Source organism: Enhydra lutris, unplaced genomic scaffold, assembly GCF_002288905.1.
Source record: "Enhydra lutris kenyoni isolate GAN:26980312 unplaced genomic scaffold, ASM228890v2 scaffoldscaffold74, whole genome shotgun sequence".
Classification (NCBI taxonomy): Eukaryota; Metazoa; Chordata; class Mammalia; order Carnivora; family Mustelidae; genus Enhydra; species Enhydra lutris.
The window spans coordinates 5,531,952-5,673,391 of record NW_019154158.1 but is presented as its reverse complement, the minus strand read 5'-3'; the positions used below and the strand labels follow the sequence as shown (position 1 = coordinate 5,673,391).

The following is a 141,440-nucleotide window of genomic DNA, read 5'->3' as shown; positions in this document are numbered from 1 at the left end:
AAATAAATAAATAAATAAATAAATAAATAAATAAATAAATAAATAAATAAAGTAAGGTCAATCAGTTGCCATATTCAAAGACTTTTACTAAGTCCCCACTCTGGACCTTTTGAAGCATTTGACATAGTCTTACTTGCCATTCCTTTTTCTTGAAATGGTTCTCTTCTAGTTCTTATCACTTTCTATGACTGACTGGTCTTTCTCTGCTCTCTTCTAAATTATAGGTGATTTCCCAAGTTCTATTCTTGAAGCTCCCCTTCATCACTAGTGGTTGCCTAACTTTCTTAATCACAATACCTTATTGGTTTATACACACACACACACACACAGTGGATTCTCATTATAGTAGTTATGTTCTGTAAAGTCACCATGAACACTGGTTTAGTGAAAACTGAACCATTGCTCCTAGGAGAAATACAGGTTAGGTTTCTAAAAGCTTCTAGTCACATTTTGTCATTGATTCATATATAACCTTGTTTTATATGTATTTCTGCTTAAAGACACCTTATTTAATATATTTTGTTGGTACATTAACATTGAATTCACAGCCAGCAACTGGCTAGCTGATTCACCAGAGCTGTTATCCTCACCCACTCTGGTGGCCACTTCATTCCAGCAGCTGCGGCCCAGCGTCAGGCCTACCTCAAGTTCTTGGACCAGTTTGCAGTGTAAAAAATGAACAAATGACTCTGTCCCTACATTCCCCACCCCCACATGTCCTTGGGATACCCTCTGTATCCCCACCCCCACCCCCCCCAGGATTTCAGCTGCTATCAGTGTTCCTCATCATCACCAATTAAGAGACAAGTATCAATTCTGAGACTCAGATTATTATAAGCCCAGCTTTACACTTAAGAAAAAAGAGATCAGGGGCACCTGGGTGGCTCAGTGGGTAAAGCCTCTGCCTTCGGCTCAGGTCATGGTCCCAGGGTCCTGGGATCGAGCCCCGCACTGGGCTCTCTGCTCTGCAGGGAGCCTGCTTCCTCCCCTCTCTTTCTGCCTGCCTCTCTGCCTACTTGTGATCTCTCTCTCTGTCAAATAAATAAATAAAATCTTAAAAAAAAAAAAAAGAAAAGAAAAAAGAGATCAGAAGGCCTTAGCAGAACTTGGCATCTGATACTCAAACATGAAAAAGACCAGTGGACCCCTGGATAAGTGGAAGGTGACATGGGGACTGTCGCTGATGCTATTGTGACTGCTGCATAATAAAGTGCTGGTGCAGGGGGGAAAAAAGCCTGAACACAGCTTACCTACCACATGTATTTTCTCCATGAGGCATGTCACAACCTTCTTGCACCTAGGAAACCTATACAGCACTTCAGTACACATGAGGGCTACTTTAAACAGTGAAATAAGTAATCCGAAGGGGCACGTGCACCCGAATGTTTATAGCAGCAATGTCTACAATAGCCAACTATGGAAAGAACCTAGATGTCCATCAACAGACGAATGGATAAAGAAGATGTGGTATATATACACAATGGAATACTATGCAGCCATCAAAAGAAATGAAATCTTGCCATTTGCGACGACGTGGATGGAACTAGAGGGTATCATGCTTAGCAAAATAAGTCAATCGGAGAAAGACAACTATCATATGATCTCCCTGATATGAGGGAGAGGAGATGCAACATGGGGGGTTAAGGGGGTAGGAGAAGAGTAAATGAAACAAGATGGGATTGGAAGGGAGACAAACCATAAGTGACTCTTTTTTTTTTTTTAATATTTTATTTATTTATTTGACAGGCAGAGATCACAAGTAGGCAGGGAGGCAGGCAGAGAGAGAGGGGGAAGCAGGCTCCCCGCCGAGCAGGGAGCCCGATGTGGGGCTCGATCCCAGGACCCTGAGATCACGACCTGAGCCGAAGGCAGAGGCCTAACCCACTGAGGCACCCAGGCGTCCCCCATAAGTGACTCTTAATCTCACAAAACAAACTGAGGGTTGATGGGGGGAGGGGGGTTGGGAGAGGGGGGGTGGGGTTATGGACATTGGGGAGGGTATGTGCTATGGTGAGTGCTGTGAAGTGTGTAAACCTGGCGATTCACAGACCTGTACCCCTGGGGATAAAAATACATGTTTATAAAAAATAAAATTATGGGGCGCCTGGGTGGCTCAGTGGGTTAGGCCGCTGCCTTCGGCTCAGGTCATGATCTCAGGGTCCTGGGATCGAGTCCCGCATCGGGCTCTCTGCTCGGCAGGGAGCCTGCTTCCCTCCCTCTCTCTGCCTGCCTCTCTGTCTACTTGTGATCTCTCTCTGTCAAATAAATAAATAAAATCTTAAAAAAAAATAAATAAAATTTAAAAAAATAATAATAAACAAACAAACAAATAAAATATTTAAAATAAAAAAACAGTGAAATAAAGAAAATGCAAAAAAATGTGTAACTAGACAATAAAAACATGTTAACAGTTTGAAAGCTGAAAGAAGACAATTGTACCGCAGCTGGAGATGTGCCCATCAGGCATCAGGTTTTTCACTGCTCTCTGCATGTCTGTGGATGATCAGGAATTTACAGATGTGGAATCTGTGAATGGGGACTGAGTGTATATGTGTATGTGTATTTACAAGTAAAAAACTTGTACTACCGGGGCACCTGGGTGGCTCAGTGGGTTAAAGCCTCTGCCTTCGGCTCAAGTCATGATCCCAGGGTCCTGGGGTCGAGCCCCGAGTCGGGCTCTCTGCTCAGCGGGGAGCCTGTTTCCCCCTCTCTGTGTCTCTGCCTTCCTCTCTGCCCATTTGTGTTCTCCGTCTATCAAATAAATAAAATCTTAAAAAAAAAACCTTGTACTACTAGTTAGTAATGTTATTAATGTACTTGTCTTTTATACCTGCCTCCAAACAAAACAAAAAAAAGCCCTTGAATTCCTTGAGGCAGGGATCCAAACTTTCTATCTCCATCATGGCAGCACCCTCTTGAGGTTTGAGGGGGCTCTCACCTATTGCTGTTGTATATAATCCAAAGGTTCCTGAGAAGATATAACAGCAGGGACCTGCCAGTCAAATAAAAGTATAATATCGTTGAAAGAGTAAATCTTTATTTCTTTTCCTACCCCAGTGAGTTTTCTATATAGAAAACTTTAGTGATCTTTACCTCATTGCTTAAATCCTACAGAAAATCCTAAGGAGTCAGGTCCCTATTCCCTCTTCTCTGGACCCTACCCAGAGTTCTCCATAGTAGCCTGGAAGCCTCCAAGAAACTTGAAGATCCAAACTCCATTGTTAGCCCTACTCTAGTAGTGTTATTTCCTCATAGTTTCTTTTCTTTTCTTTCTTCCTTTTTTTTTTTTTTTTTTTTTTTTTTAAAGAGAGCTTCAGGTGTGCTATGTTCGGGGTGGGGGGAGAGCAGAGGGAGAGAATCTTAACCAGGCTCTTGGGCTGACTTAATGACCCTGAGATCAGGACCTGAGTCAAAATCAAAAGTTGGACTAGCCCCCCCAGACGCCCCTCCTCATAGTTTTTTTTTTTTTTTAAGATTTTATTTATTTATTTGACAGAAATCACAAGTAGGCAGAGAGGCAGGCCGAGAGGGGTGGGGAAGCAGGCTCCCCGCTGAGCAGGAAGCCCAATGTGGGGCTCGATCCCAGGACCCTGAGATCATGAGCCACCCAGGCGGCCCCCCTCCTCATTGTTTTTTAAAGGTAAAATTATTCTCCTTTGTTTGCCTAGGCAAGAGAATATGCTGTGTATGGAAGGGTTAGAGGATGGGAAGTATTGTTTTATGTCCCATTGTAAATTAGATCCTATCAATAGTTTTCTGCATTTCTGTAGTAGGTTTTTTTTTTTAAAGGTTTTATTTTTATTTATTTGTCAGAGAGAGAGCACATAGGCAGGCACAGTGGCAGGCAGAGGCAGAGGGAGAAGCAGGGACTTGATCCCAGGAGACTGGGATCATGACCCGAACTGAATGCGGCCACTTAACTGACAGCTTCCCAGGCATCCCTCTGTGGTAGCTTTAATATAGAAGATATTGTAATTCTTGGGAGGTTACCATGTCCTTCTCTGAGATGGAAGTTGGGAAAACTACTTCACAACTTCAAAATTTGTAGTTTTCATTTTCAAGGGGGAAGAGAAAGCATAGCAGAAGAGCTTTGGGGTAATTAGGGGCAGAGGCTTCTGTAAATCCCAGCTACTCCATTTCTAGGTCCTCTTTTTATGGCTTTTCCAAGGTCCCCTCTCCTCCTGCAAATACCTATGACAGTAGGAGGTTTCACATGTGTGCCTAGGTGTTCCGTATTTGATGTTCTTCACACTTCCTGGGACAAGAGTAGGAGCAAAGAAAGACTTTTTTTTTAATTTACTATTTTACCCATTTAAAAAAAAATGATTTTGTTTATTTATTTATTTGACAGAGAGAGAGAGATCACAAGTAGGCAGAGAAGCAGGCAAAGAGAGAGGGGGAAACAGGTTCCCTGCTAAGCAGGGAGCCCAATGCTAGGCTCGATCCCAGCACCCTGAGATCATGACCTGAGCCGAAGGCAGAGGCTTAACCCACTGAGCCACCCAGGCGCCCCCCACCTTTTTTAAAAAATAAGATAGAGTTAAAAATGATTGCCCATGGGACGCCTGGGTGGCTCAGTTGGTTAAGCGGCTGCCTTCGGCTCAGGTCATGATCCCAGCGTCCTGGGATCGAGTCCCACATCGGGCTCCTTGCTCAGCGGGGAGCCTGCTTCTCCCTCTGCCTCTGCCTGCCACTCTGTCTGCCTGTGCTCATGCTCTCTCTCTCTCTCTCTAACAAATAAAAAAAAAAAAATCTTAAAAATGATTGCCCAGTCTTAGCATCTGGCTAGGGTATCCCCTGGGTAAAGAAACCGAAGTTATACCCAATTAAAGTAATCCCCATTTTAATGGAACTGTTCATTTCCCAGCATTGTGGTTTCTCCCTGCAATTTTGGTGGAGGCTTTCCTGAGCTATTTGGGCAATATAAAAATAACCAGAAATGCTCAGTGGGGAGGAAGTCAAGAGTTTTTATTGTTAGGTCCCAAGTGACTCTTACTGCTGGAGATGTGAATTGCTCACCACCATCCTTGTCCTTATTTTATTTTATTTTTTAATTTTTTTAAAAGATTTTATTTATTTATTTGACAGACAGAGATCACAAGTAGGCAGAGAGGCAGGCAGAGAGAGAGGGAGAAGCAGGCTCCCTGCTGAGCAGAGAGCCAGATGTGGGGCTCAATCCCAGGACCCTGGGATCACAACATGGGCCGAAGGCAGAGGCCTTAACCCACTGAGCCACCCAGGTGCCCCCTTGTCTTTATTTTAAACAACAAAATATGAAATTTATTTGCTCCCTGACCCAACTCTCCAACATACAGTTGTCCAAGAGCAGTTAGCAACTTTCATCCTTAATTTGTATCATTTAGGAGCTGCCACTTTCCCAGCCAAGCTCGCCAGTTGGATCTAGGCAGTGGCTGCCTCTTTAACCCCAAATTATACCAAAATGGAAAGGCAGAGAAGATCTGACTTGATGATTTCTAAGAACTGGATCGATTAATAGGTGGGACTACACAGGTACCTCTTGGGACAGAAGTCAGGAATCTTTCTGCTTAATTCAGAAACCAAAGTGTGATTTCTGTGGATCAAAATGTTCATGCTTGATTAGATACTGGTTTGAAAAACAAAATCAGCTATACATGACATTGGGAAGGGGTGCCTAGCAGTCTCAGTCAGAAGAGCATGTGACTCTTCAGCCCCACGTTGGTGTTGAAATTGCTTAAAAATAAACTTTAAAAAATGACATTGGGGAATTCTGAACATAGATTTTTGTATTCAATGACTAGTGAATTATTAATTTTTAGGTACAATAGTGGTATCATAGTTTTGTTAAAGAAAACTTTCGGGGGGCGCCTGGGTGGCTCAGTGGTTAAAGCCTCTGCCTTCAGCTCGGGTCATGATCTCAGGGTCCTGGGATCGAGTCCCGCATCGGGCTCTCTGCTCAGTGGGGAGCCTGCCTCCTCCTCTCTCTCTGCCTGCCTCTCTGCCTACTCGTCATCTATCTGTCAAATAAATTAAAAAAAAACAAAACAAAACACTTTCGGGAGGTGGGTGCCTAGATGACTCTTGATTTCAGTTCAGGTCCTGATTTCAGTCATGGGATTGGCTCCACCTTGGGCTCTGCGATCAGCCAGGAGTCTGCTTGAGATTCTCTCCCTGTACTCCTCCTGTACCACCCTGTCCCGCTTACGTGCACTTGAGCTCTCTCTATCTCTCTCAAATTTTTTTTTAACTTTTTTTTTTTTTGGAGATACATGATAATGAGGATGGAAGTGCCATGACATCTTGACATCTGATTTTCTTTAAAGTTTTCAGCAAATAAACTAATATGTCAATATATTAATTGTTGATTCTGTAAAGGAATATAGTTACTCATTGTACTAATCTTTCTACTTTTCTCTGTGAAAATTTTCATATTAAGAATGTATATGTAGGGGCGCCTGGGTGGCTCAGTGGGTTAAGGCCTCTGCCTTCGGCTCAAGTCGTGATCCCAGGGTCTTGGGATCGAGCTCCGCATGGGGGGTGCGGGTCTCTGCTCAGCGGGGAGCCTGCTTTCTCCTCTCTCTCTAACTGCCTCTCTGCCTACTTGTGATCGCTGTCTGTCAAATAAATAAATAAAATCTTTTTTTTTTAAAGATTTTATTTATTTATTTGACAGCGATCACAAGTAGGCAGAGAGGCAGGTAGAGAGGCAGGCAGAGAGAGAGAGGAGGAAGTAAGCTCCCTGCTGAGCAGAGAGCCCGATGTGGGGCTCGATCCCAGAACCCTGAGATCATGACCTGAGCCGAAGGCAGAGGCTTAACCCACTGAGCCACCCAGGTGCCCCTAAATAAATAAAATCTTAAAAAAAAAAAAAGAAAAAGAATGTATATGTATACAAAACAATTATTTTTTTTTAAAAGACTACTTTTTTAAAAGATTATTTATTTATTTATTTGACAGAGATCACAAGTAGGCAGAGAGGCAGGCGGGGGCAGGGGGGAGCAGGCCCCCCGCTGAGCAGAGAGCCCAACATGGGGTTCGATCCCAGGGCCCTGAGATCATGACCTGAGCTGAAGGCAGAGGCTTTAACCCACTGAGCTACCCAGGTGTCCCTACTAAACAATTCTTACACATGAAGAAATCAAGTAAGTAATCTCACATGTTTTCCTATGCCTACTGTAACTCCCTCACGGAAGTGAGAATCCATTTTTTATTTTTTTTATTTTTTTTTAAAGATTTTATTTATTTATCAGAGAGAGAGAGGAAGAGAGAGCGAGCACAGGCATAAAGAATGGCAGGCAGAGGCAGAGGGAGAAGCAGGCTCCCTGCCGAGCAAGGAGCCCGATGTGGGACTTGATCCCAGGACTCTGGGATCATGACCTGAGCCGAAGGCAGCTGCTTAACCAACTGAGCCACCCAGACGTCCCGAGAATCCATTTTTTAAAAAGAACCATTTGAATCTACCTACTTCCATCACCATATCTCCTCTTCACATTCTGTCTTTGGAAACAAAGTCGATGCTTCTCCTTTGTATTTAAAGATTAGTATTTAAAGATCACCTTTAGGTTTTTCTTTCCTTCAGCCTCCTTTCCTCTACTTCATGAGAAGCAACTCTCAATTTCTTACATTCCTGGGTAGGGGAGAGGAGAAAGAGAGAAATTTTGTACCTTGCTTTTGTCACATTCTAAATCACGAGATAACTCGTAAAGTTGCCACTGTCTACTCAGTGCTTAAATTTTATTGTTGAAACAATTTTATTTTTATTTATTTATTTATTTATTATTATTTTTTTAAGATTTTATTTATTTATTTGACAGAGAGAGATCACAGTAGACAGAGGCAGGCAGAGAGAGAGAGAGGGAAGCAGGCTCCCTGCTGAGCAGAGAGCCCGATGCGGGACTGGATCCCAGGACCCTGAGATCATGACCTGAGCCGAAGGCAGTGGCTTAACCCACTGAGCCACCCAGGCGCCCTATTTATTTATTTTTTAAAGATTTTATTTTATTTATTTGACAGAGAGAGAGATCACAAGTAGGCAGAGAGGCAGGCAGAGAGGTGGGGGAAGCAGGTCCCCACTGAGCAGAGAGCCCGATGTGGGGCTCGATCCCAGGACCCTGAGATCATGACCTGAGCCAAAGGCAGAGGCTTTAACCCACTGAGCCACCCAGGCGCCCCTGTTGAAACAATTTTATTTCAATTTTTTTTGTTGGCCATGCCTGGGTGGCTCAGTTGGTTAAGCGTCTGACTGTTGATCTCAGTTCAGGTTTTCCTCTGAGGGTCATGAGTTCAGGCCCTGTGTTGGGCTCCACATTGGGGATGGAACTTACTTAAAATAAAGTAAAATAAAATAAAACAAAAATAAAATAAAACAACAAACATGTTTGTTTCCCTAATAGTTTAGGGCCTTCTTTCCCTATTGGGCTTGGTGGGGAATGAGATGTCAAATTTATTAACAGGCCATGGGTAAAATATAATGAGAAAAGTGAACCTCAGTATATTCCCAAATAAAATGTTTTCTGCAGATAAGTTTTAAACTATATTTTATTGGCTTTAACTTCCATTACATGGACAGTTGCGAATTGACTACAGTTCTCTGTGCAACTCCTAAAAAGCTGATATTTTGGTATATTCTCCATCCTGTAAGTGTAGGCTTCTTTGCACCTTAAAGACAAATTCAAGGAGGAAGACGTTTATGTCAGAGAACCTGTTTTCCTATTTGGCTCAAGTCCAAAACATGTAATAATGGACGAAATGAGACACATTCATGTTTTCTTACTGTGGTCAGAAAAAACAATGAAAGATCTTCGTATCTAGTTTTCTTTAAGCTAGTTGATCTAGAATTGGATAAGACAAACTCAAATCCACCACATACTTTACTGCTTCCAGCTCTTTTGCAGATAGCACAAAAACAGTCCTTTCTTTAAGTGAAGACATCTCTGAAGGATGTGACTAGCTATTCTATCTAAATGTTTCTGGCCCATCATATTGCAAATAAATAGCCTTTGCTGCATAACAAACCACCACAGTGTGGCTTTACAATTTTTTATTATTATTTTGTGTGTTGGCTGGCCATAGCTGTGTGGCTTTTCTGCTCCATGTGGTATCAGCTGGGGTCACTCATGTGACTGGCATCTAGAGGCTTGACTAAGTCTGAATGATCCAATATGGCCTCCCACATTGGTCAGTAGGTGTCTGCTGTTGGCTGGCACTTTCCTCTCCACATAATCTCTCCAGCAGGATAGCTGGACTTTGCTACAAAGCTCCAAGAAAATGAAAAGTAAAAACTACCAAGTGTCTTTTGAGTCCCGACTCTCAAATTGTCACAGTTTTGTTTCCACCATATTCTCATGGTTAAAGCAAGTAACAAGGGCAGTCCAGATTCAAGGGGTGGGGAAATAAACACCACCTCTTGATGAGAAAAGCAGCAGGCATATGTAGGAATGAGAGGAGTTCTGCTGGTCATCATCTTTGCAGATAATCTATTACACATGAGGAAAGAGAAGACTTAAAAGAGGGAAAAGAATTTGAAGTTGAGAAAAGAGGAGAAACGAGATGAAAGAGGGAAAAAACAGTAGAGGTATTCTTCTACAATGCTTTTCTGGTTAATATTCTTGAATTTCCCCTGAAAAACTAGCTGAATGTATAAATGAATGAATGTGAATATATGTTTGTTTTTAGTAAAGGATGGCAGCATCATGCATTTTGTCCGCCCCCTTGTTCTTAAGCCCAGAATGTGAGGGAAAATTCATATATATGTTGTACGGAATGTATAGATATACATATAGATACAGTATTTATATATGAACTGTTATATTTAGCATATAGGTTAAGAAAAACTGCTCGAGGGGTGCCTGGGTGGCTCAGTCAGTAAAACGTCTGCCTTTGGCTCAGGTCATGATTCCAGGGTCCTGGGATCGAGCACCGCATCAGGTTCCCTGCCCAGCAGAGAGCCTGCTTCCTCCCTCTCTCTCTGCCTGCCTCTCTGCCTACTTGTGATCCCTGACAAATAAAAAAATAAAATCTTTTAAAAAAATACCTACTTTATTGGGTTATTATTGGGATTAAATAAGATAATATATTTAGCCTGGAATCTAATAAACACTGGATAAATATTATTCTTATTAAATCTAGTAAGTCTGCCCTCATATGATAGAGAATCTTCCACTAGGATACTGTCGGGGAGGGTTATGGCCCCAGTGCCAGTCTAAGGTAATTATTTTGGCCTTCTGGGTTGAGGACCTCATAACTTACTTATTTTGCTTTTCTCCCTGTCTTTGTAGACAAGCAAAGAGATTATCAAAACTGCGATATTTTCAGTAGGTGAACATTAGAGATTACCTAACCTTGCATATCATGAACAAATCCTCAGAGGAACTCAACAGAACCTAACTTATATTTGAGGTGCTATTATCAAATAATAATACCTAAAATTTGTAGACTGTTTCAGAGTTTATATTGCCCTTTCATATCCATTATATAATTCTCACCATTCTGCCAGGTATTATCCCTAATTTACATGTAAGAAACTGAGTTTCAAGGGGATCAAATTAAATTCATACCCAATACCACATAGCTATTAAGTGGCAGAATTGGTATTTGAATCTGGTGTTACAATATCTATAATTTAGTTTAAAATATTTCAGTAGAGAGAGTAAAATATTATGGTTATGTTAGGTTAAAAATTATACTCTAGGTGCAACTAGCATTCTAATTGGGAATTCACATGCCAGAGGGATTGCTAGAAGCCCTTCAGTCCTCTTAATTCTAATCACCATTAGATATTTTGCTTATTAAACCAATGAATGACAGAAACTAATTTATTATTTTTTTATTTTTTTATTTTTATTTTTATTTTTAAGATTTTATTTATTTATTTGACAGATAGAGATCACAAGTAGGCAGAGAGGCAGACAGAGAGATAGGGGGAAGCAGGCTCCCTGCTGAGCAGACAGCCTGATATGGGGCTCGATCCCAGGATCTTGGGATCATGACCTGAGCCGAAGGCAGAGGCTTAACCCACTGAGCCACCCAGGCGCCCCTAATTTATTATTTTTTTAATTTTTTAAAAAGATTTTATTTATTTATTTGACAGACAGAGATCACAAGCAGGCAGAGAAGCAGGCAGAGAGAGAGGAGGAAGCAGGCTCTCTGCTGAGCAGACAGCCCGATGTGGGGCTCGATCCCAGGACCCCGGGATCATGACCCGAGCCGAAGGCAGAGGCTTTAACCCACTGAGCCACCCAGGCACCCCTGGAAACTAATTTATATTGGAGACATTAATGGATTGTTAATTGGAATAATGGACGTTAGGGATGGGCTCTCATTGCTGAAAACAGTGATGTTGTGGATGAGCTGAAATAATCAAAATGCTTTTCATGCTTTTATGAAATGGTAATAGTACATGAAATCATAAAACACAAAAGCATTCCAGTTAAAGTCTATCAAGACCTATGGCCATCCTTAGGGATGGAACTTAACACTTCATTTACCTAAAAGGTTCAGTGTCGGGTGCCTGTGTGGCTCAGTTGGTTAAGGTCCTGCCTTCTGCTCAGGTCATGATCCCAAGGTCCTGGGATCAAGTCCTGCATCCCGCTCCCTGTTCAGCAGGAAGCCTGCTTTTCCCTCTCCCTCTGCCACTTCCCCTGCTTGTGCTCAAGCTCTTTCTGTCAAATAAATAAACAAAATCTTTAAAAAATAGTTTTTAACATCCCGCTTTCAATAATTGATAGAATAAGGAGACTAAAAATTAGTACAGATACAAAAGATTTGAACATTACCAGTTGACTTAACCTAATTCACAATTATAGAACACTCCACCTAACCACACCAGAATACACACTCTTTTCAGATATACACCGAACTTTTACCGAGATAGACCATATTCTGAGCCACAATACAAGTTTCAATAAATTTATAAAGATTTCTGTCATATAGGATATGTTCTAAGCTCACAATGGAATTAAATTAGCAGAATAGCAGAAAGATATCTAGAAAATGCCCCAGTATTTTAAATTAAATAAAACAATTCTAATTATCACAAGTCAAAGAAGAAATTGAAGCGAAATATTAAATGTTTGAACTAAATGAAAATACCAAATTTGTGGAATTCTGTAAGGCAGTACTTTTGGGGAAGTTTGTTCTAAACCTACTAACTTCACAGCATTTAAAAGAAACAGGCTCTTGATTTATGTAGCACCGTGAATGAATCTCAATCGCTAACAGTGAAAGGAGTCAGTTAAAAAAAAAGTTTATCTTGCAGGGTGCCTGGGTGGCTCAGTGGTTTAAAGCCTCTGCCTTCGGCTCAGGTCATGATCTCGGGGGCGGGGGGGGGGGGGGGTGTCTCTGCTCAGCGGGGAGCCTGCTTCCTCCTTTCTCTGCCTGCCTCTCTGCCTACTTGTGATCTGTCTCTGTCAAAGAAATAAATAAAAAAATTTTAAAAAAAGTTTATCTTGCATAATTACAATTCCAATTTTTAAAAATTCTGGAAAATGCATATTTACCTTTAGTGACAAAATAGATCAGCGGTTATCTGGTGCCAGAGTTTGGGGTGGGGAAAGATGAGGGATTACAAAGGTGCATTAAGGAAGCTTTTGGGAGTGATTGATAGGTTTATTTTTATTTTGGTGATGGTGTACGAGTATATAAATATGTCAAAACTTATCAAATTGTACACTTTAAATATGAGCCTTTTATTGTGTATCAAATAAATTATTTGAAAAAAATTTTTAAAAAATTTCTTTAAAAAAAAAAGATTTTATTTATTTATTTGACAGAAAGAGATCACAAGTAGACGGAGAGGCAGGCAGAGAGAGAGAGAGAGAGAGAGAGAGAGGGAAGCAGGCTCCCTGCTGAGGCGCCCAAATTATTTGAAAATTAAACTGAAAAAGAGGAGCGCCTGGGTGGCTCTGTGGGTTAAGCCTCTGCCTTTGACTCAGGTCATGATCTCTCTGCTCAGCAGGGAGCCTGCTTACCACTCTCTCTCTGCCTGCCTCTCTGCCTACTTGTGATCTCTGTCAAATCAATCAATCAATCAATCAATCAATCTTAAAAAAATATTTGAGCCCTATTATGGGACATGTATTAGGAATACAAAAACCAATGAACTCCATTTTCACAAGGAGTTCTCACTGGAGTATGGACCCCAATCTTCAGGAGCCAGGCATGCATGTATGTGTGTGTAGCTACCAGACAAGAAAATATAAAGCCTAAAGCACTCTAGAAAGGCCAAATGTAAAAGCAGTAAAATCCAAATACTATATTTAAATATCATCATACTAATTAAACATTTTTGTGGGCTGATCGTTTTATCACTCCTGGTATAGATGAATAAGGGCAAAAGTATGCCAGGGACAAGGTATGAAAATATTTTAGGAAATAACATAGGCGGAGGATTGCAAAATAAAACAGCTTGTTTTAATTAAACAGTTTTATGTATTTGGGAAGACTGGAACATAAAGTGTAAGCGAGAGGCCAGTACCTGTTCCTTTATAATAAATATTTAAAGTTTCAACAATTTGTGTAATATTTGCTTAGTTCTATCACCAGACTGGATGACAGCAGCAGAGGAGGGGTCTTAGAAGTTCACAGCTGATGGGGTGCCTGGGTGGCTCAGTGGGTTAAGGCCTCTGCCTTGGGCTTGAATCGAGCCCCGCATCATGCTCTCTGCTCGGCAGGGAGCCTGCTTTCCTTCCTGTCTCTGCCTGCCTCTCTGCCTACTTGTGGTCTCTGTCAAATAAATAAATAAAATCTTAAAAAAAAAAAAAAAAGTTCACAGCTGAGTTGTTTTACCTATAGAAATAGCATGTGAACACTAATTTCATCAGAAGATGTCTTACACTCATGAGCCATTCCTTCCCTAGGCCTGAAAATGGAAGCCATTCTTGGATGATTAAATCAAACAACCCTGATATCTACATGACCAGGACTATACTATGGACAATGCTCAGAAATTATATGTCATATCATAATTGTTTTCAATTGTCCTTGAATTGGTTCCACTAAAATATTTTTTTAAAGATTGTATTTATCTATTTGACAGAGAGAGAGAGACAGTGAGAGAGGGAACACAAGCAGTGGGAGTGGGAAAGGGAGAAGCAGGCTTCCCGCAGACTAGGGAGCCCAATGTGGGGCTCGATCCCAGGACCCTGGGATCATGACCTGAGCTGAAGGCAGACGCTTAGTGACTGAGCCACCCATGTGCTCCAGTTCCACTAAAATAGATACATTAAAAAGGGTCTGCATCTATATGTAGTGTCATCAAGAAACTATAAAGCATTAACCTTTTTTTTTTTTTTTTAATTCTAGGTAGTTAATGTACAGTGCAATAGTGGTTTCTGGAGTAGAATTCAGTGATTCATTACTTACATATTAACACCCAGTGCTCATCACAAGTGCCCCCCTTAATACTCATTACCCATCTAGCCCACCCCCCCACTTCCCTCCAACAACTCAGTTTGCTCTCCATCATTAAGAGCCTCTTATGCCTTGTGTCCCTCTCTCCTTTTTTCTTTTCCCCCTTCCCATATGTTGATCTGTTTTCTTTTTTTTTTTTTAAAGATTTTATTTATTTATTTGACAGAGATCACAGGTAGGCAGAGAGGCAGGCAGAGAGAGAGGAGGAAGCAGGCTCCCCGCTGAGCAGAGAGCCTGATGCGGGGCTCGATCCCCGGACCCTGGGACCACGACCTGAGCTGAAGGCAGAGGCTTTAACCCACTGAGCCACCCAGGCGCCCCGTTTTCTTTCTTAAATTCCACATATAAGTGAGATCATATTGTGTTTGTCTTTTCTGACTTATTTCACCTAACATAATACAGTCTAGCCCCATCCATATTGTCGCAAATGGCAAGATTTCATTCTTTTTGATGGCTGAGTAAAATTTCGTTATATAATATTCACATATATGAATGTGTTGTGTGTGTGTGTGTGTGTGTGTGTGTGTGTACCACATCTTCTTTATCCATTCAACAGTCGAAGGACATTTGGGCTCGCTCCACAGTTTGGTTATTGTTGATAATGCTTCCATAGACATTGGGTGCATGTATTCTTTTGAATCTGTATTTTTATGTCCTTTGGGTAAATACCCTGTATGCAATTGATGGACAGTAGAGTAGTTGTATTTTAAACAATCGGAGGAGCCTCCATAGTGTTCTCCAGGGCAGCTGCACCAGTTTGCATTCCAAAAACATTAACCTTTTAAGTTAAAGATTGAGTCTAAATATCCTTCCTTAATGTTATGCTATAACCAGATACATCAACTTGATTTATTACCATATCAATAATTATAGTATTATTCATTATATTTCAGCTAAAGTTCTCAAACCACACTTACCCATGAAACCCTGAAAAGAAATCAACAAAATGAAATAAACAAAAATGCTGAAATACCTTACTCCTTGAGAGAAAAAAAATGAATGAAAATCTATAGGCTGCTCCAATGCTGAATAAATACTCCCTAAATGAATAGGTTTAGAGATGTGTAGAGAAATACATGGAGACCAAGTTAAGGAATTTAGAATGTTATTTGCCTTTCCCATCAGACTAATTTCCGGGAGGGCAGATCCGTGTCTTATTCTCTGTTGGATTCTTAATGTGTAGCTAATGGTAGGAATTGAAGGATTTATTGAACAAATATGGATTCCCATGTTTTCTTTTTTCTTTTTTTAAAAGATTTTATTTATTTGACAGAGATCATAAGTAGGCATAGAGGCAGAGAGGCAGGAAGGGAACCAGGCTCCCCGCTGAGCAGAGAACCCGAATGCAGGGCTCGATCCCAGGACCCTGAGATCATGACCTGAGCAGAAGGCAGAGGCTTACCCCACTGAGCCACCCAGGTGCCCCAAGAATTTTAATTAAGACATATTGAACAAAGGATTTCATGACTAAAGTTTTAAAGTTGCTGCTTTATTCAACAGAGCTTTAAGTGGGAGAGGATTTTACTTTCTAAGTTTTATTTATTTAGATACTGAGAACGTAAGCAGGGGGAGAGGGAGACAGAGAATCCCAAGCAGACTCCACACTCAGTGTGGAGCCCAACTTGGGACTTGATCCCAGGATTCTGAGATCATGACCCTCCTCAAAATAAAGATTCAGGAGCTTAACTGACTGACTCACCCAGGCACCTTGGGAGAAGCCACTTTATGGAGGCAAGAGGCAAGCTCAAGTGTAGAGGGATTCTTAGTGCAGTGTAGAAGAACAATTAGGGAACTATGCTCAGGTTTTTTTTTCTTTTGTTTCTTTCCTTTCTTCCTTCTTTCCTTCCTTTTTCTTCCCCCCTCTCTCCCTCCCTTCCTTAAGATTTACTTATTTATTTGAGAGGGCGGCAGCAAGTGAGCAAGCGGGGGACAGAGAGAGGGAATCTCAATCTCTCCTGCTGTGCAGAGAGCCCAATGCAGGGCTTGATCCCATGACCCTGAGATCATGACCTGAGCTGACATCAAGCTTCGGTCACTTAACTGACTGAACCACCCAGGTGCCCACCCCTCAGGTGGTTTTCTTTTATTTTTTTTTTTAAGATTTTATTTATTTATTTGACAGACAGAGATCACAAGCAGGCAGAAAGAGAGGAAGGGAAGCAGGCTCCCCGCCAAGCAGAGAGCCGGATGTGGGGCTTGATCCCAGGACTCTGGGATCATGACCCGAACCAAAAGCAGAGGCTTTAACCCACTGAGCCACCCAGGTGCCCACCCCTCACGTGGTTTTCAATTAAGGCAGTTGCATTAGGAATGAAGAGGGGGAATAGACAGAGAATATTTAGAAAGTAAAAATTGTAGGGAACAGCTGTGAAGGGAGCCTGTGACAGGATTAGTTTGACATGGAGGTTTCTTTTCTTCCCTTAAAATAATTTTTTAAAAATACACTTAACATAGAGGCACCTGGCTGGCCCAGTCAGTAGAGTGTGCGACTTTTGATCTTAGGGTCGTTGAGTTCAATCTCCATGTTGTGCATACAGATTACCCAAAAATAAAAAAATCTAAAAAAAAAAACCCAACTAGGCATTTATCATAAATGGTTACCATCCTAACCATTTTTTAAGTCTATAGTTTGGTGAGATTAAGTATATCCACATTGTTGTGTAACCCTCACCACCTATCTTCAGAACTTTTTAATCTTCCCCAACTGAAATTCTGTCCCCATTAAACATTAATTCTTCCTCTCCCTCCTCTGACCCCTCGCAAACACCATTCTATTTCTGTCTCTTATGAATTTGACTATTCTAGGTACCTTATATAAGTGGAATCATACAATCCTTATCTTTTTGTGACTGGCTTATTTTTATATAGCTTACTTTATATAGCTTAATGTCCTTATTTTGTTGTTGATCTATAGTTTAAGGATTTTATTTATTTGTTTGACATAGAAAGAGGCAACACAAGCAAGGGGAGTGTGAGAGGGAGAAGCAGGCTCCCCGCTGAGTGGAGAGCCTGATGTGGGGCTGGATCCCAGGACCCCGGGATCACAACCTGAGCCGAAGGCAGACGCTTAACAGCTGAGCCACCCAGGCACCCCTATAGGTTCTTTATATATTCTGGATACTATCCCCTCACCAAGATAGGTCCTTTACAAATATTTCCTCACAATCTGTAGGTTGTCCTTTTCTTTTTTAGTAAGATTTTACTTATTTTTCAAAGAAAGGGAGAGGTCATTTGCTGAGCAAGAAGCACAACGTGGGGCTCAATCCCAGGACTCCAGGATCATGACCTGAGCCAAAGGCAGACTGAGCTTAACCGACTGAGCCACACTACCTTTTTTTTTTTTCCAAGTAATCTCTATACATCACATGGGGCTTGAACTTACCACCCTTAGATCAAGAGTCATATGCTCTTCTGACTGAGCCAGCCAGGCACTCCTACATACTTTGTTGCCTATGCTTCTGGTATCACATAAAATCATTGGCAAATCAAAAAGCATGAAGCTTTCCTCCTGTTTTCTTCTTAGAGTTTTATGATTTTAGGTCTTACATTCTTTTGTAGTTAATTTCTGTATTTGGTATCCAGTAAGAATCCAACTTCATTCTTTTCCATGTGGATATCCAGTCTTCCCAGCACCATCTGTTGGAAAGACTAGGTTTCTTTTTTATACAACCAAACGGACAACTGTGTCATTCATGAGCTGTGTTAACCAGAAAAACACAAAGGAAAATTTTGACAAGGCAGATAATGGAAGTAATTTTGTGGATCTTGAAAAAAGATCAAACAAATTTAAGAGAAACCAAAGGGATGTTAAAGAGACTAAAAGACAAATGTGACTATGCATGAATGCCCACTGGAATTATCAACTAGGTGAACTTGAAAGCCATTTCGTGGAAAGGTACAGATACAAGCCACACTACTGTGGTCTGGAAAGAGAATGAACAGAACTACCTCTATCATAGATAAATCATGGGAACAAAGTTGAAGTGAAAAGAAATTTGCAGGATGATACATAATGTACAGTTTTGTTTAAAGTTTTAAAAGTCTGTAGATCACTAAATGCTTTGGGTACATAAATATGTATTGAGAGAATATCAACTTACATACAGAAATTATAAAACACTAGTTCATGACAGTGGTATCTCTGAGGGAGGGAAATCTGTCTGAGGAAGGATATAAAGGGGTCTCTGTACCTATCTGTATGGTTTAATTTCTAAAAAAATAAAACAGCTGAATGACAGGTACACATACAGTTCTTACCTGCATGTCTGAAGTTTATTTCCCAAATAAAAAGAAAATCTGCTAAAGTAGAAACATGGAGAGACAGAGAGGCTAACTAAATTGGCCTACTGTTTTCTTTCCCCTTTAGAAATCAGAATGGTCATTCAGTAAATAACCAGTGCCAGTTTCGCAGATTCTTAGCAAAATGCTTCTAACGGTCCTATATGTTTTGGGATTATCAGGTTTTTGTTTTTTTTTAAGATTTTATTTATTTATTTGATAGATCACAAGTAGGCAGAGAGGCAGGCAGAGAGGGGGAAGCAGGCTCCCTGCTGAGCAGAGAGCTGGATGTGGGGCTTGATCCCAGGACCCTGGGATCACAGCCTGAGCTTAAGGCAGAGGCTTTAGCCCACTGAGCCACCCAGGTACCCCCCCCCTTTTTTAAACAGATGAGGTCAAAGGTTACTTAAAATATCATTGTTAAATAGTCTATTTAGGGGTACCTGGGTGGCTCAGTTGGTTTAGCATCTGCCTACGGCTCAGGTCATGATCTTGGGGCTCCTGGGATCAAGGTTCCCTGCTCAGCACCAAGTCTGCTTTTCCCTCTCCCTCTGACCCTCCCCTCCACTGGACCTCTCTTTGCCTCTGCTCTCAAATAAATAAAATCTTCCAAAAAAAAAAAAAAAAAAAAAAGTCTATTGAGTATTTGAATGGAGACTTAATCATTTTAAGAACCAGGAAAGTGGGCGCCTGGGTGGCTCAGTGGGTTAAGCCGCTGCCTTCGGCTCAGGTCATGATCTCAGGGTCTTGGGATCGAGTCCCTCATCAGGCTCTCTGCTCAGCAGGGAGCCTGCTTCCCTTCCTCTCTCTCTGCCTGCCTCTCTGCCTACTTGTGATCTGTCTGTCAAATAAATAAATAAAATCTTAAAAAAAAAAAAAAAAAAAAAAAAAAAAGAACCAGGAAAGTAATTCAAAAAATTTGCTCATCCTATACATTCCCTAATTTGAGAACCAAAAATTTTATCATTCTGTGATAGAGAAAGTTAGTTGTACATTCCTTTTTAAAAAAAAACTTTTTAAGTATTTTGTCAGAGAAAGCGAGCGAGCGAGAGAGCCTGCACAAGAGGGGGAGCAGCAGGCAGAGAAGCAAGTTCCGTGTTGAGCAAGGAGCCTGACATGTAAGTTGATCCCACGACCCTGGGATCTTGACCTGTGCTGAAGGCAGATACCTAACCAACCGAGCCACCCAGGAATCCCAGCCTTGAGAAGTTCTGTTCAGCAACTGAACTGTTCTACCCTGGTAAAATGGAAGCAGGTCATCAATCTCAGCCAGATGTCAACTTGTGGTTCTCCAGATAGTCTACCACTTCTTACTAATACAGCCTACCACAATGAAAAGACCCTAGAGAGTAGCTGTCTTTGGAGGAAGTCATTAAACGTTTTTGGTCCTCAACTTTCACTCACATCTGTTAAAACACTATTCAAGGGCACCTGGCTTGCTCAGTCAGAGCAGCATATCACTGCTGACCTAGGGGTTTTGAGTTTGAGGCTCATGTTGGGTGAAGAGATTAAATAAACCTAAAAAAACTTGAATTCAGGAATAGAAATGGCTAAACTTCTTTAGTCTCCAATGCCTTCTACCATGTTAGTCTGATCCATTCTCATCTTAACCTTCCTTGCAGGTGTATTATCACTTATTTAAGATTCTTACCTCTACGTTTACTTTTAGCCTTCCCATTTCCAAATTTTAGTCTTCTGCTTTTCCCCCAAACCATTTTCTAACAACCCAAACTCAGACGCTTTACTCTTCTCCTAGGACTTCTATGGAGTTATGTGTATTTTTCATTCACTGGCTAATCATTGTTTATTAGTTTGCCTCATTTTCCACTTATTGTCCTAGCATAATTATGGCTACCCTAATCATAATTTATTTTGTACATTAAAATGTTTCTATAGTGTATGCCTGACAGCAGAGAGTTTATACTGTATGCAACAGTCAAAAACTCCTTTCATGACATACCTCTGCATTTTGTACGAAGTGCAGTCTTTTCATCCATATTAATTATGCACCCTACCCTCTCCAACCCTGTACCAAGCTCCTACATATCAAGATGTAACCATTGTGAACTGCTTTCCAGAGGCCAGATGAGGTCCCATATATATATATTCAAGGACTGTAGGCCAGAAAAGAGGCTGATGATTATTAAATACAGAAGACGATTTGCTAACAGTTAATATGTGGGAAAGAATATGGAAAGGAGAAACCTTACATTTAAGTTGTATTCTCTTAACACAAGGAAGTTCTGACAGCCTAGTATAGTATCTTTAAGAGATAAAAAGACTGACATCTTAGGTGAGGAATCTGCGGCACTAAACCTTCTCAAACTCAAGCTGAGGCCTTAAGGTAAATTACATGTTTTCATTTCTAGAGACTTCATGTTTTTTTTGGGGGGGGGGGCAGGTGGGTGGAAGGAGGGAAAAGAGACCAAGCACCCACTGAGTTCATCCAACAAGAAGCCATAACTTTATTAATGATAGAAACAGTACAAATTTCAAACCAAGCTGCAGTTATTCTTTTGAAACACCAAAAAAAAGTCCTCGTTTTCAGATGGTTACATTGTTAATTCCTGTAAGAAAAGAGATCATTAGAAGTAGTTAGAGGCAAATTGGGAATTCAGGCCCCTAAATATGAGGTAATTCGAAATAGGCTTTGGAATGAAGCTTCCTAAACTGGCTGATCTTAAGTACAGAAAAGAAAGTCACCCCGAACTGGTCAGGGCTGAAGAAGTCAAGGAATAAAGGCTTTGACACTTACCATAATAGCATTTACAATGTCATTACTGTTGTTCTTCAGGGCTCGGACTGCCTTTGCTCTTGACACATTTGCTTGTGACATGACCAATTCTATGTCCTTAACCTCTACGCCGGTTTCATCAACCTAAGAGAAGGAAGAAAAACACAATAACCCAAAGAAAAATTCTGGTAGTTCTTTGGAGACAGGAGTCTCTTAAATCTAGTTCTTTAATATAACTCAGAAACTATTTAAGTCAATTGAGTTCGAGAGCCTAGAGCAATGTAGAACGCACCCATCAATACGAGATAATACTGGGTGCCTGGGTGGCTCAGTCGGTTAAGAGTCTGCCTTTGGCTCAGGTCACGATCCTGGGGTCCTAGGACTGAACCCCAAGCAGCCCCAAGCTGCTTCTCCCTCTGCCTCTCTCTCATGGATAAATAACAAATTTGTATTACAAATAATAATATATTATATGTAATATTATAAATAAAATCTTAAACACAAAATACTATCTGGAGAGGATTAAAAGTATAAAAGATTTCCCTATATACCTCTTCCTCTTCACTCTCCTCTTGTACAGTTGGAGTTTGTGTGTTTTCTTGAATGTTTGAGACAGCTTCACCTTGAACTTTGAATTTCTCAGCAGCTGCCAGTTGTGCTTGCTGAGATAAATCCTCGATCTGCAGGGCAGAAAATACAGATGTGACAAGATCAATCTGCAGTAAGTGAAATAAATCATTTATATCTTTTCCAAACTCTTACTTTAAAGCTACTTCAGGTTAACTTACTATATAGCTTTAAATTATTTGCCCTAAGATTATGTTATCATTGTACAGAGAGAACTAGTTTAGGTCTAAAGCAGTGATTCTCAACTGGGAGGTAATTTTGTCATCCAGGAACATCTACCAAAATGTCTAGAGATTTTTTTGGTTATCGCATCTAGGCAGGATGCTGCTAAACATCTCTAACACTCAGGAAAGCCCCTCCCACAACAAGGAATGAACTGACCTCAAATTTCACACCAAAGAATTATCTAACTCTTGACTATCAATAGTGCTGAGGTTGAGAAACCCTGGTCTAGAGTGCGTCCAAGAAAACTTTACCTTGGCTTCCCCAAAAACTATGTAGGTATCTGAAGCTGGGCTCTTGTAGACATCTGGTTTTGTGATGACAAAGAGGATATTCTTAGATTTCCGGATAGTGACTCTTGTAACCCCTGTAACCTGTCGAAGACCCAGTTTGGACATAGCCTAAGGAATAGAAAAGAACATCAGGTTTTCAACTTCTCCAGAAGCAGCTTCACAGGGGAACCTAGGTGGCTCAGTTGGTTGAATGTCCAACTCTTGATTTCGGCTCTTATCTCAGGGTTCTAAGATCGAGCCCTACACATCAGGCTCTGCACTTAGCAGGGATTCTGCTTCTCCCTTTACCTCTTCCCCTGCTCCTGCACACATTCTCTCACCCCAATAAATATCTTAAAAAAAGAAATAGCTTTAGGAGGTAAAGAACATAGTAATAACTATACCCAAAGTAAAGCCTTAACTGAGGGTTGCTGGAAGGGAAGGGGGTAGGGAGACGGGGTAACTGGGTTGACATTAAGGAGGGTACATGATGTAATGGTCACTGGGTATTACAGAAGACTGATGAATTGGGGCGCATGGGTGGCTTAGTTGGTTGGACGTCTGCCTTTGGCTCAAGTTGCGATCCTAGGACAGGATCGGGCCCCATATCGGGCTCCCTAAGTCTGCTTTTCCCTCTCCCTCTAACCCTCCTCCTGGCTTGTGCGGTCTCAAATAGATAAAATAAAATCTTTAAAAAAGACTGATGAATCAATGACCTCTACTTCTGACACCAGTAATACATTAACTGTTAATTAAATGAAAAAAAGTAACAAAACAAATGAAAACAAAGCAAAGCCTTCTCCTAGGCTAACTTGATAATACAGAATTGGCTTCCAGGACTCCTGATTTTTTTTTTTGCCATAGTAATTTCTATCACTATGAATATGAGTCTACCATTACAGTTCCCCCTCTCTAAAGCTGCTTCATCAGAAACTTTAATCCTTGTTCATAACTTAAAAACTTACCTTCCGTGCCTTCTTTTCACTCCGGCTCTGTTTTGCTTTACTGACTGGTTCTTCGTCAATTTCAGCGGCTGCTGCCAGCTGAAGAAAGAAAACAGCTATGAGTAAACTGGGATATAAGGCCTAGATATCACAATCCCCGTGAGGTTTTCCCTTTATGAAGGTTCACCGTTCCAAATACTGAAGTCAGCTTCTCTGATCAACCCTTGTTCTTCAATGCTTCTTTGACTCAAGTACTCTGACCAGCAAGTAGGAGAACACCCACCTGGGCTTGTTGTGTGGTTGCCTGTGTGGAATCCTGTTCCTCAAGCTCTGGTACTGATTCATCACTGTCAGATTCTGTTCCAGACCCTGAGATGACAAATTTAACTTTTACTATTTTACAGTAGATTATAAGGAAAAGACACCTCACCACAGCCTATGTGGACTAGAGGTCTCTGGCTTATGCTAGACCTCACAAAGTTAAATGTAAACCAACTGACTTGTATGAAGTCAGCTTGACAGCCTCCAACTCAGCCATAAACTAGTGTGTACACATCCATTAAAGACCCAGCCCCAGAAATAAGAGGTAATTACTAGTTATAGCCAAGCAGTTTATAAAGAGTAATTGTTTCCTTTCTCTTAAGGTCTTCACTTGGCACAGGCCAACACCAAGGACCTATGTAACTCCAAATTCTACCTGATAGCCCAACCATCTCCAAAAGGTTATGGCAGACAAGGTTATCTCCAGATACATTTAAATGAAAAAAACAGTAAGATCACACTGTGGAGGCAGACCAGGGAGGACACTTTCCCCTCATCCTTACACTGAGTTGGGGAAGGCCAGAAGCAGTTGTGTACACACATTTAGCCTTGTTTTCAAACCACTTACCCTAGCAATTTGGTTTCATCGACATAGCCTGAAGATTCTCAAAGACTGCCAACCTATAGTTCTAACAGTCACCTCTGTTAGAGCCTGTCCTGTGACCTCTCCCCTTTCTTCCAAATATAATTCACATATTTTAAGTTTACCTCAATCAAAAAGCCAAGCATCAATAAAGACTACTGAGAGAAAAAAGCAGACACCTGCACCATTCTCAGGCTAGGAAAAAAGTCTTGAAAAGGGAGTCCCCTGGGCACTGGTCATCACTGAATCTAAATCGTGAAAAGAAATGCAAATAGTTCTGTATTTCCCAACATTTTAGCAAATCCCAGGCCCAGGGACAAGGTTAGTTATGTGGTAGAGATTAGAGCAAATTAAAAGATCTAATAGGTCTTGGTTTTCAATGTCAGATCATTCAGGTAAAAAGATGGCAGATCCAGGGTTAGCTTCGACCATATTATACAAGATGATTCAAAACAGACTATCTGAGGTGATGAAAACCAAGATTGATTCACATTCCTAGAGCTTTTGCATTAAAAACTATCGTTCTATGTTCTATGTCCAAACACAAGAGAAAGCGGCGCATCCTAGGGTTAGTACGGTGGGTAGCCCCAGGAGGGGTGTGGGCAACACACCATGCACACAGCAAACCAAGGCAAATACCCTTGTTGTTCTTCAGAACAGGCTGCTTGGCAGAGGGGGTTGGGGCAGGGATCCCAGCAGGTTTGGGGGTGGGCATGTTGACGAGGACCGACTGGAAAGGCAGTCCCCCCGAGATTGGTTCCGGGGGAATCAGAGGCGGCAGCTCATCCTCATCAGCAGGGGCTGAGGGCTTACAGGGTGATTCCAGCACCAGCCCAGGTGAGGACGGCAGAAATTGCTGTTTAGGAAGCAGAGGGGGAACTGGGGAGGGAGCGAGAGGCAGAGAGACTGATGGGGTGGGTGCTGGAGGGATAGATGCTGATCCAGCTTTAGGAAGGACCTTCTCAGAGGAAACTGTTGCTAGAGGAGTAGATGTCACAGACTCAAGAGGAAGAGTCAAAGGGCTCTTTGGGGAATGGGCAGAATCTTTGCTTTTTAATGGAGAAACAGGAAGGGTTTTGGGAGCCTCTGAAGAGACTTTCTGAGCAGAGACTGTCAGGGGGGCTGGAGCCATTGTAGGAAGGGGTCCTTTAGTACCATTCTTAGCTGAAGGATCTGGGCACACAGAAGGTGAAGTAGCAGAACTCTTCTTGGCCAGTGGAGCTTTCTCAGAGGGAGCTGTGACAGCTGGTATACTTTCTGGAGCTGGGGCAACAAGTCCTGCTTTGGAAGCTGTGGAGCCTTTCTTTACTGGTAGGCCTTTAGAAGCCAGAGGGGCAATGGACCCTAGGGGACATGTGACTGAAACTGGAGAGGTAGGGGCCTCTTTGGGTGAGGGAGGACTCTCAGATGAGGGAGTGGGGGCACCTTTGGATGGGGTAGCTGGGGCTCTCTTGGGGGATGGAGTTCCTCCTGGGATTCTTTTGGAGGATGGAGTTGCTGAGGTCCCTTTCGGGGCTGGGGCTGCCGGAGACTCTTTGGAGGAAGGAGTCACAGCTGGGGGAGTGGATGGCCCCTTGGGAGATGGGGTTCCTGGAGCCCCTTTGGGGGCTGGAGTTTCTGGAGACTCTTTGGGGGAAGGAGTCACAGCTGAGGGAGTAAGGGACCCTTTGAGAGATGGGGCACCTGGGGCTTTTTTTGAGGAAGGAGAAACAGCTGGGGGAGTGGAAGTCTCTTTAGGGGAAAGGGTTGCTGGGCCCCCTTTGGGGGAGGGAGGAGCCACAGGTGGGGCAGTGGGGGGCCCTTTGGGAGGTGGAGTAGCTGGGGCTCTTTTGGGGGCTGGAGTTGCTTGAGACTCTTTGGGGGAGGGATCAGCTACAGTGAGGGTCCCTTTGGGAGGCTGGGTAGCTGGGGACTCTCTGGGGGAGGAAGGAGCCCCGGTTGGGGGAGTGGAAGTCTCTTTAGGGGATGGGGTTGCTTGGCCCCCTTTGGGAGATGGAGTTGCTGGAGTTGCTTGGGACTCTTTGGAAGAGGAAGGAGCCATAACTCGGGGGGGTGGAGGCCCCTCTGGGAGGTTGGGTAGCTGGGGACTCTTTGGGGGAGGAAGGAGTCATAGCTGGGGGAATGGAGGTCTCTTTAGCAGATGGGATTGCTGGACCCCCTTTGGGGGAGGGAGGAGCCATAGATGGGGTAGTGGGGGGCCCTTTGGGAGAGGAAGGAGTCACAGCTGGGGGAATGGTCTCTTTAGCAGATGGGGTTGCTGGGCCCCCTTTGGGGGAGGGAGGAGCCACAGATAGGGCAGTGGGGGCCCCTTTGGGAGATGGAGTAGTTGGGGCTCTTTTGGGAGATTGGGTAGCTGGGCACACTTTGGGGGAGGAAGGAGCCACAGCTGGGGGAGTGGAGTTTTTAGGAGATGGGGTTCCTGGGCCCCCCTTGGGAGATGGAGTAGTTGGGGCTCTTTTGGGAGATTGGATAGGTGGGCACTCTTTGGGGGAGGAAGGAGCCACAGCTGGGGGAGTGTTCTCTTTAGGGGATGGAGTAGTTGGGGCTCTTTTGGGAGATTGGGTAGCTGGGCACTCTATGGGAGTTGACTGAGACCCTCTGGGGGAGGAAGGAGCCACAGCTGGGGGAGTGGAGGTCTCTTTAGGGGATGGGGTTGCTGGGCTCCCTTTGGGGGAAGGAGGAGCCAGAGGTGGGGCAGTGGGGGCCCCTTTGGGAGATGGAGTTGCTGGGCCCCCTTTGGGAGTGGGAGGAGCCATAGCTGGGGGCAGTGGGGGTCCCTTTGGGAGATGGAGTAGCTGGGGCTCTTTTGGGGGGAGTTGCTTGAGACTCCTTGGGAGAGGGAGGAGGCAGAGCTTGGGAGGTGGGGGCCTCTCTGGGAGGTTGGGTAGGTGGGGACTTTTTGGGAGAGGAAAGAGTCATAGCTGGGGGAGTAGAGGCCTCTTCAGGGGATGGGGTTGCTATGCCCCCTTTGGGAGATGGAGTCATTGGGGTTCTTTTGGGGGCTGGAGTTGCCTGAGACCCTTTGGGGGAGGGAGGAGCCACAGGTGGGGCAGTGGGGGGCCCTTTGGGAGATGGAGTAGCTGGGGTTCTTCTGGGGGCTGGAGTTGCTTGGGACTCTTTGGGAGAGGGAGGGGCCACAGCTTGGGGGTTGGGGGTCCCTCTGGGGGAGGAAGGAGTCACTGCTGGGTCCCCTTTGGGGGATGAAGGAGCCACAGCTGAGGCAGTGGGGGTCCCTTTGGGAGATGGAGTAGCTGGGGCTCTTTTGGGGGCTGGAGCTGCTTGTGACTTTTTGGAGGATGAAGTTGCTGGGGCTCCTCTGGGGGAGGAAGTAACTATAGCTGGGGGAGTGAAGGCCTCTTTGGGAGGTGGGGTACCTGGGGTCTCTTTGGGGGAAAGAGTGGGGGAATGCTTCTTGGCCAGTGACCCTTTAGGGACTTGAAAAGAAAGATTGGCCTCTGGAAGAAAGGACGCTTCAACTGGAGAAATAGGGGAGGAGTGATTTCCAGCAGGAGTATCAGGGATAGCAGGAACACTTTTTGAAAGAGGAGAAAGGGTTAAGGTAGTAGAAGGAGCTGAACCCTTCTTGGTTGGACGTCTTTTAGTTTGAGGAGACACACTAGTCCCTAAAGGAGATGGAGAGTCAGCTAAGTAAGTTCCTTTTGAAGATGCATTAACAGAAGCACAAGCACCAGAGTCCTTGGTTGGGTGCCCTTCAGGAGAGGAAGCCACAGGTGCCAATGCTGAGGTATGAGAAATACCGTGAACTTTCTTTGCACCTTGAGGATGAAGAGAGGGAAAGGGCTCAGACTTGGGAATTTCTGGGGCTAGTGCTATGGCAGCTGGAAAAGCAGAAACATTCTGGGGGGATAAAGTCACAGCTGGAGCCACAGGACAACTTTCAGAGACTGGAGGAACCACAGGTAAAGTAAGAGTGGAACTACCCTTCTTACCTGGATGGCTTTTATGAGATAAAGAGATATCTAGAAAAGGACTGGCTGTAGTGGAGGTACCTTTGGTAACTGCAGGAGCCACTTCCGCAGTAGCAACACGTTCCAGAGGAAATGTAGCTATGCTTGGGGTGGTGAGAGAACTTTTGAGAGGCAGACTACTGGGGTCTGTCTTGATTATAGAGGCTGGGGAGTTAACACCCAGAGGAGAGGGAGCAGTACTTGCTGACGTAACTACAGGGAGAGGCTCTACAAGGCTTTTCTTTGCTAAGGAGGCTTCAGGAGGAAGAGCTATCTCCAGAGATGATGATATAGTTTGGGGAGAGGGGGGATTTTTGGGGGTTGCCAGTACTAATGGTATTAGAGTCGAGTCTTTCTTGGTAGGGAGTCCTGCCTGTTCTCGTGACACAGGGGCTCCAAGAGAGGGAAGTTCAGTTTGGATATTTCCTTGTTTTGGTAACTTTACCAATGCTGATGTAGGGAGACCTTTGGGGTTCTCAGAGAATGAGAGAGGAGGGGGGACTGGTATTCCCAGAGGGGTTACTTGAGGAGTAGAAAGCTCTTTGGGAGCCCCAGGAGCCATAACCGAGGCAGTGCGGGAAGCTGAGTCCTTATTACTTATGGGATCTGATGAAACTGGAGGAGACATGCAAGTAGCTACCTCAAGGGTAGTAGGTGTTGCAGAAATTGTGGAGGGATTAGTCATAACGAATGGGATAGTTCCAACAGAAGAAAGAGGAGCTTCTTTCAAGCTCGGACTCCCTGGAGGAGGAGGAATTTGGGTCACCAAAGGCTGATGAGGAGTGGCATTAGGAGAGCCTTTCAGAATGAGACAGGCTGTAGGAGATAATGGAGAAGAGGTGGCTAAGTCTGATGAGCCAGAAGGACTGAAGGAAGCTATACCAGTGACAGCAGGGGGTTCTTTCTCAATAGAAAGAGCCAGAGGGGAAGCTGGAGCCTCCGAAGTAGAAGCCACCTCATTTCTGGAAGGAAGTGGAGAAATTACAGATCTCTGAGAAGGGTAAGAGGCCCCAATGGGAGAATGAGCTGCAGAAATGGCATCCACTTTAGGATTTGACAGAACATTAGGACCTGTTTGACCTAAGGGTCGAACAGGAGAATCAAGAGAACCCTGATGTAAAGGTGCTAGATGAGAGCCCAGAGAAGTGAGGAAAACTGGAGTGACGCTGGGAGCCACAGATATAGACTGGGTTGAAAGAGGTAATGTAGCAGGTGAATTAAGGGGTCCCTTTACGCTGAGGCTTTCAGGGTTTTGTGGAGAAGTCAGAGCTGAGGAAACAGGGATGCCTTTGAACTGAGGGGGAGTGACGGCTGGGGTAGTGGTGGGTGGCATTTGAGGACATGCGGCTGCTCCAGACTGAACAGAGGCCAAGGGAGTTCCAAGATGGGAAGGAACAGCACTGACTATACCTGGAGGGATAGGGGTGCCTTTTAGATTAGGGCCTACTTGCATGGGAATTTGAATAGAAGAGGTCTTTGGTTCTGAGGAAACAATGGGAGTTGACAGAGATGTTACTGACCCTGACTCAGCCCCAGCAATCAAAGGAGGTGAATTAAGAGGGTTAAGTGGATAAGTAGAGCTCTTTTGAACTGAGTGGGGAGCCAAGGCCACCAGAGCCAAGGGAGCTGAAGAGGAATGGGCATCTTTCACAGCTGGAGTTATCATGGGAGAGGCCAGAGCTAAGGCAGCTGGGGAGATGGGAGGCCCTATTAGGTTTGGTAGGAAAACTGGGGTGTCAGTGGGGGAAGGGGCAACTCCCAAAGGAAGGATTGTTCCAGAGGATGATTGTGGAAAAGGAGCTTCAAAAGGGGTTGAGACAACACTAGAGGGAGGAAGGAATGGGGAAGCCTGGTTAGGGGTTGCCAGAGGGCACTGTTGGGGGGCCAGGGAGCAAGGAGAGGGTAGGGTAGATTCAGGCTGCCTTAAGGCAGCAGTGACACTCAAGGCTGAAGACACAGGAAGCACAGCTGGAGGAGAAAAGCAAAAAAGGGGATAAAGAAGGAAAGGGAAGGAAAAAAACAAAGGTGAGTTATGCAGCCCAAGTTGGTACAACATGCCTCACAGGAAACACGGAATTTTTAATCCGAGGATGAAAGTCACCGCACAGGATTAGACAAAGGTGACAGGCAACAGCAACCTTCCCCAAATATACTTCAGTGGTCGATTAAGAATACATCCCTCTCCCCATCTCCCACATTTCCCAAGTTCTACGCCCCCCGACAAGCAAACTATTTTAAGGTGGAGATAACAGTCTAAGCAGCCTATTAGTCTCTAAATGGGGAGCACAGGCCTAGCAGTGGGTTGGGAACAGCATGCTTTCCACCCTTTCCCAGATGTGCCCTCCCTTCCCTCCTTGAATGAACCCAAAGTCTTTCTTACAGGCCATAGAATACCAGTAGAATAGATGTTCTACTGTCAAGGATCACGAACTAACTGAAACAGATACTGAAAATTGGAACAAGGCAGGCAGTGAGTGCTGATAATGATGGGGAGCCGGAACTGAATGAAAAACAAAAACAAAAAACGACTCTCCCCTCACCCCTGCAACAAACCAAGTCTTTATATGCTCAGGCTTTCACTAGGTCAAGAAAAACCTGACTCTTAGAATAAAGTTTTAGGGGGTACCTGGGTGGCTCAGTGGGTTAAAGCCTCTGCCTTCAGCTCAGGTCATGATCCCAGAGTCCTGGGATCGAGCCCCACATTGGGCTCTCTGCTCAGCAGGGAGCCTGTTTCCCTGGCTCGCTCTCTGCCTGCCTCTCTGCCTACTTGTGATCTCTGTCAAATAAATAAATAAAATCTTAAAAAAAAAAAGAATAAAGTTTTAGGAAGGTGGTGTTGACATACAATTTTGTGTTAAGTGTTAAATACTAAGTCACTTTGCCTCCCTATGCCTCAGTTTACCTACTGACCCCAAACAAAAAATCAACCACAAATGGGTTGTATTTCATAATGTCCACACACTTTCCTAGGTATTGTTAGCTCTTCAGACATCAATTTAAGATGAATTAGACTGCTAGGGAGAGAGCTTAGTCACAAGGGTAAGGGCTGTATTATGAAACTGTAGGCCAACTTGTTAAACCAGACTGTGGTTCTATTTTGGAAGTAGGGAATTGGAGTGGAGAATACACTGGCTCTCCACCCCTTAATCTGGATAAGTATGTCATTCTGCCAAAATAGACCAATGTTCAGCACTACAGTAAAGCTCAGTAAGATTTCCTGAATGAGGGGCGCCTGGGTGGCTCAGTGGGTTAAGGCTGCTGCCTTCGGCTCGGGTCGTGATCCCAGGATCCTGGGATCGAGCCCTGCATCGGGCTCTCTGCTCAGCGGGGAGCCTGCTTCCCTTCCTCTCTCTCTCTGCCTGCCTCTCTGCCTGCTTATGATCTCTGTCAAATAAATAAAAAAAAAAAAAAAAAAAAAAAAAAAGATTTCCTGAATGATAAAAACTCACAATTTATTCACCACTAATTCTAGTTAGAGTATCCAACTCCAGAAAGGACAGGTGGCTCAACCAGGTTTTCCTGGAGAGTTGGTAGGTAAAAATCTCACGATTAAAGGGCAAATGCCTCCAAACATATGAATCAGAATTTGAAACTTAGAATGTTTTCCTCTAACTAGACTTCTAAGATGGTTAGTTAAAGCCCAATTTACTTGCTTTAGACACCATAACCAATTCCTTGGGCTCGTTTTCACATTCGTTATAACAACTACCTAATTAAGAAAAAATTCAGCGTTTTACCACTGGCCCTCCCTTAATATTACTAAACCTACTGTGCAAGCTCTATTCAGAAATAAGCTTAACAGCACTAAGGATGACTTCAGAAGCAAATGGCATGAGGCTTGAAACAAATTCATCTAAATTTCAGTTTCCACATTTGTAAAATCAAGTTGTTCAATAAGGTTTTGATTAGTATTGAATTATAGGATCTTTTAGAGATCAGTCCTTTATTTTCTCTTTCCATTAAGTCCCCTGTACCTCAAGGATTTCATATAGCTTGTTCACTAGCTTAGAGGCCCATTCCTTTTTCTTTTCTAGCAGCTGTATTAATCCTCTCAGCTGCTAAAATCAGACAGGTGGGGAGAGAGAACCTCAATGCTTTCAACTATAAACAACTCTATTTTAAGTCCAGAAGGGGAAAGGAATTGCTTAAGTGACAGGTGGGGTTAAAAAAAAAAAAAAAGTAAAAAAAAAAAGTTTATAGTAAGAAAAAGTGAGGATGGAAGTTACGGCCTGAAGATTCTCTTCATTTATTTCAGCACAACTGACATAGCAAGAACATCATTAAATATTTTTTCACTACACCCTCTCGAGTTTTCTAGAGAAGTATTTTAATGAGAATTTGAAACCTGCCTTTATACTATGTTTATATCCATTAATTTCAAAGCTGAAGAGCAGTCAAAGGAAAACTTTATTTCAATCTTGGGTTCCGGGCAAGCTGTTGATTCCAGCACACTATAAACATCTTAGTACCAACTGATAAAATAAGTGAACCAACCCAGCAGGGCCCTGCGGCCCAGTAAGACACATTTACCACCAGCACACATCTCATCCAGACATGTGACAAAGGCACAATGCCAAGCTCTGCCATCTAAAACCTTGATGCAACTTGCTGGCTGCATCTTCACAAAGCTCAGGTCTCCTTGGCCTGCAAGTGTGTCATCCAGTTCTAATAGGTAAGAATCACTGAGCCCCCTCCTCCCTGCTCAGTTTTACTGTGAGTTGAGGGCTCCCCAGTACGACCTATGAGGTAGTTGCCATAATCTACAATGCAGGCCTGGGAGCCTTTTATGCTCTCGGATCTTAAATATCTCTTTATAGTCCATTCCTTAATGAAGTCCCTCCAGGACGGCAGTAGTATCACGGATTCTCCTCCCTGGTAAAGCTACAGCCATCTTTAATGAGTTAACTCTGAAAAAACCAAGGGTATTCCATTTGCCATTTTACCCACCAAATGGTCTTAGGGTCAGTCTTAAAATTTTAATGAACAGTAAGGGGACTAGGGGAACCTACCTGTCTCAGCCTGGGGCTGTGGCAACTCCTGCTCTGTAGCAGGGACGGTTTCTGTGGCTTCACCAGGCATTTCTGAAGGGAATAAAAAGGAGGCCTGAATTGACTGGGATCCGTTCTGCTGCCCAACCCAGAGTCAAATATTCTTAAAAACTCTGCGAAGGGCTGTTAAGGGGGAAAAAAAAAAAAAAAAATTACGAGGACGTTTCAGGACAATCCTCCCCAAAGCAGCTGGGAATAGGTAAGAAATAAGACGTGACTCTCAGATCTCGGATCAAGCTAATCACCTTCTACCTCTCTTTACTCCGCAGAGAATGAACCTTCAGTGGCCAAGGGGTTCCTTTTATTCTACACTCTAAACCCCACAGAGGCAACACTCAGCACTGCGTTCTCAACCCCTGGGAGAGGATCCCGGTCTGGCTCGCGACCGCGGGTGACTTCAGACGCTAGCCTGCACCACCTCCTACACTCACGTCGCCTGGGCTGGGACCACCACGTCTCCCGTTTGCCGGACTTTCGGGAACCAGGAGGGGAAAGAGAGTGCCTAAAGTCCCAACACTCACTTGTCACAATTAAGAACGGCGTGTGTGTGTGTACGCGCGCGCGGGGGTGGGGTGTTCCAAGGCTGTGACCCCCTTAACCTCTTTTGGGTTCTCGTGAAGCCGTTCCCTATACCACACACACTCCGCTTCCGCCCCCCACACCGCAACGGCTCTATGTCGCCAGCCCTGTCCTCCAGGCGCGGCAGGCGGCCCTTCTACCCTGCTTTTGCCAGGACATCAACCGCAGACCCCATTTTGTCCGGAGGCCCCAAGGCCACACTTCCCAGGGCCAAGTAGGAACCCAGCAGCCCCATAAAGCCACCAACTCCCCTTAGCTCCTAGTCTCTGGGGCGGCTTAGTCCGCAAGAAAGGAGGATGGCTGCGGATAAAGAGTTGCGGCGAAGACAGGACTTACTGTGCGGGGGACGCGGAACCAAGATGGCGGCAGAAAGAGAGCGAGCGAGAGCGTGACCCACGCCTGTTGCAGAAGGAAGCTTGGCAGAGGGGGCGGGACCAGGATCCGATTCCGGGTCAGGAGCTGCCAGCAGTCACTTCCTTTGAGTGATCCGTCCTACTGTTCCCGGACTGGGGTGGTGATGAGGTCTAAATAAGGGTAAGAATTCGGAACAGGACGCGCTGGATTGGCAGGAACCTCAACCTCGAGCCGTGCACTCCTTAGATAGCCGACTCCTTCCCGTCCCCTGAGTTGAGGCATTTTTGATACCCGAAAGGAAAGTGTAGTCAGAGAAGCAACCTCTGCTCTCTGGTCAGTAAAGTAGCCACAGCGGTATTATAGTGACTTTTTGATTTCCCTTTTTCAACTAATGCAGGGAAATAGGAGATACTAAATAATATGGAACGCCACAGATTGTAGTCACATCATTGTAAGATAGCAGTGACTGAGGTTAACCCTCAATTATTTTATTTTTGGAACACACAATTTAGATCGATGTTGAAACTATTAGATTACACTCCTCAGAGAAAAGCGCATAGGCATATATACAATTCTTTTTGCCTGCTGTTTTGGGCAAATAGATATCCCGAAACTCATCCATGCTAGTAGTCCTGGACCCCAAGTTAATTACTCTTGCTTTACACTGTAAATATTCCTGAGAGTAGAATGTAAATTCAGTGGTTTGTTCATGAAAAGGCCATGGGTCCTGATCCCCTTGCCCTCTCAGCCCTACAAAAAGACTCAACAAATACATTACCTAAACCAGCAAAACTATTTGAACTAAAGGCTTTAGGACAATTGTGGCTGCCTTTTAAGAGAAGCAGTGACGTTATGCTCTAAAAACTATTTTGAAGTGAGGATTAGTGAATTAGGATTAAATGAAATAGTGGAGCTTACCAGGAATGAGAAATTCTGAAATTTTTTTCAGATAGGGGAGGCAATATTGTGGAATGATTAAGAACATGAATTCTGTAAGGGTGCCTGGCTTGCTCAGTTGGAAGTGCATGCAACTCTTGATCTCAGGTTCATGAGTTCAAGCCCTATGCTGGGTGTAGAGATCAATTAAATAAACTTAAAACACACACACATACACAGAACATGGACTCTAGCTATACTTGTCTGAATCACAGCTTTGTCACCTCATAGTGACCTTGGGCAATTTAATTAACCAGTTTGTGCCTCAGTTTCCCCATCTAAAAAGGGGGATATAGTAGCTACTTGATAGGATTGTTAGGAAGATTAGGTAATATATGTACATTACTTGGAAAGTGCTTACTATTATTTTTTCTAAGTAAATGTGCGATCTGGAAGATTTGTCAGCGCAGTCCATTTAACTTCAGAAGAAGGAGCCAGCAATAGCCAATCATCTTCATAGACAAGTAAAGCTATTTTGACCATTTCACTTTCTTTTCCATCAAGCCCACTAACTCTTCTCTCTGCTGTTAATGACTAAGGAAGGATGTATTTTCTTTCTTTGGATTTTTTTATAAATTGGGCAAGTCTGGAGACGGAAGTCAGTTCTGTGACCTTTGTTTCTACAATTCTCACAAATGGATGAGTTGCTAAAATCAGAGAATAGGGAAGTCAATGGTCTTTGAGCATGTTTCTGCTGTCTTCAAGAATCAAATATTTATTTTGAAAAAAAAAAAAAAAAGACTTGATTTTTTTTAAAATTAAGTTTTTATTTAAATTCCAGTTAGCATACAGTGTAAAAACATTTATTTATTTATTTATATTTTTAAAAGATTTTATTTATTTATTTGACAGAGAAGAGAAGCAGGCTCCCTGCTGAGCAGAGAGCCTGATGTGGGGCTCGATCCCAGGACCCCGGGGTCATGACCTGAGCCGAAGGCAGAGGCTTTAACCCACTGAGCCACCCAGGCGCCCCTATTTATTTATTTTTTTTAAATATTTTATTTATTTTAGAGAGAGAGAGAGAGACAGCGAGAGAGGGAACACGAGCAGGCGTAGTGGGAGAGGGAGAAGCAGGCTTCCTGCTGAGCAAGGAGCCCGACTTGGAGCTCAATCCCAGAACCCTGGGATCATGACCAGAGCTGAAGGCAGACACTCAATGACTGAGCCACCCAGATGCCCCAAAACATTTATACTTTTATATGAGTACAATATGTAACGCTTTATCCAAGAGCTTTAATATTAAAGCATTAAAATACTTTAATGGTAGGCATATTGGAAGCTTGAAACATCTCTTTTTGAAAGCATAATACCAGTCTTTATACTCTGGTTCTGAGTTCTTAAGGTAGACTGAGTCTTTAGTAATTTTGTATTCAGGAATTTTAACTGACCCACTGTTTTCCAAACCTAAAAACTGAACAATACATAGTAAATAGAGACTCAAATGAGGAATTTTGCACAATGGTCTTTAATATTTTTTCTTAAAAAATTAGAAAAGAGAAGGAAATGCAAGGCATTGCCGTGTGTTGACTGTATTGTAAAGTGTTTTATATATAAAACCAAAAGATTAAAAAAAAAAGAAAAGACTGTATGGCTAAAGAGAAAACAATGTTAAAGGAAACGCAAAGGAAAGAAAATAAAATCATAGAAAACACCAACCTGATAGCTTGACTTCTCAGTGTTTCTCAGAAGATGGACTATATTCCAGAATGACTGTTTTCTTTAGACTGGTTGTAAAACCAGGCAAAAGAAATCTGACACTTTCAGAAAAAACAAAAACAAAAACCAACCTATGGAAGAAACAAAACCTTTAAAATTAAGTATCTGGATATGTAGAAAGGGAAGTGTTTTGACAAATAAAATAGGTTTTCTGTTGGTGAAATTGGTTATTCTAAGCTGCTGCTTTATGGTGCAGACTAACCCAATTGTTCTCTGAGGAAAAAAGTCAGGAGCTACAAATGCAACAGTTTTTAAAAAGTACTCTACTGGGGCACCTGGGTGGCTCAGTGGGTTAAAGCCTCTGCCTTCAGCTCAGGTCATGATCCCAGGGTCCTGGGATACAGCCCCACAGCAGGCTCTCTGCTCCGCAGAGAGCCTGCTTCCCCCTCTCTCTCTGCCTGCCTCTTTGCCTACTTGTGATCTCTGTCTGTCAAATAAATAAATAAAATCTTAAAAAAAAAAAAAAGTTAAAACACCATTAAAAAAAAAAGTACTCTACTATCCTCTATTGTAATCTAGTAACTCATATGTTTGAATTGAAGTTTGGTATGTTTAGATGCCCAGTTTAAAATGATTTTTAAGGGGTGCCTGGGTGGGTGGCTCAGTGGGTTAAGCCTCTGCCTCGGCTCAGGTCATGCATGATCCCAGGGTCCTGGGATCGAGCATCGCATTGGGCTCTCTGCTAAGCAGGGAGCCTGTTTCCCACCCTCCCTCCCCCTGCCTTTCTCTCTGCCTGGTTGTGATCTCTCTCTCTCTGTTAAATGAATAAATAAAATATTAAAAAAAATGATTTTTAAGGGGTGCTTGGGTGGCTCAGTGGGTTAAAGCCTCTGCCTTCAGCTCAGGTCATGATCCCAGGGTCTTGGGATTGAGCCCCACATTGGGCTCTCTGCTCAGTGGGGAGCCTTTTTCCTTCCCCCCACCCCTCCAGCCCCCCTGCCTCTTTGCCTACTTGTGAACTCTGTAAAAAAAGAAAAAAAAACTTAAAAAAAAAAAAAAAACATTTTTAAAAGACAGGCAGTGGGGTGTAACCTGACCAATAACAATATCAGTAAGTAAAATTAGAAGTGACAGAATACACACTCCAGGTATAAATGTCTAAGACTTAAGGACAAAGCTCTCATGTACCTACAATATTCAGTCCAGAAATAAGAAGGCTATATCCAGTGAGCTGAGATTAAAGTTTTGAGCATATTATTGCTCACTTGCCTCTACATATGGCAATTGGTAGAAGTATACCAAAATATATATGGCAACTGGTAAAAGGTATATCAAAAAATCTTAAATTATCTTTGTATAATTAGTTTTTTAAATTTTTTCATTATTTTTAATTTTTTCAAAAAGATTTTATTTATTTATTTGACAGAGAGAGAGAGAGATCACAAGTAGGCAGAGAGGTAGGCAGAGAAAGAGGGGGAAGAAGCAGGCTCCCTGCTGGGCAGAGAGCCCAATGTGGGGCTCAATCCTAGGACCCTGAGATCATGACCTGAGCTGAAGGCAGAGGCTTAACCCACTGAGCCACCCAGGCGCCCCTACTAGTTTTTTTTTGTTTTTTTTTTAAGATTTTACTTATTTTTGACAGCACCCACAAGTAGGGGAGCAGCAGGCAGAGAGCGAGAAACAGGCTTTCCACTGAGCAGGGAACCCAGGACCCTGGGATTATGACCTGAACTGATGGCAGCTGCTTAACTGACTGAGCCACCCAGGAGCCCATATAATATTAACTTTTACAAAATATATCTGCAATTCACTTATTCCTTCCATTATTGTTGCTTCCAGAAACCTGGACGTTCTCCTTTGGTGGCCTCAGGAATCTTTTCAACATAATTTTCAAGAAAAGGAAATTTTGGGGGCGCCTGGGTAGCTCAGTCTGTTGAGCGTCAGCCTTTGGCTCAGGTCATGATCCCAGAGTCCTGGGATTGAGCCCCTCATGGGGCTTCCTGCTCAGTGAGGAGCCTGCTTCTCCCTCTCCCTCTGCCTGCTGCTCTGGCTACTTGTGCTCTCTCTGTCAAGTAAAAAAAAAGAAAGAAAAGGAAAGGAAAGGAAATTTTGCTTTGAGCATTAAGACACATTATGGTTCTGTAATATTTATTGAATGGCTCTTGATGTATTTGGTTTTTTAAAGATTTTATTTTTATTTATTTATTTGAAAGAGAGAGAGAGAGAGAGAGAGAGAGAGAGAGAGCATGACTTGGGGGGAGGGGCAGAGGGAGAGGGAAATGCAGACTCCCTACTGAGCAGGGAGCCTGACCTGGGACTTGATCTCAGGACCCTGGGATCATGACCCTAGCCAAACGCAGACACCCAGCCGACTAAGCTACCCAGGTGCCTGAAGTATTTGATTCTTGAAGCTAGAAGATATCTACATTGGTTTGAGGAGAGTTGTTATCTTCAGAAGTCTTTCTGTAAATCTGGAATAGAATAGATTGTTATCAAAGGGATAATAAAGGAAGACAAGACAAATCCCATTTATTTTCACATTCTGATTTGCTTAATGCTTCTATTAAATTCACATCATGCATAAAGATTTGCTTTCACTTTTGCTGAAGCCCACATTATAGGGTTGAGCTAGTACAGAACAAGAGTACAAAGGACTTAATATAGCCAGTTGGAATGGCAGGTTCATTGAGGCTTTCCAAGTTCAGAGTCATCATTATTCATTCAATAAGCAAATATTTAAGTATCTGCTATGAGTTCAGCATTATCTTGGGCACTACTGTTTAACTATCATGCGTATTATTAAAAAATAAAGTGGAAAGGAAGTTGTATTTCTATAACACTACTACAGTTTTCTATGGTATTGATCCATCTCCTGAATAATATTCACTGCTGATTTCTTTCATTTTGGCTTACACATATGTTTGGGTCTCTCTTATTCAAAGACACTGCTGTCCTCTAAGTATCTCCCTTTAGTCCCAATATGCAACATGATTTTATCAGTTCTCTACTGCATTTGACACTTGATAATCTCCTTGAACATTTCCTTTCCCCGGCTTCTGTGACACTTTTAATTTCCTTTTTCATCTCTCCACTTCCAAATCATTACCAACTCTCAAGGATGGCTCTAGTATTTGCTCCTGTTGGAGATATCCAGTACCAGTGTCCTAATGGTAATAGGCCAACTGGCCTCTTGGTCTATTTTATCCCTAACCTCTCCCCAGACACATTGTTGCTAGTTTGATTTTGCTAGATAAAACTTTAAATCATGGTACTCCATTCCTCAAAAACCTTTACTAGATTACCTGTCCCTACTGAATTAAGCCCAGGCTCTCAAGACTGGACTTCAAAGGCCACCTATACCCTGGATTCAGTCTGCTTCTTCAGATTTCTATCCCATCAATTCCTGCCGCATCTTTTTTTTTTATAATTTTTATATATTTTTATTAACATATAATGTATTATTAGCCCTAGGGGTACAGATCTGTGAATCGCCAGGTTTACAACCTCACAGCACTCACCATAGCACATACCCTCCACTATGTCCATAACCCTACCACCCTCTCCCTACCCTCTCCTCCCAGGCAATCCTCAGTTTGTTTTGTGAGATTGAGTCTCTTACGGTTTGTCTCCCTCCTGATCCCATCCTGTTTCGTTTATTCTTTTCCTACCCCCACACCCCTCATGTTGCATCTCCACTTCCTCATAACAGGGAGATCATATGATAGTTGTCTTTCTCTGATTGACTTATTTTGCTAAGCATAATACCCTCTAGTTCCATCCACGCCTGACACATCTTTTTCCATATTAGCTGTATTACTTGATGGCCTCTGGAGTGACCTGATGCTTTCCTATCTAATGCCTTTGCCATTGCTTCAAGAATGAAGAACCTATCCCCTTTTCCCATTCCTGTATCCTTATCAAATCTCTGCTTAACGAAATCTTATGCATACCTCAAGGCATGGCATATTGGCGTTGGGAATTAGAATCTGTATAGCCCCTCAGTGTAAAGAGTTCAAATACCATTCTTTTCATACGAAATCTTCTCAGGTTCTCTCAGTCAGATGAGATCTCTTTCTTAGCATTTTATACTTCTTTGTTTTGTATCAGTAGTACTTCCTAAGGGCAGGGGGGCATGGTGTGGAATTCATCTTTGTATAATTAATCTTTGTTTCCCTCATAGTACCTGATACACAGAAGGTGTCTAATGAGTATCTGCTGAATAGAATTAAGGTAGCTCAATTTTTAAAACACTAAGGATAGTAAGCTAAATCAGTAACTTGTTTTAGGAGGGCAAAAGCTAGAGCTCTAAAATTTCTCATGTACTAGATGATTAAACTTCCTACATTAAGATCTAAATAGCTAAAAAGGAAAGGTATAGAGTCTTACCACTCTTCTTGAGAAGTTCTCCTTTTCGGGATTTATCCAGGTTTTCAAGAAATTGTTCAAAAACTTTTATATAAGGAGCTAGACTGGTCTTCTTATAATCTAAATTATGAAGGCCATGCATTATAATTAGCATTTTGGAAGCAGAATAACATCAGAGTATAACTTTAAGTTTTTAAAAAAAAATTCTCTAGAACAACAATAAGAAAAAGAATTCTCTAGAACAGTACTGTCCAATATAATGAGAAATATGTAGTTTAAATACTCTACTAGTGGGGTGCCTGTGTGGCTTAGTTGGTTAAGCATCTGCCCTCCACTCAGGTCATGATCCCAAAGTCCTGGGATGGAGCCCCACATTGGACTCCCCACTGTGCAGGAAGCCTGCTTTTTCTTCTCCCTCTGCCTGCCACTCCCTCTGCTTGTGTGCTCTCTCTCTCTCTGTCAAATAAATAAATAAAAATCTTAAAATAAATAAATACTCTAGTAGCTACATTAAAAAGGTAAGACTAATTTTAATATTTTATTTAATTCAGTGTATCTAAAATATTAATACATAATAAAAATTGAAATATTTTATTCTCTTTCATACTGTTTGAAATCTAGCATTTTGTACTTAAAATACATCTCAATTTAGATGATACATTATCATGAGAAATACTTGATCTATATTTAGATTTGAATTATAGACAGTGTAAAAGTAGGCTCACATATCCAAATTTCCTAAACATACTTCAATGTTTTCTAATAATTGAATCAAATATCAGTTTTAAAATTTATCTATTGGGGCGCCTGGGTGGCTCAGTGGGTTGAGCCTCTGCCTTTGGCTTGGGTCATGATCTCAGGGTCCTGGAATCGAGTCCTACATCGGACTCTCTGCTCAGCAGGGAGCCTGCTTCCCCTCTCTCTGCTCACTTGTGATCTCTCTCTCTCTCTCTCTCTGTCAAATAAAAAATCTTAAAAAAAACCCCCAAACATTAAAAAATTATTTATTTAAAAATATTTTAAAAATGTTTAAAAATATTTATTTATTTTAGAGAGACATCCCTTAAGATTTTATTTTTAAGTAATTGCTATACCCAACATGGGACTTGAGCTCATAACCCTGAGGTCAAGAGTTGCATGTTCTACCGACTGAGCCAGGCACCCCAATCAGTTTTAAAATTTAAATTAATTAAAATTAAATTTAAAAAGTCAGTTCCTTGTTTATACTAGCCACATTCCAAGTGCTTAACAGCCATATGTGGCTGCTGTATTAAGACAGTGTTGCCTGAAAATATCCAAACCACATGTACATATCTACTTCAGTAGTCAGGCTTTCTGGTATTAGACCAGCATAATCTATTGCTCTATGTTAAATCCCATACAATATTCTTTTTTTTTCTTTTTACAAATTGTGGCTTCATTAATAAATAGTTTTACCAACAGAGCAAACATTAAAAATGTCAGGGGCATTCTACCTGGAGACAACCAGAAGTTTATAGTCATAGTGCCTTAAGTATAGGTATTTTTTTATTTATATAAAATTTTAAAAAATGTATACAGCAAAAAAATTTTTAATCTTTCCCCCCAAGATTTTATTTATTTATTTATTTGAGAGCGAAAGAGAGAGAGAGCACAAGCAGGGGGAGAGGCAGAGGGAGGAACAGACTCCCCACTGAGCAGGGAGCCTGATACAGGGCTTAATCCCAGGACCCTGAGATCATGACTTGAGCCCAAGGCAGACGCTTAATGACTGAGCCACCCAGGCACCCCCACAACAAAATTTTGAATACAGAATCTTAATCGTCTATTTAATTACACAATCTATAATACCCAATAGGGGAGAAAATCTGAGAACAAGATGAGATTTGGATTTCAGTAGTGTGCTGTATCTGGATGGAATAGTCCTCATAATAGTTCATTCAAAAGAGTAAAAAAAGAAACTATACTTAAAAAAATTTTTAAGGGGCATCGGGGTGGCTTAGTCAGTTTAGTGTCTGCTTTTGGCTCAGGTCATGATCCTGAGATCCTAGGATGGAGCCCTGTGTCATGTTGGGCTCCCTGCTCAGTGGGAAGTCTGCTTCTCCTTCTCCCTCTGCCATTCCCCCCCCTGTTTATGTTCTCTCTCTCTCTCAAATAAATAAATAAAATCTCTCTCTCAAATAAAAAAAAAAAATCTCTCTCTCTCAAATAAAATCTTTAATAAACATTATCTGATGTACGACTAGAAAAGGAATTTTGACGAGGATATTCAGGATGAATAATCTGAACTGTGGCAATCATGAAAGTACCATGTATTTTGTCCTAAACTTTTATATATGAATTTTCTTATAATAATATAAAATATACACCAAGGAAACTGTTTGGTTTGGGATCAGCCCCATAGTACTTAGAACCTTTAATTCAAGATTCTAAGCTCCTTGCTTGTCTTTTTTTTTTTTTTTTTAAAGATTTTATTTATTTATTTATTTGACAGACAGAGATCACAATAGGCAGAGAGGCAGGCAGAGAGAGAGAGGAAGCAGGCTCCCCGCTGAGCAGAGAGCCCGATGCGGGGCTCGATCCCAGGACCCTGGGATCATGACCCGAGCCGAAGGCAGAGGCTTCAACCCACTGAGCCACCCAGGTGCCCCTCCTTGCTTGTAAGTCTGTATGTTTATTTCACCATCATGGAATATGTAACAGGCATTCAATAATCACTTAAATATTTACTAACTATATATTAAGTACTCTGCTAAATTCTAAAAAAAATATAAGCCGAACTCTTTGGTTTTAAGAAGTTTTTAAATGAACTGGTAAAACAAGTCCTATATGTAGTAATAGAAAACAATATATAATTAAAAGACCAAAGAGGCACATGGATAATTATAAGGCCAAAGAATCCACCTGTCAGTGTTGAGCGAGGTGGCTGTGAGGTGGGACTTAGAAAAAAGATATAATTAGGGGTGTCTGGGTGGCTCAGTCAGTTAAACATCTGACTCTTGGTTTCCACTCAAGTCATGACCTCAGGATGGTGAGACTGAGCCCTGTGCTGGGCTCCATGCTCTGTGTGGAGTCTGCTTGAGATTCTCTGCCTTTCCCTCTTCTGCCCCTCTCCCTGCTCATGTTTGCACTCTCTCTCTCAAATAAGTAAATAAAATCTTTAAAAAAGAAAAAGAAAAAAGACATTAATAGAACATTCCAGGATTCGTGAAGAAGGGTGGGAACAGGGGCGCCTGGGTGGCTCAGTGGGTAAAGGCTCTGCCTTCGGCTCGGGTTGTGATCTCAGTGTCCTGGGATCGAGCCCCATATCGGGCTCTCTGCTCGTCGGGGAGCCTGCTTCCCTATCCCCACTCTCTTTGCCTGCCTCTCTGCCTACTTGTGATTTCTGTCAAATAAATAAATAAAATCTTAAAAAAAAAAAAAAGAAGAAGGGTGGGAACAAATGGTACTAGTGTGATAAAGGACAAAGGCTTAAAATTACAGAAACTAAAGCGATAGTAGGGAACTTACACATCACTCATTCCAACCCCCCACCATCTCTAAAGCACCCCTGACTGATGGTTATTAGGCTATTTATGAATACTTGAAATGACAGGCAGTTTAGTTTATTTTTGAATAGTTATATTAGAAAATTTCTCTTTAAAATCTTTGAACAGGGGCAACCGGGTGGTTCAGTTGTTTAAGTGACTGCCTTTGGCTCAGGTCCTGGGATGGAGCCCTGCTCAGTGGGGAGCCTGCTTCTCCTTCTCCTGCTCCCCCTGCTTATGCTTTCTTTCTCTCTCTCTCTATCAAATAAATAAAATCTTTAAAAAATAAAAAAATCCCTGAACAAAAGAAAAAGATGTTCATCAGGAGAAAATATTTTTAAAAAATTGTGAAGTAAGGTATACATGTTGTTAAAAAGAATAAAATAGTACTAACAGGTTGGAAAAAATAGCTTTCTGCCCTAATTCTGACCTCTCCATCCCCTTGAATGGCAACCACTTTTTCTTTCTAGCACCTACTTTTAACAGATGAACACTTCCAATGTTTAGAAATCCAAAGCCATTCTTCCTAGGACTGTGGCTTTTTTGTGGGGAGGAGAAGTAGGAAAGGATCAGAAGGCTAAGATTTTTCCTTAATTCTCAATGTGTTGAAATTTCAAAATGATGTGCCTTGGTGCCAGTCTGTTTTCCTAATAGGCGGAGCCTTTTTTTTTTTTTTTTAAGATTTTATTTATTTATTTGACAGAGATCACAAGTAGGCAGAGAGGCAGGCAGAGAGAGAGAGGAGGAAGCAGGCTTCCCGCAGAGCAGAGAGCCTGATGTGGGGCTCGATCCCAGGACACTGGGATCATGACCCGAGCCAAAGGCAGAGGCTTTAACCCACTGAGCCACCCAGGCTGAGCCTTTTCAATAAAGGGCTCATTTCTGTGATGGCTTCCTATATAATTTTGATATATATATTTTTTACCTCTCTGTTTGTTGTTTTTCTGAAACTCCCATAGTTAGGTATTAGACCTCCTGAACCATTCTTTTTTTTTTTTTATTTGTCAGAGACAGAGAGAGTGAGCACAAACTGGGGGAATGGCAGGCAGAGGGAGAATCAGGTTCCTGGCTGAGCAAGGAGCCAATGTGGACTCGATCCCAGGACCCTGGGATCATGACCTGAGCCAAAAGCAGATGCTTAACTGACTGAGCCACCCAGGCATCCCCTGAACCATTCTTCTGATTTTCTTTATCTTTTTCCTCCTTAAAATAAAAACAAAATAATTATCTTTTTTTGTAGTACTTTCTGGAAAATCTTAACTTTACTTTTCTAGCCCTTCCACTGAATTTTGTATTCTAATGATTATGTTTCTGATTTCTAAGACCTCTTTCTTATTCTCTGAATGTTTCTTTTCATAGCATTCTGCTATTGCTTCATGGATACACTATCTTCTCATATTCTCTGAGGATAATAATTTTTTAAAAAAAGGTCTTCAGGGTGCCTGGCTGGCTCGGTTAGTAGAACATGTGACTTTACTTCTCTGGTATGTGAGTTTGAGTCCCATGTTGGGCGGAGATTACTTAAGAAAAAAAGAGGGAAAAAAAGGGTTTTCTTTGTTCCTTGCATTATCTGTTTTCTCTGAGTTCCTTTTTCCAGTTTATTCTGATTTTTCATGTTGGAGATGTTCTTCAAATTATTTATTTATTTATTTTAGATTTTATTTATTTATTTGACAGAGAGAGAGAGGGGGATCACGAGTAGGCAGAGAGGCAGGCAGAGAGAGAGGGAGAAGCAGGCTCCCCGCTGAGCAGAGAGCCTGATGCAGGGCTTGATCCCAGGACCGTGAGATCATTACCTGAGCCGAGGGCAGAGGCTTAACTCACTGAGCCACGCAGGTACCCCCCAATACTTTATTTTTAAAAAATATTTTATTTACTTATTTATTTGAGAGAGATGGCGGGGGAGGGGCAGAGGGAGAGGGACAAGCAGACACCATGCTGAGCACAGAGCCAGATGGAGGGCTCAATCTCATGATTCTGAGATCATGACCTTAGCCAAAACCAAGAATCAGATGCCCAACTGACTGAGTGATCCAGAAGCCCCTCAAATACCTTAGGCAGAGTGCTTGTAATCACTATAAACATTAATAGTGGAATATACTATGGTTAGGTATTATGTTAGAGCTGGAACAGATGAAGTCATTTTGTTTGTTTTGTTTTATGGAGTGATATTTGAACTTGGGTTTTGAAAGAAGGTGGCAACATTTGACTGAGAAAGGTCAGTTAGATAACACAGATCTGCACTGTGTTACAAAAGTCACTAGACACATGTGGCTACTTAAAACTAAATGAAATTGAGGGGCGCCTGGGTGGCTCAGTGGGTTAAAGCCTCTGCCTTCGGCTCGGGTCATGATCTCAGGGTCCTGGGATAGAGCACCACATCGGGCTCTCTGCTCAGCAGGGGGCCTGTTTCCTCCTCTCTCTCTGCCTGCCTCTCTGCCTACTTGTGATCTCTGTCTGTCAAATAAATAAATAAATAAATAAATAAATAAATAAATCTTAAAAAAAAAAACAAAAAACTAAATGAAATTGAAAATCAGGTTTCTCACAATTCAAGTGGAATGTGCTGCATGTGGCTAGGGAGTACCACACTGGGCAGTGCCTTACATTTCTACCACACAAGAAGTTCTATTGGTTCTGTAGAGTGTCTTTTGGGTGTTGGTATATGAAGATTTGGCTTCTATTAGCAGGAAGATTTATAAGTTTCCCAGCTTCATCAAATTCTTGAGTATACAATTCAACCACAGTTTAGATATATATTTACCATAACATTCTCTGGATATATCAAGAGCAAAGAACAAAAGCATGCATATATAGTAGTTGTTAAATAAGTAGCTGTTGAATCTAAAATTGTGAGAGTCAAACAACTATCAACACAAAATGACAATTTAATCTTATAGTATAAATCCTAGCATTTATTTATTTATTTATTTATTTATTTAAAAAGATAGATTTATTTATTTATTTATTTATTTAACAGACAGAGATCACAGGTAGGCAGAGAGGCAGGCAGAGAGAGGGAGAGGAGGAAGCAGGCTTCCCACTGAGCAGATAGCCCGATGCGGGGCTCGATCCCAGGACCCTGGGATCATGACCCGAGCCGAAGGCAGAGGCTTTAACCCACTGAGCCACCCAGGTGCCCCATAAATCCTAGCATTTAGATGTTGCTTAGTAAATATCTGTTGACTCAGATTGGATTCAACAGCACCATTTGGGGAATTGATGAAGAATGGACAGAGCATTGCTATGATATTATTTGTTACTGAGCTGGTTTCATGATAAACATTGATCCATTCTGGGCTGAATCCAAGGAGAATTAATTATTGGACTGACAGAGGATGTCTTGTAAGAAACTTATATTAAAGTGAGACTTCAACATATTAACATACCTCTGGTTCTACGTTTGATATCAGATTCGGCTTCATTTCCTTCCTTTCCCTCATCATTAATGGAAATGGCATCCAATTCACGGCAGAGAGAGCTACAAATAATAGAATAAGAGAATTTTTTTTTTAAATTTTTTAACTCTATACTTGATTTCGGGCTCAAACTCATGACCCCAAAATCAAGAGTCACATGCCCTACCAACTGAACCAGCCACGTGCTCCAGAATAAGAGAATTTTATTCTGTTTTTTAAAAGTAGTCTCTATGCCCAGTGTGGAGCCTAATTCAGGGCATAAACTCATGGCCCACAGATCAAGACCTGAGCTGAGATCAAGAGTTGGACGCTTAACCAACTGAGTCACCCAAGCCCCCCAGAATAAGAATTTTAAGATTTTATTTATTTAATAGAGGGAGAGATCACAAGTAGGCAGAGAGGCAGGCAGAGAGAGAGGGGGAAGCAGGCTCCCTGCTGAGCAGAGAGCCCGATGTGGGGCTTGATCCCAGGACCCTGAGATCATGACCTGAGCTGAAGGCAGAGGCTTAACCCACTGAGCCACCCAGGCACCCCCAGAATAAGAATTTTAAAGTTGGTTCTTGGTCAACATTACCCAGTGTATGATAGCACAAGAATCCCACAAAATTTTCTGTGAAAACAGTGTGTGACCAACTAAATTTGGGATATTCTAAAAATCACAATCGCATCTTGCGAGTTTTCCATGCATAAGAGCATAATAAAAACTGGGAAATCTTGCAGTAAATAACATTTTATCTGTTAAAATCGTTATTTCTCAAACTTATTTGAACTTACAATCTTTTTATAAGAGAATAGCAGCTTGTGTTCTGTGGAACTCATTAGGAAATGTTGCTTTACAAAGGCACTGTCATATAGCCTCAGAGCACCTGCCTCTCTGAAAGGGATCTAATTCAACCTACTTCAAATTCAGAGTAAAAATCACAAACAAAAAATGAATGATCAATGATGTGGAACATACCTTATGGTTGGAACAGTAAATGGATCAAACTGTTCCACTTTCTGTACATCAATAGGCACAGAAATACGACCTGTAAGAACCAAAAGTTATAAACTGATGATTGTAAAATACAATCCTATGTGTTATTTTGGCCAAATTTTAATCTAAGGCTTAGAAAAAGGGTTAGACTTACCTTTTTTTTTTTTTTAAGATTTTATTTATTCATTTGACAGAGATCACAAGTAGGCAGAGAGGCAGGCAGAGAGAGTGAGAGGGAAGCAGGCTCCCTGCCGAGCAGAGAGCCCAATGTGGGACTCGATCTCAGGATCCTGAGATCATGACCTGAGCCGAAGGCAGCGGCTTAACCCACTGAGCCACCCAGGCGCCCCTTATCTGTTAAAAACAATAGCTAGAAATTACTTCCACATTAGCTGTTTTTAATTTCTCCTAAAAACAAAAAAAATAGATATGAAAGAATGTTGAGCTATAATCTAGTGTTCTTATTTCCACTTTTATTTCTATCTCCTTCTTCCTAATATCTTTATATGTAAGGACAGAATGATATCAAATTTAGTGAGTCCTGAAAAATGAAATAACATAGATATAGTTCATTTCATTAACTTGGTTTATTTGCTGAGATCAGAACAGACACCTATATGTTGGGCATCTTTAGAAAGCATTTTGGAAATAAAATAGACAGCATTATACTTTCCCTTTCACAATATCCATACCTGGGATACCTCATAAAATTCATTACATCTCAAAAATGAGATAATCAATCTAAAGGATGCCAGGTAAATAACAAGTAAAATAATCAAGAGAATTGGGAGTTGTTTGAAGACAGTGTAAAAAGACTACAGCTACTTATGGGAAAAGAATATAATCAAATGTGTATACTTATGAACATAATTATTTACCCAAACTCTGAGTATTAGAATAAGGGGATACCCACTATAGCTTTAGAATTAGGTTTAAAAAATAATAAGAAATATATAATGCACACTGCATCAAAAACTAATGATGTGGGGCAACTGGGTGGCTCAGTGGGTTAAGCCTCTGTCTTTGGCTCAGGTTATGATCTCAGGGTCCTGGGATCGAGCCCCGAATTGGGCTCTCTGCTCTGCAAGGAGACTGCTTCCCCCTCTCTCTCTGCCTGCCTCTCTGCCTACTTGTGATCTCTCTCTCTGTCAAATAAGTAATAAAATCTTTTTATTTATTTATTTATTTATTTATTTATTTGACAGAGGGATACACAGTGAGAGAGGGAACACAAGCAGGGGGAGTGGGAGACGGAGAAGCAGGCTTCCTGCTGAGCAGGGAGCCCGATGTGGGGCTCGATCCCAGGACCCTGGGATCATGACCCGAGCTGAAGGCAGACGCTTAACGACTCAGCCACCCAGGCGCCCCTAAATAATAAAATCTTAAAAAAAAAAAAAAAACCACAAAAAAAACAACTAATGATGTATTTTATGGTGACAAATAAATTAAATAAATAAATAAACAAACCCAAAACTTTTCAGCTGCTGGCTACCTAAACATAATTTTAAAATAATAATCAAATCAAATTAAAAAAATTAAAAATTAATTAATTCAAAAACTTAAAAAAGAAATATATAATGAGCACTGGGTATGATATGGAACTGATGAATCACTGAACTCTACCTCTGAAACTAGTAAGACAAATTAAAAAAAGAAATACTAAGCTTATTATCAAAAGAAGCTAAAAACACATAGTTGATAGGTTTAGAAAGGGGCTATTCAAATATATGCACTAGAGAATCATCACAGATTATTAAAGGAAACTAGGCAACTTGGGAGAATTGAATGTGTGACAGATCCTTTTCTAAGTACTTTACATCTTATTATTATTTTTTATTTATTTTTTTTAAAGATTTATTCATTTGAGAGAGACAGAGACAGAGAAAGCACAAGCAGGGGGTGAAGCAGAGGAAGACGGAGAAGCAGACTCCCTGCTGAGCCCGGAGCCCGACTTGGGGCTTGATCCCAGGATCTAGAGACCACGACCTGAGCCAAACACAGACACCAAAACATCTGAGCCACCAAGGCGCCCCAGCACTTTACCTTTTAGATCTTCACAATAACCCTGTGAGTTAAGTACTATATCATTTCCATTTACAGATGAGGAAACCAAGACACAGAGAATAATTAGCCTAACATCCCACAGTGAGTGGTAGAGTTAGACGAAAAAGGACAACTACATACAACTGTATATGTCTCCTGGTTGGATGAAGCAAAGTTTATGTCAATATAGCAACCATTATATTTATTTTAAAGTCAGTTTCAGTCCATCAAAACATATCTAAGAGAAATGTGGAGGAGGAAAGCTAAAACTATGGAAAAAGAACTGAGGGAGGAGGCATAGTGGGAAAAGCACAGAACTTTCAAGTTTTAAGAACTGAATTCTGTTCCTAGCTTTGACACAATTTGTTTTAAGACTGTGAACAAGTCACATCAACCTCTTGGACCACGGTTTTCTCATCTCTACAATGAGAACTGTTGTCCTCGGATTTCTAAGTTCCTCTATAGTTCCAACACTAAACCTCAGAAACCCAGAGGAAAATTATTTATGTAGTGGAAACTGATCTGGTAGCTACTAGTCGACAATTAAAAAATAACTTAGTTATCATACGTATTCATACCCAGTGACATGCTTACTCAAACAAAAAATAACTAATTTTTCTTCTAGTTTTCTTTGCTTTCTTTACGTTGTACCTGTTTTAGGATGAACACTAAAGGGGCTCTTCAGTAAATGATTGATTCCTTTGCTAACATTGATGTCCAGCCGCGGGAAACAGTACTGGAGCATGATCTCCCATTCCAGCCAGGGTCCACATTTGTCATTTTTGGTACTATCCTAAAAGCAGATGAAACTCTAGCATGAGGATCAGTAGAAACTTTTGAGGATTTCTTTAAGAGGTTAAAAAATGGCTTTCAGTGATCTTTAACTTACTAAGCAAAAAAATTAGAATTTAACTAAGAATTACATTATATTTATAATAGAGATTTCAATGGAATATACCTGCAAGCTGATGGCTTTCGTCAAATATTCCCAACGCTGAAGTGAATTGTGATACTTTGGGAAGTTTTGCTGAAGTGTCTCATGAATTGGTGATGAGTCATTAAGGAACACAGTCATTTAGAGCCATTGATGAACAATTTATTTTCAGTATGTATTACTCACAAGGATATCAAAAGTTTACTAGAAAGTAATTATTGTTTTCAAAAATGCAAATATTAATTAAATATATTTCCTTAAAAAAGTCCCCTGTAAAAATATATACTGATATGACAGAAAGAATGCCAAAATAACCATATAGTTTTTTTGTTTTTTTTTTAAGATTTTACTTATTTATTTGGGAGAGAGAGAATGAGAGAGAGAGAAAGCACGAGAGTGGGGAGGGTCACAGGGGGAAGCAGACTCCCCTGCTGAGCAGGGAGCCTGAGGTGGGACTTGATCCTGAAACTCCAAGATCATAACCTGAGCCAAAGGCAGTCACTTAACCGAGCCACCCAGGTGTCCCTTCTATATAGTTTAATGTAAAACCTTTCCCTGGTCTGTACATATTTTGACAAAATGATTCAGCATTCTTTAAGTATCCATTAATTCTATGAGGAGCAACTTCCAAAATGAGGAAATTTATTTCCAAAATGGTCTCATTTCTTACTGTATTCCAGACTAGATATACTAAAATGCAGGAAAACAGGAGACGTTTTTGTAAAAAAGATTAAACTTATAAGAGTAAGTATATGAGGGACGCCTGGGTGGCTCAGTGGGTTAAAGCCTCTGCCTTCGGCTCAGGTCATGATCCCAGGGTCCTGGGATCGAGCCCCACATCAGGCTCTCTGCTCAGCAGGGGCAGTGGGGGTCCCTTTGGGAGATGGAGTAGCTGGGGCTCTTTTGGGGGGAGTTGCTTGAGACTCCTTGGGAGAGGGAGGAGGCAGAGCTTGGGAGGTGGGGGCCTCTCTGGGAGGTTGGGTAGGTGGGGACTTTTTGGGAGAGGAAAGAGTCATAGCTGGGGGAGTAGAGGCCTCTTCAGGGGATGGGGTTGCTATGCCCCCTTTGGGAGATGGAGTCATTGGGGTTCTTTTGGGGGCTGGAGTTGCCTGAGACCCTTTGGGGGAGGGAGGAGCCACAGGTGGGGCAGTGGGGGGCCCTTTGGGAGATGGAGTAGCTGGGGTTCTTCTGGGGGCTGGAGTTGCTTGGGACTCTTTGGGAGAGGGAGGGGCCACAGCTTGGGGGTTGGGGGTCCCTCTGGGGGAGGAAGGAGTCACTGCTGGGTCCCCTTTGGGGGATGAAGGAGCCACAGCTGAGGCAGTGGGGGTCCCTTTGGGAGATGGAGTAGCTGGGGCTCTTTTGGGGGCTGGAGCTGCTTGTGACTTTTTGGAGGATGAAGTTGCTGGGGCTCCTCTGGGGGAGGAAGTAACTATAGCTGGGGGAGTGAAGGCCTCTTTGGGAGGTGGGGTACCTGGGGTCTCTTTGGGGGAAAGAGTGGGGGAATGCTTCTTGGCCAGTGACCCTTTAGGGACTTGAAAAGAAAGATTGGCCTCTGGAAGAAAGGACGCTTCAACTGGAGAAATAGGGGAGGAGTGATTTCCAGCAGGAGTATCAGGGATAGCAGGAACACTTTTCGAAAGAGGAGAAAGGGTTAAGGTAGTAGAAGGAGCTGAACCCTTCTTGGTTGGACGTCTTTTAGTTTGAGGAGACACACTAGTCCCTAAAGGAGATGGAGAGTCAGCTAAGTAAGTTCCTTTTGAAGATGCATTAACAGAAGCACAAGCACCAGAGTCCTTGGTTGGGTGCCCTTCAGGAGAGGAAGCCACAGGTGCCAATGCTGAGGTATGAGAAATACCGTGAACTTTCTTTGCACCTTGAGGATGAAGAGAGGGAAAGGGCTCAGACTTGGGAATTTCTGGGGCTAGTGCTATGGCAGCTGGAAAAGCAGAAACATTCTGGGGGGATAAAGTCACAGCTGGAGCCACAGGACAACTTTCAGAGACTGGAGGAACCACAGGTAAAGTAAGAGTGGAACTACCCTTCTTACCTGGATGGCTTTTATGAGATAAAGAGATATCTAGAAAAGGACTGGCTGTAGTGGAGGTACCTTTGGTAACTGCAGGAGCCACTTCCGCAGTAGCAACACGTTCCAGAGGAAATGTAGCTATGCTTGGGGTGGTGAGAGAACTTTTGAGAGGCAGACTACTGGGGTCTGTCTTGATTATAGAGGCTGGGGAGTTAACACCCAGAGGAGAGGGAGCAGTACTTGCTGACGTAACTACAGGGAGAGGCTCTACAAGGCTTTTCTTTGCTAAGGAGGCTTCAGGAGGAAGAGCTATCTCCAGAGATGATGATATAGTTTGGGGAGAGGGGGGATTTTTGGGGGTTGCCAGTACTAATGGTATTAGAGTCGAGTCTTTCTTGGTAGGGAGTCCTGCCTGTTCTCGTGACACAGGGGCTCCAAGAGAGGGAAGTTCAGTTTGGATATTTCCTTGTTTTGGTAACTTTACCAATGCTGATGTAGGGAGACCTTTGGGGTTCTCAGAGAATGAGAGAGGAGGGGGGACTGGTATTCCCAGAGGGGTTACTTGAGGAGTAGAAAGCTCTTTGGGAGCCCCAGGAGCCATAACCGAGGCAGTGCGGGAAGCTGAGTCCTTATTACTTATGGGATCTGATGAAACTGGAGGAGACATGCAAGTAGCTACCTCAAGGGTAGTAGGTGTTGCAGAAATTGTGGAGGGATTAGTCATAACGAATGGGATAGTTCCAACAGAAGAAAGAGGAGCTTCTTTCAAGCTCGGACTCCCTGGAGGAGGAGGAATTTGGGTCACCAAAGGCTGATGAGGAGTGGCATTAGGAGAGCCTTTCAGAATGAGACAGGCTGTAGGAGATAATGGAGAAGAGGTGGCTAAGTCTGATGAGCCAGAAGGACTGAAGGAAGCTATACCAGTGACAGCAGGGGGTTCTTTCTCAATAGAAAGAGCCAGAGGGGAAGCTGGAGCCTCCGAAGTAGAAGCCACCTCATTTCTGGAAGGAAGTGGAGAAATTACAGATCTCTGAGAAGGGTAAGAGGCCCCAATGGGAGAATGAGCTGCAGAAATGGCATCCACTTTAGGATTTGACAGAACATTAGGACCTGTTTGACCTAAGGGTCGAACAGGAGAATCAAGAGAACCCTGATGTAAAGGTGCTAGATGAGAGCCCAGAGAAGTGAGGAAAACTGGAGTGACGCTGGGAGCCACAGATATAGACTGGGTTGAAAGAGGTAATGTAGCAGGTGAATTAAGGGGTCCCTTTACGCTGAGGCTTTCAGGGTTTTGTGGAGAAGTCAGAGCTGAGGAAACAGGGATGCCTTTGAACTGAGGGGGAGTGACGGCTGGGGTAGTGGTGGGTGGCATTTGAGGACATGCGGCTGCTCCAGACTGAACAGAGGCCAAGGGAGTTCCAAGATGGGAAGGAACAGCACTGACTATACCTGGAGGGATAGGGGTGCCTTTTAGATTAGGGCCTACTTGCATGGGAATTTGAATAGAAGAGGTCTTTGGTTCTGAGGAAACAATGGGAGTTGACAGAGATGTTACTGACCCTGACTCAGCCCCAGCAATCAAAGGAGGTGAATTAAGAGGGTTAAGTGGATAAGTAGAGCTCTTTTGAACTGAGTGGGGAGCCAAGGCCACCAGAGCCAAGGGAGCTGAAGAGGAATGGGCATCTTTCACAGCTGGAGTTATCATGGGAGAGGCCAGAGCTAAGGCAGCTGGGGAGATGGGAGGCCCTATTAGGTTTGGTAGGAAAACTGGGGTGTCAGTGGGGGAAGGGGCAACTCCCAAAGGAAGGATTGTTCCAGAGGATGATTGTGGAAAAGGAGCTTCAAAAGGGGTTGAGACAACACTAGAGGGAGGAAGGAATGGGGAAGCCTGGTTAGGGGTTGCCAGAGGGCACTGTTGGGGGGCCAGGGAGCAAGGAGAGGGTAGGGTAGATTCAGGCTGCCTTAAGGCAGCAGTGACACTCAAGGCTGAAGACACAGGAAGCACAGCTGGAGGAGAAAAGCAAAAAAGGGGATAAAGAAGGAAAGGGAAGGAAAAAAACAAAGGTGAGTTATGCAGCCCAAGTTGGTACAACATGCCTCACAGGAAACACGGAATTTTTAATCCGAGGATGAAAGTCACCGCACAGGATTAGACAAAGGTGACAGGCAACAGCAACCTTCCCCAAATATACTTCAGTGGTCGATTAAGAATACATCCCTCTCCCCATCTCCCACATTTCCCAAGTTCTACGCCCCCCGACAAGCAAACTATTTTAAGGTGGAGATAACAGTCTAAGCAGCCTATTAGTCTCTAAATGGGGAGCACAGGCCTAGCAGTGGGTTGGGAACAGCATGCTTTCCACCCTTTCCCAGATGTGCCCTCCCTTCCCTCCTTGAATGAACCCAAAGTCTTTCTTACAGGCCATAGAATACCAGTAGAATAGATGTTCTACTGTCAAGGATCACGAACTAACTGAAACAGATACTGAAAATTGGAACAAGGCAGGCAGTGAGTGCTGATAATGATGGGGAGCCGGAACTGAATGAAAAACAAAAACAAAAAACGACTCTCCCCTCACCCCTGCAACAAACCAAGTCTTTATATGCTCAGGCTTTCACTAGGTCAAGAAAAACCTGACTCTTAGAATAAAGTTTTAGGGGGTACCTGGGTGGCTCAGTGGGTTAAAGCCTCTGCCTTCAGCTCAGGTCATGATCCCAGAGTCCTGGGATCGAGCCCCACATTGGGCTCTCTGCTCAGCAGGGAGCCTGTTTCCCTGGCTCGCTCTCTGCCTGCCTCTCTGCCTACTTGTGATCTCTGTCAAATAAATAAATAAAATCTTAAAAAAAAAAAGAATAAAGTTTTAGGAAGGTGGTGTTGACATACAATTTTGTGTTAAGTGTTAAATACTAAGTCACTTTGCCTCCCTATGCCTCAGTTTACCTACTGACCCCAAACAAAAAATCAACCACAAATGGGTTGTATTTCATAATGTCCACACACTTTCCTAGGTATTGTTAGCTCTTCAGACATCAATTTAAGATGAATTAGACTGCTAGGGAGAGAGCTTAGTCACAAGGGTAAGGGCTGTATTATGAAACTGTAGGCCAACTTGTTAAACCAGACTGTGGTTCTATTTTGGAAGTAGGGAATTGGAGTGGAGAATACACTGGCTCTCCACCCCTTAATCTGGATAAGTATGTCATTCTGCCAAAATAGACCAATGTTCAGCACTACAGTAAAGCTCAGTAAGATTTCCTGAATGAGGGGCGCCTGGGTGGCTCAGTGGGTTAAGGCTGCTGCCTTCGGCTCGGGTCGTGATCCCAGGATCCTGGGATCGAGCCCTGCATCGGGCTCTCTGCTCAGCGGGGAGCCTGCTTCCCTTCCTCTCTCTCTCTGCCTGCCTCTCTGCCTGCTTATGATCTCTGTCAAATAAATAAAAAAAAAAAAAAAAAAAAAAAAAAGATTTCCTGAATGATAAAAACTCACAATTTATTCACCACTAATTCTAGTTAGAGTATCCAACTCCAGAAAGGACAGGTGGCTCAACCAGGTTTTCCTGGAGAGTTGGTAGGTAAAAATCTCACGATTAAAGGGCAAATGCCTCCAAACATATGAATCAGAATTTGAAACTTAGAATGTTTTCCTCTAACTAGACTTCTAAGATGGTTAGTTAAAGCCCAATTTACTTGCTTTAGACACCATAACCAATTCCTTGGGCTCGTTTTCACATTCGTTATAACAACTACCTAATTAAGAAAAAATTCAGCGTTTTACCACTGGCCCTCCCTTAATATTACTAAACCTACTGTGCAAGCTCTATTCAGAAATAAGCTTAACAGCACTAAGGATGACTTCAGAAGCAAATGGCATGAGGCTTGAAACAAATTCATCTAAATTTCAGTTTCCACATTTGTAAAATCAAGTTGTTCAATAAGGTTTTGATTAGTATTGAATTATAGGATCTTTTAGAGATCAGTCCTTTATTTTCTCTTTCCATTAAGTCCCCTGTACCTCAAGGATTTCATATAGCTTGTTCACTAGCTTAGAGGCCCATTCCTTTTTCTTTTCTAGCAGCTGTATTAATCCTCTCAGCTGCTAAAATCAGACAGGTGGGGAGAGAGAACCTCAATGCTTTCAACTATAAACAACTCTATTTTAAGTCCAGAAGGGGAAAGGAATTGCTTAAGTGACAGGTGGGGTTAAAAAAAAAAAAAAAGTAAAAAAAAAAAGTTTATAGTAAGAAAAAGTGAGGATGGAAGTTACGGCCTGAAGATTCTCTTCATTTATTTCAGCACAACTGACATAGCAAGAACATCATTAAATATTTTTTCACTACACCCTCTCGAGTTTTCTAGAGAAGTATTTTAATGAGAATTTGAAACCTGCCTTTATACTATGTTTATATCCATTAATTTCAAAGCTGAAGAGCAGTCAAAGGAAAACTTTATTTCAATCTTGGGTTCCGGGCAAGCTGTTGATTCCAGCACACTATAAACATCTTAGTACCAACTGATAAAATAAGTGAACCAACCCAGCAGGGCCCTGCGGCCCAGTAAGACACATTTACCACCAGCACACATCTCATCCAGACATGTGACAAAGGCACAATGCCAAGCTCTGCCATCTAAAACCTTGATGCAACTTGCTGGCTGCATCTTCACAAAGCTCAGGTCTCCTTGGCCTGCAAGTGTGTCATCCAGTTCTAATAGGTAAGAATCACTGAGCCCCCTCCTCCCTGCTCAGTTTTACTGTGAGTTGAGGGCTCCCCAGTACGACCTATGAGGTAGTTGCCATAATCTACAATGCAGGCCTGGGAGCCTTTTATGCTCTCGGATCTTAAATATCTCTTTATAGTCCATTCCTTAATGAAGTCCCTCCAGGACGGCAGTAGTATCACGGATTCTCCTCCCTGGTAAAGCTACAGCCATCTTTAATGAGTTAACTCTGAAAAAACCAAGGGTATTCCATTTGCCATTTTACCCACCAAATGGTCTTAGGGTCAGTCTTAAAATTTTAATGAACAGTAAGGGGACTAGGGGAACCTACCTGTCTCAGCCTGGGGCTGTGGCAACTCCTGCTCTGTAGCAGGGACGGTTTCTGTGGCTTCACCAGGCATTTCTGAAGGGAATAAAAAGGAGGCCTGAATTGACTGGGATCCGTTCTGCTGCCCAACCCAGAGTCAAATATTCTTAAAAACTCTGCGAAGGGCTGTTAAGGGGGAAAAAAAAAAAAAAAAAATTACGAGGACGTTTCAGGACAATCCTCCCCAAAGCAGCTGGGAATAGGTAAGAAATAAGACGTGACTCTCAGATCTCGGATCAAGCTAATCACCTTCTACCTCTCTTTACTCCGCAGAGAATGAACCTTCAGTGGCCAAGGGGTTCCTTTTATTCTACACTCTAAACCCCACAGAGGCAACACTCAGCACTGCGTTCTCAACCCCTGGGAGAGGATCCCGGTCTGGCTCGCGACCGCGGGTGACTTCAGACGCTAGCCTGCACCACCTCCTACACTCACGTCGCCTGGGCTGGGACCACCACGTCTCCCGTTTGCCGGACTTTCGGGAACCAGGAGGGGAAAGAGAGTGCCTAAAGTCCCAACACTCACTTGTCACAATTAAGAACGGCGTGTGTGTGTGTACGCGCGCGCGGGGGTGGGGTGTTCCAAGGCTGTGACCCCCTTAACCTCTTTTGGGTTCTCGTGAAGCCGTTCCCTATACCACACACACTCCGCTTCCGCCCCCCACACCGCAACGGCTCTATGTCGCCAGCCCTGTCCTCCAGGCGCGGCAGGCGGCCCTTCTACCCTGCTTTTGCCAGGACATCAACCGCAGACCCCATTTTGTCCGGAGGCCCCAAGGCCACACTTCCCAGGGCCAAGTAGGAACCCAGCAGCCCCATAAAGCCACCAACTCCCCTTAGCTCCTAGTCTCTGGGGCGGCTTAGTCCGCAAGAAAGGAGGATGGCTGCGGATAAAGAGTTGCGGCGAAGACAGGACTTACTGTGCGGGGGACGCGGAACCAAGATGGCGGCAGAAAGAGAGCGAGCGAGAGCGTGACCCACGCCTGTTGCAGAAGGAAGCTTGGCAGAGGGGGCGGGACCAGGATCCGATTCCGGGTCAGGAGCTGCCAGCAGTCACTTCCTTTGAGTGATCCGTCCTACTGTTCCCGGACTGGGGTGGTGATGAGGTCTAAATAAGGGTAAGAATTCGGAACAGGACGCGCTGGATTGGCAGGAACCTCAACCTCGAGCCGTGCACTCCTTAGATAGCCGACTCCTTCCCGTCCCCTGAGTTGAGGCATTTTTGATACCCGAAAGGAAAGTGTAGTCAGAGAAGCAACCTCTGCTCTCTGGTCAGTAAAGTAGCCACAGCGGTATTATAGTGACTTTTTGATTTCCCTTTTTCAACTAATGCAGGGAAATAGGAGATACTAAATAATATGGAACGCCACAGATTGTAGTCACATCATTGTAAGATAGCAGTGACTGAGGTTAACCCTCAATTATTTTATTTTTGGAACACACAATTTAGATCGATGTTGAAACTATTAGATTACACTCCTCAGAGAAAAGCGCATAGGCATATATACAATTCTTTTTGCCTGCTGTTTTGGGCAAATAGATATCCCGAAACTCATCCATGCTAGTAGTCCTGGACCCCAAGTTAATTACTCTTGCTTTACACTGTAAATATTCCTGAGAGTAGAATGTAAATTCAGTGGTTTGTTCATGAAAAGGCCATGGGTCCTGATCCCCTTGCCCTCTCAGCCCTACAAAAAGACTCAACAAATACATTACCTAAACCAGCAAAACTATTTGAACTAAAGGCTTTAGGACAATTGTGGCTGCCTTTTAAGAGAAGCAGTGACGTTATGCTCTAAAAACTATTTTGAAGTGAGGATTAGTGAATTAGGATTAAATGAAATAGTGGAGCTTACCAGGAATGAGAAATTCTGAAATTTTTTTCAGATAGGGGAGGCAATATTGTGGAATGATTAAGAACATGAATTCTGTAAGGGTGCCTGGCTTGCTCAGTTGGAAGTGCATGCAACTCTTGATCTCAGGTTCATGAGTTCAAGCCCTATGCTGGGTGTAGAGATCAATTAAATAAACTTAAAACACACACACATACACAGAACATGGACTCTAGCTATACTTGTCTGAATCACAGCTTTGTCACCTCATAGTGACCTTGGGCAATTTAATTAACCAGTTTGTGCCTCAGTTTCCCCATCTAAAAAGGGGGATATAGTAGCTACTTGATAGGATTGTTAGGAAGATTAGGTAATATATGTACATTACTTGGAAAGTGCTTACTATTATTTTTTCTAAGTAAATGTGCGATCTGGAAGATTTGTCAGCGCAGTCCATTTAACTTCAGAAGAAGGAGCCAGCAATAGCCAATCATCTTCATAGACAAGTAAAGCTATTTTGACCATTTCACTTTCTTTTCCATCAAGCCCACTAACTCTTCTCTCTGCTGTTAATGACTAAGGAAGGATGTATTTTCTTTCTTTGGATTTTTTTATAAATTGGGCAAGTCTGGAGACGGAAGTCAGTTCTGTGACCTTTGTTTCTACAATTCTCACAAATGGATGAGTTGCTAAAATCAGAGAATAGGGAAGTCAATGGTCTTTGAGCATGTTTCTGCTGTCTTCAAGAATCAAATATTTATTTTGAAAAAAAAAAAAAAAAGACTTGATTTTTTTTAAAATTAAGTTTTTATTTAAATTCCAGTTAGCATACAGTGTAAAAACATTTATTTATTTATTTATATTTTTAAAAGATTTTATTTATTTATTTGACAGAGAAGAGAAGCAGGCTCCCTGCTGAGCAGAGAGCCTGATGTGGGGCTCGATCCCAGGACCCCGGGGTCATGACCTGAGCCGAAGGCAGAGGCTTTAACCCACTGAGCCACCCAGGCGCCCCTATTTATTTATTTTTTTTAAATATTTTATTTATTTTAGAGAGAGAGAGAGAGACAGCGAGAGAGGGAACACGAGCAGGCGTAGTGGGAGAGGGAGAAGCAGGCTTCCTGCTGAGCAAGGAGCCCGACTTGGAGCTCAATCCCAGAACCCTGGGATCATGACCAGAGCTGAAGGCAGACACTCAATGACTGAGCCACCCAGATGCCCCAAAACATTTATACTTTTATATGAGTACAATATGTAACGCTTTATCCAAGAGCTTTAATATTAAAGCATTAAAATACTTTAATGGTAGGCATATTGGAAGCTTGAAACATCTCTTTTTGAAAGCATAATACCAGTCTTTATACTCTGGTTCTGAGTTCTTAAGGTAGACTGAGTCTTTAGTAATTTTGTATTCAGGAATTTTAACTGACCCACTGTTTTCCAAACCTAAAAACTGAACAATACATAGTAAATAGAGACTCAAATGAGGAATTTTGCACAATGGTCTTTAATATTTTTTCTTAAAAAATTAGAAAAGAGAAGGAAATGCAAGGCATTGCCGTGTGTTGACTGTATTGTAAAGTGTTTTATATATAAAACCAAAAGATTAAAAAAAAAAGAAAAGACTGTATGGCTAAAGAGAAAACAATGTTAAAGGAAACGCAAAGGAAAGAAAATAAAATCATAGAAAACACCAACCTGATAGCTTGACTTCTCAGTGTTTCTCAGAAGATGGACTATATTCCAGAATGACTGTTTTCTTTAGACTGGTTGTAAAACCAGGCAAAAGAAATCTGACACTTTCAGAAAAAACAAAAACAAAAACCAACCTATGGAAGAAACAAAACCTTTAAAATTAAGTATCTGGATATGTAGAAAGGGAAGTGTTTTGACAAATAAAATAGGTTTTCTGTTGGTGAAATTGGTTATTCTAAGCTGCTGCTTTATGGTGCAGACTAACCCAATTGTTCTCTGAGGAAAAAAGTCAGGAGCTACAAATGCAACAGTTTTTAAAAAGTACTCTACTGGGGCACCTGGGTGGCTCAGTGGGTTAAAGCCTCTGCCTTCAGCTCAGGTCATGATCCCAGGGTCCTGGGATACAGCCCCACAGCAGGCTCTCTGCTCCGCAGAGAGCCTGCTTCCCCCTCTCTCTCTGCCTGCCTCTTTGCCTACTTGTGATCTCTGTCTGTCAAATAAATAAATAAAATCTTAAAAAAAAAAAAAAGTTAAAACACCATTAAAAAAAAAAGTACTCTACTATCCTCTATTGTAATCTAGTAACTCATATGTTTGAATTGAAGTTTGGTATGTTTAGATGCCCAGTTTAAAATGATTTTTAAGGGGTGCCTGGGTGGGTGGCTCAGTGGGTTAAGCCTCTGCCTCGGCTCAGGTCATGCATGATCCCAGGGTCCTGGGATCGAGCATCGCATTGGGCTCTCTGCTAAGCAGGGAGCCTGTTTCCCACCCTCCCTCCCCCTGCCTTTCTCTCTGCCTGGTTGTGATCTCTCTCTCTCTGTTAAATGAATAAATAAAATATTAAAAAAAATGATTTTTAAGGGGTGCTTGGGTGGCTCAGTGGGTTAAAGCCTCTGCCTTCAGCTCAGGTCATGATCCCAGGGTCTTGGGATTGAGCCCCACATTGGGCTCTCTGCTCAGTGGGGAGCCTTTTTCCTTCCCCCCACCCCTCCAGCCCCCCTGCCTCTTTGCCTACTTGTGAACTCTGTAAAAAAAGAAAAAAAAACTTAAAAAAAAAAAAAAAACATTTTTAAAAGACAGGCAGTGGGGTGTAACCTGACCAATAACAATATCAGTAAGTAAAATTAGAAGTGACAGAATACACACTCCAGGTATAAATGTCTAAGACTTAAGGACAAAGCTCTCATGTACCTACAATATTCAGTCCAGAAATAAGAAGGCTATATCCAGTGAGCTGAGATTAAAGTTTTGAGCATATTATTGCTCACTTGCCTCTACATATGGCAATTGGTAGAAGTATACCAAAATATATATGGCAACTGGTAAAAGGTATATCAAAAAATCTTAAATTATCTTTGTATAATTAGTTTTTTAAATTTTTTCATTATTTTTAATTTTTTCAAAAAGATTTTATTTATTTATTTGACAGAGAGAGAGAGAGATCACAAGTAGGCAGAGAGGTAGGCAGAGAAAGAGGGGGAAGAAGCAGGCTCCCTGCTGGGCAGAGAGCCCAATGTGGGGCTCAATCCTAGGACCCTGAGATCATGACCTGAGCTGAAGGCAGAGGCTTAACCCACTGAGCCACCCAGGCGCCCCTACTAGTTTTTTTTTGTTTTTTTTTTAAGATTTTACTTATTTTTGACAGCACCCACAAGTAGGGGAGCAGCAGGCAGAGAGCGAGAAACAGGCTTTCCACTGAGCAGGGAACCCAGGACCCTGGGATTATGACCTGAACTGATGGCAGCTGCTTAACTGACTGAGCCACCCAGGAGCCCATATAATATTAACTTTTACAAAATATATCTGCAATTCACTTATTCCTTCCATTATTGTTGCTTCCAGAAACCTGGACGTTCTCCTTTGGTGGCCTCAGGAATCTTTTCAACATAATTTTCAAGAAAAGGAAATTTTGGGGGCGCCTGGGTAGCTCAGTCTGTTGAGCGTCAGCCTTTGGCTCAGGTCATGATCCCAGAGTCCTGGGATTGAGCCCCTCATGGGGCTTCCTGCTCAGTGAGGAGCCTGCTTCTCCCTCTCCCTCTGCCTGCTGCTCTGGCTACTTGTGCTCTCTCTGTCAAGTAAAAAAAAAGAAAGAAAAGGAAAGGAAAGGAAATTTTGCTTTGAGCATTAAGACACATTATGGTTCTGTAATATTTATTGAATGGCTCTTGATGTATTTGGTTTTTTAAAGATTTTATTTTTATTTATTTATTTGAAAGAGAGAGAGAGAGAGAGAGAGAGAGAGAGAGAGAGCATGACTTGGGGGGAGGGGCAGAGGGAGAGGGAAATGCAGACTCCCTACTGAGCAGGGAGCCTGACCTGGGACTTGATCTCAGGACCCTGGGATCATGACCCTAGCCAAACGCAGACACCCAGCCGACTAAGCTACCCAGGTGCCTGAAGTATTTGATTCTTGAAGCTAGAAGATATCTACATTGGTTTGAGGAGAGTTGTTATCTTCAGAAGTCTTTCTGTAAATCTGGAATAGAATAGATTGTTATCAAAGGGATAGTAAAGGAAGACAAGACAAATCCCATTTATTTTCACATTCTGATTTGCTTAATGCTTCTATTAAATTCACATCATGCATAAAGATTTGCTTTCACTTTTGCTGAAGCCCACATTATAGGGTTGAGCTAGTACAGAACAAGAGTACAAAGGACTTAATATAGCCAGTTGGAATGGCAGGTTCATTGAGGCTTTCCAAGTTCAGAGTCATCATTATTCATTCAATAAGCAAATATTTAAGTATCTGCTATGAGTTCAGCATTATCTTGGGCACTACTGTTTAACTATCATGCGTATTATTAAAAAATAAAGTGGAAAGGAAGTTGTATTTCTATAACACTACTACAGTTTTCTATGGTATTGATCCATCTCCTGAATAATATTCACTGCTGATTTCTTTCATTTTGGCTTACACATATGTTTGGGTCTCTCTTATTCAAAGACACTGCTGTCCTCTAAGTATCTCCCTTTAGTCCCAATATGCAACATGATTTTATCAGTTCTCTACTGCATTTGACACTTGATAATCTCCTTGAACATTTCCTTTCCCCGGCTTCTGTGACACTTTTAATTTCCTTTTTCATCTCTCCACTTCCAAATCATTACCAACTCTCAAGGATGGCTCTAGTATTTGCTCCTGTTGGAGATATCCAGTACCAGTGTCCTAATGGTAATAGGCCAACTGGCCTCTTGGTCTATTTTATCCCTAACCTCTCCCCAGACACATTGTTGCTAGTTTGATTTTGCTAGATAAAACTTTAAATCATGGTACTCCATTCCTCAAAAACCTTTACTAGATTACCTGTCCCTACTGAATTAAGCCCAGGCTCTCAAGACTGGACTTCAAAGGCCACCTATACCCTGGATTCAGTCTGCTTCTTCAGATTTCTATCCCATCAATTCCTGCCGCATCTTTTTTTTTTATAATTTTTATATATTTTTATTAACATATAATGTATTATTAGCCCTAGGGGTACAGATCTGTGAATCGCCAGGTTTACAACCTCACAGCACTCACCATAGCACATACCCTCCACTATGTCCATAACCCTACCACCCTCTCCCTACCCTCTCCTCCCAGGCAATCCTCAGTTTGTTTTGTGAGATTGAGTCTCTTACGGTTTGTCTCCCTCCTGATCCCATCCTGTTTCGTTTATTCTTTTCCTACCCCCACACCCCTCATGTTGCATCTCCACTTCCTCATAACAGGGAGATCATATGATAGTTGTCTTTCTCTGATTGACTTATTTTGCTAAGCATAATACCCTCTAGTTCCATCCACGCCTGACACATCTTTTTCCATATTAGCTGTATTACTTGATGGCCTCTGGAGTGACCTGATGCTTTCCTATCTAATGCCTTTGCCATTGCTTCAAGAATGAAGAACCTATCCCCTTTTCCCATTCCTGTATCCTTATCAAATCTCTGCTTAACGAAATCTTATGCATACCTCAAGGCATGGCATATTGGCGTTGGGAATTAGAATCTGTATAGCCCCTCAGTGTAAAGAGTTCAAATACCATTCTTTTCATACGAAATCTTCTCAGGTTCTCTCAGTCAGATGAGATCTCTTTCTTAGCATTTTATACTTCTTTGTTTTGTATCAGTAGTACTTCCTAAGGGCAGGGGGGCATGGTGTGGAATTCATCTTTGTATAATTAATCTTTGTTTCCCTCATAGTACCTGATACACAGAAGGTGTCTAATGAGTATCTGCTGAATAGAATTAAGGTAGCTCAATTTTTAAAACACTAAGGATAGTAAGCTAAATCAGTAACTTGTTTTAGGAGGGCAAAAGCTAGAGCTCTAAAATTTCTCATGTACTAGATGATTAAACTTCCTACATTAAGATCTAAATAGCTAAAAAGGAAAGGTATAGAGTCTTACCACTCTTCTTGAGAAGTTCTCCTTTTCGGGATTTATCCAGGTTTTCAAGAAATTGTTCAAAAACTTTTATATAAGGAGCTAGACTGGTCTTCTTATAATCTAAATTATGAAGGCCATGCATTATAATTAGCATTTTGGAAGCAGAATAACATCAGAGTATAACTTTAAGTTTTTAAAAAAAAATTCTCTAGAACAACAATAAGAAAAAGAATTCTCTAGAACAGTACTGTCCAATATAATGAGAAATATGTAGTTTAAATACTCTACTAGTGGGGTGCCTGTGTGGCTTAGTTGGTTAAGCATCTGCCCTCCACTCAGGTCATGATCCCAAAGTCCTGGGATGGAGCCCCACATTGGACTCCCCACTGTGCAGGAAGCCTGCTTTTTCTTCTCCCTCTGCCTGCCACTCCCTCTGCTTGTGTGCTCTCTCTCTCTCTGTCAAATAAATAAATAAAAATCTTAAAATAAATAAATACTCTAGTAGCTACATTAAAAAGGTAAGACTAATTTTAATATTTTATTTAATTCAGTGTATCTAAAATATTAATACATAATAAAAATTGAAATATTTTATTCTCTTTCATACTGTTTGAAATCTAGCATTTTGTACTTAAAATACATCTCAATTTAGATGATACATTATCATGAGAAATACTTGATCTATATTTAGATTTGAATTATAGACAGTGTAAAAGTAGGCTCACATATCCAAATTTCCTAAACATACTTCAATGTTTTCTAATAATTGAATCAAATATCAGTTTTAAAATTTATCTATTGGGGCGCCTGGGTGGCTCAGTGGGTTGAGCCTCTGCCTTTGGCTTGGGTCATGATCTCAGGGTCCTGGAATCGAGTCCTACATCGGACTCTCTGCTCAGCAGGGAGCCTGCTTCCCCTCTCTCTGCTCACTTGTGATCTCTCTCTCTCTCTCTCTCTGTCAAATAAAAAATCTTAAAAAAAACCCCCAAACATTAAAAAATTATTTATTTAAAAATATTTTAAAAATGTTTAAAAATATTTATTTATTTTAGAGAGACATCCCTTAAGATTTTATTTTTAAGTAATTGCTATACCCAACATGGGACTTGAGCTCATAACCCTGAGGTCAAGAGTTGCATGTTCTACCGACTGAGCCAGGCACCCCAATCAGTTTTAAAATTTAAATTAATTAAAATTAAATTTAAAAAGTCAGTTCCTTGTTTATACTAGCCACATTCCAAGTGCTTAACAGCCATATGTGGCTGCTGTATTAAGACAGTGTTGCCTGAAAATATCCAAACCACATGTACATATCTACTTCAGTAGTCAGGCTTTCTGGTATTAGACCAGCATAATCTATTGCTCTATGTTAAATCCCATACAATATTCTTTTTTTTTCTTTTTACAAATTGTGGCTTCATTAATAAATAGTTTTACCAACAGAGCAAACATTAAAAATGTCAGGGGCATTCTACCTGGAGACAACCAGAAGTTTATAGTCATAGTGCCTTAAGTATAGGTATTTTTTTATTTATATAAAATTTTAAAAAATGTATACAGCAAAAAAATTTTTAATCTTTCCCCCCAAGATTTTATTTATTTATTTATTTGAGAGCGAAAGAGAGAGAGAGCACAAGCAGGGGGAGAGGCAGAGGGAGGAACAGACTCCCCACTGAGCAGGGAGCCTGATACAGGGCTTAATCCCAGGACCCTGAGATCATGACTTGAGCCCAAGGCAGACGCTTAATGACTGAGCCACCCAGGCACCCCCACAACAAAATTTTGAATACAGAATCTTAATCGTCTATTTAATTACACAATCTATAATACCCAATAGGGGAGAAAATCTGAGAACAAGATGAGATTTGGATTTCAGTAGTGTGCTGTATCTGGATGGAATAGTCCTCATAATAGTTCATTCAAAAGAGTAAAAAAAGAAACTATACTTAAAAAAATTTTTAAGGGGCATCGGGGTGGCTTAGTCAGTTTAGTGTCTGCTTTTGGCTCAGGTCATGATCCTGAGATCCTAGGATGGAGCCCTGTGTCATGTTGGGCTCCCTGCTCAGTGGGAAGTCTGCTTCTCCTTCTCCCTCTGCCATTCCCCCCCCTGTTTATGTTCTCTCTCTCTCTCAAATAAATAAATAAAATCTCTCTCTCAAATAAAAAAAAAAAAATCTCTCTCTCTCAAATAAAATCTTTAATAAACATTATCTGATGTACGACTAGAAAAGGAATTTTGACGAGGATATTCAGGATGAATAATCTGAACTGTGGCAATCATGAAAGTACCATGTATTTTGTCCTAAACTTTTATATATGAATTTTCTTATAATAATATAAAATATACACCAAGGAAACTGTTTGGTTTGGGATCAGCCCCATAGTACTTAGAACCTTTAATTCAAGATTCTAAGCTCCTTGCTTGTCTTTTTTTTTTTTTTTTTTAAAGATTTTATTTATTTATTTATTTGACAGACAGAGATCACAATAGGCAGAGAGGCAGGCAGAGAGAGAGAGGAAGCAGGCTCCCCGCTGAGCAGAGAGCCCGATGCGGGGCTCGATCCCAGGACCCTGGGATCATGACCCGAGCCGAAGGCAGAGGCTTCAACCCACTGAGCCACCCAGGTGCCCCTCCTTGCTTGTAAGTCTGTATGTTTATTTCACCATCATGGAATATGTAACAGGCATTCAATAATCACTTAAATATTTACTAACTATATATTAAGTACTCTGCTAAATTCTAAAAAAAATATAAGCCGAACTCTTTGGTTTTAAGAAGTTTTTAAATGAACTGGTAAAACAAGTCCTATATGTAGTAATAGAAAACAATATATAATTAAAAGACCAAAGAGGCACATGGATAATTATAAGGCCAAAGAATCCACCTGTCAGTGTTGAGCGAGGTGGCTGTGAGGTGGGACTTAGAAAAAAGATATAATTAGGGGTGTCTGGGTGGCTCAGTCAGTTAAACATCTGACTCTTGGTTTCCACTCAAGTCATGACCTCAGGATGGTGAGACTGAGCCCTGTGCTGGGCTCCATGCTCTGTGTGGAGTCTGCTTGAGATTCTCTGCCTTTCCCTCTTCTGCCCCTCTCCCTGCTCATGTTTGCACTCTCTCTCTCAAATAAGTAAATAAAATCTTTAAAAAAGAAAAAGAAAAAAGACATTAATAGAACATTCCAGGATTCGTGAAGAAGGGTGGGAACAGGGGCGCCTGGGTGGCTCAGTGGGTAAAGGCTCTGCCTTCGGCTCGGGTTGTGATCTCAGTGTCCTGGGATCGAGCCCCATATCGGGCTCTCTGCTCGTCGGGGAGCCTGCTTCCCTATCCCCACTCTCTTTGCCTGCCTCTCTGCCTACTTGTGATTTCTGTCAAATAAATAAATAAAATCTTAAAAAAAAAAAAAAGAAGAAGGGTGGGAACAAATGGTACTAGTGTGATAAAGGACAAAGGCTTAAAATTACAGAAACTAAAGCGATAGTAGGGAACTTACACATCACTCATTCCAACCCCCCACCATCTCTAAAGCACCCCTGACTGATGGTTATTAGGCTATTTATGAATACTTGAAATGACAGGCAGTTTAGTTTATTTTTGAATAGTTATATTAGAAAATTTCTCTTTAAAATCTTTGAACAGGGGCAACCGGGTGGTTCAGTTGTTTAAGTGACTGCCTTTGGCTCAGGTCCTGGGATGGAGCCCTGCTCAGTGGGGAGCCTGCTTCTCCTTCTCCTGCTCCCCCTGCTTATGCTTTCTTTCTCTCTCTCTCTATCAAATAAATAAAATCTTTAAAAAATAAAAAAATCCCTGAACAAAAGAAAAAGATGTTCATCAGGAGAAAATATTTTTAAAAAATTGTGAAGTAAGGTATACATGTTGTTAAAAAGAATAAAATAGTACTAACAGGTTGGAAAAAATAGCTTTCTGCCCTAATTCTGACCTCTCCATCCCCTTGAATGGCAACCACTTTTTCTTTCTAGCACCTACTTTTAACAGATGAACACTTCCAATGTTTAGAAATCCAAAGCCATTCTTCCTAGGACTGTGGCTTTTTTGTGGGGAGGAGAAGTAGGAAAGGATCAGAAGGCTAAGATTTTTCCTTAATTCTCAATGTGTTGAAATTTCAAAATGATGTGCCTTGGTGCCAGTCTGTTTTCCTAATAGGCGGAGCCTTTTTTTTTTTTTTTTAAGATTTTATTTATTTATTTGACAGAGATCACAAGTAGGCAGAGAGGCAGGCAGAGAGAGAGAGGAGGAAGCAGGCTTCCCGCAGAGCAGAGAGCCTGATGTGGGGCTCGATCCCAGGACACTGGGATCATGACCCGAGCCAAAGGCAGAGGCTTTAACCCACTGAGCCACCCAGGCTGAGCCTTTTCAATAAAGGGCTCATTTCTGTGATGGCTTCCTATATAATTTTGATATATATATTTTTTACCTCTCTGTTTGTTGTTTTTCTGAAACTCCCATAGTTAGGTATTAGACCTCCTGAACCATTCTTTTTTTTTTTTTATTTGTCAGAGACAGAGAGAGTGAGCACAAACTGGGGGAATGGCAGGCAGAGGGAGAATCAGGTTCCTGGCTGAGCAAGGAGCCAATGTGGACTCGATCCCAGGACCCTGGGATCATGACCTGAGCCAAAAGCAGATGCTTAACTGACTGAGCCACCCAGGCATCCCCTGAACCATTCTTCTGATTTTCTTTATCTTTTTCCTCCTTAAAATAAAAACAAAATAATTATCTTTTTTTGTAGTACTTTCTGGAAAATCTTAACTTTACTTTTCTAGCCCTTCCACTGAATTTTGTATTCTAATGATTATGTTTCTGATTTCTAAGACCTCTTTCTTATTCTCTGAATGTTTCTTTTCATAGCATTCTGCTATTGCTTCATGGATACACTATCTTCTCATATTCTCTGAGGATAATAATTTTTTAAAAAAAGGTCTTCAGGGTGCCTGGCTGGCTCGGTTAGTAGAACATGTGACTTTACTTCTCTGGTATGTGAGTTTGAGTCCCATGTTGGGCGGAGATTACTTAAGAAAAAAAGAGGGAAAAAAAGGGTTTTCTTTGTTCCTTGCATTATCTGTTTTCTCTGAGTTCCTTTTTCCAGTTTATTCTGATTTTTCATGTTGGAGATGTTCTTCAAATTATTTATTTATTTATTTTAGATTTTATTTATTTATTTGACAGAGAGAGAGAGGGGGATCACGAGTAGGCAGAGAGGCAGGCAGAGAGAGAGGGAGAAGCAGGCTCCCCGCTGAGCAGAGAGCCTGATGCAGGGCTTGATCCCAGGACCGTGAGATCATTACCTGAGCCGAGGGCAGAGGCTTAACTCACTGAGCCACGCAGGTACCCCCCAATACTTTATTTTTAAAAAATATTTTATTTACTTATTTATTTGAGAGAGATGGCGGGGGAGGGGCAGAGGGAGAGGGACAAGCAGACACCATGCTGAGCACAGAGCCAGATGGAGGGCTCAATCTCATGATTCTGAGATCATGACCTTAGCCAAAACCAAGAATCAGATGCCCAACTGACTGAGTGATCCAGAAGCCCCTCAAATACCTTAGGCAGAGTGCTTGTAATCACTATAAACATTAATAGTGGAATATACTATGGTTAGGTATTATGTTAGAGCTGGAACAGATGAAGTCATTTTGTTTGTTTTGTTTTATGGAGTGATATTTGAACTTGGGTTTTGAAAGAAGGTGGCAACATTTGACTGAGAAAGGTCAGTTAGATAACACAGATCTGCACTGTGTTACAAAAGTCACTAGACACATGTGGCTACTTAAAACTAAATGAAATTGAGGGGCGCCTGGGTGGCTCAGTGGGTTAAAGCCTCTGCCTTCGGCTCGGGTCATGATCTCAGGGTCCTGGGATAGAGCACCACATCGGGCTCTCTGCTCAGCAGGGGGCCTGTTTCCTCCTCTCTCTCTGCCTGCCTCTCTGCCTACTTGTGATCTCTGTCTGTCAAATAAATAAATAAATAAATAAATAAATAAATAAATCTTAAAAAAAAAAACAAAAAACTAAATGAAATTGAAAATCAGGTTTCTCACAATTCAAGTGGAATGTGCTGCATGTGGCTAGGGAGTACCACACTGGGCAGTGCCTTACATTTCTACCACACAAGAAGTTCTATTGGTTCTGTAGAGTGTCTTTTGGGTGTTGGTATATGAAGATTTGGCTTCTATTAGCAGGAAGATTTATAAGTTTCCCAGCTTCATCAAATTCTTGAGTATACAATTCAACCACAGTTTAGATATATATTTACCATAACATTCTCTGGATATATCAAGAGCAAAGAACAAAAGCATGCATATATAGTAGTTGTTAAATAAGTAGCTGTTGAATCTAAAATTGTGAGAGTCAAACAACTATCAACACAAAATGACAATTTAATCTTATAGTATAAATCCTAGCATTTATTTATTTATTTATTTATTTATTTAAAAAGATAGATTTATTTATTTATTTATTTATTTAACAGACAGAGATCACAGGTAGGCAGAGAGGCAGGCAGAGAGAGGGAGAGGAGGAAGCAGGCTTCCCACTGAGCAGATAGCCCGATGCGGGGCTCGATCCCAGGACCCTGGGATCATGACCCGAGCCGAAGGCAGAGGCTTTAACCCACTGAGCCACCCAGGTGCCCCATAAATCCTAGCATTTAGATGTTGCTTAGTAAATATCTGTTGACTCAGATTGGATTCAACAGCACCATTTGGGGAATTGATGAAGAATGGACAGAGCATTGCTATGATATTATTTGTTACTGAGCTGGTTTCATGATAAACATTGATCCATTCTGGGCTGAATCCAAGGAGAATTAATTATTGGACTGACAGAGGATGTCTTGTAAGAAACTTATATTAAAGTGAGACTTCAACATATTAACATACCTCTGGTTCTACGTTTGATATCAGATTCGGCTTCATTTCCTTCCTTTCCCTCATCATTAATGGAAATGGCATCCAATTCACGGCAGAGAGAGCTACAAATAATAGAATAAGAGAATTTTTTTTTTAAATTTTTTAACTCTATACTTGATTTCGGGCTCAAACTCATGACCCCAAAATCAAGAGTCACATGCCCTACCAACTGAACCAGCCACGTGCTCCAGAATAAGAGAATTTTATTCTGTTTTTTAAAAGTAGTCTCTATGCCCAGTGTGGAGCCTAATTCAGGGCATAAACTCATGGCCCACAGATCAAGACCTGAGCTGAGATCAAGAGTTGGACGCTTAACCAACTGAGTCACCCAAGCCCCCCAGAATAAGAATTTTAAGATTTTATTTATTTAATAGAGGGAGAGATCACAAGTAGGCAGAGAGGCAGGCAGAGAGAGAGGGGGAAGCAGGCTCCCTGCTGAGCAGAGAGCCCGATGTGGGGCTTGATCCCAGGACCCTGAGATCATGACCTGAGCTGAAGGCAGAGGCTTAACCCACTGAGCCACCCAGGCACCCCCAGAATAAGAATTTTAAAGTTGGTTCTTGGTCAACATTACCCAGTGTATGATAGCACAAGAATCCCACAAAATTTTCTGTGAAAACAGTGTGTGACCAACTAAATTTGGGATATTCTAAAAATCACAATCGCATCTTGCGAGTTTTCCATGCATAAGAGCATAATAAAAACTGGGAAATCTTGCAGTAAATAACATTTTATCTGTTAAAATCGTTATTTCTCAAACTTATTTGAACTTACAATCTTTTTATAAGAGAATAGCAGCTTGTGTTCTGTGGAACTCATTAGGAAATGTTGCTTTACAAAGGCACTGTCATATAGCCTCAGAGCACCTGCCTCTCTGAAAGGGATCTAATTCAACCTACTTCAAATTCAGAGTAAAAATCACAAACAAAAAATGAATGATCAATGATGTGGAACATACCTTATGGTTGGAACAGTAAATGGATCAAACTGTTCCACTTTCTGTACATCAATAGGCACAGAAATACGACCTGTAAGAACCAAAAGTTATAAACTGATGATTGTAAAATACAATCCTATGTGTTATTTTGGCCAAATTTTAATCTAAGGCTTAGAAAAAGGGTTAGACTTACCTTTTTTTTTTTTTTAAGATTTTATTTATTCATTTGACAGAGATCACAAGTAGGCAGAGAGGCAGGCAGAGAGAGTGAGAGGGAAGCAGGCTCCCTGCCGAGCAGAGAGCCCAATGTGGGACTCGATCTCAGGATCCTGAGATCATGACCTGAGCCGAAGGCAGCGGCTTAACCCACTGAGCCACCCAGGCGCCCCTTATCTGTTAAAAACAATAGCTAGAAATTACTTCCACATTAGCTGTTTTTAATTTCTCCTAAAAACAAAAAAAATAGATATGAAAGAATGTTGAGCTATAATCTAGTGTTCTTATTTCCACTTTTATTTCTATCTCCTTCTTCCTAATATCTTTATATGTAAGGACAGAATGATATCAAATTTAGTGAGTCCTGAAAAATGAAATAACATAGATATAGTTCATTTCATTAACTTGGTTTATTTGCTGAGATCAGAACAGACACCTATATGTTGGGCATCTTTAGAAAGCATTTTGGAAATAAAATAGACAGCATTATACTTTCCCTTTCACAATATCCATACCTGGGATACCTCATAAAATTCATTACATCTCAAAAATGAGATAATCAATCTAAAGGATGCCAGGTAAATAACAAGTAAAATAATCAAGAGAATTGGGAGTTGTTTGAAGACAGTGTAAAAAGACTACAGCTACTTATGGGAAAAGAATATAATCAAATGTGTATACTTATGAACATAATTATTTACCCAAACTCTGAGTATTAGAATAAGGGGATACCCACTATAGCTTTAGAATTAGGTTTAAAAAATAATAAGAAATATATAATGCACACTGCATCAAAAACTAATGATGTGGGGCAACTGGGTGGCTCAGTGGGTTAAGCCTCTGTCTTTGGCTCAGGTTATGATCTCAGGGTCCTGGGATCGAGCCCCGAATTGGGCTCTCTGCTCTGCAAGGAGACTGCTTCCCCCTCTCTCTCTGCCTGCCTCTCTGCCTACTTGTGATCTCTCTCTCTGTCAAATAAGTAATAAAATCTTTTTATTTATTTATTTATTTATTTATTTATTTGACAGAGGGATACACAGTGAGAGAGGGAACACAAGCAGGGGGAGTGGGAGACGGAGAAGCAGGCTTCCTGCTGAGCAGGGAGCCCGATGTGGGGCTCGATCCCAGGACCCTGGGATCATGACCCGAGCTGAAGGCAGACGCTTAACGACTCAGCCACCCAGGCGCCCCTAAATAATAAAATCTTAAAAAAAAAAAAAAAACCACAAAAAAAACAACTAATGATGTATTTTATGGTGACAAATAAATTAAATAAATAAATAAACAAACCCAAAACTTTTCAGCTGCTGGCTACCTAAACATAATTTTAAAATAATAATCAAATCAAATTAAAAAAATTAAAAATTAATTAATTCAAAAACTTAAAAAAGAAATATATAATGAGCACTGGGTATGATATGGAACTGATGAATCACTGAACTCTACCTCTGAAACTAGTAAGACAAATTAAAAAAAGAAATACTAAGCTTATTATCAAAAGAAGCTAAAAACACATAGTTGATAGGTTTAGAAAGGGGCTATTCAAATATATGCACTAGAGAATCATCACAGATTATTAAAGGAAACTAGGCAACTTGGGAGAATTGAATGTGTGACAGATCCTTTTCTAAGTACTTTACATCTTATTATTATTTTTTATTTATTTTTTTTAAAGATTTATTCATTTGAGAGAGACAGAGACAGAGAAAGCACAAGCAGGGGGTGAAGCAGAGGAAGACGGAGAAGCAGACTCCCTGCTGAGCCCGGAGCCCGACTTGGGGCTTGATCCCAGGATCTAGAGACCACGACCTGAGCCAAACACAGACACCAAAACATCTGAGCCACCAAGGCGCCCCAGCACTTTACCTTTTAGATCTTCACAATAACCCTGTGAGTTAAGTACTATATCATTTCCATTTACAGATGAGGAAACCAAGACACAGAGAATAATTAGCCTAACATCCCACAGTGAGTGGTAGAGTTAGACGAAAAAGGACAACTACATACAACTGTATATGTCTCCTGGTTGGATGAAGCAAAGTTTATGTCAATATAGCAACCATTATATTTATTTTAAAGTCAGTTTCAGTCCATCAAAACATATCTAAGAGAAATGTGGAGGAGGAAAGCTAAAACTATGGAAAAAGAACTGAGGGAGGAGGCATAGTGGGAAAAGCACAGAACTTTCAAGTTTTAAGAACTGAATTCTGTTCCTAGCTTTGACACAATTTGTTTTAAGACTGTGAACAAGTCACATCAACCTCTTGGACCACGGTTTTCTCATCTCTACAATGAGAACTGTTGTCCTCGGATTTCTAAGTTCCTCTATAGTTCCAACACTAAACCTCAGAAACCCAGAGGAAAATTATTTATGTAGTGGAAACTGATCTGGTAGCTACTAGTCGACAATTAAAAAATAACTTAGTTATCATACGTATTCATACCCAGTGACATGCTTACTCAAACAAAAAATAACTAATTTTTCTTCTAGTTTTCTTTGCTTTCTTTACGTTGTACCTGTTTTAGGATGAACACTAAAGGGGCTCTTCAGTAAATGATTGATTCCTTTGCTAACATTGATGTCCAGCCGCGGGAAACAGTACTGGAGCATGATCTCCCATTCCAGCCAGGGTCCACATTTGTCATTTTTGGTACTATCCTAAAAGCAGATGAAACTCTAGCATGAGGATCAGTAGAAACTTTTGAGGATTTCTTTAAGAGGTTAAAAAATGGCTTTCAGTGATCTTTAACTTACTAAGCAAAAAAATTAGAATTTAACTAAGAATTACATTATATTTATAATAGAGATTTCAATGGAATATACCTGCAAGCTGATGGCTTTCGTCAAATATTCCCAACGCTGAAGTGAATTGTGATACTTTGGGAAGTTTTGCTGAAGTGTCTCATGAATTGGTGATGAGTCATTAAGGAACACAGTCATTTAGAGCCATTGATGAACAATTTATTTTCAGTATGTATTACTCACAAGGATATCAAAAGTTTACTAGAAAGTAATTATTGTTTTCAAAAATGCAAATATTAATTAAATATATTTCCTTAAAAAAGTCCCCTGTAAAAATATATACTGATATGACAGAAAGAATGCCAAAATAACCATATAGTTTTTTTGTTTTTTTTTTAAGATTTTACTTATTTATTTGGGAGAGAGAGAATGAGAGAGAGAGAAAGCACGAGAGTGGGGAGGGTCACAGGGGGAAGCAGACTCCCCTGCTGAGCAGGGAGCCTGAGGTGGGACTTGATCCTGAAACTCCAAGATCATAACCTGAGCCAAAGGCAGTCACTTAACCGAGCCACCCAGGTGTCCCTTCTATATAGTTTAATGTAAAACCTTTCCCTGGTCTGTACATATTTTGACAAAATGATTCAGCATTCTTTAAGTATCCATTAATTCTATGAGGAGCAACTTCCAAAATGAGGAAATTTATTTCCAAAATGGTCTCATTTCTTACTGTATTCCAGACTAGATATACTAAAATGCAGGAAAACAGGAGACGTTTTTGTAAAAAAGATTAAACTTATAAGAGTAAGTATATGAGGGACGCCTGGGTGGCTCAGTGGGTTAAAGCCTCTGCCTTCGGCTCAGGTCATGATCCCAGGGTCCTGGGATCGAGCCCCACATCAGGCTCTCTGCTCAGCAGGGAGCCTGCTTCCTCGTCTCTCTCTGCCTGCCTCTCCACCTACTTGTGATCTCTGTCAAATAAATAAATAAAATCTTAAAAAAAAAAAAGAGTAAGTATATGAGAATATGTAGGCAGAACACATTTATAATATAGATCAATACATCATATAGCTCACATAGAAGTGGCCTTGGGAAAGGATATTTTCAGGAACAAGGGCTAAAATCTTATCCCAGCTTTCTTTATTTTCAAGAATATCTTGATCAACTAAGGCATATTCTTGGAAGAATTTTTTTATTATGTTTATAGATTTGCTGTAGGAACAATAGCACAGTCCCAATACTATTAGCAACACATACGCTGCATAATTTTTCATGCCAAGAAGGGAGGTTAGTGCTTGCTTCTATTGAATCTTTTTTTTTTTTTTAGTGAGCATACATTAGTCTAATAAGACAAACAGAATTAGCTAACAAACAAATTAGCTATGTAAAATGGGAATAATATACCTTCACAGGGTTATGAGAATTAACTAAGACATTCTAAGGGAGAAGAACCTAGTACAGCACCTGGCTTAGAATAGCTATTCAAGAAATGTTTACTTCTTAAATTCCACAACTTACAGATGAATAGCATCATAAATATGTAACAAGGGTAGAAACAGGCCAGGACAACATAATAATACATCAGTAGTAGTGTGGGATAGTCTACAGTTTCTACTCCGAAGTACTTACATTAATGTCTCAACAATTACATAGTGCTTAGCAATTTGCAAACAGACTTCACATCTATCGCTTTATTTAATCTTTGCCACAACTCTGAGATAGATGGAGCAGATGTTGTTTTCCCCATCATACACTTATAAGGAAATAGAGGCTCTAATATTTTATCAGGGTTTTAGAAAGCCACAGAATAGAAACTCTTACTCTTAATGCAATGCTCTTTACATCTAGAGTAGTGAATTTAGTGGAAAGAGTCTGAGTTTTGAAATTAGGCAGACTATGACATGCTTCCTAAATTTAACAATTACTTTTGTGGTACCAAAGAAATTATACTATCTAAGTTCTACTTCAACTATAAATGGAGATACCATCATGTCCCTCATGAAGTTACTATTAAGACCAATAAGAACGTCTGTAAAGCACCTATCATGAATACTGCAGCATAAGACAGTCATTCAATTAACTCTAGCCTTATTATCAGTAAAATGGTACCCCAATAGAGAAATTGGTAACAATGTAATTCTAAAAGCACACGTAGGTATATCAGACACAGTTTAAACCGCATGGACTCTTTCCCAACAGACCTGACAAAAGGGTGAATTTTTTCACTTAGATGGACTTTCTTTTTAACATCTTGACCACCCTGAAAAATAAACCATCAAAAAAGAACTTCATGTATATGACACAAGTGAAATAATTAAAATTTTTTTAATGTATTCTAAATATAGATTAAATTCTGTCAAAATATAGAATTTAATTCTTTTAATTATGTCAATATTAACTGACATAATTGAACCAGAAAGGTCATTTTCCTCTTGCTACAAGGAGGATACTTACAGCAAAATATGAAAGATCTTAAAAAATGTAGCTGCTGTGATTATTTGATCTGCTAGTAAGGTCATCTACTCTGGAATATGGATGCTATAAAAGATAGTTTCATTTTTTTCACTAAACATTTCAGGCTTGGTAACATCTAGCAAACAAAGAAATGTAAAGTATCACTCAGATCTTACCTTTACAAGACTCAAATACTCAACTATCCCAGAACGTACTGCAGAGGACAATTTTCTAACCGATTCATCACAGACCCAACAATGAACACCTCTCCTTCCAGAATATACCCAGAGACGATGCTTAAATCCAAAGTCCTCTGAGGAGGGGAGAAATAATATATTTTAAAATCTATAAATAAATTTATAAACTCCTGGCTCTTGCTTACTTCCTTGGCTTCATTTTTACCTCTTATCCACATGTACTCACCCTAACTATACTAAATTATGTGTAGTTTCCTGTCTCCCATGGTCTTGCCTTCATGTCTATACCTATCCTGTTCTCTCTGCCAAGAATTTCTTCATGCCCTTTTTTTTCCTCTCAAGCTTTTTTTTCCCCAAGATTTTATTTGTTTATTTGTCAGAGAGAGAGCACAAGCAAGGAGTGGCAGAGGGAGAGAGAATCCCAAGCAGGCTCCTCGCCCAGGAGCCCGATGTGGGCCTGTATCCCAGGACCCTGAGGTCATGAGCTGAGCTGAAATCAAGAATTAGAGGCTTAACCAAATGAGCTACCCAGGCATCCCAAGAGTTAGCTATTTTTTTTTTTTAAGGTAGCAGCCTTTTATTTATTTTCTTATTTGAGAGGAGAGAGAGAGAGAGAGCACAAGGCATGGGGAAAGTCAGAGACAGAGGGAGAAGCAGGTTCCCCACTGAGCAGGGAGCCCGATGTGGGGCTCGATCCCAAGACCCCTGGGATAATGACCTGAGCTGAAGGCAGACAATCAACTGACTGAGCCACCCAGGTACCCCTCTTTTTAATATCATTGTCATCCTTATCATCACCTTTTCTAATTTCTTTCTATTCCAGTATGTACTCCTGCTGTTCTCTATCCCCATGGTACCTTGTGTATATTACTAAACTAAATGTAATCCTCAATTTTATTTGTCACTTAGACTGTATAACCTACTTGAGGCAATCATTATCTTTCATATTTCCCTCATCTAGGACAGTTTTTAGCACACAGAGGTGCTCTGGGTAGCATACAGACTGAATTGGATAAAAACTCACTAGTTTGATCAACAGCTTTATTAGCGTTTCAACTACAACTTTATTCTAGTCTCCTTTTATTTTCCAGATATATGTTTCAAGGAAACATGTTAGAAATCTATGAGATTTGATTATAAAATGGTATACATAGACAAATATTCAGAGGAAAACAGATTCTTACATTTGACCCCACTCAGACACTGCCAATACTTGCCCTTCAGTGCTCGGTCGATTATGCGTATGGCCATCGTCATGAGGGTCCAGCACTTAGAACATATGTCTGCAGAACTGGAGTAGAGGCTTCATTACTCACTGTCAGTGATATCATCCACCCTACCAGCAAGGCATGCAGTGCTTACCTACAACATCTCCTCACATCGTCATAGTCTGTCATATCAATGTCAAACACCAGTTCTTTTTCTTGAGCCTGGAAAGCTCCCAGCTTCACTGTATTGTGCTGATTGGGCTACAAGGAGAAAATATCAATCAGTTTCTGTAAGAGCTGTCATGCTGTCAATTATGCTATTTTCTAACCACACAAAGAAAGTGGCCAAAGAGAAATGAAAACAAAACAAAACAAAACAAAAAACCCATAATATAATGCCAACTCTACTCAGTTAAAGTTCACTAGTTTGGATTTTATACATCCAGAATGGATGACAATATAAAGTTCATCTACTTAAAACAGGTTTTGGTAAATACATATTACCATAGATATTTGTTTTTTACCAGTTCTACTGAGATATAATTGATATGTAACATTGAATAATAAATATTTGTTAATTGGGGCGCTCCGGTGGCTCAGCTGGTTAAGCATCTGCCTTCGGTTCAGGTCATGATCCCAGGGTCCTAGGATTCAGCCCCACATTGGGCTTCTTGCTCTGCCTGTTTCCCCCTCTCTCACTACCCCTGCTTGTGTTCCCTCTCACACTGTGTCTCTCTGTCAAATAAAGAAAGAAAATCTTTAAAAAAATTTGTTAATCAATAGAAATCCCAATAAGGCTTTTTTAGGTTTCTCATGAAGAATAGTACATACAAATAATTAATGCCCTATTGCAAGCTGTTTTAAAGACTTTTAGTTATTACTGGACATATAAGTAACAAAAAGGTATTTAAAATTTTTCAATAATTCAAAATATCTCAATTTAGTTTGAACTGAGCCTTTGGCTCAAGCTGTAAGTAGCCTCTTTTTTTTTTTTTTTTTAAAGATTTTATTTATTTATTTATTTGACAGACAGAGATCACAAGTAGGCAGAGAGGCCATCAGAGAGAGAGAGGATGGGAAGCAGGCTCCCCGCTGAGCAGAGAGCCCGATGTGGGGCTCGATCCCAGGACCCTGGGATCATGACCTGAGCTGAAGGCAGAGGCTTTAACCCACTGAGCCACCCAAATGCCCCTGTAAATAGCCTCTTTTGAGGCTATGGGCCACCAGAGGAAAAAAAAGCAGACTGAATACAGATACTTATCTTGCTCTTTCCAAACCTGCACAAAAATGATAGTAAAGGTTTTCTTAAGAAAGGCATAAATCTTTAAAAAAGGACCAGAGTGGGAGAAAAATTAAAAAGTACCAGAGAGGAGAAAATACCACTAAAATTTTTATAAGGATAACCATAAGGGCTGAATTTTAAACTCTCAGTAAGGAAAGATAAGCAATCCAATTTACACCTCAGCATCTCCCAAACTCAGGTGATAATGGGTATCCCTAGAGTGAGAGAGAGAGTGTGTGTGGTAGTGGTGAAGCTAAGATTAAAAATAGGAGAATCAGTTAAAAATCTATTTATGAAGCAGTTAATTCCCCAGATTCTTCCATTTACTCTGCAGAGCTAGGTGACTGCACTTTCATTTCCCTGGCAAAGACACCTGAATTATTATCTGGAGAACCTCAAGTAGTGGGTCTCTCTGGACTGAGGTGGGGGGCAGGAACAATAGGCACAGTTGAAGAAAGTGTATTGTACTGATATATAGCGGATTAAGTGGACAAACATTTACATGTGGAAAGTTGAGACCCAGCCCTCTCCCCAACTTTTATACCCTATTACTGCCATCCTATGCAGGAAACCAGAAGATTCCTCACTGAAGAATCTGATCAGGAGTGCCAGGCACTATTACAGGCTCTAGGAATAGAAGATTTGTGATCAAAACAAAGATCCCTGTGCAAGTGAAGTTTTCATTCAAGCAAAGATCTAGAGAAACTGACATCAGAGCTTCCTCCCCAAAAAATGGCCTAGCCAGATCACCCTGTAATAAAGAAATCTCAGCCATGTATACACAACGTCCAATCAGCTTTTTTAGTGCTTTATTTTTAAATATAAACAACATGCAAGAAATTATCAGACTTATGAGGAAAGCCTCTAATATGAAAGAGGAGAAAAAAACAGGGAAAAACAAAGCGACTTTGAGAAAACAGATTATATAACAGAAAACATAAACTATCACTGATACTCTCAGAAAGATAAGACATATCAATGAAAAAAGTACAGGATACTCTAAAAAAAAATTCTTGTAAATTATAATAGCAGAAATGAAAACCTCTGAGGAAATTCCCCAGAAAGTAGAGCAAAATAAAAATAAGGGAAAAAAAATTAGTGGACCAGTCCAAGACACATAACACCTGACTTTAGGATTTGTAGAGACCAGAGAAAAATTATAGATAGAAAAAATTATATTTAAGGAAAAAAAAGGGGTGCCTGGCTGGTTCAGTCAGTAGAGCATGAGATTCTTGATTTCTGGGTTTTAAGTTCAAGCCCCATGTTGGGGATAGAGATTACTTAAATATAAAAAAAATTTTTTTTTAAACTTCAAAATAAAATCTTAGAAAATAAAAGGAAAATTTTCCAGAATTGAAGGACATGAGTTCATGATCATAAGAGCCCATCAAGTATCTAGCATAATAGATGCAAAAAAGATGGACACCAAGGCACATCATTGTGAAATTTTATTACATTAGGGACAGAGGGGCTAGGTAGAAAATCCTAAGAGCTTTCAGTTCCAACACAGTGAAATAAGAATCAGAATGGCATTAGTCTTCTTCTTTTTTTTTTTTTTTAAGATTTTTTTTTAAAGATTTTATTTATTTTATTTGACAGAGATCACAAGTAGGCAGAGAGGCAGGCAGAGAGATAGAGAGAGGAAGAAGCAGGCTCGCCGCTGAGCAGAGAGCCCGATGTGGGGCTCGATCCCAGGACCCTGGGATCATGACCTGAGCTGAAGGCAGAGGCTTTAACCCACTGAGCCACCCAGGTGGCCCAGCATTAGTCTTCTTAACAGCAACACTGGAAGCTAGCAGATAATGCAAAATTCTAAGGGAAACTGATTTACAAACAACCACTAGTTAAGTACAAAGGTAGAATGAAGTCATTTTCCAGATACAGAAAGTGTCCAATATTTTCTTTTCCATGCACCTTTTCTCAGGGAGCTCCTGGAGGATGTGCTCTATGTAAAGAAAAGTAAACCAAAAAGAGAACAAAGGATTCAGGGAACACAGGATCCAAAATAGGAGGTAAAAGGAAATCAGGGTGCTTACAAGATTATATTTATCCATGAGGCTTAGAGAGAGCAATTAGTCCAGCTTGGAGGTCAGGAAGCTGCAAGTGAAATTTCTTCAGGATGAAACTGACCAGATAAATAAATAAATAAAAAAATTTTTTTGAGATTTTATTTACTTATTTGACAGAGAGAGAGAGAGAGAGAGATCACAAGTAGGCAGAGCAGCAGGCATAGAGAGGGAGGGGGAAACAGGCTCCGGGCTGAGCAGAGAGCCCGATGTAGGGCTCGATCCCAGGACCCTGAGATCATGACCTGAGTCAAAGGCAGAGGCTTAACCCACTGAGCCACCGAGGCACCCCAATAAATAAAATCTTAAAAAAAAAAACACCAAAAAAAAAAATTGGGCACCTGGGTGGTTCAGTCAGTTAAGTGTCTGACTTCTGATTGTGGCTTAGGTCATGATCTCAGGGTTACAGGATTGAGCCTGGCCTTGGGCTCCATGCTCTGCAGTCTGCTTGAGAGTCTTTTCCTCTGCCTCTTGCCCTGCTGGGCGCTTGCTCTCTCTCTAAAATAAATATATAAATCTTGGGGGAAAAAAAAAAGAAAAAGAAATAGTTCCATACAAAAGCTATCATCCCATGAGTGTGTTTCTCCCCCCATGTATTTATTTTTTTGTAAGTTTTTTTTTTTTTTTTCTTTTTAAAAGAGAGCACGAGCAGGGGAGAGGGGCAGAGGGAGAGAGAGAAGCAGACTTCCTACCAAGCACGGAGCCTGACACCAGGCCTGATCTCAGGACCCTGGGACCATGACCCACGCTGAAGGAAGAAGGCAGATGCTTAATTGACTAGCCACCCAGGTGCCCCTCCCCATGTGTGTATTTTTAAGGAAAGAAAGGCAATTTTGGTATGTTCATTCATTCAACAAATATGATATACTCTCTCGGGCAGGCACTAATCTAGACATTTAGACTGTATCAGTGGCAATGGGTAGGAGGAGTGGCAGGTTGCAGAAGGCCTCAAAGTTAAGACTTGAGGAGGTGAGGGAAGGAACCAAGGAGATATCTAGGGAAATGGGTTCTGGGCAGTGGAAACTGCTTGAGCAGGGGCAGTGTGGCAGGAGTGGAATGAGTGAGGGGGAGAGAGGGGCTTTTACTCTGAGCAAAATGGGGAGCCACTAGAGAATGGTTTTGAGCAGAGGAATCACAGAATCTAACTTGTTTTAAAAGGATTGCTCTGGCAACTGTTTTGAGAATAGACTCTAGAGTCTATAGGAGCAAATTGTTAGGAAGTTTTTACAGTAATTCAGATGAAAGATGATAAGGATGGTAGTAGTACTGGTACCAGTGGTTGGATTTCAGATAATATTCTGGTAGAGCTGAAGAGATTTCCTAATGGAATAGATATAGGAGTGTGAGAGAAATAGAGGAATCAAGCATATCTCCAAGGGGTCCTGGTCTGGCTCAGTCCGTAGAGCATGTGACTCTAAATATTGGGGTCACATTGGATATAGAGATTACTTAAAAACAAATAAACAAACAAAACACCTCCAATGCTGGAAGACAATGTAATTCTTTTAAAATATCCTCCTTTAAACCATGCTGACTTCCTCGTTTACTCTTTTGGCCAGATACTCAATTTTTCTGTCCTAGTGAGAATACAACCAATTCACTTCCAAATGATTTCCAGCCAGTAATGTGGAGTATGAAAGAACAAAATATTACAATCTACTTGCAAAAAAGTTAAAGTGGGACTCAACTAGAATCAATTCTAAAAATTTAACCTCAAAACAATGAGAACACCAATCCATTCTTGGTTTAAAAAACAAAACTACAAAATACATTAAAAAACCGATTTCTTACTCTGTGGGAATATACCGCGCCTATATCAATCTTGTATGGATTCATTTTCTGCATCTCCTTTTCCAGCTCACTCTGGTTGTTGAAGGATTGGTAGCGAATGTAAATATCATCTTTCAATGTGAATGAAAATTCACGGTGTTGAAAGTAATTCTTTATTACTGCAAAATAAATATACCATTTTAAAGTTAATTTGGCACTTGATTCGGCTCAGGGCATTAAAACATTAACCAATGATAAGATATTTTTAATGAGCCCTCTGTGCTCAACGCTGTGCTACATGTTTAAAAAAAAAAACCCGAAAACAAACTAGTTCCTACTCTGAAGGTGCATACCATCCTGCATCTAATAGGAAAAAGTAAAAATGAGGAAAAAGATGCAGACATATTCTAAAGCTGTCTCTCCTCGGCGAGCACTACTAAGTTCAGCTGCGAAGAGTTCAGTACCTCTCATCTTCCGGGAGATGCCCCGCTGTCCCCGATACAGAACACGCCTCTGCAGCTTCCGGCTACGACCCAGTAATCTCCTGGGCTCAGGCGCCGCGGCAGGTAAACGAGGAGCTGAATGGGGAGTCCCACCACGTAATGGTAGGAGCAGCGGCTCTTTCTTCCTCTGTGTGCCTGCTTACCGTAACCTCTCTCGGCCCCTTTACCTCTCTGAGGTGGTGGGGAGGGCTCGAGATAATACGCGAAGGCGCTGGCACAACGCCTGGCGCACAGGAGGTATTTCATATTGTCGTTCCGAGGAACGCTCCCAGCACCTCCTCACCCTCCCCACCGAACCACTACCCGCTCCGCTCCCGGCTTCCATCACCTCCGCCATAGTTGAGCCAACGGTAGTACTGGGCGTAGGGAAAAAGCCTCCGGTAATAAAGCTTAAGCAGTTCGGGCAGCTCGGCAGAGTCAAACGTCTCCATGGATGGCGCGACTCACTGTCTGTCGTAGTACCGCAAAAATTGGCGGGAATCACACAGCAGGATCCCCGGACACTGCGCAAGCGCGCTGTGGCCGCAACCGGACGTCTCCACGGGCCGCTGGGAATTGTAGTTCCCACTTAGGGGTTGGCCTGGGCGCTGCTTGGTCTCGGCCTATCAGCGTTCTCACTAGGTCCTCTGCTCTGGTGGGTAGAAGAAAGCCACTCCTGTTTCAGGAAGGAAGGTGTCGTACAGAAAGGTGAGCCCTTAAGCGTGTTGACTTAGGTTAAGATGACGTAAAAAATGATGTTCCCCGTTAACTTTATGAATGTTTTGGAAACGCATTTAAACAATGTAAGCCATTAAAAAAAGATCTTATTTCAGAGAGATTGAGAGCGCGAGCACAAGCATGTAGAGCTGCAGGCGGAGGGAAAGGGAGAGGGAGAAGCAGGCTCCACGCTGGGCAAGGAGCCTGATGCTGTGCTCTATCCTAGGACGCTGGGATCATGACCCAAGCCCGAGGCACTTAACAGAGTGAGCCACCCAAGCGCCAGTGTCTTTTTAAGAGGGTCTGAAAATTAATTCTTTTTTTTTTTTTTAAGATTTTTTTTTTTTTTTTATTTGACAGAGATCACAAGTAGACGGAGAGGCAGGCAGAGAGAGAGAGAGAGAGAGAGAGGGAAGCAGGTTCCCTGCTGAGCAGAGAACCCGATGCGGGACTCGATCCCAGGACCCTGAGATCATGACCTGAGCCGGAGGCAGCGGCTTAACCCACTGAGCCACCCAGGCGCCCCTGAAAATTAATTCTTCATAGAACTACTAGGTCCACTATGTGGAAATGAAGACCAACCAAATAAGGTAAAAGGCTTTTTATTCAGAGCTTGCTATATAGCAAGGGGGTCAGCTGCAGACACTTGGGTTCTGGCAGAGAGTCAAAGGCAGGCAGAGGAATCGGGAAGCTTTATATACTGGGTGAAGAGGAGGTTTCAGGTGTACCTAGATTCAAGGCTGTTTACATGGGAAAGCTGTAGCTGGGCTAACTGGTGTAGGGGCATTCTGTGTGATTGGTTAGGAGCGCTAATTTGGCTTTCTCTGATTGGTCCTAAATTGGAAGTAACCACAAAATCTAGGGAAGCTGATATTTATTAATCAAGTCCTGGCCATTTGGGGTTATGGTCTGGCTTCTTGAAGTATCACTAGAGACAACGGTCTGACTTTTGCAAGTCTGACCTATAGTAGGCTGGCTTCCTGAGCTGTTTATTATGGTTAAGGGGATTGGTTTCCTGCGTTGGCTTCTTCAGGTTGTAGGTTGGAGTTCTGTTTTGTTTTTGTTTGTAAGTAAACTCTACACCCAACATTGGGCTGAACTCACAACCCTGAGTTGCATGCTCTGTGAGCTGAGCCTGCCAGCAGCCCTCAGAGTTCTGTTTTTATATATGGTCTGGCCACGGTTTGTATATTCAGGCTCTCAAATAGAACACCCAGGAATGCTAAAATCTGAATTATAGGAATCTTGCAGAATCACGGAGAGATTTACGAGTATAAAAGGAGGCTGTTTGTTGCTAATGTGCAGATCTGCCCATCACTCTAACCTGGTAAAGATAAACCTCATTGCAAATGTGGACTGGGGTGGACAGTCTATAATCACAAAGATATCATGTCACTCGAAAACCATCATTTTCATGAATTTTATGTTTGCAGTAACAGTAAGAGAGCAGGGAGAGAACAGAGTCTTTAGGAAGTTATTATTAGCTTAATCTCAAAAACGATCAGGGTCTCTCAGCTCCTCTGGGTGAACTGCTCAAAATTGGGCTCTGGGCAGATCATGCTTAATTGAATATTCCTTGAAATCTGGTTTCCTGCACAGGTCTTAGTTGATTTTCACAATCCATAGGCATCTTGTGTTGGGTAACATGAATTTCATAACTGGGAATGTCTTCACTCTAATAATGATGACAAGAGTGCCCTGGAGAGTGCTCTTTTGCAGAACCATATCCCTCTGGACTGTTTAATGGAGGTTTCTCAGTTTTCTCATTGCTGCCTTTAGGAACTGCCTTTTTTTTTTTTTTTAAGATTTTATTTATTTCAGACAGAGAGAGAGAGCATGAGCGTGGGTGGGGAGGGGCAGAAGGAGAGGGAGAAGCAGGCTTCCTGATGAGCAGGGAGTCCAACATGGGGCTTGATTCCAGGACTGTGGGATCATGACCTGAGCTGATGAAGTCAGATGCTCAACTGACTGAGGCACCCAGATGCCCCAGAACTGACTTCTTTGGGATATTTGGGAATCCATTTTGAATTTCAGGACCACTAAGGAGGGCAGCTCCTGAAGGAGCGAAGATGAAAGGGGAGAAAGCAAAGGAAGTTATATTTTTTGAGTTCCTACTGTATGCTCGATTTATTTAACATTAGTTTTTTCATCAGGAAAAAGGGAATAATAATAGCTAATGTTTATATAGCATTTGCTGTGCTGTCAGGTACCCTTTTGAGAATTTATTCTTCCACCTTCTGCCTGTCAGAATGGCTAAAATAAAAACAAAACAAAACAAAACAAGAAATAACAGGTATTGGCGAGGATGTAGAGAAAAAAGAACCCTCATGGAGGGAAATGTAAATTGGTGCAGCCACTGTGGAAAATAGTATGGAGTTTCCTCAAAAAATTAAAAATAGAAATATCATATGATTCAGTAATTCCACTACTGGCTGTTTACCCAAAGAAGATGAAAGCACTGGGGTGCCTGGGTGACTCAGTTGGTTAGGTATCTGCCTTTGGCTTGGGTCATGATCTCAGGGTCCTGGGATCAAGCCCCATATCGGGCACCCTGCTCAGTGGGGCGTCTGCTTTTCCCTCTCCTTATGTGCTCTCTCCCTCTGTGTTCTCTCTCTCTCAAATAAATAAAATCTTTATAAAAATTTAAAAAAAAGAAAATGGAAGCACTAATTAAAAAAGATATGTGCACCCTTATGTTTATTGTAGCATTATTTACAGTAGCAAAGATATGTAGGCAACCCAAATATCCACCAATCGATGAATGAGCAAAGATGTGATGTATAAATATATATATATTTATATATGTATATATAAATAAAAACAAAAACACACAATGGGATATTACTCAGCCATAAAAGAGAATGAGATCTTGCCATTTGCAACAACATGAATGGACCTAGAGAGTATTATGCTAAGTGAAATAAGTGAGACAGAGAAAAACAGATAGATACCTTATGATTTCACTCATATGTGGAATCTAAGAAACAAAACAAAGACAAACAAAAAACCCAGACTCTTTTTTTTTTTTAAGTTTTTTTTTTTTTTTTAAGATTTTTATTTATTTGTCAGAGAGAGTGAGCACAGGCAGACAGAGTGGCAGGCAGAGGCAGAGGGAGAAGCAGGCTCCCTGCTGAGCAAGGAGCCCGATGTGGGACTCGATCCCAGGACGCTGGGATCATGACCTGAGCCGAAGGCAGTCGCTTAACCAACTGAGCCACCCAGGCGTCCCAAAAAACCCAGACTCTTAAATACAGAGAACAAAATGGTGGTTGTTGGAGGTGACATGAAATGTAAATGAAAAGTAAATGAAAAAAAAAAAGTAAATGAAAAGTACAGCATAGGGAATATACTCAATAAGATTGTACTAACACTGATGACAGATGGTGACAAGACTTACCATGGTAAACACTGAGTAATGTATAGAATTGTTAAAAAAAAAAGAATTTTTTGGGATACATGAGTGGCTCAGTCCATTGAGTGTCTGACTGTTGATCTCAGCTCGGGTCTTGATCTCAGGGTCGTGAGTTCAGGCCCCATGTTGGGCTCTGTGGTAGGCGTGGAGCCTACTTAAAAAAAATTTATCCCTCATAAGAACCCTATATGGTAGATACTAATATTATCCTATTTTATAGATGGGGAAATATGTGGAGAATTTAAATACTTTGTCCAAGGTCACACCAGCTAGTGACTCTCTACAGTTAACCTCTAAGCTACATGCTGTGTCTCTCCAAGCGGTTGTCATGAGAATTAAATGAGGTAAAGTGAGAGGTCCCTAGCACAGTTCACAGGCCACAAGCACACCGTGGCAGTAAGCTATAGAATTCTGTACAAATGCTCTGGTATGGAGGCTGTTATCCTACGTGCCACTGGGAGGCAGTATTGCCATTCAGCTTTCATCCACGTGGGCGCAAAACCCTTTTGTCCCTCAAGCCTTATACTATATGCCATCCTCTTTACATTTCCTATATATATCTACTGTCATCCTCTTTGGGTAATCCATCAGTCCTAGGTCTCCCCAAGGTTTTTGCAGACTTGGATACTTACCTCATGGACTTCCCTTCCAGTTCAACTCCTATTGTTATTCTGGATGTTTTTAGGATGTAAAAGATGATCCATATGATAGATCCACAGATAGTTAATGAACATTTATGTTGGGCACTTAGCTAGGTTCTGGGGAGGAAAAAAAATAATGACATGGTTTCTGTTTCTGAGAAAGTTATAACCTAGTAGGGGCAATGGACACAAATCAAAAAGTGAAAAAAAAGTGTTATAGATGCATTTATAACCAGCTGTTATTTGGCATCATCATTTTCCTTAAGACTTGGGTAAGATTGGTACAGGAAGCAGAGCCACAAAATAGTAAATGGCATGGCACTTTCCGGAAATAGCCAATAGTTCCAAATGGACAGAGCTTGGACTTGAAGGGAAGGCCTGGGAAAGATGGGGCTAAGGGGCAAGCCATGGCCAGAGCATTGCATGCCAAGCTAAGGAGTGTGGAAATAAAAATTATTCATCTTCCATTTTATTCCGCTTTGGTTAAAATTAAGATAAAATATTGATCATATCAGTATTTGATGAGACGTCTTGGGAGTAAATAATCTTGTTGAAACAAGTAAGTAGGAAATTTGAAATACTTCTGTGCTAGTTGTTTTTCCTCTTTTTTAAAAAGATTTTTATTTATTTGTTAGACAGAGATCACAAGCAGGCGGAGAGGCAGACAGAGAGAGAGGGAGGGGGAAGCAGGCTCCCTGCCTAGCAGAGAGCGCGTGCGCGAGGTGGTGGGGGGGGCTTGATCCCAGGACCCTGGGATCATGACCTGAGCTGAAGGCAGAGGCTTTAACCCACTGAGCCACCCAGGCGCCCTGTTTTCCTTTTTAATAAGGTAAGAAAGAGAAGATTATAGAATGTGTTCTGATGAATCGAGAAGCATCACAAGGATGCTTCTTCTAGCCACAAAGCAAATGATGGCCACAAAGCCAATAAAACAAGTGTTATAGGGCATTGCAGTTGTTTTTTAATCTCTACGCTGGATTTCATATACAAAATTGAATTTTTTCACCTAAACTATAAGTTAACCCACCAGTTTTGTTTTTTGTTTTTTTTTTTTTTTGTAAGTAACCAGCTGGTATACATACTGTATGGATTTTCATATAAGTCATGAAGCTGCATACTCTTTGGGGCTAACTTTCTCTTTGCAGACTGTATAAAATAAAGGATACAGAATCAAATGGGAGCACATTGGGAAATTGCTCTGTTCTTCCACAGGAATTTGGATTGGTTGGAAGACCGTGGGGAGCTTTGGAAGGCTTTTAAGCAACAGAGAGGCGTAATCAGAGTTGCATTTTATTTATTTATTTATTTTTAAAGAAGATTTCATGTATTTATTTGAGAGAGACAAAGAGTGTGAGAGAGAGCATGAATGGGGAGGGAAGGGTAGAGGGAGAGGAAGCAACAGGTTCCCCACTGAGCAGGAAGCCCGATGCAGAGCCCGATCCCAGGACCTCAGGACCATGACCCAAGCCAAAGGAAGACACTCATTGAACCATCCAGGTACCCCAAAGTTGTGTATTATAAATAAATTCTGGAGCCCTGAGGAGGGCAGATAGGAGGGGAGAGAGCAGCCAGAGGCAGAGCAGTCCTTGGAGACTGTTGCTGAAATCCAGGTGACAAATACTTGTGGCCTGAAGTAAGGCAGTAAAGTGGAGATGGAGGGGATTGGGTGGACATAGCTGATGTAAGGAGGTAGAGTTAATATTGATTGGATGTGGGGAATGAGGAAGTGGTCTAGGGTGCTTTCTCAGGTTTCAGGCTTGGGCAACTGGAGAGAAGGGGGTAGTCTGGCACCTAGCGGGTACTCATTACAGTTGTTGAATGTTGAATGGATTTAGGAATAGGAAATAACATGAAAATGTGGAGGATCAGATAGCAATGAAGTGTGATTATACAGTTTTGGAAAGTTTAATTTGAGTTACTGCTGTGATACACCCTAAAGCACCCTATGTATTTCTTTCGTAGTTCCCATCAATATGTAATGATGTATTTATTTGTGGGAATATATATTTAATGTTTATCTTTCCTGCTAAGACGAAGATTTCAAATATCATGTCTACTTTACTCACCTCTACTGTGTCCAGTAACTTGATAGGACCTAGCACATAGTTGGGACTCTGTTTATGGAAGATATGGGTGAAACCAGGTGGGAGATGTCCGGCAGGTACTTGGATCTGAGGAGCTGGGTCTCAGGAATGATCTGGACTAAAGACAGAGATTTGCAAGTCGTTAGCACTCAGATCAGGGTTGAAGCTGGTGATGACTGAGGATATAGACAGAAGAGAAGAAAGACTAGGATAGAACTCTTAAAAGATACTGACTTTAAAAACTGGGGAGAGAAAGGGGAGCCAGCAAAGGACAGTGTAAATGAAAAGGAGTATAAACAGAAGAAGAGCTGGGAAGGGTCATTTCATAAGTGCCAAGGGGGGAGAGTTGTGAAAGGATATCAGTTCCAGTGTGGGTGGAGAGTGTTTCCCACACATCCAAACCAATTCTTCAAACACTAGCTGGGTGTCCTACAATTCAACTTGATTCTGACATTAGCTACCTGGAGACAGCCTCAGATTCCATAGGTTCAACCACACAAGGGTTCAGCCACACAAGACTGCCCCACTTCAGATGGTGATCGCAAGCCCAGCTTGTCACTTGTGCTTCTGACCAACTGGCTACAAATCAGAGGGTCCCACACATCGCTCCTTGGGTTGGATTACTTTTCTAGAACTGCTCACAGACCTCAGGAAGCCCATTTACTGACTAGATTACCAATTTTTACAAAGGAAATGAAACAACTGCCAGATGAGGAGATACAAAAGGCAAGGTGTGTGGGAAGGGGCTTGGAGCTTCCAAGCTCTCTCCAGATTCTTCCTGAATCTAATCTACATGTGTTCACCAACCTGGAAGCTCTCTGAACCTTGCCCTTTTGGGTTTTATGGTGGCTTTATTACATAGGCACAATAGAATAAATTGGCCCTTGGTGATTAAACTATCTCTAGCCCCTCTCTCTCCCTGAGGTCTGGGGTGGGACTGAAAATTCCAACTTCTGTTCCTGGTTGGTTTCCCTGGCAGCCAATGAAGTGCTTTCCAAAAATCACCTCATTAACATAAGCCCAGTTGTGGTAGAAAGGGGCTCATTAGGAATAACAGTACATCATTTTACCTTCATGGGTCTGAAGTGATTTCAGGGACTGAGGACAAAAGGCCAAACATTATAAGGAAAGATGCTCCCGTTGCTTTTTTTCTTTTTTTTTAAAGATTTTATTTATTTATTTTTCAGAGAGAGAGAGAGTGTACAAGCAGGGGGAGCAGCGGGCAGAGGGAGAAGCAGGCTCCCCGCTGGGCGAGAAGCCTGATGCTGGACTCAATCCCAGGACCCTGGGATCATGACCTAAGCTGAAGGCAGATGCTTAACCAACTGAGCCACCCAGGCATCCTTTCCATTGCTCTTTATCCCTCAGGCAGTTCCAAGGGCTTTGGGAGCTGTGAGCCAGAAACATGGACAAAGACCAAACATAAATGAAAAATAAATATTCAGTCATCTGAAAGACCAAATATATATTCCTTAAATTCACAATATTGCATGCTGATATATGCTACATTATGGATGAACCTTGAAAACGTTATGCTAAACAAAAGGAATCAGTCTTAAAAGGCCTCATATTGTGGGATTCCATGTATGTGAAATGTCCAGAAGAAGCAAATCCATAGACATGGAAAGTAGATAAGAGGTTGCCTAGGGCTAGAGAAGGGAAGAGCGGTGACTGCTAAGGAGTACAGGGTTTCTTTTTGGGGTGAAGAAAGTATTCTGAAACGAGATACCCTGTGAATATACTAAAATGCAGTGAACTGTATACTTTGAAAGGGTTAATTGTCTGGTATGTGAACTGTGTCAGTAAAGGTGTCTGACTCCATGAAGGCTGAGATCCCAGGTTTGTGCAGCTGATCTCAGATTGGCAATCTGGGTGGGCTCTGCTTAAATTAGCTGACCTTACTCCATACTCCAGCAGGGGTTTCATATTTTAGTATTCCAACTTAAATCAGAGGATGGGGGCCGAAGGTGTGGAAATTGCTCTGGTTGACCAGGGCAGCTCTTTTCTTTCTGCTTTTTATTTTATTATAACAGGTCCGGTTCTCCAGCTGAGCAAGGATGACATGGGTGAGCTTGTGAACTTGGTCCAAGGGCGTGGAGTGCCCCCCCTTACCACAAGAGGGAGATGTTGTGCAAGCAGGGCAGAAGGTGCTGCGCCAGACCCCCCAGCATCCCCCTCTCTGGCCCCCGCCCCCGGATTCATGAAGTCCTTTCAAGCCTCTAGGACTGGACTTTGCCTGAGCCGGTAGTGTGTGTGTGTGTTGGGTTGAGGACAGGGAGGAGATAAGGTCTGTATGGAGAGAGGTCTTGATAATGAATTTTTTTATTTTCTCAAAACATCTTTCAACTTCGAATCCTGAAAGAAATTTCATCATCATTGTTTCTTCTGCTTTTTAAATCTGCACTCCTTTGGAGTTTGGGAAAGTATGATTTAAAAGTTGGGAGTGATTTTATCCTTGCAAATAAGATCCCCTGGGTATGCCTATAAATTGAGATTCTTGACATAGGGGAAAATCAGCTCTCTGTAGTTCATGCTGATAGCTGTGGGGTAAGTTCGTGAAACTGTGGGTAAGCAAAAGGAGCCTTCTCTAATTAAGTCATGAGAATTGTGTTGCTGAAGCTTGGTAGTCTCATTTGGGTCCTGCCCTAAACCGACCCCCACCAACACCAACCCCCTCCTGTGGCTGGCCAAGCTCTTTGCAGCGGCAGTGGTGAAAAATTTTTTTTCTTTTTATTTTTTACTCACTTGGCCACTAAACACAGTTTAATAGTCCCATTATTCCTTCCCACTTGTTAAATTTCTAATTCTGTGGCAAACAAAGAAGTAAAATTCCAAAGGCGGTTAAACAAGAAATGTTTGAAATCCGACATAGAGTCAGTCCCAAACAGGAATTCCTCAGGTAACATTTTTCCTTTCTCTTTGTGGAATCTTATATGCTGATAGGAGATGAAGTGTGATAAAACCAAAAACTGCCCGCACAAGGCAGCAGTTGCTGAGCATTTGCTTATTTTTTCCCACTTGGCAGAGGTGAAGTCAGCTGTTGGAACGAGGCTGAGATTGGAGAATCTGTTAAGTTTTATTCTTGGACAGATGCAGCATCTTCAAAAAGAGTTTGAGGTAACCTAAAGTAAAAGACACATAGACATTAAGGACAATAAAATGCAAATTGAGTGCTTGCTTTGGAAGCACATATACTAAAATTGGAATGATAGAGAAGATTAGCTTGGCCTCTGTGCAAGGATGGCATGCAAATTCATGAAGTGTTCCATATTTAAAAAAATAAATAAAATGCAAATGGAGTACAAAAAGAAAAAGAAAAAAGAAAATCAAAGTGATAGAAGAGCAAAGAAAAATGCTGTCTATAAAGCCTAAGAGAATTACTCTGATTGAACATTAAATTTGGCTTTGAATTTGTAAGATAATATGAAGAACTTTTTAAAAGTGTTTTTTAAAAACATTTTATTTATTTATTTGATAGAGAGATGGTGAGAGAGGGAACACAAGCAGGGGAGGTGGCAGAGGGAGAAGCAGGCTTCCTGCTGAGCAGGGAGCCAGATACGCGGCTCCATTCCAGGACCCTGAGATCATGACCTGAGCCGAAGGCTGGTGCAAACGACTGGGCCACCCAGGCCCACAACTAGGTAATTTAAAAATAATCAGTAGCAGAGCGCCGGGGTGGCTCAGTCAGTTAAGCATCTGCTTTTGGTAGGTTATGATTCCAGAGTCCTGTGCTTGAGCCCCACGTCCAGCTCCCTGCTCACTGGGGAGCCTACTTCTCCCTCTCTCTCTACTTCCCTGCTCCTGCTCTCTCACTTGCTCTATCTGAAATAAATAGATAAAATCTTTAAAAAAAAAAAAATCAGTAGCATACTATTTACTTAGACGAAGTCTCAAAAAAGAAAAAAAAAGAAAGAAAAGATAAAACCTCTCCTGGTGCTGAATGAATGACAGGATTTATTTATTTATTTAAAAAGATTTCCTTTATTCACTTGAGACAGATGCAGAGAGGGAGCGTGAGCAGGGGGAGAGGCAGAGGGAGAGGGAGAAGCAGACTCCCCGTTGAGCATGGAGCCTGATGTGGGGCTCGATCCCAGAGCCCGGATATCATGACCTGAGCTGAAGGCAGACATTTAACCATCTGAGCCACCCAGGAACCCCATGACAGGATTTATTGTGTGGAGTCTTGCACAGTGTATGGATTCATATTGTTCTTGATAAGAATTTCATAAGCAAATGCAGAGTTTTTCAGACTTTTTCTTTTCTTTTTTTATCAAAGATATATTTTTCTTTTTCTTTTTTTTCTTCTTCTTTTTCTAATTTGAGTCAAACACGTATAAATCATAAGTGGACAGTTCAGTGAATTTTCACAAAATTAATACTTACATTACAATCACACAGGTCAAGAAATAGAACATTACCAGTACCACAGACAACCTCCTAATACCTCCCTGTGTCTTTGACCCCGCCTACCTCCCCAAGGGTAACCACCAATCTGATTTGTAGCAACATAGATCAGTTTTGCCTCTTTGTAACTTTGTGTAGGTGGAATCTACACAAAGTTCTTTTGTGTCACAATATTGAGTTCTTTTGTGTCACAATATTATGTTTGCGAGATTCATACATCCAGTTGTGTGTAGGTGTAGTTCATTTTTGTCACTGTATAGCATTACATTGTGTGCACACATTTCAGCTTCTTTATTTATTCAACTGTTGTTGCGTATTTGGGCTGTTTTCAGCTTTTTGGTGCTGCTACAAACACATCTTATGATGCACATGTGCACATATTTTGTCGTTGTTATATATCTAAAAGTAGAATCAATTATTTTAAGGAAGGTGGATTTTTATTTTTGGTAGATAAGGACAAACCATTTTTCAAATTGATTGACTCAATTAACTCTTTCAGTGTACATGCTAGATTGTTCCATATTCTTGCCAGCACTTGACATTGTCAACTTTTTTTCAGTTAAAACATAATGGTGGGTGCCTAGTGGCATCTGATTATGATGAATGATTATTGACTTGAGTACCACCTGTATGTCCAATATGGGAACAAAGAGTATTGTGGTGGATCGGTCCATGAATTGTGCTGATTTTATATATATATATATAATTTTATTTATTTGAGAGAGAGAGCATGTGAGCATGGTGGGGAGGGGCAGAGGGAGAGAGGATCTTTTTTTTTTAAGATTATTTATTTATTTATTAGAGAAAGAGAGAGAGAGAGAGAGAGAGAGTGCACGCATGAGAAGAGGGAGGGGCAGAGGGAGAGAGAGAAGGAGGTTTCTGTTGAGCAAGGATCCTGATGCGGGGCTTGATCCCAGGACCCAGGATCATGACCTGAGCCAAAGGCAGATGCTTAACTGACTGAGTCACCCAGGTCCTCCCCCTACCCGTGTGCTGATCATAGACTAGCTCTTAGGATCAGGGATGAGACTGATAGGAGTCTCTAGACAAACTCAGGTCTGAAGATTTGAAAAGAGGGAATAAAGGCTATTCCTTATTTTGCAATGCACTATACTGCAGAGAGATGGGTCCTCTGCTTGAGACTGAAGAAAGTCAGGGTGAATTAGCATTGTCCAGTATGGTGACAAAGAGCTGGTAGAAGTGATGAAGGATGTTGCCATACATGGAGTTTGACTTCTGAATGTGCCAGATGGTTGGAGTTCTCATGATGAAATTTCCTTCTGTTATAGCCTGCAGGAAGAGGTAGTAGGGCTCATAGAGAAAGGCCTGGAATGGCACTGATAAAACAATGACCACCAAAATATTGCTAATAATATCTAATAATTTTATAGTGTTTTATGTATGTTAACTCATTTAACTTTCTTAACAAATCACCAAGGTGTTCTTTTCCCATTTAAAGATAAGCCTGGGTGGCTCAGTGGGTTAGGCCACTGCCTTCGGCTCGGGTCGTGATCTCAGGGTCCTGGGATCGAGTCCCACATCGGGCTCTCTGCTCGGCGGAGAGCCTGCTTCCTCCTCTTTCTCTGCCTGCCTCTCTGCCTACTTGTGATCTTTCTCTGTCAAATAAATAAATTAAAAAAAAAAATTAAAGATAAGCTCCCAGGTACAGAGAGGTTAATTCACTTACCCAAGGCCACACTACAAGTAAGTGATAAATAAGGTCTGAATTTGAACCCAGGTAATCTGGCCTCAGAATCCAGGCTCAGGACTTTATGCTATTCACAGAATTAGGGTTGGGGGCAGATTGATTCATGATTCATGAATCATGAATTCATGATTTCATGAATTCATGAATTCATTGGTTCATGCAGACAGATTCTTGGAAAGGAAGAAAAGGAAGAGTAGGCAGGAATTAGCCAGGTAGTCTCACTGGTATCAACTAACAGGCTCCCAAAAACGTGTTCTGACAAACAGAATACATTTGCACTGTTAATGAAGGGGAAAACCGTGGAAGCCTGAAACATCTCCAGGTTTGGATAGGAGAGTCTTCAGCACACAGCAAGCACAATGGCTGAGTAGGGAAGCCCAGTTTAGCAGAGAGAGCCTAACATTGAGGATTGCCAGTCTTCCCTCCTTCTCACACCTGTGTCAGGTGTTTATGATTGCTCTACTGAGGGATAGATGATGAGTATCATAACTAGTTTCTTTTGGGTTTCCTGGTTGTAGAGAAACCAATCAGGGACAGTAGTTCATATATTATGATACTAAATCATATTATATATGATTTATATTTCTAATATCCATGCCAGTGGCTAGGGACCCTGTATTTGCCTCAGATTCCAAGACAACCAGAGAGGTCAATTCCTGGGGCTCCAAAGGGGCCCTGTCACTGAGACCTGGGCTGGAGGGTGGGATCTGGAGACTGATAATGGGGAGGGAGGAACAAAGGAGGGACACCCTAGTGGGTGTTTAGGTGGAGATTAAGCCATCTTCACTTCCTCTTAGAGCCCCTAGATGTGTTCCACTTCCCTACACCCCTTTATACCTTTGTTTCCTATTCCCCTAGCTTCTCCTTTTCCCCTTGTACTTATATTGCCCCATCCACAAATATAAATAACCTTCCCTTGGGAAAGAGCTCACTCTAAATGGGGAAAGGAGGAAGGAAATCTCAGGCTGGGAAATGGCCAGATGACCTGTGTAGTTCATGGAGATAATCTCAGGACCAAGTCTCCAAGGCAGAATGGGCCAATGACTGCGCTGTTGGTAAAGAAAAGGCTCTGTAGGTGTTTCCTACAGAGTCATGTTTGGACTCAAGTATCTCCTGCCCAAGGAGGTAGCTCAGTGAAGATGCTTCCTAAGCGGAACCCAGCCCTCAGTACTGCTTATCTCCCTGAAACTTCTCCCAGGCTTTCCCTTTTCTCCTTCCAGTCTCCTTCAGGTTGTTCCCCATCCTTGCCAGCATTTATTATTTCTTGTCTTTTCTGGCTCCTATATGTACGTTGACTGAATATGTGGGTTTGTTTGTAGGCTCTTGATTCTGTTCCCTTGGGGTGTGTGTGTGTGTGTGTGTGTGTGTGTGTGTGTGTGTGTGTGTTTATGCCAGTAACATACCTCTTTAATTACTATAGCTGTGTAGTATAGTTTGAAATCAGGAAGTGTGATGCCTCCAGCTTTGTTCTTCTTTCTTGGTATTAAATTGGCTATTTAGGGTCTCTTGTGCTTCCCTAAGAATGTTAGGGTTGTTTTTTCTATTTCATGAAAAATGCCATTGGAATTTTGATAGGATTGCATTTGAGTTGCAGGTGGCTCTGGGTAGTATGGACATTTAACAATATGAGTCCTTTTTTTAAAAACATTTTTTGATTTAAGTAATCTCTGCACCCAGTGTGGGGCTTGTACTCCTGACCCAGAGACCAAGAGTTTCATGCTCTTCCAACTGAGCCCCGACAATATTAATTCTTCTGATCCATAAACATGGGATATCTTTCCATTTATTTGTGTATTCTATTTTTTTCATCAAAGTCTTATAGTTTTCATTGTACAGATCTTTCACCTCTTTGGTTAAATTTATTTATTCCCAAGTATTTTGTTGTTTTTGATACTAATGTAAGTGGGTTTGCTTTCTTTATTTCTTTTTCAGGTAGTTCATTATTATTATATTGAAATGCAACTGATTTTTGTAGGTTGATTTTTTATGCTGCAGTTTTACTGAATTTGTTTATTAGTTCCAGGGGTTTCTTGGTGGAATCTAGGATTTTCTTTCTTTCTTTTTTTCCCCTTAGCTCCAAACCCACCTCTAGAATTTTCTATATATGTTGAACCATCCTTGCATTTCAGGGATTTGAAACTGGAAATCATCCTAGGACCCCCCACCCCATCCAATCACTAGGTCCTAGGGCATCTGCCTCTTGTATATTTCTAATTGCTCCCTTCTTCCTCATACCCACTGCATGATCAACTCTTTCACCTCCTGCATGTCTTTGTTCAGATGTTTCTTTCTCAGTGAGGCCTACTCTGACAACTATATTTAATGCTGTAAACCGTCCTCCCTCCAGCCCTCTTGGTCCCCCTTATTCTGCTCTTTTTCTTTTTAACAAAGTGCATATCCTCTTCTAACATATTTATTATATCTATTGTTTATTTTACTTTTTAAAAAGTTTTCTTGAAATATAATTCACATATACAATTCATACATTTAAAGTTTACAATTCAGTAACTCTTAATATATTCACAAGTTGTGGGATCATCACCAAAATCAATTTTAGAATATTTTTATTACCCTAAAAAGACTTCTCTTACTCTTTAGCCATCACCTCCCATTTTCCCTCAACTCCTTGAACCCAACCCTAGGCAACTACTCACCTACTCTTTGTTTCTATAGATTTGCCTATTCCAGAAATTTCTTATAAATTGAATCATACAGTATGTGGTCTTTTGCAACTGACTTCTTTCACTGAGCATAATGTTTTCAAGGTGCCAAAGCTACTGTACCATTTTACATTTTCACCAGCAGTGAATGAGGGGCGATCACCTAATGCAGTGGATGACACTGCATTAATTAAACAACTGTTTAATTAGTTTATGTTTAGTTTAATAAGCTAAATGTTTATTAAATGTATGGATGAGAAACTGTAGGGCATAATCTACATTGTTTAGCATGCCATCCAAGGACTTTCCTGATCAGGTCCTTACTTACTTTCCCAGCATCATCTGTGGCTACTCCATGGCCTCTAGCCTTACAGACCTCTCTGCCTTCTCTCATCCTATTCTGGCGGCCTGAGGTATATTTCTTGTCCTTCTGCTTAGTGTGCTGAGCTTCTGTTCACCTCGAATTCTATTCTGCCCTTAAACCTTTGGCGTGATAGGTGCTTTCTCTTGCTGTTCTCTCCACATTTTCTTTTTTTAAAAAATTAATTAATTAATTAATTAGTTTGAGAGAGAGAGCGAGAACATGAGAAGCAGACTCCCTGCCAAGCAGGGAGCCCGATGTGGGACTCGATCCCAGGACTCAAGGATCATGACCTGAGCCAAAGGCAGTCCCTTAACCAATTGAGCCACACAGGCACCCTCTCCACATTTTCTTAATAATTTTATTTCTATTTCTATTTCCCCTCCTAGTTCTGTGAGCTTCTTAAGGACTGTCACTGTTCTATTTATCTTTTTTTTTTTTTTTTTAGATTTTATTTATTTATTTGACAGACAAGTAGGCAGAGAGGCAGGCAGAGACAGAGAGAGGAGGAAGCAGGATCCCCGCTGAGCAGAGAGCCCGATGCGGGGCTCAATCCCAGGACCCTAGGATCGTGACCTGAGCCGAAGGCAGAGGCTTTAACCCACTGAGCCACCCAGATGCCCCTCTATTCATCTTTGTATCCTCTGCACTTAGCCGGGGCTTGGCACATGGTTGCTATTTAATAAATGTCTGTTTCAGTGAACAAGTAGAGGAAATCGCAAGAGCAAAACCCCAGAGCAAGAAATCCACTGGCAGGTTTGAGAAAACAGTGAGTTTTCCAACTTGATTGTGTTAAAAAACAAAACTCAACTGAGTAAATTTGAGGATCTAATTGACTCTGTTAAATGATTCATGGATCGGGCAGTATCCCATCTAGCAAGGAGAGGGGAGCTGCACTAAGCTTGGAAAAAGAAAGGTTTTTAAAGGCACAAGGAGGGCGTTAAAAAAACAAAAGAAGAAGAAATTTGTTAACAAGGAATGCATTCTTTAGGCAAGGTTGCCCTCCTCCTAAGGGAGAAAGAGTCTATGGACGATTATCTCCTAGTGATGACCAGGAAATTCCATTTTGGCTGCTGAAAGGTTACATTCCTGGAGAAGTTGAAATTGTAGTTAGCTTAGGTATTAAATCGTGGTTTACTGACATGGGGCCTTAACATAAGTGACTCCATATGGGGCCTGTGGTTTTCAACATTCCCCCCTTCTGATCAGACCCTCAGTTTAAGTGAGAGATGTGTTAAAAAAAAGTTTTGTTTTTGTTTTTTTTTGAGATGTCATAAAAATTAAGGCATCATCGCCACTCAGCTACTATTCTGTAGTTTTTGCAGCTGTTAACAAACAAAATTCAATAAATAAATTTAAAGATCTAATTGGCTTTATTAAATGATTCATGAATCAGGCATCATCCCATCTAGCAAGTAGAGGGGAGCTCAGAAGAGCTGTGCAAAATGGAAGGTTTTTATAGGAAGGAGGGTGGGGCAAGAAAGTTATTAGCAAAAGAAAAGGATTATTCTAGGCAAGGTTGCTTTCGCTTAGGGGGAAAGCTGGGGGTCTTACCATGAAGATCATCCTGTCTTCTTTGGAGGATGGAGAGGGCCCATGTGGCCGACTCATAGGTGCCCATCAACAAATTCCTGATTAAGACTATATTTATGGGGCGCCTGGGTGGCTAAGTGGGTTAAGGCCTCTGCCTTCGGCTCGGGTCATGATCCCAGGTCTTGGGATTGAGCCCCGCATCGGGTTCCCTGTTCAGCAGCAAGCTTGCTTCCTCCTTTCTCTTTCTGCCTGCCTCTCTGCCTACTTGTGGTCTCTGTCTCTCAAATAAATAAAATCCTAAAAAAAAAAAAAAGACTATATTTATGGGCTATGTTGAAACTGTAGTTAAATTAGGTATTAAGCCCTGGTGTGGGGCCTTAACTAAATGCACAATTCTGGGTCTGTGGTTTCATAGCTTTTGTTGATCCTTTGTTTGGTATTCACAGGTCATGACTTTTTTTGCTTAATCTCTGAGAGATCCACAGGTTACAATCTTAGGTTCACGATTTTTGAGTTAGTCATCCTCTTTGTGCTTTTTTTGATGTTCTAGTCTTAGGGAGGTCATTTGCTTGGTGGTTAGTGGCTGTGAATGTGCATGTAAAACTTTTGAGAGAATCTGACACTAGGAATAATGGAGGGCCTTGTACACCCAACTGAAGTTTTAGATTATTTTTAGTAGGTTGAATGCTTTTCAGGTAGTAACATCAGCAGAGCTGTGCTTTGGGAAAATTAAGCAGACAGCACCATGTAGATGAGAGGGGAAGGGACTGATCCTGTAGGGATAGTGAGAAGGCGTATATGATAGGCCAGGCAACAGGCACTGAGTGTTGAAGGCTTGATTGAACAATGGATGTGGCTGTAGGAATGAAGAGGAGGGGACAGGTGCTCTGGACACAACCGAGCCTGACTCTACAGCCTCATTTCCTCAAAGAATGCATTGGGCCGGGAAGAGGAAGTGTCAGAGTGTTAAGACTAAAATGTAATACAAATAGAAATTGGGAATACTAGAGGAGAAGCACTTTTAGGAGATAAGATGATGAATCTGCCGTGGGTATACTGAGTGTCTAGCTAAACGTCTGGCTGGAGAGTACTTCAGGAAATTAAAACTATAGGACAAAGCCTCAGGAAATGGTCAGGTTGGGGATACAGATCTGGGCAGCTGTGTGGAGGTGTGAGTTGGAACCTTAAGAGGAGACGAGATGGCCAAGGAGAGAGTGAGGAACAATCAGGGAGGGATTCTGGGACAGAACACTGGGGAATCTTTATACTTAGGTGTAGGAAGGAGAGGAGGAGCAGACTAGGTGGAAGTGTTGGGTCCCCCCAAAATTGGGTACCCCAATAATGGGTCCGTGATTAAAGGAGCGAGACTGATACAAAGTGAAAGTCAAGCAAAGCTTTATTTCGCGCCAAGCATCAGGAATCAAACTGACCGCCAAACAGACTGGTCGGGGCAGCCCCTACAGAGAGGACGACCCCTCCCTGCTTTCCAGACTAACTTTTATAGAGCAAAGGCCATGTGGTTGGGCCTGGCCACACACAGGTGGCCAATGAAATTGTAACACACACAGGAAACTCCACAGTGATGCTAGGCGACCAACTGAATTACAATTTACCCTAGTAGACATTTGAACCAGCCTATCACCTAGTTCAGAATTGGCCCAAAAGGTGCCCAAAGGGCAGGGCCCATACTCCTTGGTAGCTAGGAGACAGTATGCGCCCCCACTGATTGAATACCTCCATCTGGCCTGACCCACCCTTGTACTGGTTTCCGGGACTTGCTTTTAAGTAAGTTCCCCTGGGGGGCGGAGGGAGGGGGGAGTCAATTTAAGTTTTACAACAAAATGGCAGTTCAACCAGGGTGGGGCCGCTCGGCTGAATAGGCCCTTACAGAAGGGAAGGGGCGCTGTGATGGAAGCAGGAGAACCAGGAGAGTGGAGTATCTCAGAAGTCAAGGGAGGAACGTGTTCCCAAAATTGGGTGGTCAAAATGGAGCAGGTGATGGCTTCCGACTGTGAGAGCAGGGAGCTTAGGTGGAAAAAGTAGGCCAGAGCCGGACCATGGGAAGTCTTCTAGGGGAGAGATAGTATGGTGTGGTGATTTGATCCTGTCTCTACTACTCACTATCTGTTTGACTTTGGGCATTTCATTTCATTTTTGCCTTAATTTGTGCCTCAGTGTCCTCATCTGAAAAGTAGGCATAATGCTTACATGTACGTTGTGAGGTTGTATGTGTGTTTATGTTGTTTTGAACAGTGCCTGGTACAAGGAAAGTTCTAAATTACTGTTCACTATTACGATTATGTGCCAAGCTGAGGAGTTTTAACTTTATCTGTGGGTGATGGGGTCATGGATAGGCTCCAGCAAGGGCATGGCATGGTCAGAAAGCAATCTCCTCCTTCATCCAAGATCCAGTTGGAATTTGAGAACCAGATAAAATTACTAGAAAAAGGAAAGTGCTAGCTATAGTGGTGATATCTGAGGAGGAGAGATAAAAGGCCTTAAGGATTGTCTCCTTGGTCGTTGGTGAGCCCTGAGTTTCCGGAGATGGATGGGGATGGGAGGTAGAGTACAAGGGGTTGAGAACGCATGGGCAGGGAGACAATAGGGGACCTGTGCATATGTTCTTTGAATATTTTGACCATATGGGGTAAGAGAGGTTGTCATTTGGAGGGTGGCAGGGTAGGATGGTCTTAGGGAGGAGGAAAGACAAAAGAGGCAGCCCAGAGGACAGACAATATAGAGACATTTAAAGCAAGGATGTCCTCAGTGGACATGGCAGCTCCTAAAATGAGAGACAAAATGTGGGTATGAATTAGACTGTGCAGGCTGTTGGTTTAGAAATGAGGATGATAAGGTAGTGTAAGGGTCTATTCAGCCAGAGCGGCCCCACCCCGGTTGAACTGCCATTTTGTTGTTTATGCAGTAAAACTTAAATTGACCCTGCCCCCCCCCCCAGGGGAACTTACTTAAAAACAAGTCCCGGAAACCAGTCCCAGGTAACAAAGTCCAAGTACAAGGGTGGGTCAGGCCAGGTGGAGGTATTCAATCAGTGGGGGCGCATACTGTCTCCTAGCTACCAAGGAGTATGGGCCCCACCCTTTGGGCACCTTTTGGGCGCCAATTCTGACCAAGGTGATAGGCTGGTTCAACTGTCTACTAGGGTAAATTGTAATTCAGTTGGTCACCTAGCATGACTGTGCAGCTTTCTCTGTGTGTTACAATTTCATTGGCCACCTGTGTGTGGCCAGGCCCAACCACATGGCCTTTGCTCTGTAAAAGTTAGTCTGTAAGGGAGAGAGGGGTCGCCCTCTCTTGTAAGAGGTGTGGCCCCGAACGTTTGGTTTGATTCTTGATGCTTGGCGCGAAATAAAGCTTTGCTTGACCTTCGCTTTATATCAATTTCGCTCCTTTAATCACGGACCCATTATTGGGGGACCCAACAATAGAGCTTATCTGGATTTTGGCAGGGAGGCAAGAGGTCAGCTCATCTGTGGAAGGAGAGCCCTATGAACATGAGGCTGGGAAGTTGAGAAGGTTGGAGATTTGGAATGGGTCTTATTGGGAACACACGAGGGGAGGGTCAGATGGAGGCAAACAGAAGGTCTGCCTTGTGTCAGCGAAGTCCAGCCGAGATGGGGTATTATTGATTTGCTGTGGAAATCGCTGGTTTGTTTTCTAGCCTTTCTCTAGTGCCACTTGGCAGCTGGCAATGAGGGAATGTGGATAGTAAAGGCTTTGGGACACCAGTAAAACACCCCTCAAGTGGCTGGCCCCAGGACCTACACTGAATAAGGAGGCAAATGAAGCCATAAGAGGACCGTAATAATATGAGACTGAGCAAAGGGAGGGTGCTGTAGGAGGAAGGAGACAGGGAGAGGTGAGGGAAGGAGGGGGAGAGATACGAAGGGGCTGTAGTCAGAGAGGGCAGTTTCAGCTTTCAAGATCTTTGTGGGAGAGCAGTTTCAAACGATGATGAAGACCAAGGGTGGCGAGGGTCCGGCCTGAAGTAAAGAGTAGATCTTAATTTATGCATTACGATTATGAAGGTGTTTTCTGAGTTCAACTTCAAAACTCCTTAAAGAAAATTAACCAGGTGGTGTCCTGTGGATGAGAAGGAAAGAGACAATACGGTGTGAGAAAGCTAAGTTCAGTTGATGGACAGGAAGTCAGAAAATGTCTAGAGGTGCTAAATCAAGAAACAGTATAAACTTATAAATCTCCTGGGTCAAAGGCAGAAACATAAGGGATTGCACGGCTTTTGCAGATGAATGGTTATAAAAACAAGCAGGCCACTTGGGGTTTGCTCTTTGAAGTACTCAAGGCATATTTAGGGAATTTGATTCATGTTCAGGTTTGGTACACGGAGAGTCTCTCTGGCCTGGCATGTCTCTTCCATGAGTGCAGTCCTCTTGCTGCTGGGTATGCAAGACCCTGGAAGGCTGCGCGGCCTGAGCTGCTCTGTGATGGGGGAAATGGATTTTCATCTTTGATTAACATCAGGAAGTGACTCTTAGTCAATAAACAGGCAGGAGGAAGCCCTGTTACTATAGCACACTGGAGAATGCAGAATGCGGGTGCGGAGGAGAGCCAGAAGCATCTGGCTAGAGAATGGAAAGCTCTCAGGTTGGAGAAGGAAAGTTGGGAATGGGAGAGAGATCATGGGGAGGTGGAGGGAGAGGGGAAAAAAGGAAGTGGGGAGAGGGAGGGAATACTAAAGTTGGGAAGGGGCTAGGGATAGCGTAAGTCTCTAAGGAATTTTGGAAGCAGGGTTTCCAGGACCTTGAGGGGCAATAGCTATTGTTGGGAAAAGGTCATTTATTACTGTCTAGTAAAACCTTAATTATGAGACCCTTTAGATGTTTATCAGTGGGTCATAGGCTTGGGGGATGATTGCCAACATGTATCTTGGGGAGCAGAGATAAGGGAAGTTTTTGAAAGAAATTTTTTTAAGATTTTATTTATTTATTTATTTGAGAGAGAGAGAGAGGGAGAGTGAGCATGAGAGAGGAGAAGGTCAGAGGGAGAAGCAGACTCCCTGTGGAGCTGGGAGCCCAATGTGGAACTTGATCCCACGACTCCAGGACTCCAGGACTCCAGGACCATGACCCGAGCCGAAGGCAGTCACCCAACCAACTGAGCCACCCAGATGCCCCGGAATTTTTATATGTTTAAGTAGACTTACAGGGTCCTGGAGGTCAGGCTGAAATTGCCTTTTGGCCTTAATGAACTGTCAGCATCCAGGCAGCTGAGTTCCTAGAGGAATGTCACTCCGCCTGTCAATGGGCTGTAAGTAGTAAGAAAATTTAATAATTTTTCTTCTGCCTTTGTTTCCCACGTCAACACTATCTACCGGAGATAGCATCAGATCCCACAGGTGAAAGGTTCAATCCTGCAAGACTGCCCCCCTCCCCCACCCCCCACCCCATCCTCAGCCCCTACTACAGATGCCAGCCACCAGCCCAGCTTATCATCGGTACTTCTGACTGACAGGCTACACATTGGAAGTTCCAAGATCATTGGAAGTTCCAATGATTCCCTTTTTGGGTTCTATTAATTTGCTAAAGGCCCTCACAGAACTCACAGAAATGCTTAACTCTACAGAACAAACTGGAGGTCTCCAGGGGAGGGGGGTGGGGGGGGGGCGGAAGGAGTGAAGGGGCCAAGAGCACATTTATCATGATGAGCACTGAGTAATGTGTAGAATTGTCAAATCACTATATTGTACACCTGAAACTGATGTTCCACTATAAGTTAACTCTACTGGAATTTAAAAAAAATCAACTCACGGAAATATTTTTTGTGCTAGATTTCTGGTTTATTATAAAAGGATATAACTCAGGAACAGCCAGATGGAAGAGATGCGCAGGGCAAGATGTAGGGAAGGGACACAGAGTTGCAAGCCCCCTCCAAGCATGCAGCTCTCCCTAGTCTCCATGTGTTCACCAACCCAGAAGCTCTCTGAACCCCATTCTTTTTTGTTTTTGTGGAAGCTTTTTTAATGGAAGTTTTTATGGAAGCTAGGCATGATTGATTTAAATCATTGACCTTTAGTGATTGGACTCAATCTCCAGTCCCTCTCTCCTTCCCAGAGGTAGAGCGGTGGGTGGGACTCATTCCAACTCTCTGATCACATTGTTGGTTCCCTCATCCTTAGGAGTGGCCCCAAGGTAGCCTCATTAACATAATAAGACAGCTTTGTTCTCCTCCCTTAGGAAATTCTAAGTGTTTTAAGCATTGTGCGGGGAAATGGACGAAGACCACATATATATTTTTATTTATAAATCACAGCATCACAACCCTTCATTCTCTTGTAGCTACTGCCTTCTTTCCTCTCCTTCCCAGACTCTTTTAAAAGGAGTCTCTACTTGGCTCTACTTCTGCCCTCTAGTCCAGTTCATTCGCCCACTGCTGGCTGGTTTTTACTAATTCCCTAAGAGTCCTGTTTAAATCACCAGTAACCTGCCAGTATCCAGTGGAGCTCCGTGTTGAGAGCTGATCCTCATTAAGCCCCTCTTCCCTTAGCTTCCTTTGACTTTCTTTCTACTACTTCTCTGGCTAATTCGTCCTGTTATTCTTTTCTCCCGTTGCCCCCCCCCCCCGGATATTTTTGTTTCATTTATCTATCTAACAGCATTTATCCAACCACACAGCCCCGGCTGTATACCCTTCACTGTGCCAGCTGCAGAGGAATCCATAGCCTGGGCCCGCAAGGGCTTCATAGTCTACAAGTCGGAGGAAGCAGTGTGACGTCATGATACTCTCAAGTACAGGCTGCAGCTGGGATGTGGGGAGGGGGTTGGGGGGGGAGTGGTCCCTTTTGTTAGATCAGGGGTCAGGTTAAGAGGGGTCCAAAAGTCTTCTGCCTGGGCCCCTCTCCCCCTGCTTTGCCCTGAGCTATACTTCATCTCTCAGTGCTCATCTATAAAATAATGCGGCGGTTGTGTTGGTGTATTGCTCAGATGTCTTTTCAAGAGAATCTGCTTTGAGGAGTGAAGTTGACTCACAGCCCCCAGCTATTGTTTTTGGATCTGCGATGGCCTGTATACTGAGGCACGCTTCTCCTGGGCACCCCTAGCTAGTGACAGAGCGTGGTGGCAGCAATGGAACCCAGCCAGTTCTGCCCAGTGCAGGGTTCTACTGGACATTCTCAGCTCAAAGGCACCCCCATTTGCCTGGCTGAGACTTTCTGAGGGTCCTATATGTTAAGGAGCCTCCTCTCAAATCCTCCCTCCTCTTTCTCCTTTCAGAGGCTAGCAGACCTGCATCACCACCTACTCCTGCACTCTCCCCTTTATCTTTTCGTGGTATTTTCCCCACCAAATCACTCACATGCCTGAATGTTTTGGCATTTGAACCTGACACAGGGATACGACAGGATCTGCCTTAGAGTGCTGTTGTGAGAATTCAGTGAGTTCGTATATGGGAACTGCTTAGAAAAGAGCCTGGTACACAGCAAGTGTTAGGCTATTGTTGTTGTTAGCTATTATTACGATTATTTTATTATCCTTTAGATCTCAACTTCTATTTACTCTCTCTCCAGAAACCTCAGATCTCCTAGAGTGCTCCAGCAGCATCTTGTCCTTAATTCTGTTCCATTGTTTTGTTTTCTTGTTGGCCTTCACCCTTAGATGGTAAATTCAATGAATAATGGAACCTTGTTGGATTTACTGTTGTTTATCCGTGCCTAACATTGTGTCTGACTCATAGTAGGTGTTGAATTGTTGTTTGTTGAATCAAAATGATCGTTCAGCTGAGTATTAATGGATGAGTGTTATTGGCCAAATGGATGAGGACTGGGAAAGAAGGGATTGTTGAGAGCATTGTGTACTGGGCCACAAAAGGCCTGTACTGTGTGGGGTACTGGAAGCTGCTATGACTAAAGAGTGCGTGCAAGAGGGATGTGGCAAAAAAAGAAGCCTAAGGAGTAAGTCAAGGGCCAGAGCACCTCGATGGCCTGAATGCCAAGCCAAAGAGTGTGAATGGCATAGATTCACCTCACGCAGGTGTCAGGTGCAGCCCTTATGATGTGCTGGTGGGCTCATGCCCATCTGTGATGGTGTCTTACGTCCTTATGAATCATATGTTACTGCACCCAACACTATAGGTTGCCCCCAAATGGTGGCTGTTTCTCTAGAACTACATGAAGAAATGTAGGCCTCTCTGAACATTCATTTCAACAACGCATCTGATTGGTCTTTATTTACAAACTGCCTTGGCTGCAGTATCTCCCCCAAACAGTTGGGTCTCTTAACCCACGTCTTTGCCTTCCTCACAGCCCTGTTAAATATACCTTCCACTCGCGCTGTGGTACAGATCTCTCAAGCTAAATCTGTCCATCCTACTCCTCAGTGTAATACCTCCCGATAACAGCACACTCTGGTTGCCTGTAAGATAACGTCCAGATTCCTTAGTGTGGCCCAGAAGGAACGCCCTGGTCTGGGCATCTGTGTCCTCTGTATGCTCTGTGGCACACCATGCTGAAGTGCTTGTAGGCATCGGGAAGTCATGCTGCCCACCACTTCCTTCAAATACACGCTGTGGCTGCCTGGGATGTTCTTCATCTGGGTCTGCTTCTTGAACTCTTAGCTATCTTACAGGAAGTAGTTGCCAAAACACTGATCCCTGTGAAGCCATTTCTAACTTGTTAGGCCTCAAGTCCCACTTGTTTGCAGCCTCGTCAGACTGTTTGTTTGTTGTTATGACACTGGCCACACTGCATGGCACTCGTCCCGTTACCTCTGATGCCCTCTCTGGACTATGGCTCCCGGAGTATTGGTGACTGTGGAGTCCCCAGCCCCAGGAGCAGTGTCTGGCACATAGCATATCCTCAGTAGATAACTGGTTAAAGAGAAAAGGACAGAAGGGAATGAAAGCTGGTCTCTTTCTTTTGAAGCAGAAGGGAGTCCCCTCACCATGTGGCTGTGCCTGGCAGCCCTCGTGGGCCTCTACTTCCTCCTGCGCTGGTACCGGGAGAGGCAGGTGGTGAGCCACCTCCAAGACAAGTACGTCTTCATCACGGGCTGTGACTCGGGCTTCGGGAACCTGCTGGCTCGGCAGCTGGACCTGCGAGGGTTGATGGTGCTGGCCGCGTGTCTGACGGAGGAGGGGGCCCAGCAGCTGAGAGACCAGACGTCAGACAGGCTGGAGACAGTGATCCTGGACGTCACCAAGACAGAGAGCATATCGGCAGCCACCCAGTGGGTGAGGGAGCGTGTCAGGGACAGAGGTAAGGAGAAGTAGTTTCTCCTTTCATTTACTTGGGCATGAAGTTGTTAAAGTTTTCTCTCTACATGTAATACCCCAAAGTAGGGCCTAAAAGGCTTTCTCATTTGAAGGATAGTTGTGATCTTCAGTGGTGTTTCATTTCCTTAACAATGTTTACCTTGAAAAATGAGCCAAATAGATTTGAAGCTATTATCTCATCTTGCCAGTGGAGTATTTATAACCATAGTTCTTTATGTTTATGTTTAAAGAATTTTCAAGGTATTCTTTTTTTTTTTTTTAAAGATTTTATTTATTTATTTGAGAGAGAGACAGTGAGAGAGAGCATGAGTGAGGAGAAGGTCAGAGAGAGAAGCAGACTCCCCGCGGAGCCGGGAGCCCGATGCGGGACTCGATCCCGGAACTCCAGGATCACGGCCTGAGCCGAAGGCAGTCGTCCAACCAACTGAGCCACCCAGGCGTCCCTTTTCAAGGTATTCTTAAGAAACTGATCTTCTTCCCTTGGCTACCGTTTAAAATAGAGTCATTCCTGGGCACCTGGGTGGCTCAGTTGGTTAAGCTTCTGTCTTTGGCTCAGGTCCTGATCCCAGGGTCCTGGAATTGAGTCCTACATAGAGGGGCAGGGGAAGGAGGGTCCCTGCTCAGCGGGGAGTCTGCTTCTCCCTCTCCCCCTGCCAATTTCCCTGCTTTTGTGCCCTCTCTCTCTGACAAATTAATAAATAAATGAAATCTTTAAAAAAAATTACGTTATATTTAGCATACATATTTTATATGATATGTCTTATACTTCTGGTATCTAATGTCTTTGTGAGTCTTTTTTTGCTTCTTTTGATTCTGTTGGTTCTTGCATTTGGTGTTTTGCTTCCTTCCATATTTTGATTTATGACCATGAACTACAATTTTTCTTAGTAACTCTGGTGATTCCCTGACGCCTGATATAAAGATTTTTTCCAGAGAGGATCCATGTTTGCTTCTATCATGTGCCAGGGGTGCTCGGAAGCCTTGACCACCTTGAACTTAATTCTTGGCTTGACATTTTTGGACCATCCAGATAGTGGGAATTGGGCTGCAAACTCTGATGAGAAATGGCTTGTAGTAATGATTCCTCAGGGTTGGTAGGGATGATTCTTGCTCCCTCCCCACAACAGCAAAGTTCAAGGTGGACAGTGTTACTTTCAGTCCTTTGGAAGGACTTTCTGTCTCACCCTTATACGGATAGCATAGCCATTAAAGATCCCAGTTTAATGAAGAAAGTATTTTTTATTAGAATCCCTACCTTAGGTGGGTCCTGGACTTCATATCTTATTGTGTATTTTTTTGAGGCTATAAATATTGAAATTCAAATTCACACTGGTTGGCAAATACCCTCAAATCAAAAGCCGGCACCAATGTTCTCTTTATTGTCTCTGGATTCCTGCCTTTTCTTAGTTTTTGCCCTGACCTTCCCCTACTTTCTTGTTAACTGATGGATTTAAGAACATTAAAAAAAATAGGGGTGCTGGATTTAAGAACATTAAAAAATATAGGGGCGCCTGGGTGGCTTAGTCATTAAGTGTCGGCTTCGGCTCAGGTCATGATCCCAGGGTCCTGGGATTGAGCCGCGCATCGGGTTCCCTGCTCGGCAGGAAGCCTGCTTCTCCCTCTCCCTCTGCTGCTCCCCTGCTTGTGTTCCCTCTCTCTATCAAATAAATAAATAAGTAAATAATCTTTAAAAAAAAAAAAGAACATTAAAAAATATATTTTGTCTAACATTTTTAGTTGCTGTCAGCCGGAAGACAGATTAAGGTAAATTGTCAGTTTTGTCTGAAACTGATCTTCTGCTTTGACTGTTTTAGGACTCTGGGGCCTGGTCAACAATGCAGGCATCTTCCACCCACACTGCTACATCGAGTGGCTGAAGATGGAAACCTATATGGATGTCTTCAAAGTGAACCTCATTGGTTTGATTGAGTTGACCTTGAGCATGCTTCCCTTGGTGAGGAGAGCACGTGGGAGGATTGTTAATGTCTCCAGCATTCTGGGAAGAATTGCTTCCTTTGGAGGAATCTACTGTAGCTCCAAGTATGGAGTAGAAGCCTTTTCAGATATTCTGAGGTAACGCTCTTAAGTTAAAACAAAAGCAACAAATATGTCATAGGCACTGTGCTAATTGCTTTTGCCTACATTATTTTATTTCATTACTCCAAAAATCTTGATTTATAGATATTATTACTAGTTTGTTTTATATAGGAAATTGAGGCTCCAATTTAAGTCTCTTTCCCAAAGTTCACTTGCCGCAACTCGGATTTGGCAGAACTGTGTTTTGACTGTAGGTCTTTGTTTCCTTCCACCACATCACACTTTAATTCTCAAGATTTAGCCTTGATAAAATTTCATTTCTCAGGGCACCTGGGTGACTCACACGGTTAAGCGTCTTATCCCAGGGTCCTGGGATCAAGCCCCACATCGGCCCCCCTGCTCAGCAGGGAGTCTGCTTCTCTCTCTGCCTGCTGCTCCCCCTGCTTGTACTCTCTGTGTCAAGTAAATACATAAAATCTTTTTAAAAAATTTCATTTCTGAAGAGAAGATGACTGTCTTCTTTCCTCCTTACAGTGAGCTTGTCCTTGTCTCTCCATGGTGACTCTCTTTGTCTCTGGGCACTCATCTGCTTTACTCTGTATCTCTTTTCTTTATCTAAGCACTTCTTTTCTTAGACCTTCCGTTCGCCCGCCATGGCCCATTATGGCGCTGGGCCTACCTCCTGGCTTTTTTTCAGGCACTGTTTCAGGCTTGTGTCGCTCTGTCAGCTGCTTCCTTTTTATATTTCCCTTTACCTTTTCATTCCTAAGAGGGAGGACTCTGTTAGCTTTGTTTATTTTCTGTGTGTGCCAGGTGACCTATTCTGTGACATTTTCATGTGCTTTATTACGTGCCGGGCACTGTTGTGAGTACTTCACATCTAACAAGTCATTTAATTTTCATAGCAACCCAATGAGGAAGGTCTTATTTTTATCCTTAGTGTGTGTGTGAGGAAACAGGGGCAGAGATTAGTAGGTCGCTATGGTCATAACACAGGTAGTAATAGACAGAGCCACTCTCCAAGGCTAAGCAGGGCTCTCTCCTCCCAGCAGGTACCCTCTCTGGTCCAGTTAGCTGGGGACATGATGGGATAGTCACATGGCACAAAATATTGCCACACAGACTCCCCGTTAAGCAGGAACTGACTTTAGGGCAGTTTCATTCTTGGAAATGAGCTGTGACTATTTTAGGCACCATGTATTAGCTTCCTATGGCTGCTGTAATTCTTTTTTTTTTAATTAAAAAAAATTTTTTTAAAGATTTTATTTATTTATTTGACACAGAGAGATCACAAGTAGGCAGAGAGGCAGGCAGAGAGAGAGGAAGGGAAGCAGGCTCCCCACTGAGCAGAGAGCCTGGCGCGGGGCTCGGGGCTTGATCCCATGACCCCGGGATCATGACCTGAGCTGAAGGCAGAGGCTTTAACACACTGAGCTACCCAGGCGCCCCTCTTTTTTTTTTTTTTTTAAGATTTTATTTTTTTAAGTAATTTCCACACCCAATGTGGGGCTTGAACTCACAGCCCCAAGATCAAGAGTCGCGTGCTCTGCCGACTGAGCCAGCCAGTGTCCTGTGGCTGCTATAATTTGGAGTGTCTGAAAACAACACATATTTATTCCCTCACAGTTCTGGAGGCCAAAGTCTGAAATCAGTGTTACTGGGCCCAAATCAAGTTGTTGACAGGGCCAGGTTCCTTCTGAAGGCTCTAGGGGAGAATCTGTTCCATGCCTCTTCCAGCTTCTATGGGCTGTCAGCATTCCTTGGCTTGTTGCTACATCACTCCAGTCTCCGCCTCCGAGGTCACATTGCCTTCTCTTCCTCTGTGGGCCTTCAAATATGCCTCTGTCTCTCTTATAAAGATAGTTGTGATTGCGGGCACCTGGGTGGCTCAGTTGGTTAAGCGTCTGCCTTTGGCTCAGGTCATGATTGCAGGGTCCTGGGGCAGAATCCACATTGGTCTCCCTGCTCAGCAGGGAGTCTGCTTCTCCCTTTCCTCCTTGCTTATGCTCTCTCTTGCTATCTCTCTCTCTCTCTCGAATAAATAAATAAAATCTTTAAAAAAAGGTAGTTGTGATTGCACACCCAGATTATCTAGCATAATCTCCCGTCTCAAGATCCTTAATTTAATCACAACTGCAGGGTGCCACATGGGTTCCAGGGATTAGGACCCAGTATCTTTGGGGGCCATTATTTAGCTTATCATGTGCCATGACCAGTAAGTATCTCTTATAATACGCATACTGTATTATCTGCCTAGGAAGGGAATAGGGAAATAATTGAAGTCATGTGAGTTGTCACCATGGGACAGGCACCTTGCTTGGCTTCCAGCCTAATTTACCTTCTGTCTGCCTCTATGGGGCTGCTGCGTGTATTTCACTGGTGTCTCAGACCCCTTGACTCATTCTCAGACCAAGAGCAAAGAATGGCCTCCCAATGTTCAAATCATGAATTCTTTTAGAAAAAATTCCAGTGTGCTCTAATTGTGCTAAGGCTGAACAGGGAAAGGAAGTTCTGGCCCACACATGAGCTGGACTTTCAGAGGGAACGCAGATCTCACGGTGTGATGGGAATCACGGTGGGGAAGCCGCAAGGGGAAGTGAAATTCTAGGTCAGAGGCACCATGGGCTTACACAGCCCTCTCTCTTTGCCAGCACACACAGCCACCAGGACAGTCTTTCTCTGAGGCTCTACCATGGAAAGTTTTAGATTTTGCTTTGATAAGGGAGGCTTTTCCTTTAGAAAAGTAGTTTTTAACCTCTAGGTTGCCTCAGAGCCTGGATGGCTTATGCACACAGATTGTCAGGTCTCACCCCCAGACTTCCTGACTTAATAAATCTGGACTAGAGCCCAGTAATTTGTATTTCTAACAGGCTCCCAGATGCTGATGTTGCCATTTATCCGGGGACCACACTTTGAGAACCACTCAGAGCTTTAGGGGGTCATGATGCTATGTGTTTTACCTTCTTATGGACCAATTATTTCAAACATTTCTCCTTGAAATCAGCTTGGGCTTCACCTTTTTCAGTGAGGCCACTTCAACCTCCAGATTAGGGAACACCCCTCATCACTGTCCCCAAACACCTAGACTATACTTCTCCCATGGTACGCAATGCCATCTTATTTCACTTGGTGAAGGCAGTACTTAGCACAGTGCTTGGTACATACCCAGCCCCCGGTAAGGATTCTGGCACTCTTTGTTGAACTAACCTGAATATTCTGGAACGACCAATGACTTGTAATTTTCATGTCCACCTCGGATTCCATTAACGGTCTTTTGTAGTCTTTGAATATATGGTAATTCTTCACAGGTCCATGCTTTTGCAGGTCCAGTTCCCACTATCTGGTATTCTGTTCTTCCCCTTTCATCACTCAGAAATTTCCTCTTTATCCTTCAAGGCTCAAGGGAACAGTCTCTCCTCATTGAAGCCTTCCTTGACTCCCTCAGAAACTGTCTGCCTCCTCCTCTCTACTTATGTAGCCCCTTGAATATCTCTCCTTTATAATTCCTTTTTTTTTTTTTAAGATTTTATTTATTTATTTGACAGAGATCACAAGTAGGCAGAGAAGCAGGCAGAGAGAGAGGAAGGGAAGCAGGCTCCCTGCTGAGCAGAGAGCCTGATGCGGGGCTCGATCCCAGGACCCTGAGACCATGACCTGAGCCGAAGGCAGAGGCTTAACCCACTGAGCCACCCAGGCACCCCTATAATTCCTTTTTTTTTAAAGGTTATTTGTTTATTGATTTGACAGAGAGAGAGAAAGAGAGAAGAGAGCACAAGCAGGGGTAGCAGCAGAGGGAGAGGGAGATGCAGGCTCCCTGCTCCGTTGGCATCACAACCTGAGCCGAAGGCAGATGCTCAACCCTCTGAATCACCCAGGCGCCCCTATAATTCTTTTGAGTTGTGTTAACAATGATTTGCTTACTTGTCAGACTCACTCATTGTGAGCTTTTTTTTTTTAAAGATTTTTTTTAAATTTATTTATTTGACAGACAGAGATCACAAGTAGGCAGAGAGGCAGGCAGAGAGGGAGAGGGGAGGAAGCAGGCTCCCTGCCGAGCAGAAAGCCCAATAAGAGGCTTGATCCCAGGACCCTGGGATCATAACCTGAGCCGAAGGCAGAGGCTTTAACCCACTGAGCCACCCAGGTGCCCCTCATTGTGAGCTTTTGAGGCAAGCAACTGAGTCTTAATTTTCTGAGATTGTGCACGTAAGATGCTTAGCACAGTAGCTGCTGTAAAAATGCTAACTTTCTTTGTTCTTCCTTGTGTCCTTCATGGCTCCCCTATCTAAAACAGGGTAGGGACTTCATGACTCTGTGGAAAGAGTGGATGTAGAATTGAGCGGTTCTGGTAGTTTGTATAATCATGTCCCCATTGTTGGACCTAGGAAATGAAAAACATTTTTTTTTCCTTTTCCTCTCCGTTTCTTTATCCTTCAAAATATTCAGTAGAGATGTTTTTAAAAACTTGTTTGGTTTTGTTTTCCTCCATGAGAGCACTGAAATCGTGTCTTTCAATCAAAAGAGTTAACTTCTGGGGCGCCTGGGTGGCTCAGTGGTTTAAGCCTCTGCCTTCAGCTCAGGTCATGATCTCGGGGTCCTGGGATCGAGCCCCACATCAGGCTCTCTGCTCAGCAGGGACCCTGCTTCTCCCTCTCTCTCTGCCTGCCTCTCTGCCTACTTGTGATCTGTCTCTCTCTGTGTCAAAGAAATAAATAAAATCTTTAAAAAAAAAAAAAAGAGTTAACTCCAGGGTTTGTATTTTCAGGCGTGAGCTTCAACATTTTGGGGTGAAAATTAGCATAGATGAGCCTGGCTACTTCAGAACCGGAATGACAGAGTTGCAGCGATGCCTGGAGAAACTCAAGCAAGCCTGGGAAGAAGTCCTTGAACATGTTAAAGAAGCCTATGGACAGAAGTTTTTTGATGCCCGTGAGCTTTTCTTTGCCTAAGATAATGGCTAACCTTGCCTGAGAAGGGGAAAAGAGGGTTGGTGAAGAATGGTGAAGATGGGCAGGTCCTCTGAGAACAAAACTCCTTAAACAAAGCCTTCGCAGGATAGGAGGTGTTGGGTAAGGTCCCATGGCCCTCGTGGTTGGCTTGGTGATGGCTTTCATGGCTGAGGAAGAGGTTGTATGGACAGCCTAGGGCCAGTGCTCATTCTGCCCTGATACGTATGGGCTGGGCCATCTATGTTACTAGGGAGGCATTACATGGCTAGAGGCCCAGAACCTCTGGGTCTTGAGAGGGGTGTGCCCTTCTGTAGTCTGGCAGGACTGGTGTGGGAGGCCTGCACAACTGAAGTACAGCCTTCAGTATCGTCTGCCCCTTTAGTAACAAAGGGCCCAGGCACAAACTCCATGCCTTATTGTTAGGGGAGGGAAGGTGTCTGTGGGTAGAGAAGACTAGGTGAAGGCCAGGTTTGCAAGGCTTTATTGGCCGAGCCCAGAGACTGGACCCCAAGTGCAGCCTTCAGGAGCCTTCTGGGAGTGAGATGGTTCAATGTCTGTAAGAATGGCATTCTTATGACCTGGAAGAGGAGGCAGTTTGGGGGTAGAGGTAAAGCAGCCTTCTTCATAGGAGTACGTCATTCACCTTGGTGTGGGGTTCCATCTTCCTGGGGGAAGCGATGGTTTTTCTTCACACAAAGGAGTCAGCAGCTTGCCAAGGCCAAAGGGAGCAGCTCCCCTTTCACAGAGGGACCCTGTGATGGGTGGGTCCCAGCAGCCTGGGCACTGGCTTTGAGTGATACTGTAGTCCAGAGAAAAGAAGGCAGACAGAGGTGCAGACAGAAGACTCTCGACCTCCAGCACTGTCTTCTGGGTGCATCAGGCCTAAGAGGGTCACGATTAGCAGAGGGGAGAAAAATTGAATCAAGAAAAAAGCTGGCACAAAACAGTGCCTGAGCCTCTCAGAACTCATAGCAAGCTAGGGAAATATCGTTCCCAACATGGCAGAGGGCCAGCTGTAGTTATAAACTCTTCCCTGTCTAAGGTTTTAAACTGTATTAGGGAATTTTTTTCCCATCTGGGTACATAGAGTTTGACAATAGAAATTAAGAGGAAAGTAGAATTTATTGTAGTGACTATACATATAAGTACATATAGATACAAAAGGATATATATATATATATATATATATATATATATACATATATATGTATATATATATATATATATGTCTGTCATGATTTAAAAGTAGTTAAGGGAGGGGTGCCTGGGTGGCTCAGTGGGTTAAGCCTCTGCCTTCCGCTCAGGTCATGATCCCAGGGTCCTGGGATCGAGCCCCGCATCGGGCTCTCTCCTCAGCAGGGAACCTGCTTCCTTTCCTCTCTTTGCCTGCCTCTCTGCCTACTTATGATCTCTGTCTGTCAAATAAATAAAAATAAAATCTTAAAAAAAAAAAAAAAGTAGTTAAGGGATGCCTGGGTGGCTCATTGGTTAAGTGTCTGCCTTCAGCTCAGGTCATGATCCCAGGGTCCTGGGATTGAGTCCTGAGTTGCCCTGCCGCTCCTATTGCTTGTGGTCATGCTCTGTCATGCTCTTTCTCTGACAAATAAATAAAATCTTTAAAGAAAAGAATATAAAAGGAATTGGAATTGTTCAAAGAGTTATTATCAATATAAAGTTGTTAATAAGGTATTTTTTATTCTTTTTCTTATTGGTCCTTTAAAATTGGTGTATATTTTATACTTATAGTATATCTTAACTTGGATGCTAAATTTTCCTAGGAAATACTTCATCTGTAGATTAAGAAAATTTAGAGTTGCTGGAGCATTATTTATAAGAATATAAATTACCTTATTAATAATTTCACAATGATAATAAATACTGAAATGGTAGTATTTTGGATATGGAGGATTAAATTTTTTTTTTTAAAGATTTTATTTATTTATTTGACAGACGGAGATCACAAGTAGGCAGAGAAGCAGGCAGAGAGAGAGGAGGAAGCAGGCTCCATGCTGAGCAGAGAGCCCGATGTGGGGCTCGATCCCAGGACTCTGAGATCATGACCTGAGTTGAAGGCAGAGGCTTTAACCCACTGAGCCACCCAGGTGCCCCTAAATATATTTTTTTAAGATTTTATTTATTTATTTGGCAGACAGAGATTACAAGTAGGCAGAGAGGCAGAGAGAGAGGAGGAAGCAGGCTCCCCGCTGAGCAGAGAGCCCGATGCGGGGCTCGATCCCAGGATCCTGAGGCCATGACCGGAGCTGAAGGCAGAGGCTTTAACCCAATGAGCCACCCAGGCGCCCAAAATAACTGTATTATTAAAATTAATTAATTTCATGTGTTTCCTTTTTTTTTTTTTTTGAAGATTTTATTTAATTATTTGACAGACGGAGTCCATAAGTAGGCAGAGAGGCAGGCAGAGAGAGAGGGGGGAGCAGGCTCGATCCAGATGCGGGGCTCGATCCCAGGACCCTGGGATCATGACCTGAGCCGAAGGCAGAGGCTTTAATCCACTGAGCCACCCAGGCGCTCCTCATGTGTTTCCTTTTTTTTAACTTTAAAATTTTTTTAAATTTATTTTTTGAAAAGATTTTTATTTATTATTTTATTGGACAGAGAAAGAAACAGCGAGAGAGGAATACAAGGGGGGAGTGGGAGAGGGAGAAGTAAGCTTCCTGCTGAGCAGGAAGCCTGATTTGAGTCTCGATCCCAGGACCCTGGGATTATGACCCAAACTGAAGGCAGCTGCCCAACCATCTGAACCACCCAGGTGCCCCCTGTTTTCTTTTTTTTTAAGTGGCAACTAGAAAATTTAAGATTACATATGTGGGTCTCATTATTATTTCTATCGGATAACACTGTAAATTATTCTGATCCATGGACAACTCCAAAAATACTAAAATGTTTTCCAGAAATAGATTTGAGTTTTAAAATGAAAATTAATTAAAATTTAAAAATTCAGTTTTTAGTCATACTAGCTATATTTTAGGTCTTCAGTAGCTACATTTGGCTAATGGCTGTCACTGGGAAGCATAGATCTACAGCCTAATCCTTGTAGAAATCAAATGTCGTTAGATTTCTGTGGCTGTATAGCAGGGTCTTAACCTTAAAATATAAGGAATAAAGATTTTATTTATTTATTTGACAGACAGAGATCACAAGTAGGCAGAGAAGCAGGCAGAGAGAGACGGAGGGAAGCAGGCTCCCTGCTGAGCAGAGAACCCAATGCAGGGCTCGATCCCAGGACCCTGCTGGGATCATGACCTGAGCTGAAGGCAGAGGCTTTAACCCATTGAGCCATCTAGGCACCCCTAAAATACAAGGAATAAGATTGGGGCACCTGGGTGGCTCAGTTGGTGAAGTATCTGCCTTTGGCTTAGGGCATGATCTCAGGGTCTTGGGATCGAGCCCTTGTGTCAGGCTCCCTGCTCAGTGGGGAGCCTGATTCTCCATCTATCTCTGTCCCTCTTCCCTGCTCATGCTCTCTCTCTCTCTCAAATAAATAAATAAGATCTTTTTAAAAAAAAACGCAAGGAATAAGATGGCTGACCACCATTTCTCTGTTTGTATACAGATTACAGTGGCGTCAAACAAGAGCTGTTGAAATGTAGCACAAACCTGAACCTGGTCACTGACTGCATGGAACATGCTTTGACGTCTGTGTATCCCCGCACTCGATACTCAGCTGGTTGGGATTCTCAGTTTTTTTTCATTCCTCTCTCCTATTTACCTACATCACTGTCAGACTACATACTGACTAGGTCTTGGCCCAAACCAGCCCAGGCCGTCTAAAGAAAACTGGTTTGATTGCTCTCGAAGAAGACGAAAGTCCGAAATTGATAATTAGTGTCTCAGTAATCCTTATTAGGAACTAACATGTTTATAGTCCAGATATCCAAAGCTTATTCCTTGAGGAATTTTTACTATTTTAAGAATTTTTTGATGAGAATATTTCCAAAATACATCATTCTTCTTTGCCTGTTAAACAGAGTAAACAGAAAATAATTCAACTTGTTTTGATATTATTTCTTTATGTAAATGAATAGTTCTGGGCTATGATAACACTGTTGCTTGAGGACTATTTAGAAATATATGGACTTCTTTATCTTTATTTGTACTATGGTACTTTTTTTTTTCTACTCTGGTACTTTTAATAAATATTTCATTTTGCTTTCTTCTCTGTTTGCCAGCTATTTTTGATGATGTTTCTTCCTTGTTTAAAAATAAATGATTTTTAATTTTGTAAATGAAAATAATACACACACACACACACACACACACACACACACAGTTAAATGTTCCATTAATACTCAAAAGCTTAAAAATAAAAAACAGCAGTTCCCCACGCTTCATTGCTGCTCCTCAGAGGTAAATGCTTTCAACTTTTACCTATTTCTTCTGGTATCAACCTCTATATTTCTAAGTAATATACTGTTATTTCTAAGTAATTCTAAGTAATATACTGATTTATTAAGTTTAGACATTCTCAATTGATTTCCCACTAAGAAAAATCCTGTTGATTTTCTTATTAGTTTATTCATACCACTTTCCTGACCATTTCCTGTATCCCAATATTTTAAATAAAATTTTATCTTATTTTCAGTAATTAATAGTGTTTGCATTGTTAAGTATGTGAATATTGCTTACTGTTCAGTCAAGTATTTTTCCTTTATAATACCATCTTTTTGTTTTTCTTAGAGTTAATAATTGCCTTGCTTTTTTACTTGCAGTATTTTAAATTTACTTTAATTTTTTTTGGTTCTTGCAGATGTCAGAACACTATCAGTAGTATTTTTAGATTGCTAAACAGATTATCATTCCATTTCAATTGATCCAAGAAAGGATCACACTTTGATTTAGTTGTTATGTCCCTGTTCTCTGATTTAACCTATAATAATTTCTTCATTTCAAAAAAGAATCTTTTATAATACGGACATTTTTGAAGAGTATTAGTTATTTTGTAAAGCATGTCCTCATGATCAGATCTGGGTTATGCATTTTGGCAGAAATGCCACAGAAGTAATATTGAGTCCCTCTCAATGCATCCTATCAATGGGCATAGATGTCAGTTTATCTCATTATTGGTGATGTTTTTAAGTTTGAACCCTTGGTTAAAATAGAGTCTGCCAAGGGGCACCTGGGTGGCTCAGTTGATTGTCTGCCTTCAGCTTAGTTCGTGCTCCTAGCATCCTGAGATCGAGCTCCACATTGGGATCTCAGCGGGGCATCTACTTCTCCCTCTCCTCTGGCTTGTGCTGTCTCTCTCTCTCTCAAATAAATAAAAATCTTTAAAAAAAAATGGAGTCTGCCAAGTCTCTCTACTGTAAAGTTAATTTTTTTCTTTTATAACTAATAAATAATTCGTGAAGATATTTTGAGATTATATAAATGTCCTGTTCCTCATCAAACTTTTACCTACTAATTTTAGAATTATTAATGATTCTTTTTAAAATCAGTTATTACTATGATGATTATGAATGATTTTTAACTCCCTCACTCCATCTACATTTACAAGTTGAAATTTCCATCTCCTTTATTTTTTTATTTATTATAAGAATAGACTCATGGGGTCACCTGGGTAGCACAGTTGGTTGAGCCTCTGCCTTCGGTTCAAGTAATGATCCTAGAGACCTGAGATTGAGACCCATGTCGGGCTCCCTGCTCAGTGGGGAGTCTGTTTCTCCCTCTGCCTCTCCCCCAGCTTGTGCTCTCTCTCCCTCGCTCACTCTCCCCGCAAATAAATTAATAAAATCTTAAAAAAAAAAAGGAATGGACTCATGGATTCTTTTTTTTTTTTTTTAAGATTTTATTTATTTATTTGACAGAGAGAGATCACAAGTAGACGGAGAGGCAGGCAGAGAGAGAGAGAGAGAGAGGGAAGCAGGCACCCTGCCGAGCAGAGAGCCCGATGCGGGACTCGATCCCAGGACCCTGAGATCATGACCTGAGCTGAAGGCAGCGGCTTAATCCACTGAGCCACCCAGGTGCCCCTGGACTCATGGATTCTTAGTTTAATTAGTTATAAGCCATTTCTGTCATTATGTATTTTGTATTTTTAGAATTCTTATATCTGTACAACTTTTTTTTTTTAAAAGATTATTTATTTGAGAGAGTGTGAGAGGGGGAAAGAGGGAGAGGGAGAGTGAATCTCAAGCAGACTCCATGCTGAGCGTGGAGCTGATGTGGGGCTGGATCTCACAAGGCTAAGATTATGACCCAAGCTGCAATCAAGAGTCAGATGCTTAACCAACTGCTTTTGGCTGTGCTTTACCATTAACTCCAAGCGCCTGTGCATTCGTGTGCCCTTCTAGGACAAATTGGCACCAGCCACAGTGTGGCAAGACTCTCCCCCAGAGGATAAGCATGGGTCCGTGTCTCGCTGGCTTCCTAAAATTTGGAGTTTTGAAACCCAGCTAGTGGACCTCAGATAAAACATAGGAGCACTGCCCTGTTGGGTGAGCAGATGGCTTGGACAAAGACAGGGGAAGGCAGGGATCTAAGGGGATCGTGTGCCTGGGACACATGAGGAGAGATTGTTCACTCTTCTGTGAGGGCTTCCTAAACAGTGGTGGTGTGAACTTTGCCTGCCCCCCCCCGCCCCCTATCAGCACAGTGCCCACAGTGGAGGCTTGAGCCGATTATACCAAGCCCCAGCCCCCTGCTAGGACAAGTGTGTCTGAGAGTCAGAGTAGCGGTGGGCCCTCCCCGAGAAGACCAGCACAAACCCCCCACACGCACCAAGTCTACTGACCATAGAGTGCTGCAAAGCTTCAGCTCTGGGGCAAATAGGAAATAGAGTCTAACCTCTTTTAACAAGCAGACCAAAGCACACCCAGTTAGAACCTGCCACACACTGGACAAGTTCCCAACATTCCCCAACTCAGGCAAGGAGAAAACACACACACACACACACACACACACACACACACACACACACACACACACTCCTTCCTCCAATTCCTCCACCCTCCACCCCTGCCTGTGATAACCATGTATCTAAACTCTTTTCTATGAGTTTGGTCTCACATATAAGTGAGATCATACAGTATTTGTCTTTTTCTGACATGCCTTCGAGGTCTATCCATGTTGTCACAAATGGTAGAATTTCCTCATTTTTTTTATTGCTGCTAATATTCCATTATATATACACACCACAACTTTATCCATTCATCCATCCACAGACACTTAGGTTGTTTCTCTGTCTTGAGCAATATCAGTAATGTTGCTATGAACATGGGAGTCCAGATATCTTTCAGAGTTAGTGTTTTTATTTCCTCTGGATATATTACCAAAAGTGGAATTGCTGGGTCATATCGTGGCTTTATCTTATTTTTAAATTTTTTTATGGAACTTTCATGCTGTTTTTCATAGTGACTGTATCAGTTTACATTCTCACCAGCAGGGCACAAAGATTCCCTTTTTTCCATATCTGTACTAGCATTTGTTATCTCTTGTCTTTTTGATGATGACCATTTGAATGGATGTGAGGTGATACCTCACTGTGTGTTTTGTTGTTGTTTTTTTTTAAGATTTTATTTATCTGTTTGACAGACGGAGATCACAAGTTATGCAGAGAGGCAGGCAGAGAGAGAGGAAGGGAAGCAGGCTCCCTGCTGAGCAGAAAGCCCAATGTGGGGCTCGATCCCAGGACCCCGGGATCATGACCCGAGCCGAAGGTAGAGGCTTTAACCGATTGAGCCACCCAGGCGCCCCTCAAGTTAATTTTTGTGGGTGGTGTTAGATAAAGGTCCAGTTTTATTTTTTACATATGAATAATCAATTTTCCTAGCACTATTTATTGAAGAGACTATCTTTTTTCCAGTAAGTATTCTTGGCTCTCTTGTCAAATATAAGCTGATTGTATATGCTTGGGTTTATCTCTGGGCTCTTGATTCTTTTCCATTGGTCTAGCTGACTGTTTTTATGTCTACCATAATGTTTTAATCACTATAGCTTTATAGTGTAGCTTGAAATCAGGAAGTATGATGCCTCCTGCTTTGTTTTCTTGGGATTTCTTTGGCTATTAGGGGTCTTTTGTAGTTCCATATATATCACAAAGTTTTATTGTTAAATGGAAAGAACTTGAAGTTTATAAGCAAGAGAAACAATGATGGGGTTCTTGGCTGGTTCAGCTGGTAGAACATGCGACTTGATCTCAAGGTTGTGAGTCTGAGTCTCACACTGGGTATAGAGATTACTTTAAAAAAAGAAAAGGAGAAGAAACAATAATAGAAAGTAGACAGGGGAAGAAGGAGAAAAAAAAAGAGACAAACCAAAAAACAGACTCTTACTAACTACAGAGAACAAACAGTTACCAGAGGGGAGGTGGGTGTGGGGAAGGGTGAAATAGGTGAAGGGGATTAAGAGTGCACTTACCTTGATGAGCACTGAGTAACATAGAAGATTGTTGAATCACTGTCTTATATACCTGAAACTAACTTGACTCTGTATGTTAACTATAATGGAATTAAAAATTAAAAAAAATAAAGAAGGCCTAAATATAAATGAAGAGATATACTATTTTTACAGGTGGGTCAGAAGACTCAATATAATTGTTAATTCTCTAAAAAAAAGTAAAGAAAAGAAAAAAGAAAAATGGACAGAGGAAATGAAAAGCTGAATGACTAATAAATATATAAAATATATTCATTCTCACTAGTAATCAGAGAAATGAAAAGTAAAACCACAGAGAGATATAGTTCCACATCCATAATACTGCCAAAAATGAAAGTCAGCCAATATTAGGAGAGAAACTATAGATAAAGGGCAGATTCTACACTTCTATGCAAGATTAAATTTATAGAGCCATTTTGGTGAACAATTTGGGAAATACCTGATAACGTTGAAGTGCATTTGCCCTATGACTCAACAATTTCACTTCTAGATACAAATCATAAATATCATACATTTACACAAGAAGACCTGTACAAAAATCTCGAGTAGTCTATTGTTTGAATCATGATAAATTGGAAATAACTTATCTGTCAATTTACAGGATAATGGATAAATTGTAGTATGTTCATACAATGGTTGGTCGATCTACCTATCATCCAACTATCTATCTCTCCAACCATCCATCCATCCAACCATCCATCCATGTGATAGTTAACATGAGTCTTCATGAGGATTAAGCTACATATATCAATGTGGGTAAAATTTAAAAACATAATGAGTGATAAAAATAAGTTGCAGAAGATCTGAACAGTAGTATATCTTTTGTTTAAAGTGTTAAAACTTGCAGAAAGTCCTATATCTTGCTTATGGATATAAATATATATAGTAGAAGAACTAGTATGTTTATGAGAATAATAAACACCGAATTCCTGGTGGTAGTTACCTCTGTGGATTGAGGAAGGGTATGTTGGAGATGTCAATTGAACTAACGTTATATTTCTTAAACTACGTGTTAGATATATAGGCATAGGTGTTAATATTCTTTTTTAAAAGATGTATTTATTTATTTAAGATTGAGAGAGCATGGGGTTGGGGAGGGCAGAGGGAGAGGGGAAGGAAAATCCCAAGCAGACTCCCTACTGAGCATGGAGCCCGATGCAGGGCTGGGTCACAGGTCCCTGAGATCATGACCTGAGCTGCTCAACTGACTGAGCCACCCAGGCATCCCTAATTAATACTCTTTTTATTATTTTGTAGGACACAAATATTTAATAACAAAAATGAAATTTAAAGAAGTCATAGTCTGTATAATCTCAAACTATAGGAACTACATCTTTACCTATTACCATACCTCGTGTATAATAAACAGTCAAAAAGCACATCTTGAATGTAAAAAACAAACCACATTTTTTCAAAAGGGAGTAATAATTTGAATCTACTTTTCTAGGTTCACCTTTTAGTAGATACTGTTGGAAATCTTATCATGCCCAAATATGGTTTTAAAAAATATGTTTAAGTAGATCATTAACAGAAACTCCTATTTATCTTCTCGATTGGTTTAGTAAAGCATTACAAAATAGTCCTTGCTGAGGAAACCAATCAATAAATGTGACAGTAAAATTTTAATCTCTAGGACCTTGCATCTAGTAGTCATTAAATAAATATTTGTTGAATGAAGGAAATACAGGAAGTATAAGATTATGTGAAGTGTTAAGGCTGTTTTTCTGATGCTTTGAGGGGAAACTTTTTTTGAGAAGTTAGCAGTTGTGGGAACAAAAATCCATTTAATTGCTGACTGCAACTCGAAAGAGTGAGCACTCTCTCTATGGGTTTAGGAGTTTTCCCATGGCTACACTATTTTGCACAGCTGACATTCATTTAGATGCGCTGGGCAGGATAAACAAAACATTGATCTTTCTGTTAATGAAAGGCTTAAGCAAAACCTCTAAGTCATTAACTTCTTATCTACATAGAAAGCTGTGTCTAAGAACATTATCAATTAAAAAAGAGAGTAGCATGTATATTATGAAAGCTCTGTAAAAATAAATTTACACATAAAAAATAAATTTATACATGTATATATACATACATGCAAGCATGTAGTTTGTGTGGGAGAGAGAGAAATAATCCCAACTGTTGGTTTGTCTCAGAGGCAGGATGGGGGTTGGAACTAAACTTTCTGCATTGTACACTTTTGTAATATTTGACTTTTCTATAATTTATGTTGTGTTTATGATGGGGATATTTTATATTTCTATTTCTGGCAGGCCAGAAAACCAGTCTATTTTTTAAAAAGATTTTATTTATTTATTTGACAAAGAGAGATCATAAATAGGCAGAGAGAGGGGGAAGCAGGCTCCCAGCTGAGCAGAGAGCCTGATTCGGGGCTCCATCTTAGGACCCTGATATCATGACCTGAGCTGAAGGCAGAGGCTTAAACTACTGAGCCACCCAGGCGCCCCGAAAACCAGTCTATTAATCAGTGTGGTGAGGTTCTGGTTCTTAGGGAGTAGGACAAAGCACTGAGGTGCTTTTTACTCGGGGTTGATGATAGGGTGGGAGTTGGGGAGAGCATTACCCAAAACCTCTGCAATAATTTAAGGGCCAAGCTGATGCTCTTACCACCTGTATAGCTTCTCATTGCAAGAGGACAAAGTAGAAAGGTCTAGATGTTTTCATACTTTCACTTCCAGTTAAAGGAAGCCAAGCCCTGGAATGGTTTTCAGGGTTTTTCTTGATCTGGACTGTTCACCCCTGAGTCCCGCAGTTAACTACCACTCTCCAAATGGAGGCAGCCCGTCGGTAAGGAAGTCTCAAGTCCCCGCTTAGGGCACTTTCACCTGTTGCTCGTGGGAATGTACGTCGCTTCAAGCCTGTTGGGGGCAAATTTGATTACACATCATTAGAATTTGTAATGTTTTAAATACTCTTACGTTCAGCAATTTAACTAAGACTTTAGTCTGTGGATATAAAGTATGGGCTAAGCAATGACTTAGCTACAAGGAATGCTTGAGGCTGCATTTTAAAAATATAATAAAGAACAAATGAGAAATAATTTTAATTTCCAAAAAATGCTGAAAAGCTATAAGAAAAATGAAGCAACTATATCATAGACTATTTAATATATATATTCCCAATATATTTAATAATATTAAATATTTCATAGATTTAAGAATATTTAATTTATATTTATATAGTATAAAGTAAATATATTATTATTAAATAAAATTATCAAAACTTTATATTTAGGGGTGCCTGGGTGGCTCAGTAGTTAAGCGTCTGCCTTCAGCTCAGGTCATGATCCCAGAGTCCTGGGATAGAGCCGTGCATCGGGCTCCCTGCTCCTCAGAAGTCCTGTTCTCCCTCTCCCACTTCCCCTGCTTGTGTTCCCTCTCTTGCTGTCTCTGTCAAAAAAATAAATAAAATCTTTAAAAAAACAAAAAAACCCAGGGTGCCTGGGTGGATCAGTTGGTTAAGTGACTGCCTTCGGCTCAGGTCATGATCCTGGGGTGCAGGGATCAAGTCCTGCATTGGGCTCCCTGCTCAGCGGGTAGCCTGCTTTTTCCCCTCTCCTACCTCCTCCTACCCTCTCTCACTATCTCTGTCTCTCTCTCTCTCTCCAGTAAATAAATTAAAAAACAAAAAAACCCTTTATATTTAGTATAATAATTTCATAAATATATTCACAATATTCTTCAAAAGGGAAAAAAGACTACAAAACAGTCTGAATATTGTGGTCTACTTTTTATTTTATTTTATTTTTTTAAAAGATTTTATTTATTTATTTGACAGACAGAGATCACAAGTAGGCAGAGAGGCAGGCAGAGAGAGAGAGCGGGAAGCAGGCTCCCTGCTGAACAAAGAGCCTGATGTGGGGCTCGTTTCCAGGACCCCGAGACCATGACCTGAGCTGAAAGCAGAGGCTTTAACCCACTGAGCCACCCAGGCACCCCTACTTTTGATTTTAAAAAAGGATACTCATGGGCCGCCTGGGTGGCTCAGTGGGTTAAAGCCTCTGCTCAGGTCATGATCCCAGGGTCCTGGGATCGAGCCCCACATTGGGCTCTTTGCTCAGCGGGGAGCCTGCTTCCTGCTCTCTCTCTCTGCCTGCCTCTCTGCCTGCTTGTGATCTCTGTCAAATAAATAAATAAAATCTTAAAAAAAAAAAAAAGATACTCATGTGGAACATCTGGGTGGCTCAGTTGGTTGAGTATCCAACTCCTGATTTCTGCTGAGGTCATGATATCAGGGTCATGGGATCAAGCCCTTCATCAGGCTTCATGATCAGCTGGGAGTCTGCCTGAGATTTTTTTCTCCATTTCCCTCTGCCCCTCCCCCATCACTCTCTCCCTAAAAGTGAAAAATAAATAAAAAAGGATACACAAGAGCACACATACACTCACACAGATAAAGAAAAGTCTACAAAATGGAAGAACACCACAGATCTGGTTCTCTCCTTACACCTACATTAAATAAGGGTTTGGAGTTGGATTATGGTTTTAAATAATATCCCAAATCCTGTTCCTTAGTACATGCTATCTCTCCCATCTGGAATGACCTGCCCAGGTGGCCTCTCCCTCTTGGGAATTCCTGTGGCATTTCATCAACACTGTTACTATTCCTGAGCTGCTTACTGTTTTCTAGCCACCACCTTCTCTCTCACAGTGGATTATAACATTCTGGAGAGGGACCAGGTACCTGGTACACAGGGCACGTGGCCCTGGGTCTAGCCACATCAAATACAGTAAATATTTGTGGAATGGGTTGGATATAAACAATTTTCAGGCACCAATACGTCAGTTGAAAAGAACAAAACTTAACACGGCACAGCATATTAAATCTTTGTCTTTGACTTTCAAGATAAGCTGTTTGTTTTAAACTCCTGTCAAGGAAGGACAGGGACAAGGGCAGAGTGGTGGGTGTGCACATCTTCAGTGGAAAACTCCATGGGATGTTTTCAAGGTTTTGAACATAGAAAAATGTTAAGGATATAATGTCGATGGGAAAAAGAAAACACATGTGAAATGGTATATAGTTCCAAATATAGGGTGACCAAATAATTTATTGTTGAAACCGGGACATTTTTGGGAATGAAAGTTGGTGCTGAAATATTTAAAATTATATGATTTTTTTATTGATTTGAAACCCTTTTGGGGGCGCCTGGGTGGCTCAGTGGGTTAAAGCCTCTGCCTTCGGCTCAGGTCATGGTCCCAGAGTCCTGGGATCGAGGCCCGCATTGGGCTCTCTGCTCAGCGGGGAGCCTGCTTCCTCCTCTCTCTCTGCCTGCCTCTCTGCCTACTTGTGATCTCTGCCTGTCAAATAAATAAAATCTTTAAAAAAAAAAAAAAAAAGAAAGAAACCCTTTTGGGAGCTTCCCAGGTGAAATCTAAAACTGGCCTCGTGCTCAGAGCGTGGGGGAGAGACTGAAGAAAGAGGCAGGCCACTCCAGGGCGGTGGGTGGCAGTTTTAATAAGCAAAAGGAACTTCCATATGGGGCTTGTCTTAGGCGGCAGCAAGACGAATGGATCCCTGCACCCGCTCATTGCATCTTAAGAGTTTATAAAGAGGCCCACGCTGGGTTCAGTCACGTATACCGTGCATGTGTTGTCAACACCATATCGCTATCTCAAGGCTGTGTCCTCGGAGCAGTCCCTGGGAGTGGGAAAGTCAAGGGGAACCCACATTCCAAGCACAGGGGAGGGGGCGAGGATCCTGTGATCACTGGGGCCCACCTCACGGGTCAACTGGTGGTCACGTCTTTTCAGTGACATATAATTCACATACCATAAAAATCACTCATTTGAAGTATACAATTTAGTGGTGCTTAGTATGTTTATAGAGGTGTGCAACCAGTGTCTAATTTCAGAACATTTTCATCTCCCTCAAAGGAAACCCTGTACCCAAAGTATTTATTTCTTTGTTTCCTTTAATTTTAACCTATTTTTTACTGTGAAATATAATGTACATACAGAGAAATACATATATATATGCATATATATATAATTTTTAAATATATATATAATTTAATAAATAACTATAAAGTGAATACCCCCGGAACTCTCACTTTGGTCAACAACTGCTACCCAATGCATACTATCCTCATTTGACCATCTAGAGGGACACACTACCCAGACTTTTGTCAAAATAATTTCCTTGGTTTTCTTTTTAGTTTTTAGTTGAACTACTCCCGATTTTCTTTCCTTTCTAAAAATTAAGATATAATTGACACGTATTAGACATTTCAGGTGTACCACATAATGATCTAATATTTGTATGTATTGTGAAATAATCACCACAGTAAATCTAGTTAACATCCCTCTCCATATATGATTACAAAAATTTTTTCTTGTGATGAGAACTTTTAAGATCTCTCTTAGCAACTTCCAAATATGCAATACTGTATTATTGCACCGTATTAACTACAGTCATCCTGCTGTACGTTACATCTCCAGGACTTACTCATTTTATAACTGGAAGCTTGCACCTTTTGCCTCCCTTCATCCACTTCTCTGTGCACCCCCGCCGGGACCCCCACCACACCGGACAACCACCAATTCGTTCTCTGTATCAATGAGCTCGGTTTTTGTTTTTGTTTTTAAGATTCCACATTCAGGTGAGATCTTATAGAACTATTTTTGATTGTATTTCTAAAAAATAGAGTCTTGTTTCACCTATTTTAATTCTCCCACATCTTGCTTCTCTTACCCAGCATTACGCTTACACAATTTGCCTATAGTATGGTACATGGAAGTAGTTTCTTCATTTTTATTACCGTGTGTTCCAATTCATGAGGATTTTCTAGCAACCATTTGGTTATTGATTTGTGGAACAACTATCTTTTGATGAGAGAACTATCAGCAGAGGACTTTGATATTTGTTGAGACTTGCTTCATGGCATACTATATATGGTCAAGTTTTACACAAAGCATGCATTTATTTTTCTTCTTTTTAACACTTTTTAATGACTATTTCATTCAGCATTACACTCTCTAGTTCCATCTATGTTGTTACAAAAGGCAAGATTTCATTGTTCCTTTAATGGCTGAATAATATTCCATCGTACAGTATACCACACCTTCTTTATCCATTCATCTACTAATGGACTTTTGGGCTGCTTCCATAATTTGGCTGTTGTAAGTAAAGTTGCAATAAACATGGGGTGAATATATCTTTTTGAAATAGTGTTTTTGTATCCTTTGGGTAAAATACTCTGTAATGGAATTACTAGAACAAAGTATTTACTTTTTTTTTAAGATTTTATTTATTTATTTGACACAGAGAGAAAGAGACAGCGAGAGAGGAAAAACAAGCAGTGGGAGTGGGAGAGGGAGAAGCAGGCTTCCCGCCGAGCAGGGAGCCTGATGTGGGGCTTGATCCCAGGACCACAGGATCACGACCTGAGCTGAAGATAGACGCTCAACCGACTGAGCCACCCAGGTACCAAATGTATTTACTTTTTAAATTGGTTTTAATTTTTTAATTTTTAAAAATTTTTAAAATTTCTTTTCAATGTTCCAGAATTCATTGTTTATGCACCACACCCAGTGCTCCATGGGTATTTACTTTTTATTTTTTTTAATTTTTTAAAAAAGATTTTATTTATTTATTTGACAGATGGAGATCATAGAGAAGCAGGCAGAGAGAGAGAGAGGAGGAAGCGGGCTCCCTGATGAGCAGAGAGCCTGATGCGGGGCTTGATCCCAGGACCCTGGGATCATGACCTGAGCCGAAGGCAGAGGCTTTAACCCACTGAGCCTCCCAGGCGCCCCCATGGGTATTTACTTTTAACATCAGTTTTGGCACAACAAATTTCAGTAGTTTAGTTCAGTTACTCTGTATATAAATCAAAATATTTGTAAAAGTTGACAGAACTTTTACATTAGTTGGTAGCAGATCACAGCTTGTTGGGAAGCAATCATTAATGATATATGTCCCACAACCAAGACCAAGTGCATTTCTCCACTGCAGATTTTTAATTTAGTGAAAACATTGTTCTCATCATGACACTGGACTCTCTCTACTTTTGTACTTGTAATTATTACTCTCAAAAATAATTTTATCTTTAATGTTGGAATTTTATGTTTTTTATTTTTTTAAAGATTTTTATTTATTTATTTGACAGAGATCACAAGTCGGCAGAGAGGCAGGCAGAGAGAGAGGAGGAAGCAGGCTCCCCGCTGAGCAGAGAGCCCATGCGGGGCTTGATCCCAGGATCCTGAGGCTATGACCTGAGCCCAAGGCAGAGGCTTTAATGCACTGAGCCACCTAGGCGCCCCGTAATGTTGGATTTTTAAGCTGAATTTACAGTTCCTTTTACACTGTTGCATGTTTTCATCTTTGACAGAATTAACTTCAAAAACTTTACTTTCATTTTAATAATTGGATAAAAAAATCAAAGCATTATTGTAATTAATTCATTTTCTACTTGAGCCACATGATGATACTGACATGAAATGGCATTATTAGCCATTAGTGAAATTCTTCTGCTAATGAGTTGACACATCAACAACTGTGGTTTCATTTTTCGCATGTGGATGATTAAACTTGGAATCAAAACTGTCATTTGTTCAAAATGCAGAGTGACTCTTCACACAGTGAGATGGAAATGTATCATCTGCAGTTGCCGGTGTTAAGTCTTTGTCTTTGAGTACAGTCTTCATAAAATAATGGCATATGGTGTGGAGCTCAAACTCGCAACGCTCAGATCAAGAGCTGCACGTGCCACCAGCTGAGCCAGCCAGATGCCCCAATAAGGCTAACTTTTCAAGAAGAGATAGATGCTTCTTCAACCTTCCTGGGTTGGTCAGTGGTATTCTTAAGGCCTCTAGGTGTCAACAAATATTTGCAAGTTTCATTAACTTTTTATTTTTATTTTATTTTTTAAAAAAGATTTATTTATTTATTTATTTGACAGCGATCACAAGCAGGCAGAGAGGGAGGCAGAGAGAGAGGAGCATCAGACAAGCAGATGTCCAAGCACACTTGGTGTGTTGTTTTATCATTGAACACCCTGTGAAGATTTGAGAAAAGAGAGCTGTCTTCATTCTGGGTTTTTGGTAGATTTAACTATCTGGGAAAGCAAGAATTCTCTTCAGTGCTACTAGACAAGCATGGCAGAAGGTATGAATACAAAGTGAACTCTTCCAAATCCATTTGTGTTTATGTTAATAATAAATAAATAATAAAAATAATAAAAAAAGAAAAACCCTGGATAAATGCGAAACCAGGTATGACACTGTGGCCATAGGCATGAGCCAGGACTTCCCCAGTCTAACCAAGATGTATAGTCACCTTTCAAGGGTCCTAGTAAGGGTTCTCTTGATGTAAGCAAGAGAAACTATCTTTGGTTAACCCAAACGAAAAGATGGTTTATGGGGAGAATTTTGCAGGGTAGGGTGTAGAGCTCAAGGATAAAGAGCCAGGCTTGGATAATCTCAGTAGCAAGAACTCATTGATGGGTTTGTCAGAGTGCCACTCTGAAATAAATGTGTCTTGATCATGCTCTGTATTTGTACTCCCTTGTACTCCTCAAAGTCAAGAGAGAGAAAGAGACAGAGAGAGAGAGAGAGAGAGAGAGAGATTTCGGCTGGTCTAACCTGTGGTACTATGCCCACCTCTTGGCTAGGGGAGGGCAAGTTACTGGCATACACACACCCATCTAGCCTGCAGCCCATGAGAGGTGATTCCCTGAGGAGAAATCAAGATGCAATATTTACTTATTTATTATTATTATTTAAAGATTTTATTTTTTTTTTTAAGTAATCTGCACCCAATGTGGGGCTTGAACTCATGATCCTGAGATCAAGACTTGTGTGCTCTACTGACTGAGCCTGCCAGGCACCCCTCAAGGTGTTATATTTAAAGAGGAAGAATTAGAGCTGGGTAGTCAAAAACCAAATGCCCACCATATCCACCACATTTTTTCCATCTGACTTATGGTCTTCTCCATCACAGTTCTGCCATCAGTCTAGGTGTCTTCAGTGCCCATGATGATGATATGATATCCTAGTTTCACACTTTTTCTTTCTTTCTTTTTTTTAAATTTATTTTTATTTTTATTTTTTTTTAAAGATTTTTATTTATTTATTTGAGAGACAGAGATCACAAGTAGGCAGAGAGGCAGGCAGAAAGAGAGAGAGATGGGGAAGCAGACTCCCTGTTGAGCAGAGAGCCCGATGCAGGGCTCGATCCCAGGACCCTGAGATCATGACCTGAGCTGAAGGCAGAGGCTTTAACCCACTGACACACACACACACACACACACACACACACACACACACACACACACACACTCCTTCCTCCAATTCCTCCACCCTCCACCCCTGCCTGTGATAACCATGTATCTAAACTCTTTTCTATGAGTTTGGTCTCACATATAAGTGAGATCATACAGTATTTGTCTTTTTCTGACATGCCTTCGAGGTCTATCCATGTTGTCACAAATGGTAGAATTTCCTCATTTTTTTTATTGCTGCTAATATTCCATTATATATACACACCACAACTTTATCCATTCATCCATCCACAGACACTTAGGTTGTTTCTCTGTCTTGAGCAATATCAGTAATGTTGCTATGAACATGGGAGTCCAGATATCTTTCAGAGTTAGTGTTTTTATTTCCTCTGGATATATTACCAAAAGTGGAATTGCTGGGTCATATCGTGGCTTTATCTTATTTTTAAATTTTTTTATGGAACTTTCATGCTGTTTTTCATAGTGACTGTATCAGTTTACATTCTCACCAGCAGGGCACAAAGATTCCCTTTTTTCCATATCTGTACTAGCATTTGTTATCTCTTGTCTTTTTGATGATGACCATTTGAATGGATGTGAGGTGATACCTCACTGTGTGTTTTGTTGTTGTTTTTTTTTAAGATTTTATTTATCTGTTTGACAGACGGAGATCACAAGTTATGCAGAGAGGCAGGCAGAGAGAGAGGAAGGGAAGCAGGCTCCCTGCTGAGCAGAAAGCCCAATGTGGGGCTCGATCCCAGGACCCCGGGATCATGACCCGAGCCGAAGGTAGAGGCTTTAACCGATTGAGCCACCCAGGCGCCCCTCAAGTTAATTTTTGTGGGTGGTGTTAGATAAAGGTCCAGTTTTATTTTTTACATATGAATAATCAATTTTCCTAGCACTATTTATTGAAGAGACTATCTTTTTTCCAGTAAGTATTCTTGGCTCTCTTGTCAAATATAAGCTGATTGTATATGCTTGGGTTTATCTCTGGGCTCTTGATTCTTTTCCATTGGTCTAGCTGACTGTTTTTATGTCTACCATAATGTTTTAATCACTATAGCTTTATAGTGTAGCTTGAAATCAGGAAGTATGATGCCTCCTGCTTTGTTTTCTTGGGATTTCTTTGGCTATTAGGGGTCTTTTGTAGTTCCATATATATCACAAAGTTTTATTGTTAAATGGAAAGAACTTGAAGTTTATAAGCAAGAGAAACAATGATGGGGTTCTTGGCTGGTTCAGCTGGTAGAACATGCGACTTGATCTCAAGGTTGTGAGTCTGAGTCTCACACTGGGTATAGAGATTACTTTAAAAAAAGAAAAGGAGAAGAAACAATAATAGAAAGTAGACAGGGGAAGAAGGAGAAAAAAAAAGAGACAAACCAAAAAACAGACTCTTACTAACTACAGAGAACAAACAGTTACCAGAGGGGAGGTGGGTGTGGGGAAGGGTGAAATAGGTGAAGGGGATTAAGAGTGCACTTACCTTGATGAGCACTGAGTAACATAGAAGATTGTTGAATCACTGTCTTATATACCTGAAACTAACTTGACTCTGTATGTTAACTATAATGGAATTAAAAATTAAAAAAAATAAAGAAGGCCTAAATATAAATGAAGAGA

At 41.8% G+C, this 141,440-nt stretch overlaps 5 protein-coding genes across 11 annotated transcripts; 1 reads left to right on the top strand and 4 right to left on the bottom strand.

Moving 5' to 3' along the window:
• Positions 1-21,106: 21,106 nt before the first annotated feature.
• Positions 21,107-34,385, bottom strand: LOC111160102 (nascent polypeptide-associated complex alpha subunit). 6 transcript variants are annotated; one of them, XM_022522942.1, is made up of 8 exons: positions 34,301-34,385; positions 33,347-33,508; positions 23,749-23,834; positions 23,487-23,564; positions 22,504-22,650; positions 21,952-22,080; positions 21,422-21,544; positions 21,107-21,233 (listed from the first exon to the last, which is right to left on the bottom strand). In XM_022522942.1, the coding sequence occupies exons 2-8, from the start codon at positions 33,414-33,416 to the stop codon at positions 21,219-21,221; spliced, it is 648 nt and encodes a 215-aa protein (XP_022378650.1). In that variant the 5' UTR covers positions 33,417-33,508; positions 34,301-34,385; the 3' UTR covers positions 21,107-21,218. The 6 variants fall into 6 exon arrangements, with proteins under 6 accessions (XP_022378650.1, XP_022378651.1, XP_022378649.1 ...); XM_022522943.1 differs by having other exon boundaries at positions 33,347-33,498; positions 34,301-34,380; XM_022522941.1 differs by having other exon boundaries at positions 33,347-33,418; positions 34,301-34,379.
• A 4,872-nt stretch (positions 34,386-39,257) lies between these two features.
• LOC111160103 (DNA primase small subunit-like) lies at positions 39,258-52,489 on the bottom strand. Its single transcript, XM_022522944.1, has 6 exons — positions 52,178-52,489; positions 51,871-52,012; positions 49,159-49,228; positions 48,171-48,262; positions 41,297-41,395; positions 39,258-39,381 (listed from the first exon to the last, which is right to left on the bottom strand). The coding sequence occupies exons 1-6, from the start codon at positions 52,292-52,294 to the stop codon at positions 39,362-39,364; spliced, it is 540 nt and encodes a 179-aa protein (XP_022378652.1). The 5' UTR covers positions 52,295-52,489; the 3' UTR covers positions 39,258-39,361.
• A 917-nt stretch (positions 52,490-53,406) lies between these two features.
• Positions 53,407-60,255, bottom strand: LOC111160122 (nascent polypeptide-associated complex subunit alpha, muscle-specific form-like; the record flags this gene model as incomplete). Its single annotated transcript, XM_022522964.1, has 3 exons — positions 60,182-60,255; positions 59,227-59,298; positions 53,407-56,186 (listed from the first exon to the last, which is right to left on the bottom strand). Coding segments are annotated over exons 2-3 (2,850 nt in total), but the record flags the coding sequence as incomplete, so codon positions are not given.
• A 4,885-nt stretch (positions 60,256-65,140) lies between these two features.
• Positions 65,141-87,954, bottom strand: LOC111160220 (DNA primase small subunit). Its single transcript, XM_022523129.1, has 13 exons — positions 87,787-87,954; positions 86,977-87,134; positions 81,992-82,098; positions 81,847-81,920; positions 80,609-80,745; positions 80,180-80,238; positions 79,081-79,190; positions 78,063-78,151; positions 77,756-77,897; positions 75,044-75,113; positions 74,056-74,147; positions 67,180-67,278; positions 65,141-65,264 (listed from the first exon to the last, which is right to left on the bottom strand). Exons 1-13 carry the CDS (start codon positions 87,887-87,889, stop codon positions 65,245-65,247), a joined length of 1,260 nt encoding a protein of 419 aa, XP_022378837.1. The 5' UTR covers positions 87,890-87,954; the 3' UTR covers positions 65,141-65,244.
• A 117-nt stretch (positions 87,955-88,071) lies between these two features.
• Positions 88,072-125,304, top strand: LOC111160200 (hydroxysteroid 17-beta dehydrogenase 6). Of its 2 annotated transcripts, none has more exons than XM_022523106.1 (5): positions 88,072-88,145; positions 113,854-114,183; positions 116,015-116,273; positions 121,003-121,166; positions 124,761-125,304. In XM_022523106.1, the coding sequence occupies exons 2-5, from the start codon at positions 113,871-113,873 to the stop codon at positions 124,976-124,978; spliced, it is 954 nt and encodes a 317-aa protein (XP_022378814.1). In that variant the 5' UTR covers positions 88,072-88,145; positions 113,854-113,870; the 3' UTR covers positions 124,979-125,304. The 2 variants fall into 2 exon arrangements, with proteins under 2 accessions (XP_022378814.1, XP_022378815.1); XM_022523107.1 differs by lacking the exon at positions 88,072-88,145 and adding an exon at positions 88,700-88,744 and having other exon boundaries at positions 113,851-114,183; positions 124,761-125,169.
• Positions 125,305-141,440: the final 16,136 nt, after the last annotated feature.

Coding starts and splice junctions, on each gene's coding strand:
- LOC111160220 (XM_022523129.1), bottom strand. CDS start 87,889: ATGGAGACGTTTGACTCTGCCGAGCTGCCCGAACTGCTTAAGCTTTAT. Junction 81,921..81,991: donor GATGTGAGGAGATGTTGTAG/GTAAGCACTGCA, acceptor CCTCTACTCCAG/TTCTGCAGACATATGTTCTA. Junction 80,746..81,846: donor AATCGACCGAGCACTGAAGG/GCAAGTATTGGC, acceptor TCCCCTCCTCAG/AGGACTTTGGATTTAAGCAT.
- LOC111160103 (XM_022522944.1), bottom strand. CDS start 52,294: ATGACTGTGTTCCTTAATGACTCATCACCAATTCATGAGACACTTCAG. Junction 48,263..49,158: donor TTTACTGTTCCAACCATAAG/GTATGTTCCACA, acceptor TATTATTTGTAG/CTCTCTCTGCCGTGAATTGG. Junction 39,382..41,296: donor AGAACTTCTCAAGAAGAGTG/GTAAGACTCTAT, acceptor ATTCTATTCCAG/ATTTACAGAAAGACTTCTGA.
- LOC111160102 (XM_022522938.1), bottom strand. CDS start 26,410: ATGGCTCCTTCCTCTTCCAAAGAGTCCCAAGCAACTCCAGCAACTCCA. Junction 23,835..25,008: donor TGTTCTGAAGAACAACAAGG/GTATTTGCCTTG, acceptor TTGTCATCTCAG/GGTCTGGAACAGAATCTGAC. Junction 23,565..23,748: donor CAACCACACAACAAGCCCAG/GTGGGTGTTCTC, acceptor TTCTTTCTTCAG/CTGGCAGCAGCCGCTGAAAT.
- LOC111160200 (XM_022523106.1), top strand. CDS start 113,871: ATGTGGCTGTGCCTGGCAGCCCTCGTGGGCCTCTACTTCCTCCTGCGC. Junction 114,184..116,014: donor GGAGCGTGTCAGGGACAGAG/GTAAGGAGAAGT, acceptor TGACTGTTTTAG/GACTCTGGGGCCTGGTCAAC. Junction 116,274..121,002: donor GCCTTTTCAGATATTCTGAG/GTAACGCTCTTA, acceptor TTGTATTTTCAG/GCGTGAGCTTCAACATTTTG.